Source organism: Chiloscyllium plagiosum, unplaced genomic scaffold (assembly GCF_037043375.1).
Source record: "Chiloscyllium plagiosum isolate Xiang-an unplaced genomic scaffold, Cpla_swu_hap1 HiC_scaffold_8, whole genome shotgun sequence".
Taxonomy (NCBI): Eukaryota; Metazoa; Chordata; class Chondrichthyes; order Orectolobiformes; family Hemiscylliidae; genus Chiloscyllium; species Chiloscyllium plagiosum.
The window spans coordinates 30,692,927-30,837,105 of record NW_028270146.1 but is presented as its reverse complement, the minus strand read 5'-3'; the positions used below and the strand labels follow the sequence as shown (position 1 = coordinate 30,837,105).

General features: G+C 40.4%; 1 protein-coding gene across 2 annotated transcripts; it reads right to left on the bottom strand.

The window, feature by feature from the left end:
* Positions 1-47,019: 47,019 nt before the first annotated feature.
* On the bottom strand, positions 47,020-105,872 carry LOC122553420 (leucine-rich repeat transmembrane protein FLRT2). Of its 2 annotated transcripts, none has more exons than XM_043697158.2 (3): positions 104,831-105,872; positions 53,688-53,974; positions 47,020-53,331 (listed from the first exon to the last, which is right to left on the bottom strand). In XM_043697158.2, the coding sequence occupies exon 3, from the start codon at positions 52,889-52,891 to the stop codon at positions 50,915-50,917; it is 1,977 nt and encodes a 658-aa protein (XP_043553093.1). In that variant the 5' UTR covers positions 52,892-53,331; positions 53,688-53,974; positions 104,831-105,872; the 3' UTR covers positions 47,020-50,914. The 2 variants fall into 2 exon arrangements, with proteins under 2 accessions (XP_043553093.1, XP_043553094.1); XM_043697159.2 differs by lacking the exon at positions 104,831-105,872 and adding an exon at positions 104,260-104,596.
* Positions 105,873-144,179: the final 38,307 nt, after the last annotated feature.

Genomic DNA, 144,179 nt, shown 5'->3' with positions numbered 1-144,179 from the left:
CCAAACTCCTTATTTTCTTTGCTTATCAAATTTAATTTAATTTGAATTTTCATATTGGCATTGTGAGTCTTTATCTTCTCATAACTTCTTGTGAAGTACCTGTTAAATGACTTGTCAGAGTAGGTTTCTTTGTCCAGGAAATGAAAATAATATTTCAATCAATCAATTTAGACCAGATGCTGCATATTAAAAGTGAAAATTGTGGGACATGCAGAGCACGGATGATCCACTATGCAATCTGTGTGGAATTAAATTGAACACACATGGCATAAACAGGTGATTGAGCTAAATATTACGGTGGAATAGTGTGGAAACAGGCCATTTGGCCCAACCAGTCCACACCGACCCTCCGAAGAGTAACCCACCCAGACCCATTTACCCCTGACTAATGCACCTAACACTATGGGCAATTTAGCATGGCCAATTCACCTGACCTGCACACCTTTGTGACTATGGGAGGAAACCAGAGCACCCTGAGGAAACCCACGCAGACATGGGGAGAATGTGCAAACTCCACACCGTTGCCCAAGGCTGGAATCGAACCTGGGATTCTGGTGCTGTGAGGCAGCAGTGCTAACCACTGAGCCACAGTGATGAAATCATTTTGCTAACTTTAATGATTTTCTTGTGGTGTTACTCCTTGTTGTCTTGATCAATTGCCAACTTAACTTGGCCACTTAGTGTTGCTGCAAATTTGTGTTTATTTCTTGCGATAGAGATGATGTACAAGATGTGTTCTCAGGCATCATTAGGTTCTATCTTAGGCTATGTTTGAAGCAGCATGCATAATCCTGAGATTTAAGTTATTACAAGGATATAGAGGCACTGGAATAAAGTGAAAGAAAAACTACAGGGATAAAACCCAGAACTGAGAGATTATACTTGAGAGGAGTGATCGAACAAGTTAGGACTTTTAAATCTGAAAAAGTCTGTGATTATTGGAAAGTTTGATAGAAGGTATTTTCTCTACTCAGGAGATGTCAGGAAAAATGTATTTACCTAGAGAATGGTTATAATGTAGAATTAACTACGACAAAAGAGTAGTTTAGGTAAAAAGCATAGATACGCTGAAAGGTATCTATAAACACATGACAGGAAGAGAAGATTATTTTGATACTGTCTAATAACGAGTAATATTTGGAGACTCATATAGAGAATAAATGCTAATGTAATATTGAGCTCAATCACCTGTTTATGCCATGCATGTTCAATTTAATTCCACACAGATTGCATAGTGCTCCATCCGTGCTCTGCACGTCCTCACAATTTTCACTTTTAATGTGTAGCATAGGACAGCAGATACAGCCTGCTTTATGTACAGCAAACTTACATACCTGTCATCAATTGCCGTAGCTGAGGGCTTGATTAACAGTTTTGAACGTTGTTGGCAAGTGAGTGAGATGTTTAATTGCTGCATCAGTCATTCAAAAGAAAAATGTGGCAAGCCAATAGGATTGAGCTTTTATTACTTACAGAATTGAAGGAAGACTTGTGCAGCAGCACATGAATGAAATCTACCCCTTTCTTCAGCTACTCCTGAGGCAGCTGACAGCAAATGAATTGATTTGATAGACAGCGCAATAGTGACATATTTACTGATTGCTCTGTTTCTGGTGATGAGTCAGCCTGTAGTGTGTAGAAATTAATGATCCGATATCAAGACCATTGTCTAGAAGACATTCAGACCTTGAGGCTTCCATAAGTCGTGCAACTGCTTCAGCAAAATGATTACTGACAATTAATCTCAAACCTCACTCGTTTAGCCTTGCAAAAAGTTGCTGAGGCTCATCATGCAATATTACTGCACTATTCACTGTTTCTTTTTTCACTAGGCTTCATATTGCCTGTCAGATTAATCAGGCAAATTCTGAACACAAAATCATTGCAATGTCCGCACAGGACCCCAAAATTCACCCTGCACCTGCCAATTCCTGAAGGTTCAATATAAAATTCCTGACAAGATGGAGCCTTCTTTTCTGTCCTCCATATGAAAGATAAATCACTTAATTGGCATAAAGCAGTCAAGAGTGTCATTCTTAGGTCTGAAGACCTAACCCTAAATGGTATATCTGTCTATATAAACAAAAAGTATACTTCAGGAGAAGTTATTTGACTCTGAAGTGTTTTGAAATACCATGAACGCGACTACATAAAATGGAAGTGTTCCCTTTATATTTGATGACTGTATATTGCAGTGAACAGCATGAGCCATAATAAATTATAAGATTGTACTGACCTACCTCTGTAACTCCAGCAGGAGACCGACAAAAACCCCCATGGAAAGAAAACAGTCCTCGACATTTTCAAAAGTTTATCTTTCCCTGAGGGATCTACTAGTTTTCCCAATGTAACTGTGATATGTACTCCTCTGAAGTGATATATGCACAGCAGAAAATCAATCTCAGCATGTTTATAAATATATATTAAACATCGTAAGAGCTGTTAATGGAAACCGTAGGTGGTACAGCCATGAGACAAAAATACTTAGCATTTATGTGAAAATGATGAGAACCAACTTCCAATAGTAAGCCAAAGACAATGTATCATATTTACAATTATTACTGAATTATTTGAATATTACTTATGCTTGTAACCTTACAAGATGGAATCTGCTGAAGCAATAATTGGTTAAATGCTGCCATATCAGATTTACTTTCAACTGTGTATTTTCAATGTGCCAATGTTGTCATTCCCATTAAATTTGAATTTTGAGGTATGGTTGTTCTGGTCAGATGCATTGCATTGACCTGGATTTGCAAGCCAGAAAAATCTACAGCTTCAGTAGATTTAGATGTATGGCGTTCACAGTTGCTGTCTTCACCAAAATTGTTTCTAATGAGTGTTTCATGTTAAACTTAAATGTTTCTGGTTTGCACCTATCAGTGCTTTCAAGTTATCAATTATCCAAAAATTCCTTGCTAAACTGAAACTTCCAAACAGGCTGAACCTATTAATAGTCTGTGCAGGTAATGCCTGCTTTCAGCTCTTGGTACATAATTCCCATTGCGTATCCCCTACTAATTCCAAATAATCATTAGAACTGAAAGTTGACTATCTTCAATAATCGAGGGGAAAGTGAGGACAGCAGATGCTGGAGATCAGAGCTGAAAATGTGTTGCTGGAAAAGCGCAGCAGGTCAGGCAGCATCCAAGGAGCAGGAGAATCGACGTTTCGGGCATGAGCCCTTCTTCAGGAATGAGGAAAGTGTGCCCAGCAGGTTAAGATAAAAGGTAGGGAGGAGGGACATGGGGGAGGGGTATTGGAAATGCGATAGGGCAGTTATCTTCAATAATCAAAGAGCAATCTACAACGCCGTTATGGCTGGGTGGCAAATCTCTGATCGAATCTATTCTGTCTGCGAACTACATTTGGATTACCATTAATACGGACAAAGTCATTTTACAACATATCACTGTAAGTAACTTTGCAGTGGCAGATGGATTAAAGTCATATTATTTACACAGATGAGACTATATGGCACATCAAATCCATGTCTCTGTGGGGAAAAAAAGTCCGATTACCCCACTTTCCTCTTGGCTCTCCTTCGAGTTAGCTTCTGATTTTCTTTGAAATCACTAATCAGCTGTTTTCATGTTCTTGTGGGCAGCAAATTCCACCAACTGCTGCATAAAAATATTTCCCTTACTTCTCCCCCGCATCTCTTACTCAAAATCTTGAACCTGTGACCACTAGATGGTTAGCCTGAAGAACTGAGGTGGGGGGAGTTATGAGTGTCTATGAGAGAGTGCGTGTATGTGCATCACAATTTGTATCATCTAATTAAAATCCTGCCACTCTTGTATTATTAGCTGGTCAGAACAGTTTTTCCTTGTCTACGTTATCCAAATCTGTCATATTCTCCATCAGATTGCAGCTTAATCTCCTCTACTCCAAGGAAATGAATAGTCAGTTCTCCAAGCTCACCTTGTATCAGAAAGCCCCTGTTGTTATAACTGAGCTGGGACCACGGTGGTAATTGGATGAAGCCCACATAAGGACCTCAGTTGGCAGTGTGACAGGAGGTCATGCAAGGGCTTTCCCTTTTTTAATCATAACAGATGCAAAAAGGCAACATAGTCCCCATTACCTCACTGAAAAATCTCTCCATCAATCTTGGTGCAGCAAGGTCATTAAATTCCACCCAATGTCTTATTGCAGTTGATTTGTGTCATGTTAAAAATCACACAACATCAGGTTATAGTCCAACAGGTTTATTTGGATGCACTAGCTTTTGGAGCACTGCTCTAGGTGGTTGTGGAGTATAAGATCACAAAACATGGAATTAATAGCAAAAGGTTACAGTGATGTAACTGAAATTATATATTGAAAAAGAGCTGGATTGTTTGTTAAGTCTGTTCTCTTTTAGAATGAACATGTTGGTTTCAGTTCTTTCATATGTAAATTGCAGAACTTCTTTAAAATTACATTCTCATGTGGTCTTTAATAATTGGTGAGACTGTCTGTGTCCCAATGTTCAGACTGATTCTAATCTAAAAAAGGGATTTGGAGACTCTTACATGGATTCATACAGTTTCTGAGCAAAACAAAATGTAATTCTGCAAGTACAAATTCACCCCACAAACTTTTATGTGTGTGTGTGCATGTGAGTGTGTGTGGGCGGGGGGGGAGCGGTTATGTGTGTCTATGAGAGAGTGCGTGTATGTGTAGCACGATTTGTATCATCTAATTAAGATCCTGCCATTCTTACCGCATTTTAATTTGAATTTAATTTCCCAGTTGTGCCCTGGCACACATTTTCAAAGTCAAATTAACATTTGTCTTGAGAACAATCAAGATTTAAAATTATAGTTTGTATTTTCAATGGACTGTTTGAAGAAGGGAAACGTGTTGCCAGCAAGGTTGGGAAAAAGGAAACTAAAACATTGGCCATGAAGTTTTATTGCTGAAGTATTGACATTTCTATAACATTTGATGTAGGTCCACAACTTCATCCTTTTACATGTCAGTGATAAGATTGCTGTGCACAATGGGAACAGCCAATCTCTTAAACCATTCTGAGAGTAATCGCTCGCTTCAGTCGTTGTGCTGCAGTCTGATGCTGGAAAGAACAGAATGTGATGAGTGAGCTGTATAGTGTGAACTGGGGACATGGAGGAACCCAGGGGAATCCAAGCTGACAAGGATTATTTGTTATTTTTGAGTTATTAGTAAGTGAAAACTAAAATAGAAGCATGTTCCTAAAGTGAACGTATTGTTGTCTTGTGCATAATCTGCTTCACCCCATCTTACTGAGGTTGATGGTAGCAGGTATTCAAGAGAAAAAAAAGTCAACCTACAGAGAGAAATAAAACCTCTCCTGGTAGCAGCAAGGTTGTTAAGACAGGCTGAACAAATGCATCAGCTACATGGCAGTATGGATTCAATTCACTGGTTTTGTATTTAAAATGGGAAGGTGAGAGAGAACTATACTTACTGAAGAGCTTTGCTGCTCACATTTGCAGCTGCAACTGCCATACTAAACATGTCTGAGATGATTTGTGCTTGCACATGAAAAGATGGCGTCCTGTTTAGGTCATTTGACTAGATTTCACTTAGGCCCAAGTCTGAACAGACTTGAACTGAAATTGGGTAGCAGCCAAGAGCCCTGGAGGTTTAAAGCTCAGTATTTATTTATATTTGGGCTTCCCTGGTATTTTGGCCTTCTTATCCACAGGGATTGTAGCAAAAACAGACAAGTTTGATTTAATCTGGCTTCCCTGTGCTGAGCACAGAGAAGGCGAATAATGGTAAAAGTGAGGCTTTGGCCAGGAACACACCTTCAGCACCATTACCATTCCAACCTTAGGCCTGTGCCAAATCAGGAACCAGGCCTAGCTACATTACATGAAGATGGATATCAATACTTGAGTAGATTATTTGTAAAATAACATATGATGAAGTACACATTTTCAAGGATGTAAGAGACTTCATTGTGTGCTACTGGCATGCACTGGAAAGCACATGTTTTGGACTTTACAATTAGATCATATAATTATGATTCAAGGTGACAAGGGAATTATTCTCCTATTTACCAGATTGTGTAGCTTCAGGGAAGGAAGTGGAGCCAGTGCCATTCCTAAATTTAAACACTTCACAATGATGTTCTAGTCTTTTCAGCAATTTCCTGCATGATTTATTACAACCGACTGCTCCAATTTAGGCTCATCAAATATGTTCAGATTGTTTTCAAATTCTTTCATTGAATGTGGATGTCACTGACTGGACCAGTATTCATTGCTTGTCCCTAAATGCCCTTAAATTGAATGGCTTACTCAGGACATTTTCGAGAGCAGTCAAAAGTCAATCACATTGTGGGTCCAGAGTCATAAAGACATAAGAATGCAGATTTCATTCCCCAAAGTGCATTAGTGAACAAATAGCAATTGACAGACATTATATAGCTTACTTTCAGTTCCAGGCTGTTTGTAGAATTTAAATTTTGCCAACTGTCAAGGTGAAATCTGAACTCACATTTCCTGCATATCAGTCTGGAACTATGGATTACTAATCCAGTAACATCATCACTGCCTGCCCACATTATAACCATTACAAACATGGCCATGCTTGTGGGCTATATAAAAAAAAATCTGCTTTTCAATTTTTTTGTCCATTCCTTAGCACAGCATAAACCAAATTACTAAACTGCTTTGAGCAATATGCCTTTTGAAGTCCCATATTTAATAATTGTATGTAAAGAACCATCTCACTGAAGTGTGACTGGCTCTATCACTTGTCACGTGTAATTTCAGCAACTTTACTCTCATTGAAATAGTAATATAACATTTGCCCATGTAATAACCAGTGCTAGAAGAGTGCATTGTTGTTCTCACCCCACTTCTCCATATGTAAGAAGATAAAAATAAAGATAATTTTTCCAGTTACCATGATGACCAATTGAGTATCTTATTGACATCAGCTTTTAAACAATAATATCTATAAACCAATTCCTTAGTAAACACAATTCTAGGTTTATTATCAAAAGAAAACTTATTCACTAAAGATGCAAATCTTGGTTAATATACATGGTCAGAAATGTAGAACTGTAAATGCCCATCCCTCTAAATAGCGACAAAATACAAACAAATACAGGCACTCTGTCAGAAAAGATTTTAGTAAGATTCTGCAAAGATTGGCTTTCTACAAAAAATAAAATTGTGTCCCATAGCTTATTCTTGAAGGAAAAAAGATAAAGCATAGGAGTCCTGCAGTCTATCACTGTGATATTGTGATGTATATGGTCAGGGCACTTATCACAGATGATTGCCACTAAATTATTCCAAACAGAGCTTGCTCAAGAAATTAAATTTTGAATTTAAAAAAAAAAATCATACATTGAAAAGAACACGTAGTTTCATTCCAAACAGATGTTTTCAGAAATGGGAGATATCAGCTGGGCAGATTGTTCATAGCAAGCTTTCCTCCAAATCAGCTTGTTCTTAGCGGGCTTCCCTCCAACTGAACACCTCTCCAAACAGGCCTCTTATTCTAAAAATCCCCCAGCAGGATCTCCCATAAAGCTAACTGCAATGTGATTTCTAGAAAGTTTTCTTATGAAATCTCCAGTGCTGCCAGTGGACTTTTATCTCTTTCAAAGTGTCCAGATATATCTATAAAACTTGAAATAAATTCCTTTTCCAAAACTCTACAAAACTTTAGATCTCCAATCAATAACAAATATAAAGTGTCTTCATAACACATAAGATAAGAAATTAATTTATATCTTTAAATGTGAGAAAATTTGTCAAAAAGCAACCAACACCTGATTCAATGGTTTTTAAATTCAATCAACAAGATAATCAAATGGAATATAGTTCATAACAGGTTCAGAATGAATTATTCATAATTAAGTCATTAAATTTTTTTATATGATTTAATATTCAACAACCCATAATTAGTTGCCTTAATTCCTGAAGATATTGCAAATGCAAAATTATTTCAGTAATTGCTTATTTTCTTCTTTTTTGCCAACCTATATAATTCACTTAGTGTATTAATTATAATTGCCTGATTTGTGGATCATTAAATGTCAGACCGGAAAGATTGCAGGGAAAACCCCAGAAGCCTAATTGAGCATGGACATCTTAAAGGGCAAAAAGGTGGAATGTGTTACCTCTCAGAAGGCAAACCAAGCCAGAATTGGCCTTTTTCATATAAGATTGGGATTGTCCTGCACAGTAGCCGCACACAACTCACTATCCTTTTAAGGTATGTGTGTGCACTGTTGCACTGATGAACCACATAGTTCAACATACTGGCTGTGCACAACAAACAAACATTCGAGAGAACTTGCAGCTAATCCTCAAGTTGCTATGAAACAAATATTTGAGCAACTATACACAAATCCTCTTCACATTAGTATCCAACCATGCAAAGGAATGGAGTTGGTAAAAAAGAGAATCATTTAAAATGTATACATTTGTTTATGGTTCTCACAAAAACAAATCTATAGCTTGAAATTTTTGTAATTAAGTGCCTTTGACTGACATCTGCATCAGATTATATCCAATTGTGTTGCATTTTGGGATCTTTACCAGTGTTTTGGAGGATCGAATTTCCTAAATCTATCCAATTTTATATGAAAACCTCAAACTATTGTGTTTGTCTGTAGATGTCATTCAGGACACATTGGGAAAAAAAAACAAATATTACACTCTTTGACAAAAGATTTGCATGGAATGTTCAGATTCTCAAAGCATTAACTTTTCCTGGAAAGGGGACAGTGAATAAAACTTTTTTTTCCAATCCAACTTAGCAGAGCTTTCTTAGTCGTAAGGGCTATAAAGTATATTATAATATATCTGATGATAATGCATAATAAGTGGAGACATGTTGGCATAGTAATCCAGAGACTGAGGTCCAAATCTCACTCTGACAGGTGGTGATTTGACTTCAATAAAAAAAATTTTGGAATGAAAAGTCAATTGAAAATCAAGTCAATTCCTATAAAAAATCCATTCGGTTCACTAATGTCCTTTAAGGAGCAGAAGACTGCAGCTCTTACACCGAGAGTGACAACAGCAAGAAATAACCATGAGTGGGGGAACAGTAATGTCCATTACCAAGAGCTTTTTCCACAATAGCATGAGCTGGCTGAGTCCTAACTGTTAAACTAGGTCTGCAGCAGGTGATGAGGGAACTAACAGGAGGAAAAATCACACTTTACCTCTTCCTCCACAATCTGCCTGCTGCAGGTGCATCTATCTATGATAGTTCCAGTAACAGAGATACCATGCAGGAAGTGGAGATGAAATCCCATCATTACATTGAGAATACCCTCCATCGTGCTGGGTGGCACTATCACCGGGACTTTGAACAGATCTAGCAGCTCAAGACTGTGCATTCATGAAACACAATGGGCCAATTCAGTACCAACAGAATTGTACTCAATCACAATTCATGGCCCAACATATCTCCCACTCACCATTACAATAAAGACAGTGATCCACTCTGTTCAAGGAAGAGTGCAGGAGGGCATGCCAAGATCAACAACAGGCATACCTCATAATGAACCCTCAAAATAGGAGTACTTGCATGCCAAACAGCATAAGGCAATGGCCATCTCCAACAGGAAAACTGCTAACTCTTGCCATTTGGCATTCATTGGCATTACCATCACTAAATCCCCTATTATCAACATGCTGGGATCTGCTATTGAACTCAAACTGATCGGACAAGCCAAAAAAATAATGTGGCTAAAAGAGCAGGTCAGAAGCTAAGAATTGTGTTGTAGGTAACTCACCTCCTTACTCCCTGAAGCTTGTCAATCAACTACAGGCACAAGCCAGGAGTGTGATGGAATACTCCCTACTTGCCTGGATGTATGCGGCTCCAACAACACTCAAGAGGTTCAACAACATCAGGACAGAGCAGGTTGCTTGATTGGCACTGCATCCACAAACATTCCCTCCCTCCACCATCAGCACTTTGTAGCAGGAGTATTTATGATCAGATCTACAGCATCCCCAGTTCTTTGTTTTATTTGTATAACCTACAAAAGGCAGTGCAGAAATTTACCAAGACTTCTTAGGCAGTATCTTCCAAACCTGTGACCACTATCATCGAGAAAGACAAGGGCAGCACCATGTGCTTCCAAGCCACATACCATCCTGAATTAAAAATACATTGCTGTTCCTTTTTGACAATGAGTAAAAATCCAATAACTCCCTCCACAACTGGATTACGAGAGTACCTGCACCAAATGGACTGTTGCTGTTCAAGAAGGTACAGCGGTTCAACACAGTCTTCTTTAAGTCAACTTGGGATGGACAGTAAATGCTGCTCTAGTCAATGATACCCACACCCCAGGAAGAAAGAGAAAACATAAATAAATAAACAGATTTGGAGGTCCAGATAAAAATGACAAGACAGCTGATATTCTGACTGTACTTACATTGACTGTCCAAAGTAGAAACATTGGCAATATTTCCATGTGCAAGACACATCAAGGGAATGTCTGTATGTTACATGTTTATAGTTTGGGTGGCTTTTTTATGTTTGATGTTCGTGACACTTTATGTCAAGTGCCAGAGAGGGAATCTATTGCATAAAGGACTCTATGTCTTCATAATTAGATTATAATTGCAGGCTTTTGAGGTGCTATAATGTAAGTAGAACATTGCGATTATTTTGTCAGGATTTTCCATGCTGTGCCAGACCGAGTTGAATGCAAAACTTATTTTCAATTGGAGAAGTGATTTATAGCCTTGGAGTTTTTTTGACGAAGCCTGATAAATTTGTTAATCCTGCTGAATAAACAAAACATAGACCTCCTTCTGCCACTACATTGTATAATGCGCAGAGCTGAGGAAGTCCCTCACTACCCAGCTGCCCAATGTAAATAGACCCATTGTCTGGCTCTCCCGGCATGAAACGTACCTTCTCATGCAAAATCTTGTCAAGGAAATACATTGATTACAGTGACGGAAATATTTTCAGCCTGGACTTTCTTGCTTTTCCAGCTGGACAAGGGTGGAGCCAGCAAGGATTGGACAAAACTAGGGAGAAAGATGTGATTTTGTTTCAAAAGGATTACCAATAAATCAGGCAATCAGATTTTATACAAGTGTCAACTAACTGGCAAAACATAGAGACACACAGCAGGAGTCAAAGGTTAAATGAGCAAAAATGGACACAATCCAAAAATCATATCTCTTAGATTTTCGTTGATAATGGCAGTCATCAAATGCTGATCATCAATCAGTCAATCAATCAATCAATATAACCTGGAGTTATTCCATTGAAAAGCTTTGATTTATAAAGGTATATGCTATCATATATCAATGACACGGACAACACAAATCAAAAGCAAACACAATGCCATCTGCTGTCCACACCCACTCCCCAGAGGGATATTAAGGATCCCCCTCAAACTTCAATGCATTGTTATTAATGCTTGCATTTTAATTCACAATTTACTGACTTTGCTGTTTTGCTTTTACATATTAGCACCAGGATCTGAAGGGATTGGGTGAAATGAATTACCTTTTCCTACTAGCCCTTACAGTATCAAGGCACAATTAATCAGTTGTTGATATCGTCATGGATCCTGGAAACAGGGATGACAATATTTATGTAATCAATAATAACTGTTCCACCAACATGAGTCAGAGGCTGTAATCTCTCCCTGGGATTTGGAAGATTGTATACTGCTTCTGACTCAGTCTCCAGCTCAGCTGAGGTTACCGAATAAAAATCATGATGCCCTTCTGAGACAGCCTCTGTTATTCTTTTCTTATTTTCTTCAGTTTTGTCCTTTGAAAATATCTTAGATTGGAACATCAGAGGTGAGACATTTAAATAAAATGTATCACATATACTCTAGTGTTACTGAGATGTTGTTGTGGCATTTTTGAGTGCGAATTTTCAAGCACTCAACCCTGCAGCACATCAAAAATAAAGATGGATTGTATTTATACAAGGAGCCCCCTTGTGCCTAATCTGGGAAATGTGGCTATCTGTTCACAAGTACTGGAAGCCTGGGACTCAATTTTCGTTGTGGCATCAAGCAGATTTTCTTGCAAAGCTCACTGAATAAAACACAGAATAAATTAATTGCACCTCATGAATGACTCCGTTCTGTGTATTTTTCAATGAGTTAATGGGGTTGCTAAACAGTAAATTATAGCAGTGACAGCTGCAGTCTTCAACATTGACTCAAGGCTTAGATTATTTGCATCTATATGAAGCTGCAGTATGAATTTATGTCTACAATCCTGCACCTTCCAAAAGAAATAGTTGGGAAAAAGGTCTTAATATAAGAGCAAATAAATAAAAAAAATGTGTAATTACTTCGATAAAATAATGCCAAGCAAACTGGGAACAAGATGTATATTCATGACCCCCCACACTTCTGCCATCACCAAGATACAGGGTACGTTTCTACATTGAGAGTTCACATATGTCTTGTACCTATGTTTGTGTATTGCTCACATGATAGGAGTCACATTGTTCCCTTCTGATCATTTTTAGTGAAGATGTTTTTATGATCTAAATTATTCTTTACTTGCTAAAATGATCAACAGGAGATGTTCACATCACCATACCCTGTCTGCCATATGTCCATGTCAGCTGAATGTGTACTGGTCAATGTTAAAGTTTAGTATACATAGCACAGAATGGAACTATTCTGTCCATCATTTTGTCATCTGCAAAAGTGATCCACTTAGTCGTACACCTCATGTTGTTTCGCCAAAAAATGTTTCGACATAATTGACCCATCTTTTGAAATTTCTGTGTTTTTATTTTTTAATGAAAGGCCACAGAACAGCATGAGGGATGTCTTGCAGGATGAAGAGAAGTAAAAAAGGTACAAATGGAAGGGTGTGAGGTGAGGTTTAGTGAGAACCAGCCAGACAAACAAATTTTCAGCAATCCTTACTTTTCTCTTAACCGAGGAGTAATTGAGCTCACAGAAGTGCTTTTGTGACGTTATTATTTCTCTTTTTCCAACTATAATGATATTAGACAGCACACGATGTTGCATAACTTCTAAATGCTCTTAAATAGATTCCTTTAACTTATTGTCAGATTTCTGCTATTAGATTAATAAAGTAAGCATGAATTACAAAAGCAAAAGCTACAAAAGGAGAAAAATTACATGTTACAGATGGCACATAGAACAGCATTTGTAATATGCTGTGCTATAGATGCTTACAACAAATTAGTGTTTACAACAGAATAGTGTTTAAAACCATACCATAATTGTTTTCTAGCCTGATTTTCTTAGAAGCTGAGATACAATGTCATTGCACGTCCAGTCTTCCCTCTTGCAGTGACTGAAGGTGGCAGTGTGTCACAGAGTATATTATTTACATATGGTAATGACAACTCTAATAGAGGTGATGTGAATTTTATCATCAGTATACATGCAGACCTGCTTCAAAGCACATTTAAAGTTAGGCTAGGTTTTACACATAAGCATTACCTAGGAATGATTTTAATTTGTGCTAAGCATGATTTGATTAGATATTACAACTCTGAAGTTTCATGTTATGCAAGGGCTATTTTATCCTCGTAACAAGAATCGTGCAAATATTTGTGAGATTACCAGTTAATCTTTAATTATGTTGAATATATATAGAATCAAGCTATTTGTCCCCAGTTGGTCTATGCTGTTCTATATGCTACACATGAGCTTTATTCAATCCTATTTCAATTAAAACATCTGATGTGTGTATATATATATATATATATATATATATATACACAGCTTCAGCTCTCAGCTTCATCTTTTTATCTAGCTTCCCTTTAAAAGCATCTGTTTTATTTGTTTTAACTGTTTCAAGTTACAGCAAGTTTTACATTCTGAGTCGGAAGAGAGATCGTCACCATGTTAATTCCTGATTTGCTTATGTAATTACCATTTTATTTATTAAATTCAAACCTTTAGAAAACAAGGTCATCCTAAATTCTTATTTGCTTTGCTTATCTTCCCCTGTCTCTCCTCCCCTCTGAGAAAGTGATGACTCACAACGGGATGTCATTTTGCAAATACTTCATCCAATCTGTAGCAGCCTGAAACTGAGAGACAGTTCAGAAAACTTTATGAATCATTGAGCCAAGCCCCAGTGCTGTCCATATATTTGTACAAAGAACTGAATTGAGCACTGGAGAGGCCTTAGTTAAAAATGTGTGGTGACTTTTGGCTCATAGACCTAGGTTGCCATTTATTTTGCCTCATAATGGTCTGAGGAAAAATTTATTTTAGCATTCAATGCCTCATCACCGGGTTAGATGTAGTTATTTTGCATAACAATAGCACGGAAAAACTTGCTGCAGATGCTTTACTTACTTTTAGATACATCATTCCAAAATTACCCTTACAAATAATATATGGTGCTACTAACTTCCACAAATAAAATTCAGGGCAGAACCTGTACACTTAATGGTAAGGTCCTAGGGAGTGTTGCTGAACAGAGACTTTGGTTGTTCATGCAGGTTCATCATTCCTTAAAAGTGGAGTCACAGGTAGACAGAATAGTGAAGAAGACATTTGGAACCTTGCCGTTATTGGTCAGTGTGTTGAGTATAGGATTGGGATGTGATGTTGCAGCTGTACAGGACATTGGTTAGGCCACTTTTGGAGTCCTGTGTGCAATTTTGGTCTCCCAAAAGGGATATAGGAAGGCTGTTGTGTAACTTGAAAGGGTTCAGAAAAGATGTTTAAGGATGTTGCCAGGATTGGAGGGTTTGAGCTACAATGAGAGGCTGAATAGGTTAAGGCTATTTTCCCTGCAGCATCGGAAACAGAGAGGTGACCTTACAGAGGTTTTTAAAATCAGGAGGGGCATGGATAGGACAAGATAGGAAAAATAGCAAGATCTTTCCCCTGGGGTGGAGGAATCCAAAACTGGAAGGCATAGGTTTAAGCTGAGAGGGGACAGACTTAAAACAGATCTAAGCAGCAACTTCTTCACTTACAGGATGGTGCGTGTATGGAATGAGCTGCCAGAAGAAGTGATGGAGACTGGTACAATTAGAATATTCTAGGAGAAAGTGAGGACTGCAGATGCTGGAGATCAGAGCTGAAAATGTGTTGCTGGAAAAGCGCAGCAGGTCAGGCAGCATCCAAGGAGCAGGAGAATCGAAGTTCCGGGCATGAGCCCTTCTTCGGGAATGAGGAAAGTGTGCCAAGCAGGCTAAGATAAAAGGTAAGGTGGAAGGACTTGGGGGGGAGGGAGGGTTTGGAAATGCGATAGGTGGATGGAGGTTAAGGTGAGGGTGATACAGAGTGGGGGTGGGGGCGGAGAGGTCAGGAAGAAGATTGCAGGTTAGTAAGGTGGTACTGAGTTCGAGGGTTGGGACTGAGACAAGGTGGGGGGAGGGGAAATGAAGAAACTGGAGAAATCTGAGTTCATCCCTTGTGGTTGGAGGGTTCCTAGGTAGAAGATGAGGCGCTCATCCTCCAGCCGTCGTGTTGCTATGGTCTGCCGATGGAGGAGTCCAAGGACCTGCATGTCCTTGGTGGAGTGGGAGGGGGAGTTGAAATGTTGAGCCACGGGGTGGTTGGGTTGGTTGGTCCGGGTGTCCCAGAGGAGTTCTCTGAAACGTTCTGCAAGTAGGTGGCCTGTCTCCCCAATATAGAGGAGGCCACATCGGGTGCAGCGGATGCAATAAATATTGTGTGTGGAGGTGCAGGTGAATTTATGGTGGATATGGAAGGATCCCTTGGGGCCTTGGAGGGAAGTAATGGGGGAGGTGTGGTCGCAAGTTCTGCATTTCTTGCGGTTGCAGGGGAAGGTGCCGGGAGTGGAGGTTGGGTTGGTGGGGTGTGTGGACCTGACGAGGGAGTCACGGAGGGAGTGGTCTTTTCGGAACACTGATAGGGGAGGGGAGGGAAATATATCCCTGTTGGTGGGGTCCGCTTGGAGGTGGTAGAAATGGCGACGGATGATATGATGTATATGGAGGTTGGTGCGGTGGTAGGTGAGGACCAGTGGGGTTCTGTCCTGGTGGCGATTGGAGGGGCGGGGCTCAAGGGCGGAGGAGGGGGAAGTAGAGGAGATGCGGTGGAGGGCATCGTCGATCACGTCAGGGGGAGATTGCGGTCTTTGAAGAAGGAGGCCATCTGGGTTGTTCGGTATTGGAACTGGTCCTCCTGGGAGCAGATGCGGCGGAGATGAAGGGATTGGGAATATGGGATGGCATTTTTACAGGAAGCAGGGTGGGAGGAGGTGTAGTCTAGGTAGCTGTGGGAGTCGGTCGGTTTATAGTAAATGTCCGTGTTGATTCGGTCGCCCGAGATGGAAATGGAGAGGTCTCGGAAGGGGACGGAGGAGTCTGAGACGGTCCAGGTAAATTTGAGGTCAGGGTGGAAGGTGTTGGTGAAGTGGATGAACTGTTCAACCTCCTCGTGGGAGCATGAGGCAGCGCCGATACAGTCATTGATGTAGCGGAGGAAAAGGTGGGGAGGTGGTGCCAGTGTAGCTGCGGAAGATGGACTGTTCCACATATCCGACGAAGAGGCAGGCATAGCTGGGGCCCATGCGGGTGCCCATGGCTACTCCTTTGGTTTGGAGGAAGTGGGAGGATTGGAAAGAGAAGTTGTTCAGAGAGAGGACCAGTTCAGTCAGTCGAAGGAGGGTGTCAGTGGAAGGGTACTGGTTGGTTCGGCGGGAAAGGAAGAAGCGGAGGTCTTTGCGTCCTTCGTGATGGGGGATGGAGGTGTACAGGGACTGGATGTCCAACACCTTATCTTCATAATGGATATGTGGAACAGTCCATCTTCCGCAGCTACACTGGCACCACCCCCCCACCTTTTCCTCCGCTACATCAATGACTGTATCGGCACTGCCTCATGCTCCCACGAGGAGGTTGAACAGTTCATCCACTTTACCAACACCTTCCATCCCAACCTCAAAATTACCAAGACCGTCTCAGACTCCTTTCTCCCCTTCCAAGACCTCTCCATTTCTATCTCGGGCGACCGAATCAACATGAACATTTACTATAAACCGACCGACTCCCACAGCTACCTAGACTACACCTCCTCCCATCCTGCCCCCTGTAAAAACGCCATCCCATTCTCCCAATTCCTTCATCTCCGCCGCATCTGCTCCCAGGAGGACCAGTTCCAATACCGAACAACCCAGATGGCCTCCTTCTTCAAAGACCGCAATTTCCCCCCAGATGTGATCGACGATGCTCTCCACTGCATCTCCTCCACTTCCTGCTGCTCTGCCCTTGAGCCCCGCCCCTCCAATCGACACCAGGACAGAACCCCACTGGTCCTCACCTACCACCCCACCAACCTCCGTATAAATCGTATCATCCGTCGTCATTTCTGCCACCTCCAAACGGACCCCGCCACCAAGGATATATTTCCCTCCCCTTCCCTATCAGCATTCCGAAAAGACCACTCCCTCTGTGACTTCCTCATCAGGTCCACACCCCCCACCAACCCAACCTCCACTCCCGGCACCTTCACCTGCCACCACAAGAAATGTAAAACTTGCGCCCACACCTCCCCCCTTACTTCCCTCCAAGGTCCCAAGGGATCCTTCCATATCTGCCACAAATTCACCTGCACCTCCACACACATCATTTACTGCATCCACTGCACCCGATGTGGCCTCCTCTATATTGGGGAGACAGGCCGCCTACTTGCGGAATGTTTCAGAGAACACCTCTGGGACATCCGGACCAACCAACTCAACCACCCCGTGGCTCAACACTTCAACTCCCCCTCCCACTCCACCAAGGACATGCAGGTCCTTTGACTCCTCCATCGCCTGACCATAGCAACACGACGGCTGGAGGAAGAGCGCCTGACCTTCCGCCTAGGAACCCTCCGACCACAAGGGATGAACTCTGATTTCTCCAGTTTCCTCATTTCCCCTCCCCCCACCTTGTCTCAGTCCCAACCCTCGAACTCAGCACCACCTTCCTAACCTGCAATCTTCTTCCTGACTTCTCCGCCCCCACCCCCACTCCGGCCTATCACCCTCACCTTAACCTCCTTCCACCTACCTCATTTCCAACGCCCCTCCCCCAAGTCCCTCCTCCCTAACTTTTATCTTAGCCTGCTTGGCACATTTTCCTCATTCCTGAAGAAGGGCTCATGCAGGATACGTCGATTCTCCTGCTCCTTGGATGCTGCCTGACCTGCTGCGCTTTTCCAGCAACACACTGTCAGCACAATTAGAATATTTAAAAGACATCTGGATGGATATATGAATAGGAAGGGTTTAGAGAGATATGGACTATATGCTAGCAAATGGAACTAGATATACTTGGGAAATCTGGTTAGCATAGACACGTTGGACTGAAGGGTCTGTTTCAATATGCATAGCTCTATGACTATGATTTGTGCAGTATAAAGTTCACTGGTCAAATTGACTACCAAGCAGCTACAATAATATTTGATGCAAAGAAGGGACTATCTCTAGTGAATGCATGTCTTCAGAAAACGTGCATTCATTTCGATGAAGCATTAGTATAATATTAAGTATCATAAATCAGCACATAATCCAAGTATGGACATTCTATTGAGATCTCTCAAGAAGACTACACATTTCTAGCTACTGACTTAATCTGTGAATTACTTTAAATTAATTGACAGTCATTTGGACGCAGCATCTGATTGTGAACACATCCAAGTGCTGTCTGTATAAATAGCAATACACAGGTTCTGCTGATCTGGAAGCTGGAATGGAGACCACATAGCTTGAACAATGGACTTCAGTGAGGATGAGGTGGAGCGTTTGTAGCAAGAAATATGGAGAAGGCTGTTGGTGTAATGATACCTGCTTTGATAAATCCCATTTTACACTCACATGCGCTCTGTGCTGGTTTCATTGTTCAGGAACATAAATTTCATGTTGTTTGGCAGCACTTGGAGACTGGTAATGTCATAGTCATAGAGTCATAGTCATAGAGATGTACAGCATGGAAACAGACCCTTCGGTCCAACCCGTCCATGCCAACCAGATATCCCAACCCAATCTAGTCCCACCTGCCAGCACCCGGCCCATATCCCTCCAAACCCTTCCTATTCATATATCCGTCCAAATGCCTCTTAAATGTTGAAATTATACCAGCCTCCACCACTTCCTCTGGCAGCTCATTCCATACACATACCACTCTCTGCGTGAAAACGTTGCCCCATAGGTCTCTTTTATATCTTTCTCCTCTCACCCTAAACCTACACCGCTAGTTCTGGACTCCCCGACCCCAGGGAAAAGACTTTGCCTATTTACCCTATCCATGCCCCTCATAATTTTGTAAACATCTCTAAGGTCACCCCTCAGCCTCCGATGCTCCAGGGAAAACAGCCCCAGCCTGTTCAGCCTCTCCCTATAACTCAAATCTTCCAACCCTATCAACATCCTTGTAACTCTTTTCTGAACCCTTTCAAGTTTCACAACATCTTTCCGATAGGAAGGAGACCAGAATTGCACGCAATATTCCAACAGTGGCCTAACCAATGTCCTGTACAGCTGCAACATGTCCTCCCAACTTCCAGTACTCAGTATTCTGACCAATAATGGAAAGCATACCAAACGCCTTCTTCACTATCCTATCTACCTGTGACTGCACTTTCAAGGAGCTATGAACCTGCACTCCAAGGTCTCTTTGTTCAGCAACACTCCCTAGGACCTTACCATTAAGTGTATAAGTCCTGTTAAGATTTGCTTTCCCAAAATGCAGCACCTCGCATTTATCTGAATTAAACTCCATCTGCCACTTCTCAGCCCATTGGCCCATCTGGTCAAGATCCTGTTGTAATCTGAGGTAACCCTCTTCGCTGTCCACTACACCTCCAATTTTGGTGTCATCTGCAAACTTACTCACTGTATCTCTTATGCTCGCATCCAAATTGTTTATGTAAATGACAAAATGTAGAGGACCTCGCACCGATCCTTGTGGCACTCCACTGGTCACAGGCCTCCAGTCTGAAAAACAACCTTCCACCACCACCCTCTGTCTTCTACGTTTGAGCCAGTTCTGTATCCAAATGGCTAGTTCTCCCTGTATTCCGTGAGATCTTACCTTGCTAATCAGTCTCCCATGGGGAACCTTGTCAAATGCCTTACTGAAGCTCTGCCCTCATCAATCCTCTTTGTTACTTCCTCAAAAAACTCAATTACGTTTGTGAGACATGATTTCCCACGCACAAAGCCATGTTGACTATCCCGCATTAGTCCTTGCCTTTCCAAATACATGTACATCCTGTCCCTCAGGATCCCCTCCAACAACTTGCCCACCACCGAGGTCAGGCTCACCGGTCTATAGTTCCCAGGCTTTACCACCCTTACCACCCTTCTTAAACAGTGGCACTACGTTAGCCAACCTCCAGTTTTCCGGCACCTCACCTGTGACTATCGATGATACAAATCTCTCAGCAAGAGGCCCAGCAATCACTTCTCTAGCTTCCCACAGAGCTCTAGGGTACACCTGATCAGGTCCTGGAGATTTATCCACCTTTACCCGTTTCAAGACATCCAGCATCTCCTCCTCTCTAATATGGACATTTTGCAAGATGTCACCATCTATTTCCATACAGTCTATATCCTTTCCACAGTAAATACTGATGCAAAATACTCATTTAGTAACTCCCCCATTTTCTGCGGCTCCACACAAAGGCCGCCTTGCTGATCTTTGAGGGGACCTATTCTGTCCCTAGTTACCCTTTTGTCCTTAATGTATTTGTTAAAACTCTTTGGATTCTCCTTAATTCTATTTGCCAAAGCTATCTCATGGCCCTTTTTTGCCCTCCTGATTTCCCTCTTAAGTATACTCCTACTTTATACTCTTCTAAGGATTCATTCGATCTATCTTGTCTATACCTTACATATGCTTCCTTCTTTTTCTTAACTAAACCCTCAATTTCTTGAGTTAGCCAGCATTCCCTATACATACCAGCCTTTCCTTTCACCCTAATGAATTTCTACAAGCATCCACAATTTGAGGAGAATGCTGTATAGTCTGCCCAACTAGAGATGATATTCCCTTCTTTGAACCAAATAAGTGCTTGGTGGCCAGTTCAGACAGTCAACTTCCTATCATACAAATCATTGAGTCATAGAGCTGTACAGCATGGAAACAGACCCTTCGGTCCAACTTGACAGAGTCAGATGCATTCACGAACATTTGTACAACACTAAACCTTAGGTTAAATATCAGGAACACATCGCCCCACTTTACAACATTGCACCTCTGGCAATCAAGATCCCTGGTGAATCTCCTGTCAACAAGGTCAGACATTGACGATGAAACTCAACATCAACTCTACTGTTTTGTCACAGCCTTCTGTTGTCTGAGGATAAAAGTGTTTAATGACAAAGGCCTTAACCCCAGCACCAAACTCACAGGCAGTTTCTATCTGCTGTTTCTATCAGAGACATGGATGATACGCTTCAGAGAAATAGCACTAGAAATGTTTCTGCAATATTCAGCAAATCTAATAGCAGGTTAGGCATTTCAATATCAATGACCTCTCTTCAGCCAACAGACCCAGTATTGACACACTGATTACAGTTTATCAGATGCATTGGGCAGACCACACGTTTAGCATGTCTGACACAAGACTCTTGAAACAAGCTCCCTACTCTGAGCTCTATAATGGCAAGCAACTACCAAGAGAACAGAGAAAATGCTTTAATAATGTCCTCAAAGCTTTGCTGAGAAAATATAATATCCCCATCACTTGTAGGAGCAGGACCATTCAAACTGGAAAAAAAGGACCTGTGAAGCTGCTGGCAATTGCTTTTTGACAGGCACTGACAGCAGAAGAACTCAACACCCCACCCATCACAACATCACCACCACTCATACTGAGTCATAGAGATGTACATCACAGAAACAGACCCTTCAGTCCAACTTGTCCATGCCGACCAGATAGCCTAATCTACCTTCGGTCTCTTTGATTGGATTATGTTAACAGCTCCAATCAGGGAATTCATATTCTACGACACTCCACATGTAAATAAAGGGTGGCTTGCTGAAATAACTATTCAATGCTGTAAAAGGAGGAACGGTGGCTCAATGGTTAGCACTCACAGTACCAGGGACTTGGGTTTGCTTCCACCCTCGTGTGACTGTCTGTTCGGACCATGCACATTCGCCCCTTGCCTGCGTTGGTTTGCTTTGGGTGCTCTGGTTTCCTCCCACACTCCAAAGATGTGCAAGCTACGTGGATTGCCCATGCTAAGTTGTCCATTGTGTCCAGGATGTGCAAGCTAGGTGGATTAGCCTTGGGAAATACATGGTTCCAGGGATAAGATAAGACAGTGGGCCAGGGTGGGCTGCTCTTTGGAGGGTTGGTGCGGACTCAATGGGCCGAATGGCCAGCTTCCATACTGTAAGGATTCTATGAGGTCCACCTGGCTGACCTTGATACAATCACTAAAGAAAGATCTTACTTCATCTCAACATATAAATTTATTTCCACTCATGATTCGTATTTTACTGTTTATATTTGATTGCCATCTTAAAATACTGTTTTTGAGTGCTGTGTCTAACCCTGCCACAGTACTGTGGTGCAGCTGTGTTGTTCTAAAAGTATCTACGTGCATCAAAATCATGTTGTCATGTAACTCAATGCTAGCATTTCAGAATAGGCTGAAGAACAATTTAAGGAAGGTGAATTATTCACTAATAAAAATTAGCAAGGAGAAAGTGATGACTGCAGATGCTGGAGATCAGAGCTGAAAATGTGTTGCTGGAAAAGCGCAGCAGGTCAGGCAGCATCCAAGGAGCAGGAGAATCGACGTTTCGGGCATGAGCCCTTCTTCAGGAATGAGGAAAGTGTGTCCAGCAGGCTAAGATAAAAGGTAGGGAGGAGGGACTTGGCGGAGGGGCGTTGGAAATGTGATAGGTGGAAGGAGGTTAAGGTGAGGGTGATAGGCCGGAGTGGGGGCGGAGAGGTCAGGAAGAAGATTGCAGGTTAGGAAGGCGGTGCTGAGTTCGAGGGATTTGACTGAGACAAGGTGGGGGGGGAGGGGAAATGAGGAAACTGGAGTTGCAGTTGCAGGGGAAGGTGCCGGGAGTGGAGGTTAGGTTGGTGGGGGGTGTGGACCTGACGAGGGAGAAAGAAACTGCAAGAAATGCAAAACTTGCGCCCACACCTCCCCCCTTACTTCCCTCCAAGGCCCCAAGGGATCCTTCCATATCCGCCACAAATTCACCTGCACCTCCACACACATTATTTACTGCATCCGCTGCACCCAATGTGGCCTCCTCTATATTGGGGAGACAGGCCGCCTACTTGCAGAACGTTTCAGAGAACACCTCTGGGACACCCGGACCAACCAACCCAACCACCCCGTGGCTCAACACTTCAACCCCCACCACTCCACCAAGGACATGCAGGTCCTTGGACTCCTCCATCACCAGACTATAGTAACACGACGGTTGGAGGAAGAACGCCTCATCTTCCGCCTAGGAACCCTCCAACCACAAGGGATGAACTCAGATTTCTCCAGTTTCCTCATTTCCCCTCCCCCCACCTTGTCTCAGTCAAATCCCTCGAACTCAGCACCGCCTTCCTAACCTGCAATCTTCTTCCTGACCTCTCCGCCCCCACCCCCACTCCGGCCTATCACCCTCACCTTGACCTCCTTCCACCTATCTCATTTCCAACGCCCCTCCCCCAAGTCCCTCCTCCCTACCTTTTATCTCAGCCTGCTGGACACACTTTCCTCATTCCTGAGGAAGGGCTCATGCCCGAAACGTCGATTCTCCTGCTCCTTGGATGCTGCCTGACCTGCTGCGCTTTTCCAGCAACACATTTTCATAAATAAAAATTAGCACTACAGCACCCTTATAATTTTGAACCAGTAACACTATCGTCATTTCTTTACAACATTGCTCCTATGCTAATTCTGTTGAGAGACAGACTTGTGAACTTCCATTCAGAATTCAGTTGCTAAGTTCTACTCCAGCCAAAACATTGGATCAGTTTGCTTTTATGGAATACAATGATGGAGCACTGTGGTTTATCTTGGTGAATTGGTATGCAAACAAAGGGTACACAGTCATGGCATCGCTGATGTAATGCCTTCTAATTTATGACTGCATTTAAAACTATTAGCATTAAGAGAAACATCATTCAATCCTTTGCACTGCACAGAATATAATTACCTAAACAATATAATCGGAGCATTCCCTCTGTTCATTAAATTCAAGGAAATAGTAATGTGCATAAAAAAGCACATTTATGACTTATTTTACGAACGGAAGGAAGCCCATGTGTAAATTCTGAGCAGTTTCCACAGCAAGGCTGCTCCAAACTTATGCAGCAATAGGCTCTGGCCAAATGTTACACAGTATTGTGACACCTGCAGCCATATATCGGTTTTCAGAACAAGAACGCAAGAGATGTTCCTTTAACAGGTGTCAGTGATGTACTGATGTTGCAATTAGTCATCTGATTTGATCCAGGTCTACGTTTGTCAGCCCACTCGATGGGGTTTGTAAGCGATCACACTGTTACCTGCAAATCTGCTTAAAGCAGGACGGGATCGAGATTATTTTAACTCTTCAACAGATTGTTAACAATCTTAAAAGAAAATACAAAAAATACAACACAACTATGTACATTTTAAAAACTCTAAATTAGTGACATTCTGGAAACTCTCAGCAATCCTTTGGTTGAAAATATTTCTGGAGGTGTGCCATAATCTGAAGGGAGATCAGATTTCGAATTTATGCTGACAACATCCAGTTCTACCCCACCACCTCCTTTCTCAGTTCCTCTGCTGTTTCTGATTTGTCACAGGACTTTTCAAACCTCTTCCATAGGGGAATCAGAAACAACCCACCTACCAGCACTTCAAGCACCACCTGCCCCACATGCGACAGTGTGTGCAGATTGCACACTGGACTTACCAACTACCTCAGAAACCACTGAACGGGAGAGAAGGCAAGCCATCCTCAATCCCGAGTTACTGCCTAAGAAGAAACAGAAAAGTTGTACGTCTATGTATCGACGCATTTCCAAAACTGGGGATGGGATGGAGAGGGGGCGGTGGGAACCAGGGGTCTGAATGTTTGGGGTAGCTGGACTACATCATCACCATTGTGAATGTTGTTTTAACTTGATAAGTTTCCTTCTAAAGGTTTTGTTTATGTTATAGAGAATTTAGAGTGCCACTTTCACATGGGATATTTAATGGTAATGGGTTGTTCATGGGTTTATGGGCTAAACAGAAGACTGTTTATATGCAGGATCAGACTAACATTGTGTTTGTTGGATTTTCAAGGTGTGTATTTGGATATGTGTCAATATAAACACAAGTTTGTGTGTGTGCGAACCAGCACCACCTTTCAATCCCAGGCTATTTGGACCATAGCCCACGTCTTTGTTAGCTCCAGATGTCACTATTTGAAAGCTTTCATGATCAGGCTCACATCTTCCACCGTCCAGAATATTGAGCTCATCCAAAAATCGGCTGCTTGTATCTTTATATTGCTAACTCCTGCCGCCCTGCGTCACTGACTTGAATTGGTTTGCAGTCCAACAATAGTTGATTTTTTAATTCTGATCTTTGGTTAAAATTCCTCCAACTCGTTTCTATTCCTTCTTCACTGTCTGACTGGACCATTCTCAATTTTTATTGAACTTCATTTTTTACCTTTATTTCCAAAGCTAAAAATCAGAAGTGTTCAGGAAAATTGAAAATTCTGTTAACATCTCTGTTTTTTTTACCATGGTTGTCAGTGTCAGTATTTTGCCAGTCAATTTTCACAGAGTAATTTATAGCACAAAGGCAAGCAACTGATTCATCATGCCCATACCCATTGTATCCTTGTATCACTGAAATTTTATTTAAGTCAAATGACCGTTGCCTTTCCAGTTCCTGAAGACTCTTGTACAATTCTATGCTTTGGCAACGTGGGGGATTTAGGAGATTGGGGGATGGGTAGGGGAAGGGGGGATTTCAAGTGGCATCTGTAGAGAGATGAGAGCAGATTTAATGTTCCAGGTCAGATGGCTCAAGACAAGTTATAAACATGAGATAACACTAAAACCAACATAAGTTTGATACAGAGACATGCATAAAATTGTAGATTTCCAAAATGTTACCTAGGTATAAACTGCATTATATCACATTATAAGAACTGTATAATTTTCATTTCAATTTAAGTGACATTATCTGAACATTAATATATGAGCTATCTTGTACAAAATTGCTTTCTTGCAGCTTTTCAGATCTTGAGTAAAAAGACTCATAACTCCTTTAAAATTATGAACAAAGGACTCTCATCTGGTCACGTTGCACATTTAGACAATGATATTCACATGAGCTTTGTGAATTGAAATATTGAGGGATGTTCTTTATTGAACCTGGAAATCACACTTTAAAAACAAAACTGGTGAGAGTTGTAGCATTTTGCATTTCACATGTTTGTTTTTAACTCAGTGTGATTAAATAATAAGTTTGCCATCAATCTAAAGAATAACAGGTGATTTCCTTTGTATAAATTTCACACAATCTTGGAGGAGCATTCAGGATTGAACAGGTCTCTCCCTTTTTTGTGCACTTAAGATTAAGTTGGACAAATGCACAAGAGGGAAGGGAATAGAAGGCTTTGTTGATTGAGCTAAGAGATGTCTCATTTAGAGCATTGACCAAAATTATCAGGTGATCTGGGTAGATGCTATGTAATTCTTGCAACTTGCACTTCAATGTTTTGATGGATAGAGGGTCAGCATTTCCTATGACCATTGTTTCTTCCATGCTAAAAACCCCGCAATATGTTGGAACAGGCTGCCTGGCAGCTCAAAATCCCTGCAGTACTGCTCCTCTAGCAGCCATCAAGAATGGTGCAGGAATCTACATTGATGCAAAGGGCAACATGATGTCCACAATGGCATTGCCTATTGCCAATCGTCCTCATGGGTGTAATTTTCTCCTCTCCCCTCCTCAGTCTGACATAAGTAACAGCGAGAAGGGTATGAAATGAAACATATTTGATGATCAACATGGAGACAACATTTCTTGATTTTCCCCCCAAGGTATAAATATCAGTTTAAGAATTTTGCCACTTATTTCCATGCATTTACATATAATTAAAACCCAAGGTCAACACTTCTCCTTCATTGAGAAAGGATTGGGCACAAATTTAGAATATAGAAGTCAGGACAGGTACCTGGAGTTTGCATTGAGGAAATCTTGCCCCATCATCATACAACTGCTTCTTCACAACAAGGTCCCTGCATGCTTCATGGTGACAATCCTCCACCCACGCATGTTGGCATCCACAACCACCAGCCTCAACACATCATCATATTTTCTCTCAGACCAGCTCAGCCACCATTTCAGCCCTTCAACACTGGACCTCAGAGTTCATGAAGCATGAACTACATGCTTTACCCAGTCGATGTCTCATACATCTACATCAGATCTGGCTTATGGACCTTGCTTTCTGAATAATTACTCACATTTGCACTTATATGTGGGCTGCATATTTCACATTGTTTTTTTTTTAAATGTGCACTCACGGACTTTGGCACTTACTCCTACCAACCTCCGAATGGCTTCCATTGCTTTCTAAATGCACAGGATCTTTAGTTCTCAGTTATTGTTTGCCAGTCTCTGTGGCTTACATTTCTTTTCGGTTCACAGGGAGAGGCAGGCATCTTGTGATGGTGGACAGCAGTGTACAGTCAATCAACATGATCAATACACCTTTTGCTGTGCTGTATAACACTATGTCAACATAATGTTTGCAGCATGTGCCAGCAGTTTATGTGGCAAACACACTACGTGAACTTCAAACAATTGGCCATTTGTGAAAGTCAAAAAGGAGCAATATTTATTGGAATAAATAGGGACTATAGTCAGTCAAGGTGTTTATCCATTTCCAAACCAAGGCTTTTATCACGTTCGGTCAAGTGCTTGGTCCTACCAGAATCTGGAGATTCACATCCTTTTGGTTCAGAAATTAAGACACAATTGGTGCTGCAAATCAAACACAGACAGTCCAGGGATACAGGTAAGCTTTTTGTGGTACTGTTGAGTCATCAGATCATGTGTAGACCAATTTTTCCCAAGTGAGGAAAAGGGAGGGATTCTATATGATGGAAGGAAGTGAAAGATCAGTTAGTGGTGATGCAAGAGGCAGAGAAGTGGTGAGATGTCCTCTGCGAGTAGAAAGCACAGAAGGCAGGAAGGATTAACAGATTGAGAGGGTATGGTGAATGACAGCTATTGAGTGGTGCATACAATATTGAGAGTAGTCTTGGTGAGATACGTATGCAGTAGCTGAGTTAGAGTGAGTGAGTATGAGGTAACAGAGAGAAGATGTTTCAACTTGTGGAGCGTGGATGATCATTGATTTTTTTAATATACCATTGAACATTCTTTTTCATCCGGGACACAGCACTGGTCTGGCCTGCGATCTGCGTCCAGGCTAATGTTCTCTGATGGTGTGGTTTTCTGCGGTGGTCTATAGGAAAATGAATGCTCTCCCCTTCACCATTCTACCCATCAATACCCCAGGTCATTATCCGTGACTCAGGTATGCAAGCTTTCCTTTTCTCTGTGTCATATGTTCAATAATAACAGTCAGGTATTGACTTTGAGGGCCAGTTCTGGCTTGCAATGTCTGAAGTGGTGAGTAGCTGTGGTTTTAAACATGGTGCTAAAGGCATGAAAGCTGAATGCTCCCAACATAGTGAGCCTTTGCTGCTGCATAATTCCCCAAGAAAGGTTCCCAGGAACCTGGCTGCTCGATCAGTGAGTTGAGGAGGAGAGGATTACATCAGAAAAATCACTCTGAGCCAATGGCAGGCTATGAGTCATGAATCTCACTGGACAGAACAGTTTAGCTGCAAAGAGGAAAATTCCACCTCTCGGTAATCACTTGACTTCAGGGCACTGACAATCAAACATTAGATCAACAAATGTCTATAATGTTTGCCGCAAGTTCTCTCTCTTCCCTTTTCTCCACTACGTCCAGTCATGAGACAGCGAACTGCTGCTATCATATTCCTACACCTTTCAAACAAGTTCCCCAAACATCAGTCCTGTTATTGACCATTCAAGAAGCGCAAAGAATGGTGCTAATGTCCTCTTCCCTTTTACATTAAAAAGCTTATCATTGGAATCTGGAATAGTATCAATACCAGGCTAGACTGCTAACTGGTTATCCTGTCTTGCTTGGCTTCTAGAGCTACAATAGACAAATAGTAATTCAAGGCTCCATTATCCAATAATATCTATATGTGGTGCAGTAACCAACGAGGGAAAAAAACATCCTGTCACACCTTATTACTTCATGGATGATATTATCTTGCTTTATTTGCTTTCATCAGGATATGCATCTCACTGTCACTCATTTTTATTACAATCCAAAAAGCATGCGTGCCTCAGTCGAAAAGACAAGTTCTAAGACACAGTGTGCAGGAAGATTGCCTCAGGGCTTTTGCATTGGCAAACAAATCTCAAACCCAAGCCAGAACGAAAATTTTGTATGATAGAAAGCAGCTGACCAGACGTTGTGTATCACTCTTAACAGTTTTGAATTCAAATCTGTTGAATTGTATTATTTGATTTATATCACAGTTCCACCCAAACATTATTATTCTATATGCCCTGCATGCCCTGCCAGATGTTACTGAATGTAATGCATTTTGTTCTAACTTTCATGTCATTTGCAATGATTTGCAAACAGAACATCCTTCAGCCTTTTCACACTCTCACTCAGTAGTTATACACTTCCTTAGTACTTACCCAAAATGTCTAGAATAAATCATCTTTTTCAATCAATAAATTATTAGACTTTCAGAGGCAGACGAGTAGGTAAAAGGTGTCCTCCCTTCATAAAACATGGGTTCATTGTGTTCACAACTTCAGCAAAAGTCTATGGTTTGACAATGTTTGAAAGAAAAAGAAATGAAAGCTGCCCAATTTAAAAAATATTTTTTTTAAATATAGGGAACTTGGATCATCTTTGTGCTCTACTGACAGGGTATAGCTCTTTATCAGTCTTGCATATCAAGTTAGATATTGCTTGTGAAAAACATTGCTTGTGAAAACTGTACTTTTATTTAACTACTTGCTCACTTCCATGAGTTTTAGTAATGTTTAGAATTAGAAACGTTATTTTTACTAAATCTAGTTTTTGACTAATCTTTGCTCTCACTTAATTTACACAAAACTTATGAAAATACTTTTAAATTGGCAATAAAAGCTGACATTAAAGATTCATATATTATATACATAGATATGTCTTACAGTCTCATCCTTTACCTAAGTGCCATTCACTTTTACCCAGGTGTTATGCTAGATATATTGTCTGTCACACATTGTCACATGGCACTTACCCTTTAGGATGGAAAATTGTGTGCAGTTAATGTATATTAGTGTGCAGTTAATGTATATTTGAAAATTGTGGTCATATTGTCCATTAATATTTCATTCAATTGATTTGTTCAATAGAATTTTATAATATGCACAAGAACCTCACTAAGTTGTCATTCTAAGTATCGCACCCTCTCACTCAGCTGTCACTCTGTCTCAAGTAGCTATCACTTTATGTAGGATCAAGCATTGCACACAGCAGGGAAGATTTTAAATGGAAGGCAAATAAAAATTGGGAGAGATGTAGAACAGGTGGCCAATTTGCAAGCATCTGTTTTACACTGTGGTGCAATGTCAAAATCTGTCACCCTTCCTGTCCCACAAATCAGAAAACTGCAGTTATGCTTATTTTAATATCCTATCCATTCGGATGACGAGATAGTAGTTTCCAACACGATACTGGCAGCTGACATTTTGTAACTCAAGGAGTGATAATCATCTGTTCCTCGATTACCTGTTGTGCTTCAATGCAAATGTAACATCACAAAGTCCGCATGCTTATTACTCGATCTTATGCCTCTGGCCACATTTGGTCACATCCTTTACACTTCAGATCAGACTCGCAGTGAAGGTGAGTTTAAAAGTAAAACATAAATGTATGACCCTCGATTACAGAAGTTTCTGCTTCATTTTTTAAAAAAATAGTCCACTGACTAAATAACAATTTTATATTGCATTCAGATGGGTTGAGCAGAACCCTATAGGTCTCTAAACTGTATGAGCTCTGGCAAATTTTGTGGCAGAATCATGCAGGACATCCAGCAAGGCCTTTCTCAATGTCAGAAGCAATTTGCTCCATATTTTATGCATCTACCACACAGCAAGGCGAGCTTCTTGGTGTGGGAAACTGCCAATGAAGGGGGAGTATTGTTTGTTCAAAGTCTTATTAATGAAATAAATCACCTTATTAATATTCAGCTTTCTATGTTACTAAACATGCTGAAGAAAGTAGAAATCAAAAATTCTCGACAGGGTAGTAAAAGAGGGTACCCGACAACTTCATCTCACCACTTGCTCTAAAAGACCTCAATGTTGGACACTGGACAACAACATCTCAGGGCATGCTCCATTGGAACTGGTCATGCACACTAGAAGTCCACAGACATTGGCATCCAATATATGCCGGTCTCTCATAACTCATATGATACATCTATGACCAACATAAAGGACACTTCTCCTGAAGAGTTCTATTTCTTAACTCATGTTGGCTTGGAGCGTGCAATGTGTAAACTTGTCCTGCCTCTAGTCTTTTGAAAGAAACATTGCATCAAGCTACAATCTGCCCTATCAGACAGATATGAAAAATCCCATGGCACAATTCTGAAAAACAGCAATTACATTCTCCTTGGTACATTGGCCAACATTTATCTTTCAACTAACACCAAAAGAAAACAGATTATTCAATCATTATGACATTGTAAGCCATGGCTGTTGGAAAATTGGGTGGAGTGCTTCATTTTACACCAGTAATTCTCGAAAAGAACACCATCAAATGTGAAATGTTTTGGGATGCCCTGATGTTGCCAGATAAATGTAAGCCTTTCTTCCCTCTACCCTTGAGCTCTGTTACATGGGAATGAACTAAACTTGAGTGAGAGTGAAAGAGGAAAAGAATTAAACAATATAGACTTTCTGTAATGATAAAGTATTGTAATGACAGTTCAAGATGTGAACATGTAATTATGTGATTGGATAATATAATTGTGTATATTAGTTTAGATATGATTGAATAACATAGTCATATGTATCAGTTTGTACATGACTGGATGAAACAGTCATTCGTGTGAATTTGAAATGTGAACTAGACGATTGGATGGAGATAGCAGTAAACAAATGCATAATCTTTTGATTGTACATTATTGTCTGTCAGAATAGTCAGTTGTAAGTTTGTTATCTGTAAAAATAGGATATAACCTTTGTTACTGCAATGAAATTTGAGCTCTACACCAACTTTGACCATGTACATCTCCCAGGCGTATATGAATAAATGTTTAAACAAAGAAGCCTGAGACACGCCTGGTCAAAAAAGAAAAGAAAGGGTTAAGACCCACTTACAAGGAAAGTCCTGTTGACAGCAACAATAATCCAAACATCACATTCATTGCTATGGCTGTATGGTTACCTGAGGTTTTGCTAAGATCAGAGGAACCTGTCTTGAAATCAATGAAATGTATTTCTATCAAAACCATCCAATTTCACACAACTTCAAGGGGGGAACAAATGTGTACTATGAAAATCGTTCAGTTCTGCTCATTGTATTAATGTTGCATGAATCCCTCAGTGAGGTTACACTACTCTCGCATCAATTGTTTTACATGCAAGATTTACACCATAAGCCTTAGCAACATTGTTTTAAAGCTTTGTTTGATATTTACCTCATGGATGATGATATGTTTCACAACTTTGGTTAAATTTGATAAACAATCGATTCTTTAGCCAAGGGACACCACTGATTGACATTACGCACCACTCATTTATCAACTTTAAATATTTTCAATGTATATGAAATGAGCTACAGTGCTGAACTCTGCTTTCCTTCGAAGATTTACTATTGTGCATCATCTAATGTAACTGAGTGAACTATTTGTTATGATTTTGGGTTTGATCTTAAAGATAAAACTCTGTAGATTTTTTTAAAGAATTGTATTGCAATAGTAGTAGCAGCTGAAAATTGAATAGAGTCAATTGAATGTTACAAATGAAACTCAAAGAACTGTATTAAATACTCATTCACATTGAGACATTTCCCCACACACCCCAATCCCTTCACCCAACAAAGTTACTTGAACTGTATGTAGAAGCCAATAACCTAAGATGTAATTCAAGTAGATTTTATTGCCACTGTTACTTTGAATAATTAATAATAGGTTATAATCATTTTATCCCAGAACATTGTGGGAAGTAAGGTAGGAAATTGTGAGATCCCTTGCAGAAGTATTACCCTTGTTTACGAAAGGTTATCAGGAAAAACCGGGGAACTAAAGACCTATGAGTCTAACTTCGTTCATAGATAAATTGCTAGCGGTGATCATAAAAGATAGGATTTATGGACATTTTAAGAGGCAAAAATTGATTAGGGACAGTCAGCATGGTTTTGTGCAAGGAAAATTGCGTCTCACAAATTTGATTTTTTAAGGAAGCTACCAAAAAGGTTGATGATGGCAGTGCAGTTGAGTTGTTTCTTTGGATTTTACTAAAGCCTCTGACGAGGTTCTGCGTAGCAGTAATGTTCGGTCTAATGGGATCCAGGATGAGCTTGCCAAATGGATACATAATTGGCTTAATGGCAGGAAACAGAAAGTCATAGTGGAGGGTTGCTGTTCGGACTGGAGGCCTGTGACCAGCGGTCTTCCACAGGGATCAGTCCTGAGTCCTCTTTTGTTTGTCATTTATATAAATGATTTATATGAGAATATAGAAGACATGGTTAGTAAGTTAGCGGACGACACCAAAATTGGTGGCATACGGGGACGGTGAAGAAGGTTTTCTAAGATTACAAAGAGATTACAATGGGTTGAAAAATTGCAGACGGAGTTCTATCTGGATAAATGAGAGGTATTGCATTTTAGTACAATAAACAAGGGTAGGGCTTACATAATTAATAGTAGGGCCTTGGGTAATGTTGTAGAACAGAGGGACCCAGGGCGTAGGTACATAAATCTTTGAAGTTTATGTCATATCTAGACAGGGTGGTTAAAACATCATGTGGCATGCTTGCCTTCATTGTTCAGTGCTTTGAGTATAGGCATTGGAAAGTCATGCTGAGATTGTTCAGGATATTGGTGAGGCCTCTTCTGGACCATTGTGTCCAGTTCTGTTCGCCCAGTTATAGGAAGGATATTAACAAGCTGGAGAGTGTTCAGAAGAGATTTACCAGGATGTTGCCAGATATGGAAGGTTTGAGTAGTAAAGAAAGGTTGGATAGCCTGGAACTTTTTTCACTGGAATGACGGAGGTTGAGAGGTGACCTGATAGAAGTTTATAAAATAATGAGAGGTATAGATAGAGTTAATAGTAGTTGTCTTTTCCCTAGAGTGGGGGATTTCAAGACTAAGGCCACATTTTTGAGGTGACAGGAAAAATATTTAATAAAAAAACATGAGAGACATATTTTTTACACAGAGAGTAGTTTGTGTGTGAAATGAACTTCCTGAGAAAGTGGTGAATGCTGGTACAATTACAATGTTTGAGAGATGTATGGATAGATATATGAATAGGAAAGGTTTGGAGGGATATTGTCCAGGAGCAGGAAGAGGGAACTAGGTTTGTTATGTTCGACAAGGACTGGTTGGACTGAAGGGTCTGTTTCTGTGCTGTGTGACTTTATGATTTATAATAGTAAATTAGATATTAATAATGCATCTGAAATAAATTATTCAATCTTAAAGCTACTCAACTTCCTTCCAGTCTTCTTCTCAATAAGACTGTTGTAGTGATTGTAACGATGCCAGCCAGGTGTACCTCATAGAATATGAGTTCCCTGATTGGGGCTGTTAACCTAGCTTAATCGGGGTACCCTGGCTGGCAGGTATAAACAGAATGTCAGAGGTTCTGTTCACTCTCAGAGCAGCCTCTGAGGCAGCTGAATCCGTGTCAAGTTCTATGTACTTGTAAATAAAAGGTGACTTGGTGACAGGGTACCAGCCCCTGTGGAGTTATTTTAATGGTGATAAGAGTAGGATTAATGATGCAACCATGTAAAAGCACCTACTAGCTGAAGCCTAACTGGACTTCATACAGGCACTACAATTGGCTTTGTCATTTGAAAATGCGGCAAGTGGAGCACAAGTACCCCGAGATATAGAAGGAATGTTTGATGGTCATCTTGGTGTGAGAAAGTTCCACTATTACCTTTACTTACATAAATTGTTAATAGTAACAGACTACCATCCCTTACTAGGTCTACTCAAAGAAGATAAGGCCATGCCATCCATAGCTGCAGGTTGAATTCAGCAGTGGGTTCTCATGCTAACTGTGTACAATTACAATGTTGGAACACCATCTGGGAGGCCAAGTAACCAATGAAGATGGCTTGAGCTGCCTCCCACTGGAGAGACACCATCAATGGTTCTGCCATTAGGAAGAGCCTGTTTGGGTTTGAAACTTTCTGGATACACTTCCGGTCAAGGCTGACAATGTCAGACTGTGGATGGACAAAGATCCGATGCTTGCAAAACTGAAACAGCAGGTGGTGATGGGAGGAGCAAAAGGGCTACTGCAACCATAATTGAAACCTTTCTGGACCTGGTGAGACCAGATCACTGTAGAGGACGGCATATTTTTATGGGGAGCAAGAGTGATTATCCCAAGCAAAGGTCGTTCCCAGATACTGGCTGAACCCACCACCAGGGTCATCCAATGGTGTCCAAAAAAGATGTTGGCAAGAAGTTGTGACTGGTGGCCAGGACTGGATACAGACATAGCCATGTTGGTGGGTCAGTACCCAGAGTGCTAACAAGGACAAAAGTTATGACTGGCAGCTCCCACCACCCCATTCACAGAAATGGCAGGGCAAACTTTGGACTCAATCACACGTTGAATATGCAGGTCCTTTCATGGACTCGATGTTCTTAGTCATTGTGGACACTTAGTGAAAGTGGTTGGACATGCATAGAGTTCACTCTTCATACAAGGGGATGAGGACAGAAAAGCTGCGAGCACCTTTTGTAATACACGGACTCCAGAAGTGGTGGTCACAGACAACGGGCGGTCAATTACCAGCAGGAAATTTGAATACTTCCTCAAGTTGAATGACATTCATCATATGAGGACAGCTCTATACCATCCATTGTCCAATAGTCTGGCAGAAAGAGCATTCCAGTCTTTGAAGGCAATACCAATAAAGTCTGCCCTCCAAAGTCGATTGTTTAATTAAAGTGCAAACTTTTTAACCAGGGTGGAAAAATAACACTATCAGTATTCTTTGGAGCCATTTGCTGTTAAGATGAATTATAGTAAAATTATAGTGTATTTGAGCTGCTTTTCCTTATATTGATGGATCCCAAATACTTTACAGTACCCTCTTAAAGTATGGGACATCAATATATAGATTGAATGAGATATTGAAACACTTATATATTGTAATACAATACTTATATTATGCAAAATGATGTCCATGTCAAATGACACAGATGATATGGGAAATGGCACTGCATTAAGAAATACTACAAACAAAATTTTGCAAATACAAAATGTGATGCTGGAAAACTGAAATAAAAATGAAAAATGCTGAAGAAACTCAGCAACTGCAGAAAAAAAAAGCAGAATTTACATCTTGGGTTTGCAGTTCTGAAGGAGAGTCATATTGAACTGCAGCTGCTGGCCAGAACTGCTGAATTTTTCCAATAATTAATTTTCATTCATTTTCAATCAAAGCCTCAGAAACAATGAAAAAAAATGAAAGTACATTTTGTTTTTTAGCTGTTGTAAGGGAACAAAATTGTTAATTTTTCTATACCTGAATGTAGTGTGTTGCTTTTTCACAAATTAAAATCTAACATGAGACAAAAAAAAACAAGGCAAGAATGAAAACAAAGTACACATTTGAGAGAGCATGTAGCTTATTGATATTTTGAGAGACAATTGGCCTTAGTTCTTTTGTTTAAAGTACTATTGATTATGGATGACAAAATTTTTGATCCAATTTAAAACAGAATAATTTCTTAATGAACATCTAGACAAGTCAAAAATGAAGAGTGTTATTCTTATTATAGGATTAGGTATATTCAGAAAATGCAAACCTCTTTGCCCAGGTATGTATATTTCATTTGATTCAAATTGTACATTGTACTGTTGAATGACAACAAACTGGCTCTTGACTTTATTTGTTGAAGGCTATCTGGGGAAAGGTTTTAATCAGCCCTCCTTCTGAGTGCAGGTATTATGTGATAAGTCATTACCCAGCACCCAGCTCCATTGAGGCAGACAACTTTGTACTGCCAGCTCATGATTACAGTGAGCAGCCCAGCATGGTGTGCTACTAACGAGCTACAGGCTCACAGGAGACACAGCAGTGTGCATAGCTGGCATGAACATACTGTTCTTACAGGGTGTGCGTGCCCAGTCCACAGCAATTTCCAGAGCAATCTCAGGAAGGCTTTAACAACAGGAGAAAGATTGGTAATGAAGGGTAGGGATCAAATTCACACTGGATGCTGGTCTACTCAGTTGGCTGGTAGATGCACTGGATTCTGGATTAGTGGTGCTGGAAGAGCACAGCAGTTCAGGCAGCATCCAAGGAGCAGCGAAATCGACGTTTCGGGCAAAAGCCCTTCATCAGGAATAAAGGCAGAGAGCCTGAAGCGTGGAGAGATAAGATAGAGGAGGGTGAGGGTGGGGAGAAAGTAGCATAGAGTACAATGGGTGAGTGGGGGAGGGGATGAAGGTGATAGGTCAGGGAGGAGAGGGTGGAGTGGATAGGTGAAAAAGGAGATAGGCAGGTAGGACAAGTCCGGACAAGTCATGGGGACAGTGCTGAGCTGGAAGTTTGGAACTAGGGTGAGGTGGGGGAAGGGAAAATGAGGAAACTGTTGAAGTCCACATTGATGCCCTGGGGTTGAAGTGTTCCGAGGCGGAAGATGAGGCGTTCTTCCTCCAGGCGTCTGGTGGTGAGGGAGCGGCGGTGAAGGAGGCCCAGGACCTCCATGTCCACGGCAGAGTGGGAGGCGGAGTTGAAATGTTGGGCCACGGGGCGGTGTAGTTGATTGGTGCGGGTGTCCCGGAGATGTTCCCTAAAGCGTTCTGCTAGGAGCCACCCAGTCTCCCCAATGTAGACCTTTATTCCTGATAAAGGGCTTTTGCCCGAAACGTCGATTTCGCTGCTCCTTGGATGCTGCCTGAACTGCTGTGCTCTTCCAGCACCACTAATCCAGAATATGGTTTCCAGCATCTGCAGTCATTGTTTTTACCTCGTTAATTTTAACCCTACTGCGAATCCTCTTGCAAGGATGCCTGCCTTGAAGAAGTTTTCCTCCTTTCTCTACAAGAATCTCAGGGAGTCCCTCTCCCACTGCAACTCCCAGGTCATTTCCTCTGCCCTGAAGCTCTTCAACCATGTCGTGAAACAAACTTTCGCTACCACAGCCACATTTGCTTCCTCAGTGCCTGCCTCCGTAACCAACTCATCCCACACGGACTCCGGACCACCTTTAAACCAGCAGAGTTTGGACCCGAACAGGACAAACAGTACAGACTACAGATTCAAAAACACCAGCAACAGTTCTCCTTCAAGATCCTCCGCTCCACGCTTGCAGCAATGCGCCGGCACCTAACCTCTCTGCAGTCTGCCCTGCCTCAGCTGAGGGCCACACTCTCTCAGAATTGCGAAGGACCCACTCTGTACTACATCCTCAGGAGAATTCATACTCTCAACAAACAGTATTTCAATTCCATCTCAAACATCAAAAACTGTAAGTACAACAAACTTTTATCTACCCACCTCCATAGCCAGCATTCCTCAAACATTCCAGAAGATTCCCCAGGCCTCGAAACTACTCAGATGCCATTAACCATGCGGCTGATGCAGCTGCCACCACCACACTGATTGATGATGTCACTTCTGCCCCCATCATGGCCACACCCACAACCACTTCCGCCCCTCACAATTCCTCATGCATCACACATGACATCACTTCCGCCCCTCACATTATCGCTGATGCCACGCACTCAATGATTTCTGCCACCCCTATTGCCGTGGTCACCACCACTTCGGCCCCCACCAGCGCCACTCACCTGCATTCTGCTGACACGCCTCCCACAGACCCCACTGTCACTGTCCCCAACCCCCAGAACCCCGAGGGGAACACTACCCCTGCTCATGACTCCACCCCCATTCCCCCCACCATCACACCTACTCCAGTTACAGGTTCCGCCCCCCACTCCCAGCTCCACACCCACACCAGATCCCAGCTCCCAGCCCTGCCGAGTTTTCACCATCCCTCCAGACCTCCCCCTCACTGAGGACGAACGATCAGTCCTCAGCAAAGGACTCACCTTCATCCCCCTCCGTCCACGCATCAATGAATTTAATACACGCCGTGACGTTGAACATTTCTTCTGTCGCCTCCGCCTCCGAGCTTACTTTCACAATCAGGACTCCCGCCCACATTCCGAGGACCCCTTCGCCCACCTCCAACACACTGCATCCACCTGGACACCCCGTGCTGGCCTATTACCTGCCCTCGATCTCTTCATTTCCAACTGCCGCCGGGACATTAACCGCCTCAATCTGTCCACCTCCCTCCCCCACTCCAACCTCTCACCCTCACAATGCACAGCCCTCCAATCCCACTGCTCCAATCCCAACCTCACCATAAAGGGGGTGTAATGGAGTCTGGCGCACTGACCTCGACACCGCTGAAGCCAAATGCCAACTAGAGGACATCTCTTCCTACTGCCCCCTCGACCATGACCACCCCCCATCACCAAACCATCATCTCCCAGACCATACAGAACCTCATCACCTCAGGAGATCTCCCAACCACAGCTTCCAACCTCATAGTCCAGGAACCCCACACTGCCCGGTTCTACCTCCTTCCCAAGATCCGCAAGCCTGACCACCCTGGCCGACCCATTGTCTCAGTATGCTCCTGCCCCACTGAACTCATCTCTACCTACCTCGGCACTGTACTATCCCCCCTAGTCCAGGCACTCCCCATATATGTTCGAGACACCACTCACACCCTCCACCTCCTCCAAGACTTCCGTTTCCCCGGCCCCCAACGCCTCATCTTCACCATGGATATACAATTCCTCTACACCTTCATCCGCCATGACCAGGGCCTCCAAGCCCTCCATTTTTGCTTCTCCAGATGTCCCCAATAGTACCCTTCCACCGACACTCTCATTCGTTTGGCCGAACTGGTCCTCACCCTTTACAATTTCTCCTTCGAATCCTCCCACTTCCTCCAGACCAAAGGGGTAGCCATGGGCACATGTATGGGCCCCAGCTATGCCTGTCTCTTTGTTGGCTACATAGAACAGTTGATCTTCTGTAATTACACCGGCACCACTCCCCACCTCTTCCTCCGCTACAGTGATGACTGCATTGGCGCCACCTCGTGCTCCTGTGAGGAGGTTGAGCAATTCATCAACTTCACCAACACTTTCCACCCTGACCTTAAATCTACCTGGACCATCTCTGACACCTCCCTCCCCTTCCTGGACCTCTCCATCTCCATTAATGACGACTGACTTGACACTGACATTTTTTACAAACCCACCGACTCCCACAGCTACCTGGATTACACCTCTTCCCACCCTACCTCTTGCAAAAATGCCATCCCGTATTCCCAATTCCTCCGCTCCCAGGAGGACCAGTTCCACCACAGAACATACCAGATGGCCTCCTTCTTTAGAGAGTGCAATTTCCCTTCCCACGTGGTTAAAGATGCCCTCCAATGCATCTCATCCACATCCCGCACCTCCGCCCTCAGACCCCACTCCTCCAACCGTAACAAGGACAGAATGCCCCTGGTGCTCACCTTCCACCCTACCAACCTTTGCATAAACCAAATCATCCGCCGACATTTCCGCCACCTCCAAACAGACCCCACCACCAGGGATATATTTCCCTCCCCACCCCTTTCCGCCTTCCGCAAAGACCGTTCCCTCCGTGACTACCTGGTCAGGCCCACGCCCCCATACAACCCACCCTCCCATCCTGGCACCTTCCCCTACCACCGCAGGAACTGCAAAACCTGCGCCCACACCTCCTCCCTCACCTCTATCCAAGGCCCTAAAGGAGCCTTCCACATCCATCAAAGTTTTACCTGCACATCCACTAATATCATTTATTGTATCCATTGCTCCTGATGCGGTCTCCCCTACATTGGGGAGACTGGGTGCCTCCTAGCAGAGCGCTTTAGGGAACATCTCCAGGACACCCGCACCAATCAACCACTGTGGCCCAACATTTCAACTCCCCCTCCCACTCTGCTGAGGACATGGAGGTCCTGGGCCTCCTTCACCGCCGCTCCCTCACCACCAGACACCTGGAGGAAGATCGCCTCATCTTCCGCCTCGGAACACTTCAACCCCAGGGCATCAATGTGGACTTCAACAGTTTCCTCATTTCCCCTTCCCCCACCTCACCCTAGTTCCAAACTTCCAGCTCAGCACTGTCCCCATGACTTGTCCGGACTTGTCCTACCTGCCTATCTCCTTTTCCACCTATCCACTCCACCCTCTCCTTCCTAACCTATCACCTTCATCCCCTCCCCCACTCACCTATTGTACTCTATGCTACTTTCTCCTCACCCCCACCCTTCTCTAGCTTATCTCTCCATGCTTCAGGCTCTCTGCCTTTATTCCTGATGAAGGTCTTTTGCCCGAAACGTCCATTTCGCTGCTCCTTGGATGCTGCCTGAACTGCTATGCTCTTCCAGCACCACTAATCCAGAATCTGGTTTCCAGCATCTGCAGTCATTGTTTTTACCTTGTTTTTATCTGGTAGATGCACTGCTCACCCATTCAGGTTTCTTTCGATCAGTGTGTGTCGTGCAGGCAGTGCCAGGAGTTACTAAAAGGATTGTGATGGACATTTCAGCTTCTGGTTGCCATATCTCTGGCACCTATGACAATATGGAGCCAAATCCTGGGACTAAAACAACAGACTAAGGCAGCTGGAGGTCTGAAACAAAGAAGATCTAGCAGCACCCCTGGGAAGAAAGCCAAGTTAACATTTAATGTCTTCCTGACAATGTTGCGAGTGCATCTACACCAACTGAATTTCAGCAATTCCAGAAGACAGCTCAAGGGTAACTAGATATGAGCAACAAATGCTGATCCATCCAAAATTGCCCACAGCATCTGAATGAATAAGAATATAATTGGATTTAATCAAAAATTAATGCGTTCAAAGAAGTTTGGTTAAAGTCCATTAATTTCTTCAATCTGAAAGAAGATATGAAAGGTCTTCAAAATTAACCCTAACTTACATACAATAGGTAAGGTGTTGCAGGACTTATACACTTAATCGTAGAGTACTGGGGAGTGTCGCTGAACAAAGAGACCTTGGAGTGCAGGCTCATAGTTTCTTGAAGGTGGAGTGACAGGTAGACAGGATAGTGAAGAAGATGGATAGTACATTTGCTTTATTGGTCAGTGCATTGAGTATAGCAGCTGAGATGTCATGTTGCGACTGTACAGGACATTGATGAGAGTGTGGTGCTGGGAAAGCACAGCAGGTCAGCAGCATCCAAGGAGCAGGAGAATGGCCATTTCAGGCATAAATCCATCATCAGGAATGAGGCTCAGGACATTAGTTAGGCCACTTTTGGAATACTGTGTGCAATTCTGGTCTCCCCGCTATAAGAAGGTTGTTGTGAAACTTGAAAGGATTCAGAAAAGATTTACAAGGATGTTGCCAGGGGCTATTTCCCCTGGAACATTGGAGGCTGAAGGGTGACCTTATAGTTTGCTGGAGGAAAACTGTCAGGATTGTGGGTGGGCTTTCTGAAGATCACTCTCCCCCCAAACCCACACATCCTGGTGGTGACCGTATTAAGCTATAAATACCAGGTTTTATCCTCGAATGAAACTTAAATACAGTGCTGAGAGACTGTCTAAAGGAACATTCAACTGGGCACCTATCTCATGTCTTAGATGAATGCAAAAGTTAATACAAAGAGCAGATACATGTCACCAGTAACCTGGCCAGTGTTTTTTTTCCCCATAACTCTAACTCAAACATTGATCATTTATCTAGTTGTTCTTTATGGGGGCTTGATATATCCAAATTTGGTGGTCATGTTTGGCTAATTTTCAACAGGGACTTCACTTTGAAAGTATCTCATTGACTGTGATGAGCTTTGCATTGTCATGCAAATGTAAATTCCTTTTATCAGTTATGAGGATAGACTGAAAAAAACCTCATTGGTGAGAAAGCAGCTGAGAGGAGATTTGATTGATATTTCTAGATCATGACTAGGCTGGACAGAATAGATAAGCAGAAAGCTGTTCCGGCTTGCAAAGAAAAGAATGAGAGGGTATAGATTTAAGATGATGTGCAAACAAAGCAAGAGTAATGTGAGAAAAAAGCTTTTTTCCACACAGCGAACAGTCAGGATATGAAACACACTGCCTGGAAATGTGCAGAGGTAGGTTCAATTAAAGTATTCAAAAGGGAATTGGGTGATGATGGGACAAAAATGATGCGCAGAGATATGGGGAAGAGGAAGGAGATTGGTGCTTGGTAATTGAACTAGGTAGGTATGATGGGACAAATGGCCTCATTTTATACTGCAATAATTCCATGATTTTTTACATCTATTTGCATCCCATTTCTCTGCCCTTTCACTCTACAAGTTTACAGCCTTTTTGACTCGTAATCAACTTTGATTTGAAGTGATGTCCTTGGCTCTGTTGTAACAAGCCTTTGTACAAGAATCTTTTCAAGCTTTCTCTTTGTAATAACAATTCTTGGTCCCCATATCCTTACTGGCAGTTTGCCAATCAGCAAAAATTATCTTTTAATGTTAACCCTACAAATACCTTTTCATAACAGGAATGTGCACATAATTCAGTAAGTCATCAATGAAATTGAAGTTAAAGTTCAAAAGGAGCAGTGTTGCACAGAGAAGTAGGGAGTGGAGGTGAAGCATTTTTATAATAACAACCTTGTCTTATTTGGCAGCACTCTTGCCTCTGAGTCAGAAACTTGTAAGTTCATGTAACTTGAACACAAAAACCTAAACTGACACTCATAATGGATTCTTGAGGAAATTCTGCTCTCGGACACTTGCTGGCTGAGATTTTAAAAGCAAGCTTCATCCTCATCTGCTCATACAGATGAACATAAAAAGATCATTTTTAAAGAAGAACAGGATGCTGTCCTTGCTGGCCTCAACCAATAAATCTACAAGCAATTCCCTGTCCATCATTTCTCCCAAACTTGCTTCTGAGGTTTGAGCCATGGGCTTCTATTGGATTGATCCATACTGATGGGCAAAGCTTGGCAGTTTTTTGTGATTGCAAGATAGCTGTGTGTCCAGGAAACTCTCCCACTCTTACTGAGCCAGCCATTAGGATGTGTATTTACAGGCTGATAATCAATCTGTTTGACCACATTACAAACAAACCCTCCATGGCCAAATATCTTAGTGTAGGAATTGAAATTGCAGCTTCTGGCACAGAACTGGGGATGCTATCACTGAGTCATAGGGCTTCCTTAAAACAAATCACTCAGCCATGATCTTTTTTGGTAATGTGGTATTTTTGTGCACAAATTGGCTTTCGGTTTGGCTATAACATGCTCCAGGAGATCCTGCTATCATGAAAAGTGTTGTAGAAATGGAAAGAGATAGACTGCAACAGGATTTGATGCATTCATATCAACTTCTCTACTTCCACAACATAACTCACAGGTGAATGTATTCTACAGTGTGGAGGAAGGGCTACCATTGTCTTACAGTGGAGATTCTACTATTGATATCAGTGCCACTTGTTCAGGGACAGATGGTTTCAAACACTGGAGACTTCCCATGTTTAATTGTTGGCTACTATCCTGTATTGAAACTGTGAGAATGTGATGTGGACCAGGATGGGAATGACTTTGGGAATGTATTCTGCCAGGACATACTGTTAAAGCTTTCAACATGAAGAGTGACCAGTAGGGAACAATCACCAGTTGTGAAAATCAATCTGGGTAAGGATAAGTGTTGGGGCCCTTGCATGTTTCAGTACTTATAAATGATCCACACTTGAAGCTCAGAGGGTTGTTCAGTAAGTTTGTAGCAAATAAAGAAATTGGCAGGGTGATAACAATGGGGAGGCCAACCTTAGATCAAGAAGATGGGAGAGTCAGATGGGTTGATCAGTGTTAAATGGGTAGATGTGAGGTAATGTACTTGGGCAGGACAAACAATGCAAGAGAATACTTGATGAATGGGGAGCACCGAGGATCACAAGGCATGTTCAGCAATCTGAAGATAGTAGAACAAGAAGATAAAGTGGTTAAGAAGGCTTATGGATACTTGCCTTTATTAGCCAAGTCATATAGTTTAAAAGTGGGGAGATTATGGCAGAACTGAATAAAAATATTGGTTAAACCACAGCAAGAATATTTTGTGCAGTTCTGGAATTCATAATTTAGGGGTCATGGCATTGCACTGGAGAGGGAACAGAGGAGATTTGTCAGGATATTACCTGGGCTACAAGGTTCAGTTATGAAGACAGATTGGGTAGAATGTGGTTGTTTTCTTTGGAATAGAGGAGACTGAGGCGGGATATGATTTAAGGTGTATAAAACCATGGTGGGGCATATATAGACAGGATGGAACTATTTCAGTGACCTTACTTTAGATTTAAGGTAAGGGCCAGGAGGTTTCGAGGGGGTGTGAGGAATATTTTACACCCAGATGGTAGCAGGAATCTGGGACTGCTGTGGGAGTGGTGGAGGCAGAAACCCTCATACATTTAAAATGTATTTAGAAGTACACTTGCAATGCCAAGGCACACAAGGCTATGGGCCAAGAGCTAGAAGTGAAATTAGAATAATCAGGTACTTGTTTTTGACTAGCACAGGCTTGATGGGCTGAAGGACCTTTCTCTGTGCCCTGGACCTCCAAGCATCCTGAAATGAATGGGGCTAATATTTAAGAATATCAGTTAAAAACAATTCTGTTAAATACCAGTGGTGATTTGCATGTGGTAATTAAACCTGAGACGAATATAGTAAAAAAACAAGAAAGTGTGCGTTCCCTTTGAGATATAAATAAGAGAAAATAAAAGTTCTTAAATTAGAATTTATAAATGTATTCATGTCTCTACTTTCACAATTTTCAGTGCACTGAGAAGTTCTTGGGAGAAATGGTAACAAAAAATCCGTTGTGTTCTGTATTATTAAGGATGATCCAGTCTGAGCTTTAACGTGTCTTAAGTGATTTTATTGGTTTTATGGAGGAATCTGAATCCCTTTATAATATCCCATTCAATAGAACCCAACACTCTGTGAAGTTCAATATTATTTTACATTGTTATGCAATTTTTCAGTGATATCCTCTTTCATATTGTATCATATTTCAATAGTGGTTGAAACAAAAAAGGTAGCTGTTGTGGTCAAAAACAAAATATTTGGGATTTCCAGGTGAACATTCCAGGAAGGTATGATTCATTTCAGCGTTGAAAGGGTGCAGTCTTTTCCCGCCCTTTGTTGCCTTCCAAAAGTTACAAGTTTGTCTTTCTAGGGGAATGAAGGGGAACCTTACACTGGAGAAGAAAATTTGGTTAATGCCTGTCCTTCTAAAGTAAGCTTGGATGGTGGGAACGGTGTTGAAGGTGGTGTTGAGTAAGTCTTATCACTCTTCCCTGCTTCCAGTAATGGGAATGAACAGGCATTCTCTCTTGGCAGTCCCAGCTCAGCAGGGCAGCAATTAAACCACTGTATTCATGATAGATTTTGGGGGCCAGAATATAAAAATGTACAAGTCTATAGATGAGCACAAGTAATAACTCAATCCTCTGCCTTTGGATAATACTCAAATATTAGGGGCTTTCCTTTGATAGTTAAAAGGCCCAAACTAAAACCCTTTATCAGTCTTGACTTACACTGCATCTCTTTTATAGGGAAAATGTCCTTTAGCATTGCAGCATTCTCCATCCCTGTGAATCATTACAGCTACAACAAAGTAAGACTTGCTGCCTCAACTGCATAAAATTTGTGGAGGCATTCAAATTGTTAGATTAGGATGCAAGCAAAAAATCACAAGCCTGACCCATTCTGTGTCTTTCATTTATTCCAAATAACATAAAGCTGTTCTAATGCCAGCACTGCATATGTTGTGACCATACTTTATTTTGTATTTTGGTTATGGACATCCTTCAAACAATCTTTTAGAAATACAGAGAATTTGTCGAAAGTAAGGAATATGCAAGTGAGGTACAGAGTATCTCTGGATTCTGCAACCTGTCAGTATAACAAGTATATTTGTGCATTATTATAAGTTACATCAAGTAGCCATTTTATATATAAAGCGTAAGATTTCTTTCTCCCACCTTGACAAGACAAAAATATACACAAAACATAAAATGTACTGTCGAATTCTCAACATGAGATTTTCTGCTCTAGATAAGGCTAAACAGTAAAGCTGAGCATAAGTGACCTTGATCCCTTCAACTCCATAAGGTTCAGAAATGGGTCTTTTCCACCCAGCTAAAAAAGTGTCCTTTTAATCTATTTTGCAGTAGAAAAAATATTTTCAAAGGATTTTTTTATTACAACATTGGCTCTGAAGCAGCTGTGTAAAAAAAGCTTGCAGTGCAATGATCCATTAAAAAATAAGGGTTAACCAACTGTCAATAGTGGCAACAGATCCTTGGCATGTTGGATCTAAAGGAATGTGTTGCACTGTATAAGGTATCACTAACCAATTTAATAAATGATCACATTATTTTGTATTTTAAAAGGGGAATTTGTAATCACATCATGGGTCATCATATGCTGTTCCACAAATTGCTTGGTCACTATTTTTCTTCAAATTACTACAAAATCTATTTGTTCTCATTTAAAAAAAAAATCAATCATTTTAGTCTATTTTCTAGAAGACTTTAAAATGGTAAAAAGTGGTCATTATGTCACAAAAGGGATACTTGTTGCTTCTGTAACAACTCAGAACCAAAGAGAAGATTTCCAAGACTGCACAAACATAAAAGTCACAGAGTTATCTTTACCTGAAATTAAGATGATTCACATGACTTTATTTTTGAATATTCAACTTTTATAGCTGTTTATTTTTTTCACAAAAGCTTTGTTTCTTTCATGTACTCATACATTCTCTGCAAAATAATAGGGTGGAGGAATGAGGAGATTTCAAGGACTGAACATTATGATTTAAATTCAAGGCACATACATGATACACCAAAAGGGTGCAAGCTAATGAACTTTGGTTCCTTGCACTATGGAAAATTTGGAACATAAAAAAGGTTAAACCAAAATATTTTGACACAGTAATTTGCACAAACATGTTCTGACATCTGTATTACAAAAGTAGTAATTGATTTTAATACATTTTTAAGCATTCTTCCTCTAGGCATTTTCTTAATAAAAAAGGATTCTGGATTTCTGTTACTATTCCGTTCACCATAGTGTGATGTCTGTTTACCAGTATTGCTTATTCTCAAAACTGGCTCAGTTTCAGAACTGTCTGTTTCTAAGTGGAAGATGCAAAGAATGAACATCGTAGTGGGGTCAGCGTTATGTGAATTAATCAAATTAAATTAATTAAATGCATAATCATCATAAATTTAAGTGAATTTCCAACTCCTAAGCTTTCATTATCAATATACCCAAGATAATTTACCTACCAACACTGACAGAAATTGGACAAAATACTGTTATCATTCAGACATTGTATAGAATACTGTTGATGCAGTGCTCTTAATATTAAAATGAAGTCACAGTTCTTCAGCTAACAAGCTGTCCTTTTCGTCAACTAAACAAGATATTGTGGCACAGAGCCCCAAGTGTTGGAGGTCTGGTCGTGACACCACGGAATGGTACATGATTGAGTTTGTGCTTATGCATGGCGAGTTCCTGACCTCCACTCCTGATGGTGGAGTTTATACCCTCTCTTCAGGCTGCCAACTCAGCCGAGCTGGCAGGAGACAGGGGACTTAGGAAATAAGTCATATTTCTTGGGGCATGGAAGGCACAGGGAGACAGACAGAGATGGAAGGAAGAAATAAACACCCCGAGTATTGAATAGGAAAGTTTTTAGTTGCAAAGTGGCCAATCTGAATGGGTAAAATTTGTTTGGTACGACAGCAATGCACTTCTGTTAAAGATGGCATCTGCACACTAAACTAAGAAATGACACCATGTTTTTTAAACCATAATATAAATAAAGAGTTAAACAACTGTTCCAACAATTAATTGGACACCTGATTACTAAAAAATAATTGGATGCCCCAGTTATAGCCCATTCATCTGTACAATGAGTACAAAATGTAACAAATGGCTTTCATTCAGAACCATTGAAATGATACAGCACAGACGGGGTCCATGTGGCCCACCTTGCCTCTGTCGACCCAAGGAAACCCTGCAGTCCCATCTTCCTGCATACAGCTCATAGCCTTGCAACTTACAGCATTTAATGTACAGATGCAGTTACTTTTCAAAAGAGTTTAGGATCTCTGCCTCCACCACCAACTCAGGCAGCAAATATTTCCCACCATCTGTATAAAATCTTTTCCTCACATCCACTCTAATCCTTCTGCCACTGAGCTTGAATCTATGACACCTCATTTTTGAATGGAGATGTAGATGCTTCATATTACCTGTGAGAACTCTAATGTAATGCTGATCAATTCATGAGATGTTATGACACACTTATTCTTCCTGGATGATTAGCTTCATATGTACTGAATTGGTGAGTGAGTTGCCCTCCTAATGCTTCAGTTACCATGACTTGGTAGCGCTGGGCCATAATCCTATTAACTAAAATGTCTCTGAAAACTTTTTGTCTCAAAAGCAAATAAATTTTGACAAGTCAACAATAATAAATATGCATCTTTTGAATTACTTAGTTTTTTGTTGTTTGAGAATATCCTTCAACAAATGTGCTATAACTATAAGATGACACTGCAACAAATTCTACATCTATTCTGACCTCATTATTATGAAACTATCATACTTTTCAAATGTATTAAATATTGACTATCATAGATTTTGAATTGAATAAATTTAATTGACCTAATTGTTGGAGGAATCCTAATCACGGCACTGAATAAAAAGAAAGATCAGAGCTTAACTGGAGTGTTGAGAAGACTCTATGAAAAACCAATCAAATTAGACTGTTCATCTGTTATACTGAAAATAGCGAACACCCAATTGAAGTATCAGGCTTATCTTCTGAAATAGGTCATTAGATGTGTGGTGTGGTTTTCAGTCCTGAAGACCAACTTCTATCTGAGCTGAGTTAGTTGGTCACGGCTAATTAATAAGGTGCTAAAACTGGTCACAAACGGCTACTGATTGGGTTGGGTAATGGGGATAAGAGAACAGAAAATCATCGATAGATTCCACTCCTGACTGCAATGCAATGCTCTCCTGGCTGGAAGGTAGATGGATTTTGGGTTTGAGTGGATTATCCTCCGAAACTGCTAGCTTGCAGTCAAGTTTAGGCTCACAAATCAATCTGGCCATACTGAGGGACAAAGTACCAATGAAAGGGGAGTCAATGCTACAATGAGGGACAAATAGTATTAAGACAGAAAAGTGAGAAACATGGTGGAGGGATGGCCTGGGCAGATCAGACCGACTGTCAGAATGTGTTAGTTTTTAAATTAGGTGCCAGTGTAACTGTTCAGAAGATGTTTTAAACCCCAACTGTGAAACTACATCATTAAATGCCGCCATATTTTTTTTAAAAATCATTTATGAACATAGGCCTTGATTGTACAGCAACAACTATACAGCTTACTTAATCTCTTTTTTTAAATCACTTGACTGCATTACAAAATTGTTGCTACTTATTTTTTTTATAATAAAAAAGATAGCAATTTTTTTACACTGTATAAATTACACAGTAGGCAGACACAATCCGTCTGGACAATATTTCACAAATATATTCTAGAAAGTCCTATAACTGCAGGGTCTTTATTATGCACGGTCATGTATGACATTGCTCCAAATCTGGTGCACCACCAGTACAGTATCTGCTGTTGCTTCTGGTGTGGCAGTCTGTAAAGTTAATTGCTCCATTTGGAGGGTATATTGACTGCAGTCTAAAATCCTCTTTGAGCATTTGTTCATTGTTTAATGAGACTATGTGAAAACTGGTCTCAGTCATTTCAAGGATTGTGTTGTCCTTTTTTGTGCCAGCCTCACAGTAGTCATCTTTCCTCCTCCCTCTATTGTACTTCCATGAGTGCGAATCGTATTTGCCCTTTTTGTGCATGTGCCAGCAGAAGACACTGAGCAGGGCTACCAGCACGATGATCACAGCTCCCCCAATGAGGCCTGCCAACAGTAAAGGGGAGCTCAGGTCCTGCTGGGCCGCCTGCTCAGGACTGGAGGCCATGTTCGTGTTAAAAGATGACGACTTTGTGGTGGCTTCCAAACAAACCGTGTCATCCTCCGGTTGCAAATTATTTGAGGCATCCAGCAGGACCATGCAAATCCTGTAGGTCGATTTCGGCTCCAGATTTAGCAAGCTTAGTTGCTCCGTATTTCCACTGACTATCCTTTCGTGCACAATGCCACCGACTAAACTGTGGCCCAGTTTCACCCAGGTGATTCTGTATTTGGTCACTGTGAAGATGGCCAGCCAACTGATTTGAATGCATGTGTCATTCACGAACTGGACAGTTAGTTGCAATTGTCCAACAGGCAAAGGGTCTGTGAATTCTTTGTCTCCGGGAGGCACGAGAGCGGTTGACCCCGGTGAAAAGGGAAGAATGGAAATGTTGGCATCAGTGTAGGTCATGGGAATGACAGTCACCACAGCAGATGGCAAGGGGGCAGGAGGGATGGGTGTGGCGTGGGGAGCGGGTGTGATAGTCGGGCAGGATACCAGGTTGATATTCAGATCTCTTATAGCCATTCCTCTGACCTTTTCTGGACCCTGACACATTAGCCCACGCACATTTATAGAAAACGAAAGTGACTGCAGCCATTTGGTCACCCATTTTATGTTGCAGTCGCAATACCAGGGATTATTCCTCAAAAGAATCTGTTTCAAACTGGTCATGCCATCAAAAACTCCTCTCACCAGCATTCGCAGCTGGTTGTTGGAGAGATCCAGTTTCTCAAGCCGTTTCAGTTGTGGGAAGGCAGTGACCGGAATTTGATTGATTTGGTTCTCCTGCAAATTCAGTTTCACCAAGTGACCACCCGGAAGGTTTGGTGGGGGCACAGTGAGAGAATTCCTCACCAGTGAGAGTTCAGTTAACTTGACCAGCTGCTCCAGGGCTCCCTCAGCAATCCCACCGTCAGTCAGGAGGTTCCCGTCTAAGACTAGGCGCTGAAGATGGGTCAGATTCTGAAAGGCCAGCTCCGGCACCATGGAGATCCGGTTCTCGTCCAGCCGGAGCTCTTCCAATCCTAAGGGGAGCCCAATTGGCACACTGCTCAGGTGGTTCCTGGACAAGAACAGCAACTTGAGGTTGGTGGCTTCTCGAAAAGCGCCATCCTCAATGCCAACTGTTGAGATGGAGTTGTCATCCAGATGTAGCTTTTCGAGTTTCTGCAACTGGCCAATAGCTTCCCTGGAGACAGTCTGGATATTATTCTCCTGCAAGTGGAGCTCCTTCATGTTTTTTGGTAGGTTTACAGGGAACTCATCCAGCTCATTGCCGTACAAGTATACCGTTTGAACAGACTGCACGTTTCGCAAGTCAAGAGGAAATCCAGCATTGTTGATTACGTTGTTTTGGAGGTAGAGAATAGCGGCACCCTCTGGTATCCCAGCAGGCACTGATGTCAAGCCACGGTCATTACAGTAAACAAATTTCTTATCGCAACGACACTCCAAAGGACAAAAATCCGCCTCAGTTATTTGTGTGCACAGTCCCAAAAGAAATATAATCCATAACTGCAATAAAGTAATCCAGTCCACGAAACAGACTCTGGTCTGTGACATTCCCATCACTCTTAACAATTAAGGAATTCTAATTGTAAAACAGCAGGCGGTTAAAAAATCCACAATGCCAGAGGCAGCTCCTGTGAATGTAAAGCCAGTATTTGCTTCATCCAAACACTTGGGAGCAGAAACAGTACATGTGCTTGGTGAGAATAATCCTTGTGTGCGTTTTTGTTTTATGACTTAATAGTGGAAGCAGCAATTTGTAAACTACAGCCGAGACCTGCAAATTCTTCCATCTAAACCAGGACACTTGGTGGTGAGAACTAAAGCACATCACATTCTGCTTTCACTGGAGATTGGCAATTTGAAAGCGCACATATAAATGCAAAGACAGAGCCCAGCAGCTTTCGGTGGGTTTATTAAATCTGGAGTCTCTTCATCACACACTGCTGCTCCAAGTCAGAAAAGGGTGTCATCTCAGCTTGCCTTGTACATCTAGAATCCTATTCCATTAGATAAAAAAAAACACACACACAAGAAATAAATGAATAGTTCATTTGGATTCACGTACTCTCAGAACTGTATTTTTCAACCTAGAGCTGCCTCTGCTGGAAAAATCTATAGGCTGTCAGTATAACAGCCTTCAGCTTACTCCATGCCAGTTAATAAAACAAGACTATTAAAAAGCCAATTCAGAAGAGAGAATGGGGAACAAAAATACTCCCTGATTGACTAAAATTTAAGCAGCGGAGATGGGTAGTTAATATTAAGTGATGGATGTAAGCACCAGAATTTTTTTTTAAATTGTAATAATGTATAAAATTCAAACGATCATTTAAAAAAGAGAGATTACAACTACCTTTACGTTGCTGTCCGATTCGGCGACTCGCTCATCCTCTGCTTTTCTCTCTCCTTCACGATTTCCCTGGTTTGACGGACAATCTGGGGAGAGCAGTCCCAGTAGTTGCTGGGGGCTGACTTGTCCTGCTCTCGGTTTCTGTCATCACTGAAACGGCGTTCTCTGCTCAGTCCAGCGGCGGCGGGTTTTGCTTCAGCAGTGTGACCATGCTCTGGCTCTTTCCTTCTCCGCTGCCTGAAAAAGCACCCAGAGCCCCTCAAGTGTCGCCTCTGCCGGTGGGTTCTCTTCTAGAGACGGGAGGATTTATACGTTAGGTAAAGAAAGGAAGTAGAGAGAGAGAGAAAAAAAAACAGCCACTTTATCACTCTTTCTTGCGCTCCAGACTGAATTCCTGCTGCACGCAGTCATACGCCAGTAATGATGCGGCTGATCAGACTGTTTATCGCTAATGTAAGTCTTCCCTTTCACTCTTAAAACCCCTGGGAGATGTTTACAGTAATGAATTCAGCTGACAGCGATCTCTCTCTCTCAGACCCTCCCATCTCTCTCTCTCTCTCCAATTCTGTCCTGGGCAGGAGGTGAAATGCAGGAGCGCCCCCCCCCCCCCCCCCAACACGTCTCTGCCCACTCCTTCCTTGGACCAACTCCCGATAAAGCAGCCACCGTGGCTGGTATTTTCATTTCATCTGCACTCCCCTCCCCTCTCCACACCCAAATTTCATCGGCCAAGAGGTAAGGGTGAAAGCCCCCCTCCCCATTTGCCCTGTGGGTATTTTTTTTCTCTCCCTGACCTTCAGACGCCTCGGAAATGTAGTGGGCTCGACACCATTCAAATGGCTGATGGGAACTGTTTAAAAAATCGAGTTTTACTGTTCAATTTAAAGAAAAAAAAAATTCCCAAAAAAAAAACAAACTTGATAAGCTTTCACAACAGTCACCTAAAATCTCAGCTGGCAGCAAATTAAAGTATTAAACTGTTGGGGGTGGGGGGCAGAAAAGAAGTTAACTCAGAATTATACAATTCTGATTATCATTCGACAGAGAGTTGGGGGGAGTCGCTGTGAGGGATTCTAATAGTAGTTACTCACAAGCTTTTGCAGAAACAATCAGTTTTGTGGTCCAACTAACCGTTTCGCTGTCTCTTTTTTGTTTCAAAATAATAAATTGGACTTGGCCAGCTAACATTTGCTGTACTGTCCGTGGCCCGGAAAAGGACTCGCACTTTTAAACCAGCAGAAAGATAAATAAGTCGTCCACCTCCGCCGGCCTTTTTCTTCGTCCGGAACCCTGCGGGTGGAGACAGTGTTTTCAGATGTTCCAATGCTAGAGTGACCATTCTGCAGGCGCTGGGGGGGGGGGGGTGGTGAACGGGGAGAATTTTTATTATTGCCTACGCTGGATCTGAAAGCAAAACGATTCGAATATTTAAAATCCTTGCCAGCAAAGGGGAGAGACCCATTCCTGGGAGCTACCGAGTCGGTTCGCGTGGTTATTGTATCATTGATCGTACGATTTGCTGCAACTTATTAAAAAAAAACTAACGGCTTGACTCCGAACTCACAAAGCCTCGGCTTAAGATCCCGGTGACTGGAAAATATCCCCTCTTCACCCCCCCAAAAGTAAAAGGTGAACGGCACATGAATTCGCCCCCTTATTCTGGGTGCGTTTGTTTTTTTTTGTGTGCGCGCTCTGGGAACCCATCAAGTGCGACCCAGCTAACAATACAATGCAGTTTATATTTTGTTGTTAACTCCTTTTCAGGTCAGGTAGGGTTAACCCCGTGCACACTGTTGACAAGTGCTGGAGGCGAGTTGCTTGCTTTGCCTGCGGTAGCGAGAGCAGGAGCAGATGCAGCAGGTTCTAGCGAGGTGGCACTGTAACCCAAGGAGAATTACTGTGCAGCGAAGGCGAGACACTGCAAACTGCAGCTGTCGTAATGATTTGAATCTCACCATCCAACCAGAAACATAAAAAGATACATTGACACGCTGTACGGGGGGGGGGGGGGAGGTGTAGAGAGAGAGAAATAAGGCGCTTTGAAATACGAGTGCACAATAGCAGGGACAAACACCGAGAGTGGTTGTGTGAGAGGGACAAACTGCATGCAGGGGAGAGGGCGGCATTGAACGGGCGCACATCTCGTCAGTGGATATTGACTGTCTTTTTTTTAAACAAAAAACATAATTACATAAAGGTGTGAGCAATGCTTAAGTGCGTTTTGCCATGCAGTGGCATTTGACGCTCGATGTCACATTGCTCGCTGTAGGGTTCTCTTTTGGTTAGCCAGCGTTCCGTTTACCAGGAAGCGCCCCACTTCAGAATCGAGGCACAGAGTGAGAGGGCCATGTCAGAGATTATGTGAGCCCCTGTTTTTAAGTGGAGTTTTTATTTTACGGGGGTGAATTGCCGAAGTTTGATTAGGGCAGAAGGCTCTGGGGGGAAATGTATGTTTTTCCCCTTTCCCCAGGGTTACTCGCCCAGCCAGCCTCTGACCTGACCGACTGTCACTGTCAGTGAGTTCCCTCCCCGGCGCCAGGCTAACCGGGGGCTTGGGAAGTCGAGTGAGTTAACACCCGAATAGGCGCCTCTCAAAACCGACGAAGCTCATTCGTGTTGCAAAACAAAAGAAGTTTATTTTTTAAAAAAAAAATGCTTGTTTCTTCTTCGTGGACATTTCAAGGATGATTGGTTTCTGAATTAGAAAGGAGGTGGGGGAATTCAAGTCACTATTAATCGGTTTCAAGCTTGCTCTGTTACAAACCACGTACAATAATCTGTATGTGGGTCATGTCGAATGACTTCTGTCAGACTGGTAATATGCCATCCTCTACGTGTAGAAAGGTAATTTAGGACAGGAGGAGCAAACAGACATTGATCAGAGAAGGAAATTAAAAACAAATTGCTGGGGCAACTCAGCAGGTCTGGCAGCACTTGTGGAGAGGTAGCAGAGTTAATGTTTCAAGTCCAGTGACCCTTCTTCAGAACTGATTGTCACTAGGAAAAGGTGAAAGTGGAATAGGTAGGTGGGAGAAGTAATCGATAGATGGAGATGGAGCCCAGAGAGAGAAGGAACAAGAAAGAAATTCAGAAATTGCTGTAAAAGCTCTGCAAGTCTGGCAGCAACTATAACGTTTCCGGTTCTGAGGAAAGGTCACTCACCTTGAAACGTTAACTCCGATTTCTCTCCACAGACGCTGCCAGACAAGCAAGGCCTAACAATGAAAAGCGCAAATGCAGAGTGACTACAGTAAGAGTCTGAGAAGATGTGTGAAATGAAGATGCTGTGGTGATTAATCAGAACTGGAGCAAGAGCTCATTCAAGGCTGAACAGTAAACAATGGAATATACCAGTTAAGGATGTTGTTGCTGGTGAAATTGTTCCATTTCTAGGGAACTTTGTAACTATGTCCTTTGCTGAGCACTTAAAAGAAAACAAAGAACTGCTGAAAATCAGAAACATCAACAAAAATTGCTGGAGAAACTCAGCAGGTCTAGCAGCATCTGTGGAGTGAAGCAAAGTTAACATTTCAGGACCAGTAACTGTTCTTCAGAGCTGACCTTTACCTATTCCTTTGTCCAACTCTTGTTCTTTCTTAATAAAAATGGGGGAAAAAAACCTGCAGGTGCTGTAAATCAGAACCAAAAACCGAAATTGCTGGAAAAGCTCTGCAAGTCTGGCAGCAACTATAACGTTTCCGGTTCTGAGGAAAGGTCACTCACCTTGAAACGTTAACTCCGATTTCTCTCCACAGACGCTGCCAGACTTGCAGAGCTTTTCCAGCAATTTCGGTTTTTGGTTCTGATTTACAGCACCTGCAGGTTTTTTTCCCCCATTTTTATTAAGAAAGAACAAGAGTTGGACAAAGGAATAGGTAAAGGTCAGCTCTGAAGAACAGTTACTGGTCCTGAAATGTTAACTTTGCTTCACTCCACAGATGCTGCTAGACCTGCTGAGTTTCTCCAGCAATTTTTGTTGATGTTTCTGATTTTCAGCAGTTCTTTGTTTTCTTTTAAGTGCTCAGCAAAGGACATAGTTACAAAGTTCCCTAGAAATGGAACAATTTCACCAGCAACAACATCCTTAACTGGTATATTCCATTGTTTACTGTTCAGCCTTGAATGAGCTCTTGCTCCAGTTCTGATTAATCACCACAGCATCTTCATTTCACACATCTTCTCAGACTCTTACTGTAGTCACTCTGCATTTGCGCTTTTCATTGTTAGGCCTTGCTTTGTCTCCTCACAATGTGCCCATCTTTCACAAGCCCACTGTTTCACCCTGACCAACAGGTGCTCAAAAATCACTCAATTCACATGCTCCTTCCTGACAGGAATAGCCAGTACCTGGGACTACACATCTTTCAGAAATCGAGCCCATCTGAAGATCAGATGACAAGCATCATGGGCATGTTGCCTAATAAGAGCATGGCATTTTGAATGGTTTTAAACAATTTTTCACTCCTTTAATGTCTAGCATATGGCATAAAAAATGTTTCTGCAGTACCTTGCAAAACAGCAGTTCATCACACATTGTGTTATAGCCAATATAGTATAACACTTTTGAAGTGTTTTCATTGTTGTAATGAAGGAAGTGTATGAGCTAATTTGTACACAGCCAGCTCCTACAAACAGGAACTCATTCATAATTGTGATTTAATTATTTATTTGGAGGGCTAAATATTGTCTAATGCATTGCCTAATTCAAATGATAGTACGATACTCCCTCAGTACTGTACTATATTGTCAGTGCTGACTTTTCTGTTTAAGATCTGGAATGAGACTTCAACTTGCAACTCTGACTTGGGGGAGCAAGAGAGCTACAAATGGAGCCACGGTTACCATTACAAGTTGCTGCTGCTTTCAGAAACTAACCATCTGTCTCTGCTTACTCATGTCACTAAGTGCTAACACTTGTCCCTTTTTTTCTGTTTGTATTTCAGTTTCAGGACCCCAAACAGTCTTCAAGAAGCAGAAGACAGTGAGAACAAAAGCCGCATTACACAGAAGGAGCTGCCTCCCTATCTGACAAACTTCCCTCAGAGATTGGCACCACCTATTTAAATAATTTAACAAAATCAAATTCATATAGCACGTTTTATGATTAATGCTTTATGACCAATTCGATAATTCTTTAAGTGTAGTCACTGTCATAACGTAAAAAGATAGCTGGTGATTTGCACACTGCCAAGTCCAATGAATAACACTGAAAATGACAAAATAAGCCTCCTTTAAATATTGGGCATGTTCCTTTCACATGGAAACAGACCCTTCGGTCCAATCAACCCATGCCGAACATAATCCCAAACTGAACTAGTCCCACCTGCCTGCTGTTGGCCCATATCCTTCCAAACATTTCTTATTCATCTACTGATCCGGATGTTAATGTTGTAACTGTACCCAGGTCCACTACTTCTTCTGGAAGTTCGTTGTATATACAAACTACTCTGCGTGAAAAAGTTGCCCCTCATGTCTTTTTTAAATCTTTCTCCCCTCACCTTAAAAATATAATGGGAACATTTCTGTCCACAGAAATGGGCACAACAGTTTCAGTTTAACATCTCAGTCAAAAGATGCTACCACAAGAGGATGGCACTCCCTCAGTAATGAGCTGATATATTAATCTGGATTTAGAGAAGTTTCTTGAGTGGGACGTGAACCCATGGCCTTCCGACTTAGATAGGAATGCTACCATTGAGCATGGCTCATGTATTTAGAGGGTGGAATAGACAGCTAGGAATTTGGATAAGCATTCAACAAAAGTGTGTGGGTGGGTAGGTAGTTAGGCAGCAGGATCAGATGTGAGGACAGCTATTACTGGAATGTATATATGAAAATTTCAATAATAATCTTTTGGAATCACTTGAACCCCCACTAATAGAATTATAGAATATTTATAGTGTAGAGGTCACCATTCAGCCTGCTGAGTCCATGCTCATTCTATGAAAGAGCAATTCACTGAATGCTCTTTCTTGTATTTCCTGCTAATTCCTTCTTTCCACTTTATAATCTAATTCTCTTTGAATGTCTTAATTGTCCTTCCATTTTTCCCCATGTCGTTATTGCTCGTTTGACCACAAATTTAAACTGGCTTTCAATACTTCCACCAAAGAGATTAATTTCACTCTTTCTGTTTGGGTCCCTCATGATTTTGGAACCTTGGTCAAATTTCTTTTCAAACTCTTTCAAGGAGGGGAGCCCCAAATTCTCCTAATACTTAACATAGCTGAACTTCCTCAAAACCTGAAATCTTTCTGCAAGACCCTCTCTTCCCTAAATTTTGGAACTCAGAACCGGACACAGTAGTTCAGTTGAATCTGACCAGTATTTGACGCAAGCTTCACATAACTTCGCACAACTTCAGGTTATAGTCCAATAGGTTTATTTGGAAGCAGTGCCTTCCGGACCACTGCGATGAAGGAGCAGTGCTCCGAAAACTAGTGCTTCCAAATAAATATAACCTGGTGTTGTGTGATTTTTTAAAACACTTTGTACACCCCAGTCCAACACCGGCATTTCCAAATCATAACATAACTTCCTTCTTTTGTATTCCATTCACCTATTAATTAAGTCCAGGATGGTGTGTGCTTTATTCATTACATTCAGAACCCATCTTGCCACCTTCAGTGATTTACTCACATTCACACCTTGTACTCTTACATCCACTTTAGAATTGTACCCTTGATTATATTTTGTCTTTCTACCTTCTTCCTGCCAAAATGAATAACTCAACTTTCACTGCTATCATTTCATCTGCCACAATACCGCCCAATTCTGCCAACCTGACAATGGCCTTTTGAACTTTCATGCTATTTTTACAGAGTTTATAATACTTCTATGTTTTGTAATATGTATAATGTTAAAGAAAATATCATGAGCTTACCTTGATCTATTAACCTTACAATAAATCATATGATGAGAAAGCTGAAACCTCACTTTAAACACTGTCAGAGGTCAAATGAAAATTGTATCAAAGCAAGCATTAATTAGGTAAAAAATCTTCAGCCACTGTCACTTCAGCCGAACGTCAACAATTTTCATTTCAGATGCAAAGATGTCCATCTTGGAATAGATTGGAAAAGGGGAAAGCACAGGAGAATGGGATGGGTGGAGTGACAGGAACTGAGTTGTCATTAAAAGCTCACTCAATGAGATCTTATAGATGGGCTTTCGAAAACATGGTGAGGGAGTAGAAGAATTTAAGGTTGCTGTGGGTACGGATATGGCAGTAGAAGATGATGACTGCTGGTGCAGCAGGATGCAGTTGAATGCAATGACATTTAGAACAACACGTAAATTGCAACATTTTAAGATTTGCAAAGTGCTACATTTTGATATCTACTGAATGTAGCTATGTCTTTATTGCGTGATGGATAATATATTTTAACACCTACAAGTTAAGCTCCAACATCTCAATATCATAATAATCAGGTATTCTAAAGCCTATTTTCACAAGAACAAATGTCTGAGCAATTTGCAACTTTCAGAATCAATGCTGTCAGATGTTTTCTCAGGTCAACCATTTAACTCCCTGAAACACAATTTGGTTTGGAGCTTGAAGCTAAATGGAATGGATTGCTGTCTGTTTCATTTTAATTGTATTGTTTATATTGCTCATTCTTTATATGTTGTTCGTCTTGTACTCAGGTTTCACATTTCCTTTTATATTTCTAGTCTGGACATCAGTCCAGCTGCTACTTTTCTAAATGTCACTAAAGCTGCATGAATTTCAAAACAGTGGTTGGAGCTATTGTTTATGGTATAATCAGTGTGTATTTCATGATTACAATATCTGTCTGGAGACAGCAAATTCCTTTTATATACCCTCACCAAAGTCAAGGATGAAGCAATTTCTAACTTAGAGTGGTCTGATATTATACCAAATTGGCAAGATTCAGACCATGCAATTACACAGTGCAAATTTCAACATGCAAACATAAGGCATTTATATAAAATTTCTTTGTCTGGGGCTTAAATCAGTTTAAAATTGACTAACCTCTCTATTGAAATAGTGAACAAAGGGATTTGCAAGAATGTGTTAAAATTCGTAAGCTAATATTCACATGGCATAATTTCAATGTCTTAAATACTCATTTATCAAACAGCTCATTTTACTTTGTGACTACTATGGTTGTACATGAATTAGCAATAACCTCTGTGGAAAAAAAATTGATACTATTACTTTTTCATTATAATTCTGTTTCCAATATTTAAAGTTTAATTTGCCTTGCAGCATGTGAAGGATTCGCAGATGAACTTTCTTACAGCATGCCTCTAATTAAATGCATTACTATGTGAATAATGAAAAAAAAATGTAGTGATCTACGACAGCATTGGTCACAGTTAGTCAGGGGGTATGCTGTTTTATTCAGGCACACAGTAGACCCAAGAGGACGTAATCCATTCAATTTGAGAGGTGGCCTCTGTGCAACAAGGTTAAATATCTCAATGTCCCCCCAGAGGGCAGATTCCCCTCAACAATTTACCTCTCACCATCCATCATAATGGGACGTTTTGTCATCATACCTCTTATTCACTGTTTCATTTGGTTTATCTCCTTGTGTAATGCAACATTTTCTGGTTTCCTTGACACAGTTTCTCTCTCAAGATCTCGTCCTTCATTATCTATTTAGCATTTTCTCTCTTACTTGGTTTATGTCACATAGATTTGATATCTACACAGGTAGAAAATTAGGCCTATTCCAATCTGTATTCTGTCTGCAGTTCATTTGTTTTCTCTCTCTATGCTTTTATTTCTACATCTGTTTTAAAAAATCCTTCTTTCTCTGAAAATAGGTCACTCTCTCCGCAATTCTTCCTCTTTCCAGTGTTCCTTTCCCTCTTTCAACCTTTCCTTGGGTGTATCTTTCTAATCCTCGTCATCCTTAACCTCTACCTGTCGCTAGATTTCTGCTATTTTCAATCCCTCCCTCACAATATCTCTGCTGCTCGAGTGCAATTGAATTACAAATAAGAGAAAATTCTGTCATGCCTCCGCCTCTTACATTTCACTGAATGTGTCCATTTTCAGTCTGCCTACTCACTGTCCTCATCTAGAATGTATATGGTTAGATACTTGTCCAAATGGACTGGACCTTTGCTCTTGCGCATATAAGGAATACTACTGGTTCCATGTAAATATGAACAAGTTCCTTTGTGTGTCCAGTGGCTCCTCAGGAGTTGTAATACTCTTCAACACAGGTTGTATAGAACAGGTTGTCACCATTTTGACCACCATGCCTGTGCCAACTGTTTCAAAGTGTCATTCATTTAATCCCATTCCTAAATTCTTCACCCAGCATCTTAATAAATACTTAACTACATCACTTTCATAATATTTACTGATTCTATTGCAGCTTTTGGTCAATAATTTGTTGTTCTAACAAAGGTCTCTGAAAAATATATCACTTACCTTTTCACTTTTTTATTTCACAGACATAATATATGGTCACAGTCTACGATGTGGAGTGGCAGTGTAAGATTTGCTAGACTGTATAACAGTGTGTCAGTAGCCCCAGGTTATAGCTAAGTCCAAGTTTTGTCTTAGTGTTGCTAAGTTTTGAATTTAAGGCACGCAATAAGCTCCATGGGTAGATGTCATGCTTCATGTTGGAATGTGAAGATATTTCTAAAGCTATTATAGAAAGCCTTAAATTGGGGTGGGGGGGGGGGGGTTGCAAATGTTTTATGTAATATCATTGATGTATAACGAAAGGGCAAAATAATCAATTAGAAGGGTGAAAAGAACAGATCCCTAACCAATGAAGTGGAAGAAAATCGATAAAAGTGTAGATGACAGATATGATGCACAGGAAAGTTTTAATTATAACATTTATTCAATATGAATTAGAAACAGCAAGGCCAAAACTCTCACTGAAATAAAGCACAAGGAGATTTATGTTATTATATCTAATAAATGATACTGATATGATTCTGCTGTTTGTAGCAATGCGCACATGGAGTAATAGATAAAAAGGCTTATAAAACTTTTAATTTTTGCCAAATGGATGGTGTTTATCCAAGTTGCTTGGTGTTATGTAAGCAAAATAACTCAGTCAATAGCAAATTAAATATGGAAAGAAGTTCACATCACCACTTCAGCTGGCTACATCCTGGTCATCTGCGACAAGCTGTAAAAATATTAGGTTTGAACAAAAAAGTTGTGTTTGTCAGCGAGTGTCGTGAAAATCTAGGAAAAGGTCACCCAGTGAGAGAATGTCTGGAACAGTGGAATAGTAACGCTGAGGAAATGATGATCCTTTCAACATCCTTCCCAAGGTCACAAAAAAGTCTACTTGAGCCACTAAATCCAAGTGACTGAGTATGAACTCACTGAGATATTGATCTCACAGTGGAGTCACTTTACTGTTGTTTCAGAACAGCTGAACAATAAAACTGGAATTCCAAAAGAAAATCGCTAGGTACAGTTTTATCAAAGAAGATTTGAGAAAATATTGATATGCTTTGGAATAGCAGAACAGAGAATAACAGGGCAGCAGTCACCACAGCAAAACTGTCAGCTGATTTTCACTCCACATGTGACTCAGGGATCACACGTGGGTCCCAGTCTTGCCACAGGTTTTGTTTCTTTCTATTTTGAGGATTTCAAAGACTGACCATTTCTGCTGGTTGTCCAGAGGGAAGTTGGCATTATCCCCACAGAGAAATCAGTTAAAAATGTTGATTTTATGCTGTTTGCTCAGTGCTTTCGGACAGACAGTCTTCAGTCACACAGAGAAATCAGCAGAATGCCATGAGATATTCTAGGCCTTTTTTTAAAGTGATATCTATTAGTGGATATGCAATATATAATTCATCTGCCAAAGGGCAGGCTAATCATTTTCTACTAAAAAATGTAAGAGTGCAGAAGGAATAATTGCAGGTGGCACTCTGCTTTTGGCTTCTGCACACCAAAACTAAGGATGAGGAAGAAGCTAAAAGTCAGTCATATCACTGTCTTCTTGTTGAACCCGATTATGTATGGATATTGCTAGGGCAGAGTAGGACTTATCTATATCTAATCTGTTTCCTTCACAAGTGTATAGTCTGTTGACTTGCCAGACGTGTGTGTTTGTGTCTGTGTGTAGTTGAAGTGCCTGTGCTCACATATAAAGAAAAACCACTTACTAAGGAACTGACAATGTGACAGGAAATTTGTACAAGCAGTTTATTTGTTCACGCTTGTTCAGATTTCCTTGGATGGTTGTAGAAGCCTACACTGATTTATGGCTAACTTCTTCAAGGCCTGGGAAATATTTGCAGGCTCACAGAAACACTGCCCATACAATTTTCCTACCACACCGATAACTATTGAACTCTACCCCAACAAGTCGCATTGACGCGTGTGATACAATGAGTAATTAGGATTTTTTAAAAAGCAAATCGAGGCAGATTTATGGCATAATAACTGTGTACGATTTGTACTAGTACAAAAATGTCTTTCTTTCCGGGTAGTGCTTCTATAACGCAATGGTTGCGTTCTTGTGCAACCCCATATTATAGAAAAATCACACTTTAGAAACAGTGCTTAAAATGTTGGCAAAGTAATTGTGTTACAGTCAACATACATTTTAAAAGTTTGCACTTTGGAAACATTGTCCCCAATCCACTAACAAAACGTGCATTACAGCAGAATGAGCTGTATTACTCAAGATAGTTAAAAATGCAACTTAGACATGATTAAGTGATCAGTTCAAAAACCTTAGGGATAGATTGTATAATTTTAGCAAATCTGTAAGGAATGGACATGAGATTTACATTTTCTGTTGAGTCTCACACTGCTTTTGTTTGCTTTTGTTTAAATATTAAAGATGGCTTTTTGGTCTTCACTCAGGAGTAAGGCCGCAGGGATGAAGCTAAGGAAGCACTGCCTCACTTAAAGGCTATGCATTGGACATGGTCCAATATTCCTCCACAACAATCAAAAGTTGCAGTCTGCTAAGGCTGTCAATGCTCCAAGAGTGTCTGGAATCAAACACTAACCTCGAGAACACTGTTGCGAACAACTCAGAAGAAAAATCAGAGGGACAGAGAAAATATTGTCTTTAATGTTTTTTTCTTCGAGCAGCTTTGTTTTCTAGTTATAAAAATATCAACATAGAAAAGCAGGCTTTGCGACTGACAGTGAAAAATTATCCAGTCAGGTTACAAAGAGTGTATTCAAGTTCAGATTGTCATAGGACGCAATATGGACAAGTTGGAAAATTGATGGCACAAGTCTGGAGCTGGGACACAGGCAGTCATGTGAGGACACCTCCAGGGATTGCCAACACAAGTCTGAACACAAATTTTCTGCACAGTGAACTTCTGATTTTCACTACGCAATCCCAGACAACTGCAGAATGGAGCCTAGGAATTATGTAACAGGGATGGTGGGGAGTGAGTGGTGACAAGAATCAAACTTTGAAAGATTCACTTGTTCCATGTTGTTAAATGAGCCATTCCAGCCATGTGGATACCATGGTGAGGAGAAGCTGGCAATAGTTCCAGTGAAGGCCAGAAAGAGAAACTTCAGTTCAAGGCAGGAAGATAGCAGAAGACGACTTCGCCGTTTTACCACTTGTTCCATCATTGCATTCATCTATGTGAGGTAACTGGAAAACTCAGTTCACACTGTAGATAACCAGATTGACATAAGGTGTCAAAATAGTGTTTAATCTATAACTTGAATCGGGACCAAAATTATTTTCTTAAATAACAGGTAGAAGCCCATTGTCCCAAATAGTTATCATCTGCCAGCAACACCGCGGTAACACGTAGCTGTGAAGTGTGCTATTAACGATGTTATAATTTGATTAAGAATTTCCGATTACAAAGAGAAACAGCTATTCTTGGCTCATTTCCAAATTAGAAGGTTGTCTTCTTAAATCCCAACTTCAACACACAACTTTAGTTGACACTCCAATGGAGTACAGCATGAATCTCTATTGACACAGGGTACACTGTCAATTTAAAATATAGGAGTAGGGGATTTCTCCTGGTGTCCATGCCTATATCTAACTTTCTTATAGACTTCATCAATATGATTATTGAAGTGACCATTTATTCTTTACTGTTTGTGAGATTGTTCTATGTAGAATTTTTTACTCTTCCTGTATTGCAAGTGACTATTTTTCAAAAAGTATTTGATCATCTGTTTAGCAGTTGGCACATCCTAAAGGTAGTGAAAGACAGTGTATAAGTGCATGTTCTTTTATTGTTTCCATTATACCATATTTTCAAAGATTCAAGGTTTCTCAGTGGAGTGTTAAATTGTGATGATAGAATACATAAACTCAAAGTATATTCCCTTGGAAGCATGGAAGGTTGATCAATCATCCATTTGAGATGTTAAAAATGATAAAAGGATTCAATAGAGTAGATACATAGAAAGCATTTTCTCTAGTACAGGACTCCATATTAAGGGGACATAATCTTAAAATAAGGAGTTCGGGATTCAGGAGTTTATTTACAGGGAGCAGAAATCTGGAGCTAACTCTCCGAAAGGTTGTGGACGTTGATTTAATTTAAATTTTAAGGACTGAAATTGATAGTTTCATGTTTGAGAAGTGCAATAAGTCATCACAGAGTCATAGATCATTTAGAAAAGAGTTCTATAGATGATTTGGAACAAGGTGGACAAGTTAAATTGTAATACGGATCAACTATGCTTTAATTGGTTAGTTCAAGGGGCTGAATAGCCTTAACATGTTTTATACATACACAGTATTGCTAGTCTGCAAAAAAAAGGGTGTGGCTTTATATTTTCCAACAATAATCAGGTCATGGCTGGGCACTGTGTCTCATTACTGCAATATGTTCTGGGTAAGATTGTATCAATGGTTCTAGTTTGCATTCTGCAGCCATCTCAGAGAAGTTTCCATAGGGTTTTGACTCAAATAAAATAAATGTACTTTCTGAGCCAACATTCCATGGAAAATTAACACAGCAACAGAGAGACAAGTCAAGCCAGTTCCCCTACCTCCCCCCTCATTTCTTGGACTTTATTTTATAGTCTAGCCAACTATCTACATGAACAGATGTAACTAGTTACTTCATGCATTAAACATTGTGTATCACAGAGTTCATTATTAAAGCACATTATTGAAAACAAAAAAAAGTTATCTTGGACGTTTATTTTAAACTTGCCTCTGTTGTGCACAGATGGACAAGCATAGATTTTAGTAAGCTGCATTGGCATTTTACTCCTGAGATCAGTTCATGTGAATCATAAATAATTATAGACTTTATTTCAAACTCAATTTTAGAAGTTTTCAGATAGCATGAGAAGAGGCTTTAACTCCGACAATCTGGCCTCACAGAGAAAAGGCCAGTTAGTCCTGTGTGTTGTTTTATATGTTTCTAGGTAATCTAAATATATCCCATTTGGTTTATGTTTTAATTCATATTCCTGACAGTGTGAGTTCAGATGAGATCAGCTCTAAATATTGTACATTCAGGTAAGACCAAAACAGAGATTTAAATGCATTTGAAAACCATAAGATACAGGAACAGAAGTGGGCCTTTCAGTCCATTGAGTCTTTTCCACCATTCAATGAGATCATAGCTGATCTGACAATCCTGAACTCCACTTTCCTGCCTTTTCCCCATAACCCTTGATTCCATTATTGTTTAAAAATATGCCTTTCTCAGTCTTGAGTATACTTAATGACCCAACCTCTACAGCCCCCTCAGAATTCCATTAATTCACTACCTTCTGAGTGAAGAAATTCTCCCTCATTTCTGTCGTAAATGTGAGATCTCTTATTCTGAGTTTATGGCCTCTTGTTTTTGACTCTCCCACAACAGGAAACTATCTTTCTACATCTATCCTGTCAAGCCCTGTGAGAATTTTATATGTTTCAACAATGCCACCTCTCATTCCTTGAAATTCCAATGAGTATCAGCCCAACTACTCAACCCATCCTCATGAAACAGTCCCTCCATACCTGGCATCAGCCGAGTGAAACCTCTCTGGGCTGCCTCAAACTCTTGTCTTTCTCACACATTCAGAATTGTCAAAATCCTCAGGTTTTACTTGCTGATGGGTCTATCTGAAACCCCTCCTTCATGCTATCACCAATCACAAAGTGGATGCAAGAATACCCTTTTACAATCTTACCAGGTCACACTTCAGTGCAGTGCTGAGGGAATAGTGTACCTTTAAGGGTGTGTAATTTGGATGTGATCTAAATGCATGGCATTTAACTGTCCTCTTAGTTAAAACCTAAAATATCCCATTTCACTAAGCAAAGAACAAGGGCATGCTTCCAGTGCCTAGGCTAACCTTTATCCTTCAATGAACATCAGGAAAACAGATTCCCTGGTAATTTATCTCCTTTTTATGGACCGTACATAACTTCACTGCCAGATTTCTCAACAATAACTACAGATCCAAAAAGTGTATGGCTGTGAGAAACTATAGAATGCTGTGAAAGGCTCTATATAAAAATCCAAGGCCAGGATTTTCAGGATGATCAGGTTTCCCCTCTCACCACTGAAAATGTTAGTGGTAAGCACAACACTGACCTGATTTTGAAAGGAGTTTGCTGGTGAAGGTGTACCTCTTTCCTGCCTTAATGGCTGAGTAGGGTCACTTTCTAGGCTATCCCCACCCCTGAATTCCTCCCATCACCTTGAAGATTGAGGTGGACAGTAAACATACTTTAAATAGTCATTGTCACTAATCAGATACTTAATTGGTCACTTAAGTGTATTAATTGAAACAGGCCTCAACATTATCCGTCCGACTGTAAAATTATGGAGAGGTCAGGCAAGGTGGGAGGCCAGTTGGAAAGCAATCTGAGGAACTGTGAGAAAGGGATGTCTGCAATTGCTGGAGCTCAGAGTCGAAAGTGTATGCTGGAAAAGCACAGCAGGTCAGGCAGCATTCGAGGAGCAAGAGAATCAACGTTTCGGGCATAAGCCCTTCATCAGGAATGAGGCTTGTGGGTCAGGCCTGAGAGATAAATGGGAGGGTGGTGGAGTTTGGGGGCAGGTAGCTGGGAAAGCGCTAGGTGGATGAAGGTGAGGAAGGAGATACGTCGGGGGTGGAGTGATGGATGGGTCCGGAACTGGGATAATGTTGGTGGGAGGGGAAATGAGGAAGCTGCTGAAGTCCACATTTATCCTGTGTGGTTGCAGGGTACCAAGGCGAAAAATTGAGGCGTTCCTTCTCCAGGCATCGGGTGATAATGGTTTGGCGATGGAGGAGGCCCAAGACCTGCATGTCCTTGACGGAGTGGGAGGGGGAGTTGAAGTGTTCAGCCACGGGGCGGTGGGGTTGGTGGGTGCAAGTGTCCCAGAGATGCTTTCTGAAATGATCCGCAAGAAGTTGTCCTGTCTCCCCGATGTAGAGGAGATCACACCGGGTGCAATGGGTGCAGTACATTGGTAGAGGTGCAGGTGAATTTCTGATGGATGTGAAAGGATACCTTGGGATCTTGGAAGGAGGTGAGGGGAGTGGTGTGGGTGCAGGTTCTGCACTTCCTGTGGTGGCAAGGAAAGGTGCCGGGAGTGGGATGTGGGCTGGTTGTGATGGGTGGGGGGTTGGGGGGGGTGGAAATGTTGTGTGTGGACCTGACGAGGGAGTTGCAGAGGGAATGGTATTTTTGGAACGCTGATAGGGGTGGGGTGGAAATATATATATATTTGGTGGTGGGGTCCATTTGGATGTGGTGCACATGGCAGAGAATGATGTATTGGATGCGGAGGTTGGTGGGGTGGAAGGTGAGGACCGAGGGGGTTCTGTCCTTGTTGCTTTGGGAGGGGTGGGGTTCTGAAAATAGAGGCATGAATGGAGCTGAAAGCAGCAATAATATACTAACAAGATGTGGCTGCTGCTGGTTCTGGGGGAATATCTTGCTTTGCCAAATTTGTACCATATCACCAGAGAAGCCTTTATCCATCCTTTAATAGGAACCCACAGTATTTATTCAAAGCTGTTATCAGGTACGATATGATATACTTCCTCTTTGTACCTGTGAATGGATCATTTTATCTCTTCAAAACATAGTGTATTCCATTTCATTTTACATTCAGAAAACACAAAAATATCAATGACAGATTAGGGGGGATAAGAGGAGATGAATATTCTCTGAAAATGATTGAGTTAAACTGGTTCTTATTTCAAGTTAAAACAAACTTAGCTTTTTTTTTTGCAAAACTCATCACTCATGGGAACATGATTTCGCACACGCCCTAACTTGTAATATATAACTTGCAATACAATTTTAACCAACCACAATTAATCACATGAATCAGTGAAGATTAAATTGATTAAGATAAATGGGAACTCAGAAATTGTCTTGTGGTCCCTGCAAATCATTAAACCATATGTAATTCATGTGATACAGCGCAGATGGATAGAGAATGTTGCACAGTGGAATGTTATGTTTACTTTCTAATCAGTGTCGTATTGTGCTGAGTTCAACTTGGTCCATTCTACTTAGCCTTGATCTTGAGCACCATAAGGAGGTTTCATGACTGAATTTAGAGCCACTCTGTAGATACAAAAGGATGAGCTTTGAAGTTCAAAAAGTGTTCAACAAATGAAACAAAGGGATCATTTAGTAAATCAACACCTTATTACAATTTGCAGACGTTCATACAAGGCCAGCAACGAGATTACTACAGTAGTCTGGATAGTGTTAGAGCTCAAAAACAGACCTTCCTATTAAGCTAAAGAATACTTAAATATTGCTCTTCACTGTCAATTATGATAGACATCGGATTTTCAATTTTCTGATCAGCTATGAGTCTTGCTTAATTTTTCTGTGGGCTTAAGTAAATCTGTGCTGGAAATGTGTTGCTGGAAAAGCGCAGCAGGTCAGGCAGCATCCAGGGAACAGGAGGGCTGAAGAAGGGCTTATGCCCGAAACGTTGATTCTCCTGTTCCCTGGATGCTGCCTGACCTGCTGCGCTTTTCCAGCAACACATTTCCAGCTCTGATCTCCAGCATCTGCAGACCTCACTTTCTCCCTTAAGTAAATCTGTATTGATTCTAGATATATATCTATTAGTTGATACAATTATGTTTCCTGTAGCAATCATATGGTTTGTGTTTTGCTTCATCTTAGACAGTCCCTTGGGATTGAGGATGACTTTCTTGCACTCCAGTCTTGTGTGTCCTGAGGTAACTAAATAACCCAATGCTAGTTCCACAAACCGTGCCATTGGTGGGGAATGTGGTATTTGCTGAAGCAGCTGGGTACAATGCTCAGGTTTTCACAAGCTCATAGTGCTGATGGTGTTGGGTCTCCATCTCTGCCTGTTGGAGAAATTCAAAATGGTTGCCACTTTGCCAGATGTTTCTTCTTCAGTTCAGGCAGCCTTGGGCTACAGAGTCCCATGAGCCAGTGAGGATGTTACATTCGAAGGATGCTTTGATGACATCCTCAAAGTGGTTCATCTGCCATCCTGACAACTGCTTACCATGACAATGCCCAGAGTAGAGGTCTTGTTTTTGAAGTCTTGAGTTAAATATGCCAGCAACATGACTGTACAATACAGCTGGTTGACCATAAGTAGTGCCTCGATACTCAATAATAATTATGGCAAAGTTCAGTGTTATTACAAAGCAGAGCTAACAGCAACTTTTTGCATTTACAAAATTAGAATAAAAAAACGGTAAATGTTGCATATCCAATATCTGACACATTTGAGACCAAGACAAGTTTACCCAGTGGAACAGACAAGTTTGTCTCTGGAGAAGCTTAGAGGAACCTGTGTGGGAGAGGTAAGAGCACAGGAACAAATAAGTGCATAGTTTTTAAATGGGGCCTTGCTATAAATCTACAATAGTGAGTAGGGTGGGTTATGGAATGAGCTTTCAAAGAAAGTAAGTGGTGAGGCTGGTAAAATTACAACATTTAAAAGGCATCTGGATGTGTAAGTGAATAGGAAGGGTTTAGTGGGAAATGGGCCAAGTGCAGGAAAATGGGACTAGATTAGGTTAGGATATCTGGTCAGCATGGACAAGTCAGACTGAAGGGTCTGTTTCTGTGCTGTACATCTCTATGACTCTAATGGGGCGGCAGATCCGGAAGTGTTGCAATCTCACAGATTGGGGTGGCACGGTGGTTAGCACTGCTGCCTCACAGCACCAGAGACCTGGGTTCAATTCCCGACTCAGGCGACTGACTGTGTGGCGCTTGCACATTCTCCCTGTATCTGCATGGGTTTCCTCCGGGTGGTCTGGTTTCCCCCCACAGTCCAAAGATGTGCAGGTTAGGTGAATTGGCCATGCTAAATTGCCCGTAGTGTTAGGTAAAGGGGTAAATGTAGGGGAATGGGTGGGTTGTGCTTTGGTGGGTTGGTGTGGACTTGTTGAGCTGAAGGGCCTGTTTCCACACTGTTAGTAGTGTGTGTGTATGTGTTTAGCTGATCCTGTCCTCAGGAGTCAAAGTCAAGAATGGCCCCTTCAGCTCTGTATATACGCTATTCCAGTACTCAAATTTCATGAGAGAAACATGGCTGCCTTCTGGATAGCCAGAATTTGGATAATGACCCTGTATCCAAAAGTTGCTGTCAGTGATATGACACTGTCAGTGAACTCTCTGCGGTGTGTACTGTTAAAGTCTTTGCTGAGATGATTATAAAATGTTATGAACGTTTGGTGGTTATTGCTGAAAATGCTCTCTGTCCCTGAAAAATTAATTTTATGCGTGACACATTCCCGAAGAAAACTGATTTTGCAGACATTTGATTAAAAATACAAATTATATTTGTTTAAATTTTCTACTTTTCTCTTTTATGCCACTCATGTAATCCCAGGTTTTTGTCTTAATTTTACTTCCCATACAAAAGTATCTTATGTTTGCCTATATTTTTTTTAAAAAGTCTTCCTACTTTGCAGTTTGCTTGATCCTGAGGATACTTCAATCAGATTGATTCTTCAATCCTCCCTATTACCTGACCTGCTCACTGATACCACAAAGCCTCCATAGAGGGTGCCACAATAGAAAAATTGGGAAATCTTTGCAGCAAAGCTCAGAAAGCAATTGTACATGACAAGCATTACTCCTCACATCAAAATACATGTCCGTGACATTTTCTTTAGCATTTCTCACACAGCGCCAGTTTCCCCATCTGAATAATGATCAATCCCATAAATATATTTATGTCACTGAGGTTCATCTAATCTCCACCAGAGAAAAAAAAAACTCTTGTTTGCTATATTATTGATGGCTGCCACAGCTGACTGCAGCATAATGGGTTAATGACTAACAGCTAGAGTGCAGCATTAGTGCCTTCAGATGGTGCCGTATCCCTTGAAACTGTGATGCAAAAGTCCGATGATGTCCTGCTAAAGAAAGTTTCTGTCACTCGAGTCATTAGTTAATAAATGTCTACCTGTTTGCACTAGTGTGGTTTTCCAGTCCTTATCTGTCAAAATCATCTAGAGTCTGATCAGGACAGGTTTGCATTAACATCTCTTTGCTGCAGCATTATCTCTGAATCGTAGTGAGTAATGCCATAGGCAATTTACTAATACATATCTTCGATATTATAAAAAACTTCCTAACCATCACACTTCATGCACTGCACTCCATGTAATGAAAATATTTGTGTTGTACTTAAAAAGCAGCATAAAGGAACAAAAGATACTTATTTGATGTACACAGACAAGTTCTTGAACTGATCACACCATAACTTTAACATTTTAATTAACCTTTGTATAAAATTGCCAAATATTTAATTAAAGGGATGCACACTTGAGGAAGATAATGCATCAGATGAATTCTATCTGGTATAATATGCTTTCCTTATAAAATGAACTACTGTACCAAGGATCCCATAAGCATCTTAACAGGAGATTTGTGATGATATATAAACATTTTGAATCTCAAGTTTCACACACTTCAAAGTTTCAGGGAAAAAAAAGGGAGCTATTTCACTGTAATGATCTGAAACTGGGGCACTGTGGATAATTAACTAGACAGCCTGGCAGACTAATGCAACTGAAAAGATAGACCATCAGTAAAGGTTAGGACGCCTCCTGTTCAAGTATTATAAACCAATTCTCCAACAAGTGGGGTGGTTTTGACTGAATATGGAGTTAGAAATCTACCAATATTTCCAAAATGCATTCCTTCACTAGATGTGGATATCACAGGAAAAACCACTATTTACTTTCCACATCCAAGTGTCCATAAAAAAAAAGTGATGAACCATCTCCTCCAACTGGTGCAATCCGTGCGGTGATGACGCATTACAAGCAGAGAGAAAATGCACGCAGATGAAATTCCGAGCAAAAGAACTTGCCCAAAACACAATCACCTGTGGTATCCAATCCTACAGGCAGCAGAACTTCTCAAGCACAACCATAACTGTCAGTTACTCATCCACCTCAATCCTACCAAATACCCCAGACAAAGAACATGATCATCTTCACACTGAAGGACAAACAGAATGTACTCCCATGGTGCTGCTCAAGGAGTTCCAGAATTTTAGCCCAGTGCTGACAAAAGAACAGTGAGGTGTTGCTCAGTCAGAAGGACATGTGATTGGGAAAAGGATGCCTTTCACCCAGAGAGTGGTGTGTCGGTGGAATTCTCTGCAACAGAAAGCAGTTGTTGGCAAAACATTGAAAGCAATTGATATAGTTTTTAGGACCAACGGGAACAAAGGGTATGATGTGAAAGAAGGAACAAGGTACTCAATTGAATGATTAGACAGGATCATATTGAATTGTGTATCAGACTCAAAGGCTAAATGGCCTATTCTTATTCCTATTTTCAATGTTTCTATCTTGCAGCTGGTAGTGTTTCCATGCACCTACTTCCAATGGGAAGATCATTGAGAGAAGTTATTGCAAGTTGAAGAAGTGCATTGTGTTGCTGTTGTACAGTGCTGCCATATTATAGCAGTAATGCAAAGAGTGAACGTTTAAGGTCTTGGACATTGTTGGTCGAGTGGGCTGTTTTGTCCTGATGATGTCAACTGTTTTGAGTGATATTCATCTAGATAAGTGTCTCCAAATGTTTCATACCAATAGTAATATGGCTGACTCTTAACTGCCCTCTGGGCAATTAAGGCAATGTGTGTTGGATTCATGGCCAAAGCACAGTTCTTCTTTCTTTCTGTTCATAGCCCACTCTTTCTGGGGCTCTTGTGGTACAGTGGTAGCATCTGCACCTCTGAACCCAAAGGTCTTCAAGCTTCAAGACCTGCCTGTACCAGCGGAGTATCAGGAACATCTCTGAACAGATCAATTTTTTTTAGAAAGTGAGGACCTCGCCAGTGATATCCACCTTTGATTACTGAATGCAAACAAATGAGCACAAGCCTGGGTGTTGTCCATGTCTTGCTGCACGCCATGGGCCGCTTCAATAGTCCAACAATGCATACGTGGAATGGCATACAGTGCAATTGTCAAAAAATTTTATAGTTCTGGACTGTGCCATCCTCAGTGAAATAATATTTTATTGTGCTTCATAAAAATATGCGGACAAACAGAATCGGACAGGCATATGCACATTCTCTATTTGTTAGGCTAGAACTTTCTTAAAAATGATGATGCACATCAGACATGTCAGCAACTCAAAAAATGGTATCATAATTATCCTCACTCTGTCAGAACAATCATAACACTAGCTCATATCCTTATGTCTAGCTCAGATCCTTATGTTTGCTTTGTCATTTTTTCATTGCAAATCTGAATTTCTGTGAATTTACTTTTCTAAACAATTCACAGCTACAATTTAGTGGAACACAGGCTAAATATTATTCATACTTTAAAACATTTACAAAGAACCTGCAGTAAATTGATAGTAAATGATTCCATCCTCCAGCTTGTTCCTACCAACACTAGTGATTACAAAGTAATTTTAAGCATGAAGGGGGGATTTTATTTTATAACTTTGGACAACTTTGTCCTCTCAGAATGTTACATTGGAGCTGTACCTCCACAGGATGTTGGAATACATGACAGACAATAATGTTCGGGTCAGGATTACATAGGGTTGAAGCAAATCACAATATCTACAGACATCCCTCAGGTGACACGGACATGGCAAAAAAGTGTGATTAGCAAATCTGGGGGGACATCTCAGAAAGTAAACAAGGCAGGCAAGAGTGATTCCTGGCTTCTGCTGCTCATTATTATCTTTATGTGAGTGTCTGCCTACATTATCCTGTGGTTAGTTTTGTATTTTTACATCAATGCTGTGTTGAAACTAAACTTTCGCTAATCTGTTGTACTTTTAAAAGAAGAAAAAAAATTAGGGACAATAGAGGGTAGAAGTCTTAAGATGACAGGGCCCAGAATACTCTCCTACTCTGATAAAATCTTCAAGGAGAAAGTGAGGACTGCAAATGCTGGAGATCAGAGCTGTAAATGTGTTGCTGGAAAAGCGCAGCAGGTCAGGCAGCATCCAAGGAGCAGGAGAATCGACGTTTCGGGCATGAGCCCTTCTTCAGGAAAGTACTTCTCAACTTTCTTTGGTTAAGCCTCTTTGGTTCCATTACCAGTGGAACTGACTAGAAAGCTCATAGTACCCTATCTGATCAGTTCCAACCTGAAATGGTGGATTGCATTTGAGAAGGGGCCTATCACCCATGACAGACAAACAAATTAGGTGTTCAGATCGACACCATTTCGAAATGTTATCAGCCCTCCTATTATATTTAAGCTGGGGAAAGAATCCATGATAAAGTTCCCAGTTTGACTTTGGCTGGAATATGGTGCCTCAGTGGTTAGCACTGCTGCCTCACAGCACCAGGGTCCCAGGTTCAATTCCAGCCTTGGGTGACTGTCTGTGTGGAGTTTGCACATTCTTCCTGTGTCTGCATGGGTTTACCCTGGGTGCTCTGGTTTCCTCCCACAGTCCAAAGATATGCAGGTCAGGTGAATTGGCCATGCTAAATTGCCCAGTGTTAGGAATATTAGTCAATGGGAAATCTAATCTAATCAACATAGGAGTGGAACCATGTCTGTCACAGTCCTTTTAAAAGGCAATACAATTAGTCCCATTCCCCTGCTCTTCCACCATAGCTCCACAAATATCTCCTCGATAAATTAGAAGTTTTAGTTAACATTTTGAATGGCTCCAACCAACTTATTGACATTATTTTTCAAATGTCTCCCATTTGATTAATCTACATTCACTGGCCATGAAGGAAGACCCTCACAGATAAGTATCATGTTGACTTACAACTTTTCCAGGGTATCGGCAAAATATTGCATTAATGGATGATAAAGCTATTGATAATGAAAAGAAATCAACAAAGGCATACCTCTAAATTAGCCATTTTCTTAAAACACTGAAGTATACAGCACATGTTAGACTGATATCATAGGATATAAATAATAATTAGTTGACTTGGCACAAAATATATACACACTACGCAAGTACTGTCAGTAATATTTTCTGACAGATTAGGTTAATTTGGCATCGTCTTGGGTTTGACTTTCCTCCATCTCCACCCCACCCTCAAGGCACAGGTCAGGTGGAATACACCCAATTGCTGCTTACCTGATTTGACCTGATTTCAACGTAGAATCAACTTGACGCATTGGCCTAGCATTCCCCAGGTGCAGACTTGCACTTAAGCTGTAGGGTTAGTGTCTGCAACAGAGGGAATGATCACTGGCTGTGGAACATTCTGGCTATTATATAGAATTGGAAGCCAGAAGACTGCAGAGTCAAATCAGCATCTTCAAATTTGAGTTGGGGGCCAAAGTGGCTGTGAGGCCTACACAGCATATGTCTGGATGGTGCTCCTAACCTGCACTCACCAATGCACCAGCAGGAAAATGTGAACCTGTTCAAAAAGACTGCACCCACCATCCAATTGTATTTTACTCACCTTCCATTAATCAACATTCAAACATCAACTGCTATTTTTATTCTGACTCAAAGGGGTTAACTGTTCCATTAGCCATTTATACTTACTTAAACATACAGTAACACAGCAGCAGGTCAGTGAATCAAGCTTTGTTCTTGTATTTGTGCACCCACATCTGGAGCCCCAGCATTTTCCCCAAAGCATTGTGAGTTCCCAGTGTATCTGGGCACTCTGCCTAATAGACACACGGTACTGACATAATATCAACACCTTCGGTATAATAGAGGCATTATACTGGTGTGTTTAAACATGCAGAGATAAAATTCTTATTACAGATATTCCTCAAGAAAATTACATATGTCTCTCTGTCTGGGAAGACATTATAGTTTTGTTTTTAGGTGTGTCAATTTTCTCTTTTTTGTAAAATCATACTGCCTTCTGTCTGAGTAGTGTAGGCCAGCTCTGACACGTTGAAAGGCTAGAAAGTCATTGTTTGCTGATGGCTCATCACCCTGCTATCTATACTGCAATAGTATCACATCTGAAATGGCACATCCGTCCCATCCTTCTCTCGAGCAATGTTTGTGTTTTCTTCATGACTTTTGTTTAATTTCTATAGTAGTTCACGGGTCTTATTGGTGCAGCCTTGATAACGTATAAAGCTAAATCAGACGTAGACTCGTGATGGAGGTGTTCTTTAAATTTCTTTTGTACTCCTCACTGTTTCTAAAAGTGTTAAAAATTGTATATTCCTTATACGCTCATGATGGTGCGGCCAAATTCACCTCCATTTACATTCTTGCTGACGACATCGTTGCAGGTCAGATTCAAACAATGACAAGACAGAGTACAGGAAAGAGATTGCGTGCTTAGCAGTAAGGTGTAATGACAACAATCTCTGCATCAAGGCAGCAAAATGAAGGAATTTGTCATTGACTTCAGGAAGTGGAGTGGAGAACACATCCCCATCTGCTTCAATGGAGATGGTTGAGAGCATCAGGTTCCTGGGAGTGATCATCACCAACAATCTGTCTTGGTCCACCCATGCCAACGCAATACTTAGGAAAGCACAACAACGTCTGTCCTTCCTCAGGAGACGAGGGAAATTCGGCATGTCCATTAGGACTCTTACCAAATTTTATAAATACATCATAGAAAACATCCTATCCAAATACATCACAGTGTGACATGGCAATTGCTCTTCCCAAGACTGCAAGAACATACAGAGAGTTGAGAACACAACCTAAAAAGCAGCCTTCGGTCCATTGACTCCATGTATACTTCCCGCTGCCTCGGGAAAACATTATCAAAGACCTCTCCCACCCTGATTATACACTCTTCCAATGAGCAGAACATATAAAAGTTCAAATACATGTAGGAATAGATTCAAGAACAGCTTGTTCCCTGCTGTTAATAGACTTTTGAGTGGACCTCTCAATTTTTTAAATTGTAATCTCTCTCTCTGAACCATCTCTGTGACTATAACATAGTATTCTGCACTCCTCATGATACAATCTGCCTGTTCGGCAAGCAAAACAACACTTCTCACTGTATCTCAATACATATGACAACAATGAATCAAAAGAGAGAAAGTTATAATAATGATACGAAATGTTCACTGTAATGACCTGTGTACTGTGCTAAAATAAAATAGCAATTTGGTGCAGTTGTGTTGTGTGGCACGTTATGGCAAGGTGTGTCTGTGTGTCTGTCACTTTGACATTATTTAAATGTCTTCATGTGCATAGTGCTGAAATACATGGTTTCTTTATTCAAATATCTACATATTCAAAAAAAAGGAAACAATCAGCAGTTATAGTTGCATATATAGATTAAATTCATCACTATGTATAAATACACTGCAGGATTCCGCTGCTAACATTCTGGATTTCTTCTCTCGCTTCTGCTCTGCTACTTCTGATTTTCTTTCTGTTGCTCATTTCCTGGCTCTGTGACTTGAATTTACAATCATGCCACTCTGTTATATCTTCTCTATATTGGTGTATGAAATTATTATGTGCACTCCCTGCACAAGCACGTTATTTGTTTTTAATTTTGATGAACGATGGCACTAACATCCAAAATTAAATCAAAACAAGTGTTTTATACAAAATAATTACTCCTTGATTTGTCTAGATTATTGATGTTTAAAAACTCTCGGTTTAATTTGTGTCTTCCCCTCTTGCTGTTAACTATTATGCATAACCCATTAAACAGTGGTACAATAGCCACTAAGATTATATTCCAGGGTTATACCCAAAACGTTGACTTCTCCATCTCCTGATTCTGCCTCACTCGCTGTATTCTACCAGCCTCCTGCTTGGATTCCAGCATCTTCAGTGTTTTTGTCTCCAACTAAGACTGGAAACAGCAAGTTGCTTTCCCTGATTGAGCCATACCTCAGTATGAGTCAGTGCCTACACAACTGCAAGTAGAAAATTGTTGGGAGGGGACCACTAGACCATAACAGCAGATGTAGGCTATTTAGCCCATCTGGTCTGCTCCACCCGTTCAATGAAATCATGGCTGATCTGTTAATCCTAACTACACTCTCCAGCCTTTTACCTAATAACCACTGACTCCCTTACTGATTGTAAGTATGTCCAGCCCAGGGTTGAATATTAATGACCCAACTTCTGCAGCCCACTGCAGCAAAGAATTCCATAGATTCACCACCATCTGAGAGAAGACATTCCTCCTCATCTGTGTCTTAAATGGGTAACTCCTTGCTGCGAGATTTTGCCTTCTGGTTCGACTCATTCACAAGTGAATACAACCTCTCTGTATCTACCCCATAAACCTCTCTAAAAATCTTGTATTTTTTAATAAAGTCACCTCTCATTTTTTAAAACTTCAATCAGCACAGGCCCAGCCTACTGAATTTTTCCTCCCAAATAGATTCCTCCATGCTCAAGTTAAATCTAGTGAAAAGTCTCTGGACTACCTCCAATGGCAGCTTACCTTTCCCTAAATAAGGGAACTCTTCTTGTGTGGTCTGATTAAGGTCTTGTAAAATCTTAGCAACTAAGATTTTACAAGCAACTTTGTGGGCGGCAAGGTAGCACAGTGGTTACCACTGCTGCCTCACAGCGCCAGAGACCCGGGTTCAATTCCCGCCTCAGGCGAACCACTGTGTGGAGTTTGCACGTTCTCCTCCGGGTGCTCCTGTTTCCTCCCACAGTCCAAAGATGTGCAGGTCTGGTGAATTGGCCATGCTAAATTGCCCGTAGTGTTAGGTAAGGGGTAGGGTTATGGGTGGGTTGTGCTTCGGTGGGGCGGTGTGGACTTGTTGGGCCGAAGGGCCTGTTTCCACACTGTAAGTAATCTAATCATGATGCAGTTGAAGTTATTATGTTGAAATCTCTCATGTGGTTTGCCTAATAAGATTTCTATATTATTGGTCTATTTCAGACAGGTGTCCATTTCAAACATACTTTCCCCACTGGAAATTGAACATAAAATTTTCACTTGTATGTCATTATCTACTGTCACATACTTTGAACAGAATATACAATTAGAAATCTGTGTATCTGAAATGTTCTTGGCTAGGCCAATTGGACTCATTAGGAATGAACTTTAAGTCGATCTTTATCTGTGAGATTAATAGGATAATGGTAACTTGTGTCAATAATATAAACCAGGTTAGAGAAAAAAAAACTGCAGATGCTGGAATCCAAGATGGACAAGCAGGAGGCTGGAGTAGTCAACATTTCAGGTCTAACCCTTCTGCAGGATGTAAACCAAGCAATACTGGTTTTCTTCCCATTGTTCACCCCAGCTGACCTTACCCTTAAACCTAAGTGGAAAAGAAACCTTAGTCAGAGTTTTCAATAAGCAGTCAATCTGATATTAAACATCTTGACTACAACTACAGAGGAATACCAGAAGCTGAAAGCTAAAATGACTTTTATTAACTTTCACTGTGTTGTGCCATTGACAATATCACATGTGAAATATCGGAGCACAATGGAGCCTTTGATTCTGTCACCCAGCTATTGACAAAAAGTATGCATTTATATCAGGAAGACAATGTTTTTGCTCCGTATTATGAAAGACTCAGGATTTCACGATCACTGCTTCAGAGCAACTCTCCAAACTCCTCTAGCAACTACAGTGAGCCTGATTCCAACACAGAAGATGGATTAAAATAGTGTTGAATCTGCCTGATTCAATCGTTTGAAGATGTGGAATTTATTTGATCTGAATCGCAAAATAACTGTTTTCTTTTCAAAGTGCTTGACACTGGCTTTATACAATTGATTTGTCAATACTACCTCCAAATAAATACTTTTACAGCTGTTTTGTGTGTAAACTCAAAATTAATAGATTTTTGTTGAGACTGTTCAACATATCTCCCATTACGTGGGAAAAACAATATTCCTTCTAATCTGTTAGTTTATTATAGGTGTGTTGAGGTTGTCTTCATATTTCTAGAATCAGTGGCTACAGTCCAAGCTAAACAGTCTACTTAAATCTACATCATCAGTGCCTGTCAGTATTTTGAAGACAAGGATTATATGCTTTAAGTTACTTTCCCCCAGTGCAGAGTAAAACAATTCTCTGAGGCCCTCTTCATAACTTGGAATTTTAAGATTCAGTCTAATCCTTTTCACTCTCCTGTGAACTTTCACCAGAGCATCACTGTCCTTTTTAAAGTAAGTTGCCTAGACCATTATAATTATGACATGAACAATGATCTGGCAATAACAAAAATAAGTTATGACTGCTTTGCATAATCAGATCACTTCAGATCTGCTCAGTATTTGATAAGCCTTACTGGTAACATTCACAGTAATTGGATACATTCAGGAAGTACTTTGAATCCTTTGCTACTTTTCACATTCTTTAAAATTAACATTCATTATTATGAACACTTTTCTTTCATTTCCTGATTCAGTGTGCCATGCAATTATTCACATTCCATTGCATTTGCAGTTCCATAGCCTCTCGACTTAATTATCCCAAATCCCATTGAACAAAATGAATCATGCTCATACTGTCAACTTGCCTCAGTTGCTAGTATCCTGCAGTTAGAAAGTTTAATATGATACTAAAGAAGCACTGCATGCACTGTCAGCACTCCAGTCCTTCAAGTAGAATGTTAAAGTGAAACTCAGTCGATTGGTCCAACAGACATTAAAAATGCAATGCAACCATTTCGACAAGATAGAGCTCGCATTATTCACAGTCTTTTTTATCTGCAGTTCCAAATTAGTTCAGTTCTGTGCAGGTGGAGCAGGACAAATTAAGATGAGTTGAGCTCATTTATGCTGTTACTGACTGTGGATACCTAAAATTTAAACCTACTAGTGAAATATGCACATTATCTCAGTCACAGAACCACAGGAATACAGGTAGAAGTTTTGCATGGATTACATTACTTCATTCTTTTACCCTACAGTACAGATGAAAGGATTGCTTTTAAGGCAGTAAGTGGTTAGGATCAAGAATTCATGTTTGAAAGTTTGGTGCAGACAATATTTCAAAAGGGAGTTAAATGATCACCAGAAAAGAAACAAATTGCAGGTCACAGGAACAGGATGGGAGAAGATGTAAGCCTAGCTGATTTGCTTTTGCAGAGAGGTGCCTAAGAAGTAATGGGCTGAATAGTCTGTTTTTATGCTGTAACCATTATATGATTCTTTTTGTTCAGATAAGTTTTTGTATTTCCAATACTACAACTTTGTTTTGCTGTTCTGTTTCTGTCCCTTAGTTTCTAAAGATACAGTTCCATGGATACCTAAAACTTCTGAACAGCTGTTTTTTTGTGTTGAGCTTTGAAGCCAAAATTTCTAATGTTTTTCTCAAACTACAAATATAGAATATGGGCCTTGGAAATAGAGGACTACAATCATAAGAATAGGAGCAGGAGAAGGCAATGTCATGCATCAAGCCTTTTCTATCTTTATAATATCTGGCTGATCTTTGAACACAACTCCACTATCTTATGTGATCCCCATATCACTGTTCTCTCAGATCCAAAAGATCTATTGGTCTCAGTTTTCAATATACTCACTGACTAAGCATCAACAAGCTTTTGCACAGAGAATTCTCAAAGTTCTCAATTTTCTGAGTGAAGAAATCCCTCTTCATCCTGGCTTTAAATAATCAACCCCTTATCATGAGATTATCTGTGTATCCACTTTACCTAACCCTCTCAGAATCTTAAGTGCTGTGATGAGATAAGATTATCTCTCATTTTCCTTACAAAAAGAATGTATAGGGACATTCTTCTCAATCTCTCCTCAAAAGCACAAAGCTCTGATCTCAGGAATCAGTTTAGCCAATCTTCATTAAGTTAGCTTGAAGACAAATATATTCTTCCTTAGCTGCAGAGACTTAACTTCCATAATACACCAGGTGTGTACAATTGCAGAAATACTTCCATACTACAAACACACCAAGACTTCCATTCTCTTGTATTTAAATATGTTCCATTTGTCACCTTCTTGCCTCATCAGTTAGCGTATCTATATGTATTTGCATCCCTTTGCAACTTCCCACTGATTACTTTCCCAGCTAGTCTTGTATTGTTAGTAAATTTGGACACATTACTGTCTTTAAGTCATTAGCATAGATTGTAGAAATCGGAGGCCTCAATACTAACCCCTGTGGTACCCCATTTGTTACAGCCTACCAACCAAATAATGTTCTTATTCATACTTCTTAATTTTCTGTTGATAATCAAACCTCAATTCATGCTCAAATATTACCCCAATTCCATGAGTCCTAATTTAGATGTGTGGCACTTGAAATGCTTGTTGAAAATCCAATAATCCCATATGCATACATATTCCCCATTATCTACCCTGTTAGTTGTAAACTCTAAAAGCTCCAATATTTATGTGAAGCACAATTTTGGTCTCTTTTCACATAACATTCTCATCAACTGAGAGTTATGAATCATTATTTTTGCCATGTTAAAAATCACAACACCAGGTTATAGTCCAACAGGTTTAATTGGAAGCACTAGCTTTCGGAGCGACGCTCCTTCATCACCTGATGAAGGAGCGTCGCTCTAAAAGTTAGAGTGCTTCCAATTAAACCTGTTGGACTATAACCTGGTGTTGTGTGATTTTTAACTTTGTACACCCCAGTCCAACACCAGCACCTCCAAATCATATTTTTGCCATGATAGCATAAAGGAGCAAGACAAGAAGCTTAATTCTAAGAATCACCTCAGTCATGATGAGGACACCATAATCTGAGCCAACTGAGCTAACCAGCCCCTATCAATTAATCACTTTCATAAATCATTATTGTCTACGCCGATGGATTTTACCATGTTGTAATTCCATTATCATCGTGCTGCATTTTAGAAATGGTTGTTTCCTTGGTAAGTTATAGAGTAACTATTAGAATCCAAGCTGGTTGTAGGATTGTTTTGGTATTTCACATTCTGCTAACAATATATTCTATTACACTTAAATGAGAATGTACCCAGAATCATCTCTCTCTAGAGTTTGCTGTTATATGATCTCTTACATCATGGCTGATATAGGTGGTTCATTTTACATATTTGCCTGCTAATCCTTTACTAGACAGGAATGGTTCCACAAGTCAAAGAGGTTTTGGCTTGGTCTGCCAATCTAAAATTATAGTTTGTTTGTTCACACTTTTCAGGAGGATAATTTAGCACCTTGTTGTCTTTTGATGCAATGCCCATTTTAATGATCTGTTGTAAAAGGCACACCATTGTCGCTTTGCTTATCTTGTGGAGCATGAGGACAAACACTTGCAGCAACTCAGAGATAAAAACAAAGTAGACAGAGAAACACTGTTAATGGCGCAGATCTTCCAAGAGGCAGCAGTCATTATTAGATTACTGCTCTGCCAACACAATGCTGCTCTGCATTTCTTTTGGGACCTTTTGAGACTGGCTTTTCTGGAAGCATAGAGCGCAGCGATCCTTAGGAATTTCACTGAACTAGTGTGGAGTCAGGGGAAGAAAGGGCAAACTTCCATTTATGAGATTATCCACTGCATGGTAAGTTTAAGTATCCAGTCTTCAAATGTTATTGAGTAGGTGAATGAGCAGGTGAATAGATGAATGAGTGCATGAGTACATAGGTAGTGAATGTGGGTGAGACTGGGTAGAAAGACAAGTGGGCAGGTGAGTCTTGCGATAGGTCTGTTTGGTAATGTGATCAGGTCTGATTGGTTGGAGAGAGGGTGGTGATGTGAGCAAGTGGTTAGAGGATAGTCGCACAAGCTTCTTCCCACTCTACTTCATCTCACCACGTCAACTTAATCTTCTATTCCTTTCTTCTTCACTTGTTTAAATGCACCTGTACACTTTTCAGTACTCTATGTTGTATCAAGTATCACATTCTAACCAATTTCTGATCAGAGGCATTTCTCTTGGAATCCTTATTAGGTTTCTTAATGAATAGCTTACATTTATGATGTACAATCTCAGATTTTGAATTAAGCCACAAGTGGAAACATTGGACTAGGGAAAAACCTGGGACCTTCTGTCTCAGTGTTAGACCACAAGGTGTACTAAGGTGATAATAGTTTGGCCAAAAGGACAGTCATTTCCTTCACATTTGAACTTTCGATTTGGAGCATCACAAATGGAAGCATATATTGGGAGCCTGGAGATGGTAGGATCTGCAGGAGTTTCCATCCATTCAATAATTTAAAAAAAAACAGGTTAGATGTGCCTCGAATCCCAAAAATTCATTCCACGCTGTACATTCAAAATCATGACAGCAGTTGCATTTTTCACATTTGCTACTGTGCCAGATAAACTATACAATTAAAGTTGTTTAACAGTTAATTTTAGTTAGAACATAAAAATTATTTAGATGCATTAAATTTAAAAAATAGAAAATCAACAATATTATACTCGACATTTTGGTTTCTAGGTGCTGTTCCTTCACAATTATTTGAAAGTTGTGTCAGGGGGTCTTTGTTTAATATTCATCAAGATTCTTTGCCGCAGACAACTTCCTGCCCCTGGCTGTTTCAAGGTCTTAACTGTTAACTGTGGTACAATGAAGCTCTTTTTTTGACCATCTGTAATCTTTCATGGCAAATTCTGAAATCTAAACAATTTATCATCGCAGACTGAACAGCATGACACCTGGTCGGGTGAAGGTAAACATACGACACAGTAAGCCAGGTATTTCAGACCATCTGCATGTTAACCCTTTGATTGGAATTTTATTTTCCAAAAAAGTGCAAACATTTTCTACCTCATTATTTACTGCATCTTGTGGGGAAAAGTATACACTTTACTCGGGATTATATAGTCCAGTGACTAAGAGCTAAACTGGAGTCGTAGAAAGGTTCCATTCAAGGTCCCAAATCTCCATACTACCAACTAAGTTGCTTCTCTGAGCTGTTTCTCAGCTTCAGTCTATTTAGCTCTGAACTGGGTATGAGTGCTGTTATGTAGCCATCTGGACCACACTGTGCAATGAACATCAATTCTCCTTTGGAATTGCACACTTCAAGTTACAAGCTAAAAGACCTCTTTAGTAATAAGACAAACGAACTGCAGATACTGGAGATCTGAAACAAAAACAGAAATTGCTGGTGAAATTCAGCAAGTCTGGCAGCATCTATGGGAAGAAAACAATGCGACTTTTCATCAGAACATCTGGAATGCCTTGCCAGCCAGGCAGTGGGAGCTGACTGGCAGCATTGTCAAGATAGAGCTGGATAGATTCTTGACTAGGGCAGTGATCACATCTTGTTGAAATGAATGAACTAACACATAGCAAGCGCATGGTCAATGCAACCTCGAGTTGGTTTTGTTTCAATGGTACAGATGATGGAGTGGGATGGAGGTTGCTGATGTTATGAGGATAGAATTGGACAGATTGGGGATTCAAGTGAAAATGATTATATTCCTATGCTTCATTAACCCTGCTTGAAGTAATGATCAAATCTGGCTTAACCACATCACCAGCTACTGGGTTTCCATTGTTTTGCCAAACTTCTTCTGGGAAGCAGTACAGGCTCCACATACTCATCACTACATACTGTGACCATTGTAACAGGCTGAACACATTCATTCACAACCTCAGTGCAAACTGAACATATCTATTCATACCAGAATAAACATGTTCTGAGCAACTGTTGACATATATTCCCCATCACAAACACTAGTTCCACCTTTCTGCTACATTTTCCTTTCAGTTGCTGTTGCAAATGTTTTGCTCCTCTCTCTGCCCATCTGAAAATCTCAGCCTTGCTTTGTTATGCTCCACTGCACCCAGTCGCCCCCTCTTCTTTCCATTCTCCATGACCTGTTCCCCAAATGTTATCTGACCTGCTGTGCTTTTCCAGCGCCATCCTTTTTGACTTCATAAATATCAGCTTATTCAAACATTTGCCCTGATTTAGAATGTCAAACACTCCAAATTTATGTTTCTCACCCTTCCTTTTAAATCTCTCCAGGATCCCTTCACATCTTAGTTAGCATCTGCAGAAAGCAATGCACACTAACTCCATTTGAATCAGGTACTGAGCAAGTTCAGTCCACCTGAATAAAGACAATCTAGTATAAAAGCAAATGAATGTTCATTCTAACTCCCACACTTTCCATTGCTGTCATTCTGACTATCAGCAGAGTAGCTGTGCCTTGAAGCCACTCTGAAATTCTACATCATTCCATTTGCATTGTATTTCAAGATTTATCCTGTGGTGATGTGGTAATGTCATTGGATTTGGATTCTAAATGCTGTGGAAACAACAAAATCAAATCCTATCACAGCAGCTGGTGAAGCTTAAATTCAAATAGCTTTGGGGTTGGTGCAGTGGCAGTGTCCCTAGCCATGGATCAGGAGGTCCATGTTCAAGTCCCACCTGTTTCAGAGGTGTATAATAACATCTGTGAACAGGTTGATTGGAAAACTAGGTTAAAAAGAAAATTCATTTGATGAATCCTCATTACACATGTTTCATTGCATTCTTGGCTTTGATCCAATTTCTTACACTTCTATAAACCATTCCAAAATGTCCCTTTATTTAAAACCATTAAGTGTAAACTTCTACTTTTTAACTATGATTAGTTACTACAGACACAATATTATTTGAGACAAGTTGTTGTTCCTAAGGTAAAAGGAAATCAGAAATGAAAATTGGTATTAATCTTCTGCAGATCAAAATGATGAAAAACCTTGACATTGAATACAGAACTTGATATTGCTAGTGAAAGGTACAGCTACTCCATTTGACTTATCATTCAGATTGTTTACGACGATACTTCACTAACTGCTATCAGGACATAATCGCACCAGTAAAATGAGGGTGGCAGAACAATAGATTATCTTTATATGATAAAATAAGTGCAAATGGCTTGATTTTGTGCTGGAAAAGATGGATAAAGGGGAAATTACTGTCATAGTAATTAACATGCTTGATATTTTTCACAAGTGGATTTGCTTTGTAGTGCGAACAGCTGTTCCCACTCTTTTAGAAAAGCATCTTGTACCCTATTTTCACATTTACTGCAGATTCACACTAGATTTTAACATATGAATGGCATCAGCTTATTTTGTTGAATTTGGAATTTTTAAATATACTTGCCATTTGACCATGCGTTCTGAAACAGTAAATACTTGCAAGTTACCTTAATAAAATGTTTAAAACGTACTTTGTTTACAGATTGCACATAGGCATTAAATGCTTTTCTGCAAAATTCCATGTTCTATAAAATGTTGTACAGAAATTAGCACATTGTTCCTTTGTTAAAGTTTTAATACAGTGGTGAATCCAGTTATTTAGAGATGGTTACTGAATTCAGTAAAACAGCAGAAAGAGCACTTGTATGCAAATACATTGGCAGGTATAAAGCTATCTTGTGGAGTTTCTTTTAAAATCTCTCCCCCGTTGCTCACTCAGAACAATTTTGATGTCCTTATTTTACCCTCAATTGAGTTTCAGCTTTACTTTTTGAACCTATCAACAAGATTTCCTATTTATTCATCCGTATCGTATGTCTGTTCATGAACCTAAGCTCTCCTCCGCCAGTAGTCAAACTGTCAGTCTAACTTTATCACCTCCAGCTTCAACTCCTTCAATTCTCTTTTTACTGGCCTTCCAAGTTTATTTGCTTCATTAATGGGCACATGTGCATCAATGGCAAGCCAAACATTTATTAATTATCCTAAGCTGCCCTTGAGATGGCTTCAGCCTATAAGGTGAAAACACTGTTAAGGTGAAAGGCCCAGGATTGTGATCGACTGATGAAGAAGAGAGGAACGTATTTCCAGGCCACTTGGTCAGAGAACTTACAGTTAGCAGTGTTTGCGTGCACCTTCATCTCTCATCCTTCTATATGGTAAAGGTAATGAGTTTAGAGCATGTCAAAGATGTCTGAGTGGGGTTTCTACACTGCATCTTATGGATGGCACATACTGCAGCCAATGAGCTGGCGGTGGTGGGAGTGAATGTGTAAGGTGGTGAATTAGATGCCAATCAAGATGCACTTCTGGCATATTGTTGGAGTTGCACTCATACGTATAAATGGAAAATCCTCCCTTACACACCTAACATTTGTTTTTAAGGAGTCAGAAAAGTGGGAAGTGAGGGGAATGGAGGTGGAGGAAATGACGAAGGAACCGCCACCTCCAAACAGACCCCACCACCAGGGATATATTTCCCTCCCCTCCTCTATCAGCGTTCCGAAAATACCACTCCCTCCGTGACTCCCTCGTCAGGTCCATACCCCCCACCAACCCAACCTCCACTTCCAGCACCTTCCCCTGCAACCGCAAGAAATGCAAAACCTGCACCCACACCTCCCCCCCTCACTTCCCTCCAAGGCCCCAAGGGATCTTTCCATATCCATCACAAATTCACCTGCACCTCAACACACATCATTTACTGCATCCGCTGCACCCGATGTGGCCTCCTATATATTGGGGAGACAGGCCGCCTACTTGCAGAACGTTTCAGAGAACATCTCTGGGACACTTGCACCAACCAACCCAACCGCCCTGTGGCTGAACACTTTAACTCCCCCTCCCACTCCGTCAAGGACATGCAGGTCCTTGGCCTCCTCCATTGCCAGACCAAGGCAACATGACGCCTGGAGGAAGAGCGCCTCATCTTCCGCCTAGGAACCCTCCAACCACAAGGGATGAATGCAGATTTCTCCAGCTTTCTAATTTCCCCTTCCCCCATCTTTTCTCAATCCCAACCCTCAGACTCAGCACCGCCTTCTTGACCTGCAATCTTCTTCCCGACCTCTCCGCCCCCACCCCCTCTCTGGCCTATCACCCTCACCTTAACCTCCTTCCACCTATCGTATCCCCAACGCCCCTCCCCCAAGTCCCTCCTCCCAACCTTTTATCTTAGCCTGCTTGGCACACCCTCCTCATTCCTGAAGAAGGGTTTATGCCCAAAACATCAATGCTCCTATTCCTTTGATGCTGCCTGACCTGCTGCGCTTTTCCAGCAACACACTGAAATTAGATTGATGAGTTGGTGATTTCTCAGATTAAATTTGTGCCACTGTTATGATGAATGGAGCATAGCTGATCAAGCTCCAAACTACACTGAAGTCAACTCACCTCAGGCTCCTCCATCCACAACCTATGACTGACTAAGTCACACTTAGAGTCATAGAGTCATAAAGATGTACAGCATGGAAACAGACCCTTCGGTTCAATCTGTCCATGCTGACCAGATATCCCAACCCAATCTAGTCCAAGTAAGGATAAAGTGTGCTTTCTTAAAGCTGAGTAGTGTAACCAATCAAATTACATCTGGAACATATCACCTTACACTTGCCATTAAATTTAAAAAAGACTTAGGTCTAGGCTTTCTTGATATATTTGAAGGGGGTTTGGTCTGGTCCATAACAACAGAGTGACATTCCTCTTGGAGATGTTTGCCCATGTGACCACAGGGCCACACTTCAGGGTATACTATTACAACCACCACCACCTGAGCCTCTGTAGCTGTCTTCACATTTACCAACTATTTTATTCTAACCAACATTCATTGAATGATTGCACAGCAAAAACCTAAAATACAAGTTCATCAGGTAATATGGAAGATAAACGGACTAAGGCCTATATTTCAAAGGGAATGAAGAATTAAAATAAAGGAGGTATTACTAAAATTATACAATGTAATACTCAGCGCATTCCTGGAATGCTGTGAAAAGTTTGGTCCACTTATCTCAGGAAAGATGTACTGGCATTGGCAACAGTCCAAAGGATGTCCAATACTTTGCATCTAGGTATAGAGGAATTTTCTTTTGATGAGAGATTGAGTTGATTGGGCTTGTCCACACCAGATTTAGAAGAGATTGGCAGGCTAGATACAGAAAGGTTGTGGGAGAGTCTGGGACCAGAGAATACAATCTCAAAGTAAGGGGTGGCTCATTTAAAACAAAGTTGAGGAGAAATTTCTTTTCTCAGATTGTAGCAAATCTGTAGAATATTATCTTATAGAAGCTTGCTGAGGCTGCATTGTTGAGTATATTCAAGGCTAAGATAGACTTTTGTTTAATTACTAAGGGAGTCAAAGGATATGGGGGAAAAGCAAGAACTTAGGGTTGAGGATTCACAAACTAGCCATGATCTCATTGAATGGTGGAGCATACGTAGCATTATGTATGGCCTACTCTGCTCCTAAATCTTACATTGTTATGGTCTAATGGCTCTTTAGCCAGTCACACAGGTAGTTCAGAATCCTTGCCCTCATTTGTAAATTCTTCCCAGACCTTGTCCAATCCTACATACTCAGTATTCTCCAGTACTAGGTGTCAGTCTGCACCTTCCAGTCTTCTGACTCTGGCTCCTTTACATTCACTAGCCACTCGGTCTATCTTTCAAAGGCTAGATCCTATATTTGGAACACTCTCTGCAAATCCCTTCCTTTGTTATCCTTTTCTCTACTTTCAAATGTATTTTGAAAAGCTATCTTTTTGGCCATAATTTCTGTCAATAAGCCTCAACCTATCACTAATCAGTGCCAGTCCTCCCCTGTATGAAGTACTATGGGATGCTTTTACAACAGTAAAAACAGCACTGGAAATGAAACTGGTCTTTGAAAGTTTGTGAGCTAATTTTCTTTCAGTAGTTTCAAGACCTGTAAGGGAACATCATGTGGAAATCAATATCTGAATCAATTGATTATATAAATAACAGTGACAACTTCCATTTATATAGTGCCTTTAATGTAGAAAACCATCACAAAGCACTTCACACAACCATAATTAAACAAAAATGGGTGTTGTACAGCAGAAAAAGAGGAGCAACTGAAAGCATGATCAAAGAAATAGATTTTAAGCAAGTCTTAAATGGTTGAGAAAATGTTTGAGAAGGGCAGAACAGAATTCTAAAGTTTGGGATTTTGATGGTTGAAAGTACTTACGTAAATCATGTGGCAACAGAAATGGGTTTGGTTAGGTTTATCCCAACCCCAAGCCCTAACCTTAACTCTAACTCTTTCTCAGATAAGGTCAAACTTGAAACAAGAACACAGGTTCTTAGAGGGTATATGGCTGGAGAAAAATAGCAAGCTATGGAGGGACTGAGACCATTAATGGTTTTAAAAATTAGACTTTTGGATACCAGGAGGCACTGAAGGTCAGCCATTACATATAAGACCATAAGATATAGAGTAGAGTTAGGCCACTCAGCCCCATCAGGTAAGCTCTGCCACTCAATCATGGCTGATAGGTTTCTCAATCCCATTCTCTTGCCTTATTCCCCATAATCCTTGATCCCATTTATTAATCAAAAACCTATATATCTCTATTTTAGAGATACTCAATGACTTGGCCTCCACAGTCATATATTACATCGATGCGCACGATTAGTTTAACAAGATTGAATTATACTGTTGCAATTTATTTTGTGGTTTGCCTACTGTCTTCATAACTGGAAACATCTCACTTAGCTAAGCTGAGCCAACATGGAGCTCCACCAGTGGTCATAATAAATGGTTGAAGACTTGAGTTGACACAGTGGTTCCACTGGCTTGTAATTGCCTCAAAGTGAAAGGTATTCAGAACATTGGTAATGTTCCTGCTGTCGGTCTATCTCCTTAGAAATGCTGGGGCCTTTGCTGACAGGGTTTTGTGGATCTGCATAGGAAGAATGCTCGTCTCCCAATGAAAGAGCCACCTATTTTGTGCCTCATGAGTAAATCTGTCTTGCAGATGAATCATCAGCAACATGTTGGTATCCAGCATTCCTATAACTCTCCAATACTGGATTGCTGAAATTCTACAGCAGATCAACTCAGTTCCAGGCAAGTCGTTCTGAAACTAGCTTGATCCCAAAGAAACTTCACTAACTTTCCTCACACCTATCAAGTAGACACAGTTCTAAACTTAATACAGTCCAGATATTTGAATCTTCCAATTCATATAGAGAGAGTTTTGTTTCAAGCTGAGAAGAATCCAAAACCAGCAAATAAACTGTTCACCCGTAATGAAAAGAATTCAGTGAAGGACCATAGCTCGACTGAAAACATTGACAGATTGTTGAAGAGCAGGATATGATAAACTAGAAAATAGAACATAAACAGAAACTTTATCATTCAAGATTATAAAAGATTACATGTATGGGTGAAGGAAAACACAGCAAAGTAACATGAGAATGGGACAGGTCAATAATAATAAGAAGGGAAAGGGAATTTTAACACAACAGAATGCCATGGGCTCTTTATCCTAGTTTTTTTTAATTTAAGTTTTTGTCTTTCAATGTACGTACAATATATTTGAGAGACTGTATCAAATACAATAGGTACATATCCTAGAAATTAATCTGAGCCATTTCACAACATCAACCAAAGGGAGAATGCAATTTAACCAAACCTGGATTTGCTGCTCCATAAACATTATGTCACTCAGGGAGAGGATAAACTTTTGTCTTTTGATAATTATTTCACAATTATTTAGATTGTCTGCCTCTTTAAGCTTTTTTTTGTCTAATGGTCTCTTTAGAACAGAAATATTTGAAACTGCTGAAATATTTAAAGAAAATTGCTCAAACCACAACACTGTCAATATTTATCTAAAATAAGACAGACATTGCAAGCATTTACAGCCAATTAAGTATTTTTTGAAGTACTGTCACTCCTGTGATATAAGAAATGCAACAGGCAATTTGTATGCAGAAATGTTCCGTAAGCAGCAATGAGATAATGGCCAAATAATCTGTTTTAGCATTGTTGGTTGACAAACAAATATTAACCAGGATACTGATAACTCCCTGCTGTTCTTTAAATACTGCTTTTTACATCCACTCAAAAGGATGATGTTTGGTTAATAATGTATCCAAAAATCAATAAATCTGCCAGTATAGCTCAAGTTATGTACTCAAGTCTCTGGAATTCTATTTTGACACACTGTTAAATGAGAGATAGAGAGAGCTATCTTAAAGACCCTCACATTGTAAATGGAAAGCAACAAGGCAAAGTAAGAACATTGACAGTTTATGGTCCTGGGAAAGAAAGAGTGAGAGTAATCAGATAAGGGAATGAATTTTAACATACAAGAATGAGAATTAAGGTTCTGAGTAGGCTTAAAAAGGTCTTTGATAAGTAAATGTTGAGCAGATTTTTCTACTCGTGTGGAAATCTCTAAGTTGGAAACATAGTTACAGAATAAGATATCACACGTTTTAAACTGAGATGCAAAGGAATTTCTTCTGCCAGAGGATAGTGAATGTTTGTCATTCTCTACTCCTGAGAGTCTAGAGATTAAATCACTGGAAGTATTTAAAGAGGAAGTAGATAGGTATTTGAAATATCAGGGAGCTCATTGCTACTGGCTGGCATGAGAGAGGAGTTGAGGCCGAGGACAGATCAGCCAAAATCTTGTTGAATAGCGAAGCAGGCTCAAGGGGCCAAATGTCCTTCTCCTGCTCCTGTTTCTTATGAATGCAGGGAAGAATGGAGTATGGAAGTGATTTGGAAGGAATGAAAGTGGAATGCTCAGACCATCACTGATAATAGAATTATCAGTAAAACAGGCAACGATATCAAGATAAGCAAGCAATTGAAGGCTAGTGATGAATAAGGAATTGGCTGTCAGACAGCAACCTACTCTTGTACATTACTCAGGAGTGTTTGTTAAATCATTGAGCTTTTCTCTTTATCTGTTAATGGAAAAGTTGGAAACTAATGAGGTTGTGAGTAATATTGAGGTTCAACAGAAGCAGTTTCAGAACACTGTTTGTTTGTTGCCTGAGAAACTCCCTATTACTTGTCTGTTTATTCCCCCAAACTAATTGAACAATAAAGCTCATTTCTTCCTGTTAGTAACTACAGCTGAGTTAACGGAGGACTGTGGGAAGCTTAAAGAAGCCTAATTGTTGTCAGTGGGACTCATTCAGCTTTAGTTGACCAACATTTTGAATTACATTTCACCTTGAAAAATTAATTTGGAGAAACCTTTCCACATTTTTTTGGTTAATTATGTGGAGTCTTTACAAGGATCAATTAGATATAATACAAGATCTCAAAGAAATTAAAAGGTTGAATATAAATATGTTTGTTAAATGTGAGCATATATCATAGTTATAATGTTACAATTGAAAAGAAAACTTCAAGTAAAAACGAGTAGAGAATGTTAGCAATTCTAGAATTGAATTCACATTTAAAATTCTGTACTGTTTAAAATACAACACAGAACTTTATATATTTCAGAAATAGAACATTGTGGAGATTGGGTGGTCCAGAGTTAACATTCTATGTTAAGAATCTTTCATCTCTGGTCAAAATCCACCTCAAGTTGGTTAGATGAAAGCTTCTTCTCTAAGTTGATAATAGGTAACTAGAAACAGCTCATTGGTAATTTCATTCATAGACTCCTCAAGGGTGACTGTTGTATGGCAAGCAGAAACAAAGATATCTGATTGAGTTATAGGGTGATTTTCTGGTGCAAAGACTATTAAAAAAATATAAAGGAAGCCTTACACTGCATATGATACATACTTCAGTAAGCCCTTGCTTAAAGATGCAGTTGTGCTCCTTAACGATGGAGTTTTAAGTAAAACAACATTAAATGAATCTGCTAATTACAATGATCAACAATATAAAAGCTGTAGTTACCTTTAATAGGACATTTTTCATAAAAAATCATAAAAACATGCCTTGCATTTCAAAGTATTGTACATTCCAATGTCAGTAATGAAATAACTTTTAAAAATATACTCAATGCAAAAAAGCAATACACTAAATCTACTTAATTCCTATATTCTAACTCTTCCCCCTGTTACTGCTTGACTGTTTGACTCTCCCACTCACTTCTTCCACTCCCGAATATTCAATGTGAGCGAGGGCTCAGGATAGATGTGACAACAGAGAGCAAGTGAGCAACAAGAATTACTTCTGGGATGAAGTGGTGCGTAAGAAAGTCAGCAAACATAAGAAAGTCTCGTCAAATGGGAGAACATCTTGGGAAGTCAGAAACGCCACTCCGAATCAGGGAATAGAAAAGTAATAAGATTGTGTGATGCAGTAAAACAGACATTGGCCTTTCATAATTTACTGATGATCTGTTCACCTGCTTAAAGCACTTTTAACATGAAATGGCCTTTATTTGTCTCAGTCAGTTGCATGAGGCCTGTGGGATAACTAGGCATTAATTGACACAAAATCAGTATTCACAGAAAAAGTTAGCAGGGACAATGCACAAAAAGGATCACCATAATACCTTACAGCTCCTCTGCAAGATTGAGAAACATTGTGCAGAAATAATGAAGTTTTACTCAGTCTAATCTGTCCTGGGAAGCACAGCAAAATGTGTTTTATTGCTCAGTATAAAATTCCCATACCTCAATTAACAAAATAAAACTACTTTTTTTCTGAAGAAAGTTTGTAAATTATGGTGAATTCCTTGTGATCACATCAATAGATCTTTGCTGTTCCTGTCCCTGAATGCATAGACCACATGGGGGTAAAAAGGGCAATTGCCTTCTAAATGCTCATTTGGTTGCTGTCTAGAGAATCTAGCATGCCAAGGGACCCAGGAACAGAAAAACTGTGCCCTCACATCTGGATGCAAGGGGGAATAGGGTGAAGTGACAAGATGTGAACAGTAGCAAAAGAATTGCTCTTGATGCAGTAAGCATGTTTTTCCTTAGAACTGAAATCAAGATATAACACAATCTCCTACATTGTCCCCTAATAATCCAATGGAGGGGCACATATTTTGAAATGTTACAGGTATATATTCAGATATTAGATGCAGGTCATGACAGTCAGTGATTTCCAGTCTTCATCCTCATGTAGGATTACTGGGTTACTGGGAAGGCCCTTTACTTGCATGGAGCTTGTCCTAGGGACACCTTCTTGACACTACAGAAAATGCAAACCTTTTTTGAATACATACCTGTGGAGGAGGCAATACTTTAGCCTCCTTCCTTAAAAACCCCAATGCTGTTCAAATTTATCCCTGGTGTGAGAAGACCAGAAAATTGAAATGATTTGATTCCCTTCATTGGAGGAGTCAGATCAGTCATGAAGCTTCGGTACAACCAGTGAGTCTGATCTGCCTTAGTATCAGGAGCTGAGAAGCATTTCCCATCCCATGCCAACTAAAATGCAGTTCAGCTTTCCAGTCTTTAGGAAGCAAACCAGAAACTCAGAAATGGCATCGATGGAGTGTAACTGAATTCCGTGTGAGGCTCCTACTGTTTTTATGGGTGAGAATCCAATTGTGATCCTCATGGAACTTTAAAGGCATATTGTTTGCATTCAGTCTCAGTGGGTCTTGTTGGATCATGGCAAAGAAATGGAATTACCAGAAATGCAAGCTAATGCATGACTTTAATGCTCTATAATCATAAACATGAGAGAATAAGTTTTATTTTTAAACTGCAGATTCCAAACTTTGGAAACAAACTAACCTATTCGGAATCAAAATTAAACCATTCTGGCCATGAATGAGTTGAAAGCAAAACTATGGTTTTGTCAGGGGGAGTTGAGTCAAACAAATATGATTGAAATTTTCAAAGAAGTAGTAGGTGTGTAGATGAGACTAATGCAGTTGATGTAGTTTGCATGGACTTCATTAAACTTTTGATAAGGTCTCACATGGCAGACTGATTAAGGAGCTAAGAGGCCACGTGATCCAGGGCAATTTGGCAACTTGGAATTGAAATTTTCTTGGTGACAGGAAACAGAGTGTGATGTTTGAAGGCAATTTTTGTGACTGGAAACCTGTATCCTGTGGCAAACCAGATGGTTCAGTGCTGACTCTCTTGTTGTTGTTGTGTATATTAATAATCTAGACATGAACAAGACCATTAATTTCAGAGGTGACTTGAAAATTAATGGTGTAGGAAAGCCTTAGATTACAGGATGAAATAGATAGGTAAGGGAGTAAATGTTGAATGGTGAGAATCTAGGAAGTACAGAAGATCAGAATCTTGGAAGGTCAGATCATAAGTTTCTCGAGCAATTTCTATTTTTGTAACAGAAAGACCTTGGTGTGCATGTTCATAGACCCTTGATGGCAGTTGGATGGATAGATAAGGCAGTTAACAAGGCATATGTGATACTTGCCTTTTATTAGTCAAGATATTGAATGCAAGAGCAAGGAAATGAAGAAGGAGCTGTATAAAATGTTCATAAAACCACAGCCAGAGTACTGTGTGCAGTTCTGGTTGCTGCACTATAGCAAGGATGTGAATGTACTAAAGATTGCACTTCTTCCAAAACCACAATCACTTCTATCTTGAAGGATAAGAACATCAGATATAAGAAAAAACCACCATCTTCAAGTTCCCCTCTAAGCCACTCACCATTCTGATATGGAAATATATCGCCATTCCTTCACTGTGGCTGGATCGAAATCCTAGAATTCCCTTCCTAATGGCATTGTGGGTCAACCTACAGCAGGGGGACTAGTGGTTGAAGAAGGCAGCTCACTACCACTTTCTCAAGGGCAACTAGGGACAGTCAATAAATACTGGCCCAGCCAGTGATGCCCACATTCCACAAGTGAGTAAAAAAGAGAGAGGATGCAGAAGAGATTCACCAGGATGTAGTCTGACCTGGACTGATTCAACTATGATCAGAGATTAGATAGGCTAGGGTTGTTTTCCTTCGTGGTGGTGTTGTACAACACAATGTTTGTGTCTTTCAGTGTTTGAAGTTGGTGAATTTATTGATGTTTCTCAATGTTTGAAGTTGTTCTTGAAGACTGAGGGAGGTTTGATTGATGTGTACAAAGACCTGAGGGGCATAGAACAGGTACATAGGAGAAACATTTCCCTTTAGTAGAGGAATCAATAACAAAGTGTCATAGTTTCACAGTAAGGAGTAGGTGGTTTAGAGGAGTGTTCAGAGTTGTTTTCAACCAGAGAATTGTGAATATCTCAAACTCACTGACTGAAAGCAGGAAGTGTTTAGAAGAGGATTTGAAAACCCATAACACACAATGCTACAGGTCAAGTGCTGGAAAATAAGATTAGAATAGATGTATGTTAATGACCAGCATGTACAATGTGGGCCGAATGGCCCCTTTCCATGGAAATCTAACTCCCAGTGACTGTATTGTTAAATGAATGCCAAGCGGATCTGTACATGAACCAATCTCATTTGTAATGCATTTGGTGGTTCAACTTGTCTTGTGCATCAGGTATACCTGAACAATTCCCATCTGTCATGATATATGATTAATTTATGTCTCATTTTCAACTCCTACACATGCAACGCTATCATCTCGGTAAACGGTATGCTCATAATAGCAAAAGTGTTGATATCGGAGAGTTGGAACAGGCTGTGTTGGCAGTGGAGCAATGTGTAACATTTGAGATGCTTGACAGCAGCCGTCTGCATGTCGTACATATCTCAAACGGTATTCTGACTATACAAGCATAAAGCTTCTGATGTTAAACAAAGGCTCGTGCCAGTGAACAGAATTAATGTTACATTTATGGCAACTGTTTTATAAAAGTAATATGCCTTTGAAAGTTTAACGTACAATTTCAGAGCCCTACCTTTTGAATGAATAGGGCAAAATAAGAAACAAAACGCTTGTGCATGTGATATTTATTTTGCTCAACAATCCAACTATTGTTGAATGAACAAACTGAGGGACCTAGATTGTTGTCTCGTGTTACAGTGATGTAGCACTATCACCTAATGAAGGAGCGTCGCTCCGAAAGCTAGTGAGCTTCCAATTAAACCTGTTGGACTATAACCTGGTGTGGTGTGATTTTTAACTTTGTAGCTGCAGGAGATATTCACTCTGGTTTCTGCTGAATGTAGAAAATATTCGATAAGGCCTTAGCGGGATGCAGTGCACATCTTTAAGTGAACCCTCTGCCAGAGACTAACAGGAACTCTTAAACGTGACCAGTGCCTGTTGAAGAAACACACACACACAAAAGAGCTCTCCCTGATGCCTTTCACTATCTTTAGCCCAGGATTCGTGAATTTCACAGCCAGTCCCAGCTCCATGGCCAGACAAATGGCTTGAATACATCAGTTCTCGCTGCCGCCAACTCTCGGAGTGAGATCAGCGCTTGACAAGGCGAACCGCTGAGAATGCGGATCAATAGGAAATGTTACAGTTGAGCGTGGATTGCAGCTTAATGTGCCAAGGAGAAAGCGACACGGGCTCCTAAAATGAACAAGTCTCGAAAAGAAATGCGCGTGTGAGACAGAGAAAGAATAGGGGCGGGGAATATTCTGGTGAGATTCCAAAAGTAGTTTGAAGAAAGCAGCGCCCCATATTGCTTTTGGAACGTGTCCCTTCTGTTAGGCACATGAATAAACAAGTCAACAACGGGTGAATAGTGGGAAGGGAAACAGCAACATTTCAGCACAGTGATCATCGAGCAATGTACACAGGAGGAATTCTGTAGTCATTAACTTGTCTAGTAGGCCTCACACATAATGAGTCACACGAAAACAAAACAGCAAAATTACAGCACACGACAGGTGATGATATATTTCCCAAGCAGCTTCTCAAAATCCCAACGTCATTCAATCTCATCCCAGCACACAGTCTCAATCTGCGTTCTTGACTCCTATAATTTTATACACAGGCCGGACTGAGCCAAGCTGCTGCAAACGGGAGATTTGTGGGGTGGGTGGAGTACTGGAAACTTGAAATCACTGATTCAAGAAAAGCTGAGGCAAGGATGGATTTTGCCTCTCACCAATCATGGCCTCCTGTCCACGTGCACAATCAAAATGCTTTAATAAAACAAACTTTGAATAGCCTAGCGCTTTTAAATGTGTCTAGGATCGACATTGAAAAAATAAATCAAAATGTCACCCCAAATGATGAAGTGTTTTGCATTTAATCTATAATTGCCACAATGAATCATTATGGATATTTAGTTTGCAAAGTATTAATTGATTCAAACCCATTAATAAACAGTGAATACAAAATGAACAGCAAATCCTACCAAATCAGGCCTTGAAATTTTAGATTTGAATTTTTTTTTTGGGGGGGGTTATATCTGAACTTGGTGTAAATAAAGTTAATTCTCCGAGGAGACATTACGTTTCTCTTACTCCAAGACTTTCTGCTCTGTCTCGTGTTAATATTTATTAGACTGGATTTATTTCGTAAATGTGGTTTCCTTTTTGGGTTACACTGAGTCAATTTATTTGCTTTCCCTCACCGGGGAGTTGGTGTCTTGTTCTCCTGAAGTCATTTTCTGTGCGGGTTATTCCCTTTCTTTGCGTCAGGTTAACGCGTGTTTTGCTGGCTGTAATACACACTAAATTATCGACCATTAACTTACACAGAACCTCAGGGCTTTGGGTCCAACAGAGCGATGCTGCTAGTTTTGCTCTCACACAGGCATCCCAACAACAGATACATTTTTCTTCCTTATCTTGTTTCCTCTTACAGGAATCCAAACTGCTCTCTCAAAACCTCCATTTCCCTCAAAGAGATTTCCCCTCAGCTCCTTATTGGATTAATTTGCGACTACGTTGCACATTTTTGACCCCCAACTTTGGAAACATTTATTTTGATGTCAACCTTACCGAACCTTCGCAATTTTAAAGAGCTCTATCAGATTACCCTTTCTCCTGGGGATTTTAAAAATCAGCAAAACTCGAAAGCTCACAGCCAGTTCAGTTGTTCAATGAGCAATGATAACCGCAGTTGCCAAAGCTCATCTCGTTCCGCACGAGAGCACACTGAAAGATTGATTCCCTTCACAGACAATGTTCTTTTAATAGCGGGTGAAGAGATAGACTGGAGATGAAAGGTCACATTAATAAGGAAACGTTAAAAAAAAAGCGCAACTGAAGTCAGTGGCTCATATCCTGACTCTACAGGTCAGTTGGGACCAGTAATGAAAGAGTTTACTCACTGAGTCTGAAAGGCGGAGATATTGGCAAAGTGAAAACCATCCTCTTAAACAAAAATGCTAGATTTAAAAAAAAACTTCTTCTAAAATCTGAAACATTTGTTTCTTCATTTCTGATATATTGGCTCATTTGGTGGATTGCATTAGTAAATGGCAAGGACAGAGGGCGACACATGAAGAGTTTAAACAGGCATTGATGCAAATATATAACCATTGACACAGTTTAAACTTCTGACCGGGTAATTTTTTATATATAAAACAGAGGTTAGACGCACCTCTCTCATTTCTATTTTACACATTATTGCGCCGATTAACTCATCTACTTCCAAGCGAAGACAGAAGTAGCGTTGACAGTGCAATTTAACATGCAAGGATTCAGAAGACGGGGAAAGAAAATATCATTTTTTAAAAATGTGAAGTAAGAATGAGGAGGACTGTTGAAGAGAGAGAGACAGTCAGCCAGGTAACCTTTGAAAGGTATATAATGTGCAGTCAATCGGCTCGACCTGCCCTGTGTAATATAAGTACAGAACAACTTGCACCTGAACTGGTAACTCCAAGTTGTGCGATTTCACTGAGCGATTCAGCCACATTCCAGTCTGCAAAATGCGGCTATTGGACGAGAAATCTGGAGCCTGGAAGAATTGATGATCTTCTGAGCGTGAAGGGATCGGCGTGGAAGGTGTGGGTGTGTACGTCGGAAAGAGAGAGAGAGAGAGAACCCTAGAGAAGACGCGAATGAGGGAGACAGTGCTTCAGGAAACTGGGGCGGTGGAGTTTGTTCATCCAAGACTTTTTAGCAAGAGTCCCTAAATTGTCACACTAAGAGCCCCCTCCCTACCCACTTCCCATAATTCCCCTGAGATTTACTGGTTCTGAGATCGCTTAGTGCCAACTTAGCAAAAGTGTGTACAGGGTGCGTGACTTCTTCACAACTTCCACCCTGCGCGTCAAAGTTGTTTGCATCTGACGATTATTCCTTCCCCTGACTTTGAAGCCACTGGACTTGACGCTGCATGACCGGGGATAGTGCCTGGTTCTCCCAGGAGCATGTCCCCCTGCCTCGCTTGCGCCAATCTAGAGCTCCGACTCAGGACGAGGATGAGCGCTTACCGTTAACGGTGACACGGATTCCTGAGAACTGCAGCTCTTTACCCGTCCGACAACAGGGGAAACCTGTTGAGTTCTTGGGAACGGAATGAAGTTGAAGCACCCTCGCACTCGCTCAGTCTGAAACGGGAAAACGCCCACTTGCTGATCTCACTAACCCACGAATGTAACTCAACTCTTGCAGCCCACTCTCCGGGCCCTCCTGCATGCTTGGGGGATTCGCCAGGGCTGTCTCCAATGAGCTCACAGGTGGAGTCAAGTTACACGGTGCCATGCTGTGGAGAGGGATGTTACAAGCTCGGTAACCGAGCAGCCCCATTGTGCCTCTCCTCCGCGCAGTCACCTTGGCTAAGTGTGGAACAACTCTGACAAAGTGGCCCCATATCTCTCCGTTCGCCACAAGTGCACTCGTGTTCCGGACTCAGCTTCCCTTGTACTTAACCTCTCGGGCCGCCAGTGCACCAGCAGGCAATGAGCATTGTTATTGAAATAGTAAATAGAGGGGAGTGGGTGAAATTAGCTCTGTCAGCAAACAGAAGGGGGAAAGGGCTTCAGCCCCGTTCAACTCCGCTTTGTTTATTCAGGACTGGTAACAGTTACACCTCAGATGATAGGAGTACAATTGAGCACGCCCGTTCTGTTGGATTGTAATGTTAAATACCGTGACTTGCGGCAGGTGCTACATGTTCGTGATTTTTTTCTCTCTCTCTTTACCTTTCTCCCTCGTTCATTCTCATTCTCCCTTTCTCGCATTCGCCCCCACTCTTCGCTCTGTGCCTGCTCACATTCATCCATTGGATACAAACATTTTTATTATTAGATTTCAAGACAAGAAAAAAAAAAGCAACGTCTTGTCTCCGTTATTAAAACTCAGCACTAACTTTAACTGAAAGGAAGGATATTATCAAGAAAGGGTTCCAAAAAGATTTACCAGGACGTTACCAGGATTGGAAGGTTTGATTTATGTATAGGGAGAGGGTAGGGCTGAAATCACAGTAGGAGATTGAGGGATAGCCTTAGAGAAGTTTGTTTCAAATCATGAGAGGCATGGGTAAGGTGAATGGCAGGTGTCTTTTACCTAGAGTGGGGGATTTCAAGACCACTGGGCATATTTTAAGGTGAGAAAAATTTAAAAAGGACATGAGGGGCAACATTTTTACACAGAGAGTGGTTCGTGTATGGAATGAACTGCCAGAGGAAGTGGTAGTTGCGGGTACAGTTACGTTTAAAAGATATTTGGATTAGTACGTGAATAACAAAGGCTTGGAAGGATATGGGCAAAGCACAGGCAGATGGGACTACAGTAGTTTAGTTTGGGATTGTGATTGGCATGGACTGGTTGGACTGAAGGGTCTGTTTCCATGTTTAATGACTCTATGAAATTATTACACTCATGGAGTCATAGAGATGTACGACACAGAAACAGACGGTTTGGCCCAACTCATCCATGCTGACCAGATATCCTAAATTAATCTGGTCCCATTTGCCAGCACTTGGCCCATATCCTTCCAAACCCTTCCTATTCATATACCCATCCAGATGCCTTTGAAATGTTGTAATTGTATCAGCCTCCAGCAGCCCATTCCATACATGCATAATGCTATGTGTGAAAAAGTTACACCTTAGGTTCCTTTAAAATCTTTCCCCTCTCACCTTAAGCCCATGCCCTCCAGTTCTGGACTCACCCAACCCAGGGGAAAGACCTTGTCGATTTACCCTATCCATGCCCCTCATGATTTTTAAATTTTTTTTCAATTTATAAATCAATTTAGAAATCAGGAAAGGTACCTTCCAAAAATGACATGGTATTGAACCACATAGTTGCAAACAAGTGTACTGTTCACAGGAGTTAGTGAGGACTGCAGAGGCTGGAAAGTGAGAGTTGAAAAAGCGTGGAGCTGGAAGAAGCAGACCAGGTCAAGCAGCATCAGAGGAACAAGAGAGTCGATGTTTCTGGTTGCGACCCTTCATCAGGACCCAAAGCATCATCTGTCCTGCTCCTGTGATGCTGCTGGGCCTGCTCTGTTGTTCACAGGAAACAACTAGTTATGCCAATGCTACTAACCCAGCTAGTGTAGTCAAAAACCCCAAGTCACTATATAGGTGATTTATTGGAAACTCATTTTAAAATTTGTCTTCAAATACCTACTGTGAAAAAGTACATTACATTGCATCAATGGTAAAGCACCACGAAAGCAAAAAAGAAAATTCTTGTTCCCAACCTACTTTCAAGAAGATCTGTCACATCGATCTGATCCATGATCACTTCTTTCTCCTACTGTTTTTACGTGATCTCTCTTCATCCAACTCAACAATATCTTCATTTAAATCTCTTACAACAAAATCAAAATACTGCGGATGCTGGAAGTCTGAAATGAAAACCAAACATGCTGAAGAAACTCAGCAGGCCTGGCAACAAAGAGTCAAAGAGTCATAGTGATGTACAGCATGGAAACAGACCCTTCAGTCCAACCCGTCCATGCCGACCAGATATCCCAACCCAATCTAGTCCCACCTGCCAGCGCCCGGCCCATATCCCTCCAAACCCTTCCTATTCATATACCCATCCAAATGCCTCTTAAATGTTGCAATTGTACCAGCCTCCACCACATCCTCTGGCAGCTCATTCTATACATGTACCGCCCTCTGTGTGAAAAAGTTGCCCCTTAGGTCTCTTTTATATCTTTCCCCTCTCACCTTAAACCTATGCCCTCTAGTTCTGGACTCCCCGACCCCAGGGAAAAGATTTTGTCTATTTATCCTATCAATACTCCTCATAATTTTGTAAACCTCCATAAGGCCACCCCTCAGCCTCTGACGCTCCAAGGAAAATGGCCCCAGCCTGTTCAGACTCTCCCTGTAGCTCAGACCCTCCAACCCTGGCAACATCCTTGTAAATCTTTTCTGAACCCTTTCAAGTTTCACAACATCTTTCCAATAGGAAGAAGATCAGAATTGCACGCAATATTCCAACAGTGGCCTAACCAATGTCCTATACAGCCGCAACATGACCTCGCAACTCCTGTACTCAATACTCTGACCAATAACGGAAAGCATACCAAACGCCTTCTTCACTATCCTATCTATCTGTGACTCCACTTTCAAGGAGCTATGAACCTGCACTCCAAGGTCTCTTTGTTCAGCAACACTCCCTAGGACCTTACCATTAACTGTATAAATCCTGCTAAGATTTGCTTTCCCAAAATGCAGCACCTCACATTTATCTGAATTAAACTCCATCTGCCACTTCTCAGCCCATTGGCCCATCTGGTCCAGACCCTGTTGTAATCTGAGGTAACCCTCTTCGTTGTCCACTACACCTCCAATTTTGGTGTCATCTGCAAACTTACTAACTGTACCTCTTATGCTCGCATCCAAATCATTTATGTAAATGACAAAAAAGTAGAGGGCATCTGTGGGGACAGAAGAAAAGATAATGTTTCAAGTTGAAAAATCACACTGAACCAAACCTTCTCTCTCCACAGATGCTGCCAGATCTGCTGAGTTTCTCCAGCACTTTGTGATACCATTACTTTAAATTCCTTTCCTGGCAAAGTCAACATGATACCTCTACATGTCTTTCTCATCATCTGTGAGTCCATTTAAATTCTTCAGGTGAATAATTGCATTTACCTATACTCAGGGAAGTTTTCAGTGACAAAGCAAACCAGCCACTACTAGAGATGGACAAACTCCAATGAACTTTAAGCCAAACTTAGACTTCTGCATAAGCACAACATAGGCCTTTCTGCCCTATTTTATTTGTGTTTCAAGCCAATACTTCTACATGCGCATTAAGGGACTAAATTAAACAAAGAACTGTGGATGCTCGACATCTGAAACAAACACAGAACTTGCTGGAGAAACTCAGCAGGTTTGGCAACATCTGTGGTACAAAAACTGAATTAGTGTTTTGAGTCTCTGACCTTTCTTCAGATATGAGTCTGTGTCTCAAGTTGTATCTGCGCATATACTTTCCCTGAGGCTGCTTGCTCCTTAACATTAACTCTTTCTTTACTGTAACACTCCTCTATTTAGATTGGTACATAGTTAGCAAATACAACTCCCTGATGTATTATCTCAGACCTCTCTTGTCACAGGCTCATTCTAGGCTGGTGTTTTCACTCTACAGATGTCAGAGTGTTGTATTATCATATTATCGGTTGCATCATCATGATTTACACTGTCTGATAATACCCCATTACCCAAACGTCGATAAAAAACATGATGGATTGAAAACATATTTGCCACATCATTGACATTGAATTTATTGGATTTCAGGCAGGTCACATAAATGAGTGTTAAGAATTTCAGTCTGATTCAGGTATGATGCTGCTTAAATATGGAATCCTTATTCCATGCCTTTTTAGGAGCATCATTTCAATGTTCAGACATGAAGAGAACAAAATATGCAGTCACCATTCACACTTCTACTTTACCAGGCATTGAGTGACATAGTCATTGGGTCCACCAGAGAATGCTCAAAAATTGAATACTTTTAAAATTTGCAGGGTCAGGATGACCAAATCTGTCCTGGGATCTGACAAAACATATCCCACTGTCAGTCTGACAAAGACCAAACCTCCCCCATCTAGGATCACATCCAATCTCCAGTCAAGGCCTGATTTGGCAGCCAGATTATTTTCTGCCCTCCTCAGCTACCTTGCTGTAGGTGAGCATCCACTGTTGCCAGCAGCTCTCCAGCATCTACAAATGGTCTGAGATACCTGATGCCAGCTTCAAGAAGGGAGTGCAACTAATGTGGCAATCTCATGCACATATTGGGCAGACGTCACTCTCTCCTATTTGACCTCCAAAGCCATTCTGAATTTCTCTTCATTATAATACTTTATTGGAATGGTACCTGCTTTAACAACTTCTTCACATTAATCAATCTTTAAACTTTTGAACCCTTTACCTATCATTGAAAGTCTCTTATTCTATTGTTGGTTTCTGTTTTACATTCTTCTCTGTTCTGTTGTCTATTATTGGTCTTGACGGAGTCTCTCCTGATTATACACAAAATGACAGTACACAGACCAGACTCTGAAGGTCAGATTGTTATTCTGCACTTTAGTTCAGAATGCGTTTGCACATAAATCATGATTGACGCTCCAGTGTAGGACTAAAGGAAATGCCATCCTTCAGATGAGGTGTTAAAGCAAAGCTCAGTCTGCCTCTCAGGTGGATGTAAAGGACCCCATGGAAATGTTTGAAAGAAGAGCAGGAAACGTACCCTTCAGGTCCTGAACAACATTTTATCCCTCAGTCAACATCACAAAACCAGATTATCTGTTCTTTATTACACAGTTTACTGTGAGCAAATTGGCTGCTTTGTTCCCTTCATTGCAACATTTCAAAAGTACTTAATTGTAAATTTCTTTGAGGCGTCTATGGTTATGAAAATTTCTAAATAAATGGAAGATTGTTTCTTTTACTTTCAGATAAGATTTGTGAAGTCAACTGGGTTAAACTGAGGCCCTGACAGGTCAGATTGTAGATGCAATGGGGAAATTGGGTTAGGTAGGTTAAGTAATTTTTTTCCTCGATTTGTTTTTGTGAAAAGAATATTTTAATTAAATATTTCATCAAGAACTATCATGCTGCTATAGTATTTACAATATCCACACTGTATGAATAATGTAAAAATATCGAGGTTAAATGTATTTATAAATTAATACTTAGCATGGACTTTGGAGAAATGAGACACATTTTTGTGAATACAGACTGGAGTGGGCCACTTGATTCAACCTTTTTCTTACTCATAGCAGCATATCACCTGCCATTTTTATCCTAATTATCCAAATTTCTCCACCTCTAATAATTACAATTGTTTCCTCAATAATAATCAATTATTATTGAGGAAAAGCACTTAAATTGTCAATGGAATCCAAATTGTCCCAAACCTTAAATTGGCTTGTAGCCAGTTTAGCTCAAATTAGGTTTGAACTCTCCTACTAAGAGCATAAACATTTTCATATTTACAATTCGATTCCAGTTTTTACACCACAATCCAACTTACCCCCAATCTTCTCAGCTCCATGGACTGGAACTCAAATTCATCCTATCCATTCAATTCTGTATCCTGTGCATCATTCTGATGAATTATGATATTGCTTGTTTTTGTAAGTTTCTGCTTTCTATGATTTCCTGCTCAAAACTGCATATGTCATTCTATATACTTCCCTACTTTTCTCTTCCATACCATTTATGATGAAGCCCAGGATCCATCATATTGTTTTTCATGACTTCTGCACTTGACATCTTAAGTTTAACTTCTCCTATTTAAAAGATCCAGACTGCATTCATATGTTCAAAGTCAACTACTTCATGCTTTCATCCATTAGATTACAACCACTACTTGTCTGCCCAGTCATTCAATGCATATTTTTTAAATGTTTGCACCCTTCTGTACTATTACATGCTAAATTTGTATCATCACAGAAATTTGGGATACACTTTCACAATATTCCCATTCAGCTATTACAGTGAATAATTACATGTTTGCATTGATTCACAGAGAATATTATTTTTCATTACCCTGTGATCAGAAAATATCCTGTTCTCTCACCTCAAAATCAATTACTGTCTGCAAATTTCCTTTGTGATCTCAGGACATATGCTACGTACTGATATATTGTTATTGTTCCATCAATGCAATATGAATGCCTCCCTGAGGCTCTAGCTGGGAAGCTATATCCTAAAAAACATTTTACTTTAAAGAACAGTAACAACAACTTTTATAAGTCCGCCATCGAGCGCGTTCTGTCTGGATGTATCACTACCTGGTATGGCAACTGTACCATTCAAGATCGGAGACGGTTACAGAGAGTGGTGAATTCGGCCTGGACAATTACAAAGGCCAACCTCCCATCTATAGAATTCATCTACCAGACCCGCTGTCAAGGAAAGAGCGCCAGCATTCTCAAAGATCCATCCCACCCTGGCAATGTTTCTCTACAACCTCTACCATCAGGGAGAATGTACAGAAGCCTGAACACACGCACTAGCTGGTTTCAAAACAGTTTCTACGCTACTGTTGTTAGAATATGTGTTTATGGACTCACAAATCATTTTTGTTTTTGCCACTGTTTACCTATTATTTACTGTCTATGCTACTTAACTCTGTGATCTCCCTGTATTGCTCGCAAGACAAAGCTTTCACTGTGTCTCAATAAACGTGACAATAAATTCAATTCAATTCAATTCAATTGCAGTGATATTATCCAAACAAATTAGTACTGAATTTGTACAGATTCTATTATACAATGGTAGAATAAAGATATTAAAGAGCAAAAATATCAGCATTTACAACCCATGATGTTATAACCTGAAAATACTGTCTCATGAAAGACCACAATAGATTCCAACAACAGGTTTGGTTAATTTTGTGCTCTATCCCACATAATGGGGACCTGGGTGTATTTTGACAGTTAGTGATAGTTTAAAGTAGAAAATATTGATTCAGCATTGACAATATGTTTGTTTCCATTTAGTTTAATGGATGGCTGAATCAATATTATCTGTAGTGCATTATCGGCCAAAGTCAAAAATGCCTGACAGACTGAGAATTTTATTGATCAACTGAAAGGTGGGTGTTATATTCCTGAATGTCAGACCTAATGTGAGATCTGGAAATGATTGGGAATTTACTAATCAGAGGGAGGTGTAATGATAAAAAGCAAAAGTGCAACGCATGAAATGGAAGAAGCGGCAAATAGGCAGAGGAAAGCTACAATTTAACGTCAGCCTATCCAAAAAGTTGGGTTTGGGAAATTGGTAAGTGCATTGCTAGAAAATGCTCTTAGGAAGAAACTCTGCCAGCTATGTCTGCACATAAAAAAAAGATGAAGTGCCTTGTTTTATTTTGCGCTTGACTTATTCTTAATGTTGTTAGACAACTGAAATGTTTATGAAACGTGCTCAGTGTGTTCACATGGTATAGGCATTAATGTTACACGGAATCGCACAGAATTGCAAGTAACTGGAATTATTTTGGAGGAAAGGCAAAAAAATGAATAAGATCTGAAAACTTAAATGAAAAGAAGGAAAAAAATATTGAATATCAACATTCAAGAATACAAGTTGAAGCCAAATGTAAGAAGTTAACTTGAACCCAAAGTCCTCTTTCATGTACCTAAAGAAAAATCCCATGGAAAATACTTACCCCTCAGACATCACAAAAAACAAATTATCTGATCATTATGATTGTGCAAATTGGGGAAATTTGCTGTGCACAAACAAACTGCCTACTGTCATTCTTATATCGCAACAGTACCTGCATTTCAGAACATATTTAATTCGCTGTAAGGGATTTTGGGATGTCCTCAGGAGTAGTTTTTTTCCTCTCCCAAGTAGCTACTAAAAATGATGGAACATGCAATAAACAAATCCATATCAGATTGGATATTTTCAAATGGGGGGGGGTGGGTGTGGGGGGTGATGTTATCGAAAAATAAAATAATGAAAGGAATAGATAAGATAGAAGTAGAGAGGATGTTTCCACTGGCGAGTGAAAAGAGAACAAGACGACATAGTCTCAAAATTAGGGGGAGTAGATTTAGGACTGAATTGAGAAGGAACTTCTTCACCCAGAGAGTTGTGAATCTATCGAATTCCCTGCCCAGTGAAGTGGTTGAGGCTTCCCCAGTAAATGCTTTCAAAGCTAGGATAGATAATTTTTTGAACAGTAAATGAATTAAGGGTTATAATGAGAGGGCAGGTAATTAGTGCTGAGGTTATGAAAAGATCTGCCATGATCTTATTGAATGGTGGAGCAGGCTGGAAAGGCCAGATAGCCTACTCCTGCTCCTAGTTCTTTCATTCTAAGTATTGTGAGTTTGATATCTCTGGCCGATGGGACATAAAGCAAATAATACAATGCAAGGCAGGGATGCTCTGAGCTTCCAGGTTGACTCAAGAATGAGTGAGTATTAAGATTGAGTGCACAGGCCCAAGATGCAGCGTGGTCTAATCCATGAACTGGGTATACATCCCAAAGTGCAAAGTATTCTTGCAGCAGCATTGCAATGATAGTTGCAATTGAACCCTGATTTGCAGCACTGAAGTGCAGAAATGCACTGTAAGTGGATCGGAGATGTGCCAAAAGAGTTTGTAGAGGCTGACACATGTTGGATGCCAATGGATATGGACAGGAGCTATTAATCGCTAGTGCCCCTTAGATGCTGGTACTCAATGTCCAACAGGCAAGTCATTTAGAGCAAGTGACAAGCTGAATTCACCAGGTACTCACTCTGACTTTAATGCTGAGTATTCTCCGCATTCAGTTTGTTCATTGTGGGTTGTACGATATAAAGCTGCATGTTACTGAAGTGAGACTAAGAGTTAATAAAATAGTTAACAAGGAATAATCCCCCATAATAGGCAACTCAGGGCTGCCCAGTGAGAATCTCATCTCAATACCCAGAACTTGGTTAAAAGACACAGTGAGTTATTCCTCTTTATTGGACCTGTCACATGATTCTGCCACATTTTTCACTAGAGCCCTTGTCATTCAGGCCCCTATATAATTCTAGTCCATGTGCTGTTGTCAGTTGTTTTTTTTCTGACAAAGGAATTTATTAATTTATTATGACATTGCTGGCCACATGTTCTCACGGCAGTGCATGCTAGCCCACAGGACAGGTTATTATTTTTCTCGAGTGACTTCTAAGTAGGATAATCAATGTTTAGGGCCATCATATAACACTACCAAGGATTCTTGAAGTGGAACTTTAGGTCTTCTACCAGCCATCTGGTTCCAAATAACTTTCTCTACAGAAAGTCCTCGGGTATGTGACCTTTTAAAATTTGCTCATGGGATAAGGACATTACTGGCTCGACCAGCATACATTTCCACTCCTAATGGCCCTGGAGAAGGTGATGGTGAGCTGACTACTTGAAGCACTGCTGTTTCTAGGCTATAGGGACAGTGTTGTTAGGAAGGAAATTTCAGCAATGGCATGAGGAAAAGCAGGTGCATGGCACTATATCATGATACTTATTAGCGAGCTAGTCCAGACACAATATGCCAAACAGCCTCCATCAATGGCATATTAATTCTGTTCTTCTGTGATTTAGACCCAGTGACAGTAAAAGACGTGTTAGACAAATCCAAATCGGGATAGCGTGTGACTTGCAAGGAAACTTGTAGGGGACCATCTTCTATTTTGTGGAAGATGCAAAGGTAGCAGCATCTGTTTGAAGAGTATTTAAGAAGCATGGGAGCTCTGCCTTTAAGTAGATAACTGCCAGTGTGTTTTTGCCCTGTGCATGTACACTTGTAATCCAGTTTAGGTTTTCTCAATTTACTGGTAATCAGTTAAAAATCACACACCAGGTTATAGTCCAACAGGTTTAATTGGAAGCACACTAGCTTTTGGAGTGCTGCTCCTTCATCAGGTGATTGTGTGAGGAGCGTTGCTCCGAAAGCTAGAGTGCTTCCAATTAAACCTGTTGGCCTATAACCTGGTGTTGTGTGATTTTTAACTTTGTGCACCCCAGTCCAACACCAGCATCTCCAAATCATGACTACTGGTAATCAGAGACAATGAAGATGGAAACTGTTGAACATCTTCTCTTGGCAACTATATGACATCCACATTTCACAGCTGTACAAGGACATGCTAAATGAATGCTCCATCACAAACACCTTTTTGGGCAGACATTAATATAAGATATCCTGACATCACTCTGAAGGGCCATTGTTACCAGCATGACCTGATAATCATGAGATGGCACAATCTGTTCAGTGATCTCGACACCCAGACCTAATGCAGTTCAGGTTGTGGCACTTATTACTCACTTGTCAGCAGCAGATTGCAGGTGCATTCCCAAACATTTCACATTTCCAAATACAACAGTCCACCAGGCATCAACCTCCTTTTCCAAGTAATGATGCCAAAGCCCAGCAGTTCTCACTGTTGCTCAAACAATTGGTGCTCACCAAAACATTTATCAGGAGGGTGTGAATGATGATACACACATACACATGCATGTATATATACCTTTCTTTCTCATTTCTTTGTAATAGATTTGTGCACAATTTTACCAAGGATGATCACTGAAGTGGAAAGACTAATTGTTTTGTTCCTGTTTTTTGGACAGAGACATGTTTGAGGAGGATGTGATTAATATTTCTCTGGTGCTTGTGTGTAAAAGCAATTTAAATTAGATCATAAAATTGTTCCCATTTGACTTTATGATGAATACATCTTTTGCAACATTTTACACCTAATGAACAGAAGAATATTTACCTCCTGATGTGAAGTTGGCTAGATGGATGATGATCAATTAAGAAGGAATGGTTTATTATATTAATTAGGCTTTTCCTGTTCCCAAAAGTTCTTATGTCTTTAGATTTAAGCGTTGGTATTTGACGTTTCTCTTGCATTAAAATGCATATGGCTGGCATGGTGGCTCAGTGGTTAGCACTGCAGCCTCACAATGCCAGGAACCCGGGTTCGATTCCAGCCTCGGGTGACTGTCTGTGTGGAGTTTGCACATTTTCCCCTTGTCTGTGTCGGTTTCCTCCCCACAGTCCAAAGGTGTGCAGGTCAGGTGGATTGACCATAGTAAATTGCCCATTGTGTTAGGTGCATTCATCAGAGGGAAATGGGCCTGGGTGGGTTACTCTTCGGAGGGTCGGTGTGGACTTGTTGGGCTAAAGGGCCTGTTTCCACGCTGTAGGGAATCTCATCTAATCTAAAATACGTGTATTTCACGAAACATGTGAACAGCATACACACTAAATTTGCTGAATGATAAATTCAAATATTGCACTTATACTTTAGCCTATGCAAGGTTATGTGATGACTCAATGGGTAGATATATGTCCATAGCAATTCTGAGCAATAAACATTAGGAAAGACTATGCTTATTCCTTTGTTATGCTCAGTTGCAGGATCAATTGGGATTGCAGTAAGAGAAACAAAAGAACATATTAGCAGGAGCAGGAGCAGGTGATTAGTCCTGCAGACTACCCTACTATTCTAGAATAGGGCTGACCATCTACCTCCATACCATATTCCCATACTATTCCCATATTGCTTGATGTCACAAGTTACTGTGGGCTGCATATGATCTCAGAGACCCTTGATCAGGATGGGTAACACACAAGTTCTCATTTATCCCTTGTCATTTTACCATCTCTCTTGCTGAAAGCAGCACATATGTGAACATTGGTTGAGCAAAGGATCAAATTCAGCTTTTGTGTTTCATAGGCAAATCTCCTGCTGGTTCACTGTTTGAATGCGTGATAATCAGGCAATGGCTACTGATTTCATTAAATCCATCTCTCAGGATGACTCAACATTTTCAGAAATGTAGACAATAGGAGCTGGAGGAGGCCTTCCAACCCAGCAAGCCTGCTCCACTGTTAAATTTATCTACGGCTGATCCTCTAACTCATGCTTACACTGTCCTGCACCCCCACCCCATTCTCCTTGATGTCTTTTGTGTCTAGAAATCTATCTACTTCTTTTTGCTTGTATTAAGTAACTTGGCCTCTGCCACCTAATGTGGTAAAGACATGCCTAGGGTCACCACCCTCTGAGTAAAGAGACTTTTCCTCATCTCAATCTTAAATGGTCTACCCTGAATCTCAAAACCATGATTTCTTGCTCTAGATTCCCCAGTCAGGGGAACATCATCCCTGCATCCAATCTGTCCAGCCCTGTCAGTATTTATATGTTTCAATGAGATTCCTGCTCATCCTTCCAAACCCCAGTGCATAGAGGCCGAGTCGAACTAATCTCTCCTCATACAAAAATCCTGCTGTCCCAGGAATCAGTCTGGTTAACCTTTGTTAAAACCCTTCTATGGTATACATATCTTGTTTTAGGTATGGAGACGAAAACTGCACAAAATACTCACCAAGACCCTGTGGAACTGCAGCACGGCTTCCTTACTCCTAGGCTTAAATCCTCTTCCAATGAAGGTTAACATAATATTTGCCTTCCTAAATCCTTCTTGCACCTGCACGCTTGCCATAGTGACTGGGTCCCTTTGTACATCAGTATTTCCCAAAATAAAACAGTTAAAATAATATTCTGCCATTTTGTTCTTCAAATCTAAGGGATAACTTGCCTACATTATAGACATCTGCTATATATTTCCCCATTCACTCAACTTGTCTAAATCTCTCTTAAGCCTCTTTATCTCCTCCTCACAACTCACAATTATACTTAATCTTGTGTTGTTGCCAAATCTGGAAATATTGCACTCATCCAAATCATATATATATATACATATGTATAGTGACTAGCTTGCACCCAAATGCTGATTCCTGTGGTACCAACTAGTCACTGTCTTTCACTCTGAAAATACATTTATTCCTACTCTCTCTTTTCTGTGTATAACCATTTATAAACTCATGCCAAACATTAGCCTTTACCTTCTTATGTAAGAATAAAATTCTGAAAATCCAAATACACTACGTCTACTATTTTTCTCCCTTGTCTATCCTACTGGTTAAATCCTCAAAGAAACACCAGTGGGCAAGTCAAATATGATTGCCTTCTCATTAATCCATGTTGACTTGGTCTAAAATGAAAGAAAGAACTGTGGATGTTGAGGCAAACAAAAACAAAATTGCTAGAGATATTTAACAGGTCTAGTAGCATCTATGAAGAGAAAACAGAGTCAATATTTCAAGTTATTAATATTTCTTTGGCATGTCTTGACTTTGTCTAACCTTGCTGATCATGTCTAAGCATCCTGTTATTTCCTCTGGTGTAATAGATTGTAGAATTTTTCCTCCTATCAACCTCAGAGGGTCTGCAATTCTTTGTTTTTTCCTTCCCTCTTATTTGATCAGTTTAAACATTTTAATGTTTAAATATTTGCCACTCTCCAATCTGCCAGGACAATTTCAACTTCATCAGACTTTGAGAAGATGACAACCAATACATTATTTTACTATTCTATGAGTTATACAATCAGGACCTGGGGATTTATTAGCTTTCAGTCCCACACACTTCTCTCACCGTTTTTATTGTTATGACTAATTTCCTTCAATTCCTCCTTCCTAATTGTCTCTGCTTCTCTAACATTTCTGGGTCTGTTGCATGTCCTTGGTTGGTATGTCCCTGTCAGGCAGGGAGGAAGTGATAAGGTAAGGGAACCGTGGTTTACTAAATAAATTGTATCGCTTGTTCAACAGAAGAGGGAGGCTTATGTGACGTTGAGACAAGATGGTTCAGGCGATGGAGAGGTACAGATTAGCTAGGAAGGATTTAAAGAGACACTTAAGAAGAGCAAAGAGGGAACATGAGCAGTCTTTAGCAGTTAGAGTAAAGGAGAACCCTAAAGCTTTCTATGGGTATGTGAGGAATAAAAGGATTACGAAGTTAGGAATAGGTCCAGTCAAAGACAGAAGTGGGAAGTTGTATGCGGACCCTGTGGAGATCGGAGAGGTGCTAAACAAATATTTCTCATCTGTTTTCACACAAAGAAAGGAGAATAATTTAGAGGAAAAGACTGAGATAGGGACTATTAGACTTGAAAGGATTGAGGTCAGTAAGGAGGAAGTGTTATCAATTCTAGAATGTGTGAAACCAGATAAATCCCCTGGGCTGGATGGAATTTATCTGAGGATTCTCTGGGAAGCTAGGGAGGAGATGGTGGAGCCTTTGGCCTTGATCTTTGAGTTGTCATTATCTACAGATTTAGTACCAGAGGACTGGAGGATTGCAAATGTCATGCCTTGTTCAAGAAGGGCAGCAGAGATGATCCAGGTAATTATAGACCAGTGAGCCTTACATGTGTTGTAGGAAAAGTTTTGGAAATTTTTATAAGAGATTGGATTTATAATCAGCTAGCAAGCAACAACTTGATGGGAGATAGTCAACATGATTTTGTCAAGGGCAGGTCATGTCTCACAAACATCTTTGAATTTTTTGAGAACATGACCAAGCGTGTAGATGAGGGTAGGGCAGTTGATGTGGTGGACATGGATTTCAGTAAAGCCTTTGATAAGGTTCCACATGGTAGGCAATTGGAGAAAATGCAGAGGCATGGGATTGAGGGTGATTTAGCAGTTTGGATTAGAAATTGGCTTTCTGTAAGAAGGCAACACGTGGTGGTTAATGGAAAATATTCAGCTTGGAGTCTGGTTACTAGTGATGTGCCACAAGGATATGTTTTGGGACCACTGCTGCTTGTCATTTTTAGAAATGACTTAGTGCAGGCATAGATGGATGGGTTAGTAGGTTTGCAGATGACACAAAAGTTGATGGAATAGTGGACAGTGTGGAAGAATGTTGCAGGTTGCAGGGGACTTGATTAAACTGCAGGATTGGGCTGAGAGGTGGCAAATGGAGTTCAAAGCCAATAAATGTGAGGTGATTCACTTTGGGAAAAATAACAGTAATCTGCACATATTATTGCATATGTTGTCTATCCAGTCTATGTGTAGATTAAAGTCTTTCATGATTACTGTAGCACCCTGGTTACATGTATCCCGAATTTCCCGTTTATAAGGTGCAAAATATTAGTTCAGTAAGAGTTGATTAGAAAATATTGTGCAATGTGGAACATTTAATCAGTTTGTGCACTGTGCTAAGGCTAAAACAAATCAATGCTCATTCTAGTTAGTGCATCGTGATACTTACTTTCAGTTAAATGCAAAATCTACCATACAAGTGGTGAAGATCTGATTGATTAGTTTATTATTTGTTGCCTTGGTGAGCTTGACTTTCCTTATTTGAAGATTATCTTACTGAAAGCTGTTGTCGTTCATAATTATAAAGCTTCATGATTCCTTAAGAACTCATAAAATAAACCTCAGTGGCCCAATATACTTTCAACAATCTTAAATGATAAGCAAGATTTTCTGTCTCTGTGCAAGACTATAATGGTTAATGTTTGGGTATCATTCTATAACTGGTGTGAACTGGAGTGCTGCAGTGGCACTGTTTATTGGCCAAGTACCCGGTAGGTTCATTGCATCAAGTAGATTCAGAATAATTAGTGCATGAGAAATTCCCTCAAACAGAGTACAATTGAATTTGACTTGCTTGTGCTCTGACTGTCAGCCAGCACTGTACATTTCCAAAGAATACTTGGCCCCATATAAGCTTCCCCTTCTGTTTGACTGCATTCCTGCTGGAAGTGAAGATATGAATGTTCTGCTATTTCACTGCTATGAAACACAGAGGGAAGACCCGCCAGCCCCATTTACTCCACAGGTGGTGATTGGATTCCTTCGGCAGTGAACACTCTTATTGGAATATTGCCTATAACAGCGCTCCCCCCACCCCCCCACCCCCGTACACTGTTCCTAACCTGTGTAATCTCTTTTCTCTTCAATGAGCAATCTGTCCCACCTACGTTCCAGGCTGTTAGATTTTTTTTAAGAGTCTTTCTCTGTTCCAACATGCCTCCATTTGTATTTTTTTTCTGATTGCTCGGGTCAGCCCTTGCTTGTGCTGCTTGGATCATTCCTGCTTCATTGCCCGGCTTGTTTGATTTTTCTCCCTTTCTTCCTTTCATCTCCTGGACCTTCCTTATGCAATGTTTTCTTTCTTCTCTCTGCAGCTCACATCTTGCTGAATGCTGCCAATCATTTTAACCATGAGTGCCAAGGACATTGTTGACATATGAGGGAAACAACAGGGAAGGTGAGGAAGACAGAGAAGAGATGGAAATTAAAAATAATCTAGTCAGACAGAGACAAAAATGCAGTAAATAAAATGGGAAATAATGAGTAAAGTACAAAGCTGCAGTATAAGTGTCTCAGTTGGTGTAAAATACCATAATCTGACATTTTTTCTCTTCCTGTTCTTTTGCAGTTGCATATTTCTGAATTATTAATCTCCAAACATAATACACTGATTTTTCCGATTTTTTCCCCAAATTGTTCCACTCACTTTTCCTACAGAATTTCCTTTTATTTTCCCAGTGTCTTTATTTATTTTGAAGACTTTCTTTCTTTAATTTTTCTCATGATCTCAATCTCTTTGTGGTCCCATTCTGTTTTTCTCAGAGCCACACTGCCCCTTATTTTACAAAAAAACCTACTCATTTTATTTTCATCATTATTCCTTGCATTTCTATCATGGTTTTCATCATTTGTCTCAATTATGGTATTTCTCCCAGCTTTTATTAATTTTTCAGCTGTTAGTAAACATGAACATAGCTGGGTTAGATTCCCTACAGTGTGGAAACAGGCCCTTTGGCCCAGCCAACCCACACCAACCCTCCGAAGAGTAACCCACGCGGACCCATTACTCTCTGACTAATGCACCTAACACTATGGGCAATTTAGCATGGCCAATTCACCTGACCTGCACATCTTTGCAGTGTGGGAGGAAACCGGAGTAAACCCACGCAGACATGGGGAGAATGTGCAAACTCCACGCAGACAGTCACCTGAGGCTGGAATCAAACCTGGGACTCTCGTGCTGTGAGATAGCAGTGCTAACTACTTAGCCACCATGCTGCCCCAAGAAACTGAGCATTGATGAGCCGGGTGTTATTTGCATTGACTCTTCAATCACTGGAAAGGCAGGAATATTAACAATTCCAGAACAAGAACTATTCAATTGCAGGCAGAATTCCTATGTGACAGCATATGCATAGTGTTTTGGTATTACATCCACTGATGGCATGCACACTTAAAAAAAAGCACATCATTCTGACATCCAAATGTAGAAGTCCTTTCACGTTATAACAAAGATACAAATGATGCAGCTATTCCCATTCAATGCTATCTACAATGTGATCGTGCACTTGTATCTGCCTGTGCAATATGTATCGTCAGAAAGATGACACCAGACTATAGTAGAGTAAGAAGAGTAGATATCAATAAACTTCCAGTTGCCAAGTCCCAAGTGTGCAATCAGTTTTTTATCCCCCTATTCCTTGGCTATCAATTCCATGTCCTGCCCTGGCTAAAGTTTGAGCCTAAATTAGTTTAGTTGCAAATTAACATCAGATTTTACCACAAGAGATCAGTTCTGACCACATATTCACAGCATTAATGTGACTGTCTATTTCCGAATCCATAACATTGCCCAACTTCATCCTATCATATTTCATTGACTTCTGAAACTCTTATTCATGCCTGTCTTTGTTACCTCTGGACTTAAGTACTCCAACATATTCCTGGCTATTCTCCTAAATTCTCCCTGACCTAAACTTGAGGTCATCCAATATTGGCTGCCTGTGTCTTAAACTACACCAAGTCCCATTCCTTATCAACCACGAGCTCTCAGTCAAGGAACAGCTCAATGTTAATTCTCTAATCCTTGTTTTCAAATCTCTCCATAGCTTCACCCCTGTTTACCTCTGTAATTTCCTCCAGTCCCACAACTCTCCGAGATCTCTTTATTTCATTAATTCTCCCTCTTTTCATCTCCTGTTCTATTTCTTCTTCCCCAACTTACTTTCCTCCTTTCAGACACTCCTTCAAATCCTACCTCTCTAACTAAATTTTTGATGACCTGACCTGATATCTCCTTCTATGTCTTATGCTTCATGAGGATCCCAAAATGTCCAGGGATGTTTTATCATGTTAAACATGCTGTATGAGTGACTTACTGCTTGCTTATTGTTGATCTACTAAACTGAAGGGTTTGATCTTTTTGGAAGCAGCAAAAAGAGTAAACTTACCTTTACATAGCATCTTACCATATTCTCACAAATTCCAAAATCAGGTAAATCCCATTACTGTCATGTTTTTGGAGAATTTATCAGCCTGATTGTGAAGTTTGAGATCCAACAAGCAGCACATGATTAGAAAAAGCCTGATAGCTTATCTCTGGTGATGATGCTTATGTGAGGAATACAGGTCAGCACTTCTATGAACATGTTCAAATGATACCAGGAAATAATTTAAATTCACCTGAATGAACAAATGGGGCTAATAGTGCAATTGAAAGGTGACACCTTTCTCTGCACTGCATAAAAGGTGTTAGCCTGGTTAGCAACTGCCAGAGTGAGGTTTGAATTTATAGTCGCCTGACTCAGATAAGTGTTGTTGCCATTTGAGCTAAACTGAGGCTTGAAAGGATAACATTCCAACTCAGTGCATTACTCACTCCCCTGGGGAAAGAATAATATGTGTATGACACTTTGATTTTAAATTTTTCAGATTGTTTTTGATAATGAAAGACATGGGGTTTGATAAAGAAAAAAAAATAGATAGATGCTGTTTGGATAAAAGCATAGCTTAGAATGAGCCCTCCTAAATCAGTTAGAGATAATATTGTTCTCTCTGTATTATCTAAAACTGAAGCTCCTGATTTCTAGCCAACAAAATAACTGTGACAGAATGTTTCATTTAGATTTACTTGCACTGATGGACCACACACAACAGTGCAGTGACATGATACATGCAGTCATTTACATTTAGCAATATTGATTATTTTGTTAAAGTTGTTTCATTGACTAAAATAAATCTACTTTCCCTTTCAGCATGTCTTAATTCTACTTTAATGTATTATCACCTTAAGGTGGAGCACCTTATGTTTGCAATATCTCCTAGCCAGTATTGGCAAAGTATATACACTCGTAAAAACTGTATTTGCGTAATGTTTGGTGAACTGTTAAATGTTTATTTTCACAAGTACTCATCAAGTCAGTTTTCTTCCTGTCTGCTGAATTGAACTATGCCATGACATCTTCTGAAATCCTAATGCAATGGGAACAATAGTGTTCACTTCCAACAGAAGGATGAAATATATGGTAGCCTGAACTCTGAAATACACACCATTGACTGCGATCGTGTTTTACAGGCTGCATCCTTCTGATTTGAAGTTGTTTTGGGGAATAACAATGAGGTACTGGTGGGGCAAGAGCAGAGGTGAGCAGGCATTATTTCTCGCACTACTGGCTGACATGCTAGTGTTTTGTATTCATTCATGAGATTTGAGATTCATTGACTAGGCCAGCATTTATTGCCCATCATTATTTGCCCTAGGGAAGGTAGCAGTGAACTGCTTTCTTGAACTGCTGCAATATTTGGGGTATATGTATACCCACACAGTGCTGTTTGGAAAAGAGTTACAGGATTCAGCTCTGGAGATAGTGAAGTGGCAGCCATATTGTTCCAAGTTTGTGGAATGTGTCCGGTTCTGTGAGGTTCTGTGAGTTTGTAATCTTGGAAGGTGCTATCAGAAGAGCCTTGCTGCAGTGCATCTTGTAGATGGAATATACTGCTGCCACTGTGCATCAATGGTGAAAGTAGTGAGTCTGAGTGTGATTTATTGTTTTCACATGAATTTTTAAAGTCGTGAGTGAGGTGCCACTCTGGGATCTTTTGTCCTGGATGACGGTGAACCTTTTGAGTATTGCAGCTGCACTCATCTAGACAAGTGGAGGTTCCCTGGCTCCATCCCGTTCCTCAGGTGGAGGTGAGCTTTGGCTTCAGCAAGGCTAGCCACCCACTACCTATGTAGCTAACTGACCCAGTTAATGGCTGCCTAAAACCAATGGCCAGACGTTGACTGGGACTGTCCATTTGGTCCCTGGTCCCTACAGGCAGATGCGTGATAGCTACCTGAATCCAACTTCTGGTAGCAGACAGTTTAGGACTGGGCATTCCTGTAATGCTTAGAAAAACCCCAACCACCACTCCGACCCTCCACACACCCATCCCCAACCTTCATTATAGAGGTGCCTGGGCTTGTCCTGATACCCTAATATTCACTTTAATGTTGTTAATATGAACAACATTAGTTTTGAAATAGTCTTTAATGAATTATTCGTGGACCAATGGTAGACCTTTCCAAAGGATGTGATTTCAAATCTTACTTTAGACACTTGATCTGGGCTAACACTCCAGTACAATACAGATGGGATGCTGCACTGTTAGAGATTCTGTCTTTGGCATGAGATTACACAAAGGCTTCTCAACCGGATGTAAGGGATTGCAAGGCACCATTTCATGAAAGGCAGTAGAGCTCTCCCTGGTGACAAGATCTGTGAAAATATGTAGTAAGTATTATATTTTATTTCACTGCTGTTGGAACAACATTGGTATGTATGATTTGGATTCTGTGTTTGCTCTACTTTAACAGTGACTGGATTTCAGACATTCGTGATGGGCTGTAAAGTAGTTTGGAAGCTCCTGAAGTCTAGCCAACTTTCCTTACTGTGCCAGAACTTACTTTGACTCTCACTTGTGAGGACTGGTTGTTTGGCAAGGTACCAGAAGGAAGCCTACGGCAGTGGAATTGGGTCTCATCACAAGTTGCTGCTTTCAACAGCAATGTAACTTGGAGGGAGTTTCAATAAAAAGCATTGGGAAGAAACAGTCTTAGAAAGATATCAAGGTGGAACATTTGTGCAAGGACAAGGATGCTTTAAATTCTGACAGAGCAGCGTGTGTACATCGAGAAAGAATGAAGAATTCACGTGGCTTCTGAACAAAGCATTAGCTTCAGTACACAGCCTCCTGCTGTCACAGGACTGTGAGAGGGCAAATTGTCTAGTAATTAGATTCTAGCAGCTTAATAATGGAGATTTCAAAGGGACAATCAGCAGCAGCCAGATTAGATTACCAGTGCTGCTGTTGTGACAGTGACCGTGCAGAGGGGCATGTTTTTGCTGAGGCAGGAAGCCATCAAAGGGGAAAGGTTTCTCTGTTTTCGTCAAAGGAAATTTGAGTCAGCAAAAATAATAAAACAAGAACGATTGATTTCATCTGCAGATGGTACTGTAATTTCTAATTTTGGTCTCCTGTTGACTTTTGCTCAGTTTTCACAGAGGGATAACATCTAACTGCTTTGATGTGTTATTCATTGCCAATATTTTCTGAACACTGGAAAGTCAGACAATTTCAGATCAACCTGAATCAGTATCATTCGTACTTACCAGGGACATGGAGTAGGAAATGATACCCGTGGAAGACTTTTATAGATGACCATTTCAATGTTCATTAATTTGCTCATACTAAATGTGTAAGAGGTAGAGAAAGGCAGAAACAGACATTATGGGATCAGAATCTGACAGAGTTTGCTGAAAGGTAATGCATCAAGAATCATGATAGGCCTAGGCTTCAGTGGACTAAATCTAGTGTGTAGGTTGGGAGTAGCAGAGAGGAACGACAAAAGGGGTCTTTTTCAGGATGACAGCCAGTGAGTAATGGAGTTCCACAGGGTTCAGTATTGGGACCACAACTATTCACGCTATACATTAACGACCTGCATAAAGGAAATGAGGGCAGTGTTGCTAAATTTGCAGATTACACAAAGAGAAGTGGACTTTCAGGTAGTGTTAAGGAGGTAGGGAAGCTGCAGAAGTATATGGACATGCTAGGGGAGTGGTCAAATAAGTGGCAGATGGAATACATTGTGGGAAAGTATGAGGCTTTGCACTTTGGTAGGAAGAATAGAGGCAGAGGCTATTTCTAAATGAGGAAAGACTTCAGAAATCTGAAGCACAAAGGGACTTGGCAGTCCCAGTTCAGAATTCTTTTAAGGCTAACATGCAGGCTCAGTTGGTGGTTAGAAAGACAAAATGGCATTAATTTTAAGATGGTTAGAAAACAAGAGCAGAGATGTACTGCTGAAGCTCCATAAGCCTCTGTACAAGATTCTGGTCAGACTGCATTTGGAATTTTGTGAGCAGTTTTGAGCCCTGTATCAAAGGAACGATGTGCTGGCATTGGAGGGGGTCCAGAGGAGGTTTACATATTGATCCTGAGGATGAAAGATTTGCTGTATGAGGAACAGCCGAGGACTCTGTGTTTCTACTTGACACAGTTTAGAAGGCTGGCGACGGGGCAGGTGGAGGTGGGGGATCTCACTGAAGTTTGCAGGATACTGAGAGGCCTGGATAGAGTGGACGTGGAGAAGATTTTTCTGCTAGTAGAAGAGATGACAACCTGAGGACACAACCTCAGTGTGAAGGGATGAATATCTTCAGCCCAGAGGGTAATGGCTTTGTAGAACTTAGTGTGGCAGATGGCTGTGAAGGCCAAGTCATTGAAGTGTATTTAAGCCAGAGATAGGTAGGCTTTAGATTAGTAAAGGGATCAAGGGTGACAGGGAGAAGAGAAGACAATGAGATTGAAGAACATATCAGCCATGATTGAATGGGAGAGCAGAATTGTTGAATTGAATAGCCTAAATCTGCTCCTACATCTTATGGTCTCTTAGTTGCCTTTTGAGAAGCAGGCCCTTTTGGTTTTATCAGTTTAGACATTGAGGAGACCTGTTGATATTCTTAGGTTAGAGGCAAATGAGAGAAGGAAGAACACCAGTCAATAGGAGTTAACAGGATTGGAGGCAGGTGATTGTTGTCAGAACATTTAAACATTAAATCAATTATCTTATTAACTTATAGTGATACTTCCAAATCAATTTATTCAAAATAGTTCTTACACACTTCAGAAATCTTCTGGCTCTGAGGTAAGGACATTACTATTGCTCCACAAGTTATTTATTTTGTATATCTCAGGTTACTGTTATTCAAGTGTTTATTGAATTTACAATTTATTTAAATAATGACAATAAGACCAGGGCTTCACAAACCTCCAAACCTGAAAAATTCAAACAACACTCATCAGCAAGTAAGGATTGTGATTGAATTGCAACAGCTCTGTTGTCAAAAATCTGGGACAACTTGCTGTCATTTGGATATTCTTGCTTTGGAAAACTATATGAGAAGACAGTGATATTTTCCTCAGAGAAAAGAAATAAATACAATCGGTGGAAAATGAAAATAAACATGAAAGAACACAAAACATGAAAGAGAAGAGTCAAGCCATTCAAGTGAAGTCGGGGCCATAGATGAAATATTTGTCTCTGATATTTTAACTGGCTATTGGCTTCTCAAAGTGGAAAATGGAGTGAAGACTTCACCTGAAATCCTAGAAATGCTGTGCTAAGTTTATTTTTCTTTTATTCATTCTTAGGATGTGGGATTTGCTAGTTATGCTTAGCATTTATTGTCCATCTCTAATTGTCCAGGACAACCATATTGCTAATGGGCTCAAATCACATCTAGGCTAGACCAGGTAAGGATGGCAGATTTCTTTCTCTAAAGCACTTTTCTACACTGTCTGTTCAATTTAAAAATTTATAATGATGTTTCAAACCATTAATTTAAATACTGTTGTGTGACCGTACAAATTTATCTTGGTTGATAGCATTGAGTGTGTGGCAGTGAATCATCTTTAATGAAAAATAAAATTAATACCAACACTTCAAACTAATTATTTCCAATCATGTTTGGGACAAACATGTAGATAGGTTTTATGAATGCATAGAGTAAGAGCAAAGTAGAAACAATGCAGATTGGGTGTGAGAAGCAGAAGTGCTACTTGGAAATTTGGTGCAGAGAAGGAAGCTCGTGCTGCTTTTTGGACCGTTACTCACCCTCCAGTCACTAATGATTTATTAAAGGCATTAATTAAGTGAGCAGGTGAATGAATGCTTGGCGTTTTCTAAGATTTCAACCCTCTATATCAGAATTTGAAATAATACTGGAGAAGTATTAGTGTTGGATTTAATTTATTAGTCAAAGGAAATAGTTAATAGTCATTTGGCAATACAGAACTTGACTATTGAGACAAAAAACACATTTTGTGGACGTTTTTCATCTTGCACTTATCAGGACAATTTCCAAAAAATGCATACATAATGTTTATATCGTATGAGAAGAAAGCACTGATCGGTTTACATGTCGACTCTATTTGGTGAGCTTTTGCAATGGAGAATGCACCAGTTAGATGATGGCAGACAGCTAACTTCCACGTTTTGTTGAAATTTTAAACCAGCTGCTGTTGACTCTGATTGCTCTGAGAAATGGATCAGAGAATGGCTGTGACTTGTTCTGCTCGGTTGAAACAGGTGCATCATGGTCACATGTTCTTTTTGTTTGTCAGTAGCTTCCAGTATGTGCAAGTGCACCACATTGTAAGTCCAACTGACATTCCAAAATTGTTTGGCAATGTAATTCAGACCATGCCCAAAGTTATTTAATAACATTAGCCAATAACTGAATCACATTTAATGTTGGACACTGTGCTTTGAATTTAATACTATGGACAGGTTGGGTACAGCTAGTATCTTGCTTGTTGCAAACTGCTTTGAGGATGTTCTGTTTGAAAACTACCCATCAGTCATTGGGCCTATGTACCTAACATCATAACTGACTTATGTGATAGGCAGAACATCTTCCTAGCCTGACAGAAGCACCTATTCATTATGAATACCTTTTCTGTTGCAACTGGATTGTAGCAATGTAAAATAGCTAGCTTCAGCCATTGCTCATAATTTTGACATACTTTGTCCTTACACAGTAATCTGAGACAGCCTGGATATTATTCTGGCCCAAAACCAAGGGCCTTAGGCCTGTGCATGAAACTGCACAATATACAACGAAAAATGATCTAATGTTAGCTATGATTCCAAGATTGGATAACATTTACTAAATTATACTGATTGCACCAAGAATTATGCTGACAGCCTGTTTACAATTGTCTGTTTAGCTTGCAATTTAGTGCACAATGTCGTGCAAGCAAGACTCTGTCAAAATATTTCAGAAGGTAGCCCAGATCCTAACTTTTTCTTATTTTAAAGGCAGATGTAGAGTGGATAGCCAAGAAGTGATGCAGCTGGACAAACCACTCAGCTTGAAGCAAAACATTATTTATTTAAACACTACAATTGAAACACAAACAATAGAAAACAGAATTTTGAATAATTTAATTATTTGAAAACCAAACCAATTTAATAGAGCAACTCAACTAAAGAGCTTTCCAATTCCCACAATATCCCTTAAACACACCGCTTGGCAAAAAGTAAATTCAAACACAGGTTCTTACAGGCAGAAGAGATTCCAGAGAGAGAAGCCAGTCGGAATCATCTGCTGAAGCTTGGAATCTTTCTCTGGATGGCAGCAACTTCTCACTGTTACAATTAAAAGAAACTAGAAAAACACTGAACTGGGAGAACTGGCCACTCCGCTGCCATTGTTAAACTAGGCTTATTGTCAGACATTTCAGCACCTCTGCCTTTACAACCTCTCTTTAAAAAATGTCAAGGACAAAATAACCTTGTTCAAGGGGCAGCATCGTTACAACATGCACATACTGGACATTAACTGTCAGCCATCATCTAACTGGTACATTCTCCATGTCAATATCTCTCCCAATTACAATCCTCTTTTCCTGATGATTGCAGGTGGAAAGCCTTGACAAATGTATCTTTTCAGGGAGATTCAAACTACTCAATACAACTACTTGATGAGTTATATTTCTATACTTGAAACATAATTAGTTAACTAAAGCACAATGAAGATATGAGACATACATATTTGAGATATGTCATTAGCTAAAACATGTGGGATCATATAGACACCCACACCATGCTTGATAACAACATTTGCAGGAACTCTCTGCAGATTGAGGAAACTCAACTCAGGATTAATAAGCTGGAGTCTGAATGTCAGATATTGCAACATTTTGGAGAGAGAGAGAAAGTTGCCTGGCCACCACTGTATAAATTTAAGACTGAGAAGGACAGAATTTTTGTCTCTTGGGGAAATCAAGGGATATGGGAATCAAAAGGGATGTGGATTTATTTCCCAGCATCAGTCATGATCATATTGAATGGCTGAGCAGGCTTGACAGCTATTTTCTTATTTTTAATTTAATTTTTATACCTTAAATATTCCTTTTAAATGAAATATATATATATATATCTATATATACATGTGAGCATATATAGACTATATATATTTAGCCATTGCTGCATATTTTTGTTCTAATACAACATGGTTAAAATTAATCATGAAATGAGGCTGAATGTAGTGCTGAAACCAAGAAGCATCACATTGAGATAAAGCATATAACAGGCATTTGGTGAGCTGTAATGGTGCAGTGGCATTGTCCCTATTTCTTTGCTGGAAGATACTGGTTAAACATCCATCTACTCTAGAGTGCAGCAACACATAGGAATGGTTGATTTAAATTTTCTATAACCAGTGACAAAAGTAACAGATTTTGTTTGTTCATTGTACATCATTCAATGTTTTATGCAAACGAAGAACATGGGAAAACCTTGTGAAACTGGAAGAAAGTGAGGAGTGAATCTGAAATGAAGAAATATCTAAGAATATCTAAAGAATGAAAGAGCTCGACAAACAATACAGATGGGTATACTTAATTTGACCTTCTTTTTGGATTTCTAGAATTTTCTGGATTCTCATTACATTGTTTCCAATTTTCTTTCCTTTATCAATTCAGCCTTTGTAGATGGTGGTTGTCAGCTGGGTTAAGATTGGAGAAAGTGAGGACTGCAGATGCTGGAGATCAGAGCTGAACATGTGTTGCTGGAAAAGCGCAGCAGGTCAGGCAGCATCCAAGGAGCAGGAGAATCGACGTTTCGGGTATGAGCCCTTCATCAGGAATGAGGAAAGTGTGCCAAGCAGGCTAAGATAAAAGGTAGGGAGGAGGGACTTGGGGGAGGGGCGTTGGAAATGCGATAGGTGGAAGGAGGTTAAGGTGAGGGTGATAGGCCGGAGTGGGGGTGGGGGCGGAGAGGTCAGGAAGAAGATTGCAGGTTAGGAAGGCGGTGCTGAGTTCGAGGGTTGGGACTGAGACAAGGTGGGGGGAGGGGAAATGAAGAAACTGGAGAAATCTGAGTTCATCCCTTGTGGTTGGAGGGTTCCTAGGCAGAAGATGAGGTGCTCTTCCTCCAACTGTCGTGTTGCTATGGTCTGGCGATGGAGGAGTCCAAGGACCTGCATGTCGTTGGAGTGGGAGGGGGAGTTGAAGTGTTGAGCCACGGGGTGGTTGGGTTAAGATTGCCTAGTAGCTATCAGACCACTAATATCTCCAAATTCTGTTCTACATTGTCATATGAGGCATTGGTTTTGAAATGGTTAAAGACTCACGGATGAGTCTGGAGGCCTGAGGCACAGCTGAGATTAACCCTCAGTCCACCTGTATCAATTTGGACAAGTTGCTGTGTGCCTGTTGCATCTCCAGAGGCCACATGTCTATTTGAGAAGGATAAATTTCAGGCTCTGTCTCTTGCCAGTAGCAACTATTAGTTAAATCTTAGGAAGTGCAATAGAAGGGTGGATCATGAGTTAATAGCAGATTCCAGACCTGGTGTGGAGCCTAGAAGAGATCACTAATTTCTTTTGATTTCACATCAACATATCATTGTGGCTGCTAAAAGTTTCTGTTCCATTTAGCATTTGCCAATTTAGCAGAGGACTCCTAAAACAGGCCTAGTTTACAACTATCAAGAAACCTAACACATGCACAATCAGGAGCAAGAATCCTGCAACTTGTTTTTTACATGGGTTGTCAAGCCAAAGGCCTTGTATACCTATACCAGCTAGAATTAGGTAATTCGGATTACGTCTCTATGGAAATCTAAGTTACTCTACAGAAAATACTTAAGAGTTGAGTTAGTTATTACTCATTTAATTTGTTTTATAATGACTCAAATCTACTGACCTACTTTATTATATTCTCAATAATTTGCCTTTCAATAAACGAAAGTAATTATTTGTGAATCTTACACTGTCTTTGCCTTACTACTTAATCCCTCTGCCGTTCTTACCTTAACCCTCCATGATTCCGTCCACTACTTTAACCAGGCTCAACTAATGCTTCAGTGACAATGGGGTCAATTCCTTCTGTTCGGCATCTTCCTCGATTTTACAGCATGTTAGCAAATTTCATGTTGTTTTGCCATTTTTAAAATGTCTTTTCTTTGCCTTGTGATAATCTTTAATGTCATCTAACAGATCCAACCCATTTACTTTCTCTCTGGAATGGAATTTCTTTTATTTCATCCTTCCATTTACTTCAAATTTATAAAGAAATTTGCTTATCCTTCAGTTTTCCGTTCTGATGAAGATTTGCACCTGAAGAATCAATATCTTTTACCTTCACTGCTCAAAGAAAAGAGCAATAAAAAAATTTGAGTTCATTTCATACGTTTCATAACTGCAGCTTATCCCAAAGCACTGTCCGATTTACAAAGTATGTTTTAAAATGGGCTTAGTCTTGTTACAGATGGAATGTGGCAAACAATTAGCACACAGTGAGTCACACAATCAGCAACATGTACATATTTTATTTCTGAGACAAATGGATAATTATTGACTAAGAAGCCAGGGAAAATATCCTCAGACTTCTTTAAGATGTTGTCATGGGATATTTCATATGGTTGGATGGGGCTTCGGTTTCCCATAACACTGCATTAGTTTCAGTCCAGATTCTATGTTCAAGTTACTGAACTTTAACCTAAATCTTCAATATTCTGGTTTTGAGGTGTGATTGTGAGACATAAGTTGTGATTGATTGGAAGTTTATTTTGTTGCGGTTTTCGCTTTATCCATTAAAGCTTCACTGGCCTTCCCTTAATAAAGTGTTCCAGAAATCTGTCACTTTTTCAGTGAACAAGTTACATCACAAATTTCAAATGAGAAATTTATTGCTTAATTCTAAAACAAGTCTCTTAAGTCAGAACAAAACAAACTACGTAAGTGAGTATGAATTGGCAATTGGGAAACTAACTGGAAAGTTATAATGATGGATAACTTTTGGCAAACATTTAAAGATATAATTCACAACAAATGTATGTAACACTAAAACAAAAACCTTGTAATAAAGTGGACAAACCAAAGCTAACAGCTAATGTCAAAGATTGTAATGTAAGTGGTGAAGGAAGAGGCTTTTAGTTATACCAAATGGAATGGTAATCCTGAAATGTTGGGAGGATTTTAGAATTCGACAAAGATTCACAACAAAATTGATCGAGAGAGAATAGCGAGAGGTATGAAACAGATTATTAAAGTTTCTGAGGATAAGTGAAAGGAGAGAAAGTAGTGAAAGTAAACAAAAGTCTCTTAAAAGCAGTAATAGAAAATATTATAGTGGGCACTAAAGATTTGCCAGAGATATTGAATAAATACTGACATGTGTTTTCAAGTTAGAATGCATAGATATTTCTGGAAATAGTGCAAATTCAAAGAACAAAACAAGTTAAGGATCTTTAAAAATGGACATTATTTATTGAATAATATGTCAGAAAACAATTTGCACACAGTAAATCACATAATCAGCAACATGTAGATAGTGTGTTTCTTTGAGTAAATGATAATTATTGATGAAGAGTCCAGGGAAAATATCCTTAGGTTTCTTTAAGAAGTTGCCATAGAATATTTCAAATGTTTGAATGGGGCTTTGGATTCCCAGAGCACTAAATTGGTTTCAGTCCAGCTTTTGTGTTCAAGTTCCTGAACTTAAATCTGAATCTTGAATAGTCTGGTTCAGAGGTGAGATTGTGAGATATGAGTTGTGACTGATTGACAGTTTTGGGATGGCATGATGACTCATTGGTTAGCACTGCTGCTTCACAGTACCAGCACCCTGGGTTCAATTCCAGCCTCAGGCAACTATATGGAGTTTATATATTCTCTCTGTTTCTATGTGGGTTTGCTCTCTTTTCCTCCCATAGCCCAAAGATGTGTAGGTTAGGTGGATTGGCCATGCTAAATTGCCCATGGTGTCAGCAATGTGTAGGCTAGGGTGGATGAACTATAGGAAATGGATGGCTACAGGAATAGGATGGATCTGGGTGGGATGCTCTTCAGAGGGTTGAAGCGTATTGGATGGGCCAAATGGTTTGCTTCCATACTGTAGGGATTCTATAAATGTTGACAGAAAATCTAGACCTGATGTTCTACATCCTGCCATTTCTGAAGATGTGGCTGCAGAGGTCATGGATGCATTGGTGCTACTTTTAGAACTTTAGGTTGGTCCCTCTGGACTGGAAGTCAACAAAGATAATTGCACTATCCAATTTAAAGCAGAGATAGACCGTTTCTTGATAACCAAGGGGATGAAAGATTATTATGTATATGCAGGAATATAGAGTTCAGGTTAAAATAAAAGGTGCAATGGTACATCATTGGAAACTTTAAAATAGCACCATAATCCACACTGGAAAAGCAAAAGTTAAAAGAAAAACTTACAGATCAGTTTGTATGTCACAGTTAAAACAAGCATGCACCATGAGTCCTAGATACAGAAGTGGAATAAATTCATGCAAAAGAAATATTAATTAAGATTATAGTCTTGGGCACTTTGTAATGCCAATAATTGGAACAATAACATTCAGCAGATTAAAAACCTATACAAGTCTGGTCAAAGGAGTATAGAACATTTGGGAAACTTTACTTAGGCATAGAATACACAGGAAATCATCCAGATCCACAATAAAACTGGGACATTATTGTAATCTGGAAGAAGTGGGGATCATTCAGCAAAACCTTTATTAAAGCAGAAACAATTTATCAAAGCTCCAAACAATGGGATTCATGCAGTGAAAATGTGAAAAAGTATGATTGTTCCATCCGAACCTGTGAAAAGTTGAAATCTTCCAGTTTAGCTGCAAGAATGTGGGAATCATCCATTGTAACTGCAAAACTGCTCTCCATGAGAAATAAAAATTGACTGGCAGACCTAATTTTAAAGATGGACTAAAAGTCATGGAATTGGACATCTTGGAGAAAATAGTTTGTGACATACAGAACAGCTTTCAAAATAGATATAAAATCAGAAACTGAATAAGTAAATACACAACTGGGAATGTATATGATGATGTTAAAGCTCACCAAGGGGTAAAAGAAAAATCATATATTTATGAAGAGGTATTGAAAGCCTTTTCCAGGTTAGTGGAAAAATGCTAATATAGAAGCTAATGTTCAAGTCAGAATAAGAAACAGAGTTACCATTGAACTTGCTGACAAGACTTTTTGTCAGATTTATTAGGGTCCAATGAAGACTTGACTCTAAAGAAAGCCATTTGGGTGTTGAGTGAAGCATAACTTCAGAAGCAACATAAACCAGTCCTATGAGGAGAAGATCAACATTAGCACAAGAGATCTCCAGAATCCAATCAATTCCTCATGGACAAAACAACAAATGTCTCATATGAGAAATGATTGCAGTGTGCAGGACAGGTACCAGAAACTGTCAGCAATATGGATCAAAGAAACCTCAGAGGTATAGACAGTATTCAGCTATTAAAGATGAATGCTTCATCTGTGGTATATCACTTTCAGAAAATGCTTAGAAGTGGGAGAGAATTTCAGAAAAGCAACAAATCCAACATCTACCCACACAAAGGGAAATGAGGTAGAAGACCCACAACAGAGGAAAGTGTTCCTAGAGCTCATATTTTGACGAGCTAATATTTATGAATGTTCATCTCACAAAGCTAAATTTAGACACCAAAGGGGTTGTGGTTATATTATCATAAAGTGAGTCATATTTAAGGAAACACAGCAAGAGCCATCAATGCAAAAATTGTCTAGGAGGTTTAGCCTTAACGTAAGAGCTATGCTAAAAGAAAGTTTCCTATACAGGGAGTGCTAAACAGCAGAAAACATACTTCACATTCAAGAATTTGCACTCTTAAATAGGATGGCATATCTTACAGTCATACAGTCATAGAGATGTACAGCACGGAAATAGATCTTTTGGTCCAGCTCGTCCATGCCGACCAGATATCCCAACCTAATCCAGTTCCATTTGCCAGCACTTGGCCCATATCCCTCTAAACCTTTCCTATTCATATACACATCCAGGTGCCTTTTAAATGCTGCAATTGTACCAGCCTCCACCACTTCCTCTGCCAGTTCATTTCATACACATCCCACCCTCAGTGTGAAAACGTTGACCCTTAGGTCTCTTTTAAATCTTTCCCCTCTCACTCTAAACCTACACCTTCTAGGTTTGGACTCCCTCACCCCAGGGAAAAAAGCCTTGTCTATTTACCTTATCCAAGCCACTCATGATTTATAAACCTCCATAAGGTCACCCATCAGCATCCGACGCTACCAACTTCTTCAAATGGCAGAAGATTTAAATAATGTAAAGGTGAGGAAAAACCAGTCAAGGCACATTCAGTCAGAGAACACTTAGCTGTGTAACAACTGGTCTATAGACAATCTCCAAGATTGCATAAGGTTCCCTAGACTCGTGTAGGAATTTAAACAAATCAAAGAATCCATTGAGATTAGTTGTGTCAGCATAAGAAATTTGTTTCATACTGTGAACAAGATGGGAACCTTTGACTATAGTGGATTGGCACAAATGATTTGCACTGTTATTAACACTGAAAAGTGCTCAAGTTGCATGAGTCAGGAGGAAATCCCTGAATAAGATAACCAATGAACAATATACACTATTTGACAAAATTAATCAATTTACAACAGATGTAACTTAGAGAGCAACACAGCTTGGTGAATAACAAGCAGTGACAGATTTAAGGATCAGTGGTGCTGGAAGAGCACAGCAATTCAGGCACCTTCCACAAGCAGCAAAATCGACGTTTCGGGCAAAAGCCCTTCATCAGGAATAAACAGTTTTAAGTCTGATCCTAGATGCTGAAGTGATTGAATAGAGACAGTATCATTACAATATTTGACTTCTTTATTTTCCCAGGAAAAAAGTCCTCAGTAACTGTGACAGAAATCAAGTCAAGCCAGAAGCAAGCCTCAAATGGCAGAATTGAAGAAGTGAATGGAAGTTTCTCCATCTCTGCCGCATTCGTTTCATTGATACCAGCTTCTACAAGGGGTCCTCAGAAATGTCCATCTTCCTCCTCAATCAAGGATTCCCCACACCATGGCTGATAAGGACCTCAGTTTTATTCGAACCATTTCCCATGCTTCAACCCTCGCCCCCTTCTCTTCCCTCCCACAATAGTGACAGGCCGCTCTGGTTCTCATGTAACAACATAGGCATCAGCATCCAACATCAGCATCCAAAGGATCATTAGCTGCCATTTCTACCACCTCAAGCAGGATGCTTTCATCAGATACATATTTCCCTCCCCTCCCTTGTCAGCCTTCCACAGGTACTGTTCCCTTTGGAACACCTTGGTCTGCTCCTTCTCCACTCCCAACTCCTCCCCAAACACTAACGACACCTTCCCATGCATTTGCCCACTTACTTCCTCCCTCTTCGCTATCCAATGCCACAGACACACCTTCCAGGTGAAGCAGCGATTTACCTGCACTTCACTCAATCTAGCCTACCATTTTCCATGCTCACAATGTGGTCTCCTCTATACTGGGGAGACAAAAAGCAGACTGGGCAGTTGCTTTACAGAGCACTCACGTTCTGTCTACAAAAATGACCCTGAGCTTCCTGTTACCTGCCATTTCAACACACCACTGTGCTCCCTGGTCAACATCTCTGTCCCAGAATTGCTGCAATGTTCCAGTGAAGCTCAGTGCAAGCTGAAAGAACAACATCCCATTTCCAATTGTATTCCCTCTAGCCTTCTGGATTCAATATTGAATTCAATAATTTTAGGGCCTGAACACCTCCTTCCGTGTGCTTACCCCAAACCCCACACACCAGACCTTGCCATTATACGGGTTGCTACCACAAACATTGTCAACCACTAATAGACCCCAAAAGCAACTATTGCTACTCCCAGTCTGACTATTATCCATTCTTTTATCTGCCCAACTGTTTTCTGTCTCTCTGGGCTCAATCTCCATTTATCATTTACTCCTCCTCTCTCCCCCATCCCATCTGTAGCATATGTGTCACCCCTTTACGAGTTAAAATCAGTTCTGAAGATGGATCATCGGACCCAAAACATTAACTCTGCTTTCGCTCCAAAAATGCTGCCAGACCTGCTCAATTTTTCCAGCAATTCTGTCTTGTTTCTGACTTCCAGCATCCGCAGTTCTTTGTTTTTTTTGAGGAAGTGAGAATATTGGTTTCATTTGCAATACAATTGTTGAGGGTAAACAAGAGACCAAACCAAACAACATGCTCCAGATGGATTGAGAATAAAAATCTGCTGACACAAATTGAGGATGTGAAGTATACAACTCCACAGAAGCCAACACTTAGAAATGATGATAAAGTGTCCACTGACTCAAGTTAGTGCGAGGAAGATTTTGCCTGTTTCAGTAATAAAGACATCCAGCCCAAGGGAAACCAATGTGATTAAAAGTCCTCCCGTTTACAGGAACCTACAAAACACAGGAAAATCAGAAAGAGAATCAAAAACAACGATCTTCCATTCAGCAAATTATCAATCTTCCAAACCAAAGGAAATCAATTTTGCACAAAACTTCCAGCTTGCCTGAATTTGTAAGACAGAGACTTGGATGGATATGAGGTAGTGGTAAATGTAATTATCTTTGTAATAACAGAGTTTATACGAGGAGTGCCAAAAACACAACCCACTATGATGTCATATGCTCTTGTGGGCAGAACAGTTTAGAATCTCAAAGAATTAAGACTTAACTCCTCAAAGTCATTATAGCAATGTCTGTCATTTCAATGTAACCTGTACTTAGTGATAAACTGTGTCTTTTTAATACTTATAGTGAAAGTTGGAAGTGGTTTCCTTTACCTAACCAGACCAAGTTCCCCTCTAGTTAACAGGGGGAATATAGCAATCTTCATCATGCAAAACTATAGCAACACATACATTGTAGTGAGCTAGCCTGCCTATACAACAGTACCATCTGTGATTGGCCTGTTAGCTGGTCTAATTTATGTGATTTCTGATTCATGTTAAAGTAAAAGTTACATAAAAATGCAACTTCTGCAGTTGATGTTATTTTTTGTTTATGATCCCTATGGGGATCGTAATGAAGGAGGAAACAATAACATAAAGTGCATTTACATTTCCAAAAATCATGTAACAATGTGCCACTCAACAGTTTACTCCACAACATTATAGCTTTTGGAACTGAGGTAACATATTAAAGTGGATTCAGGATTGCTTAGCTGACAGACAACACTTTCGGAATAAAGACATCATTTTTGGGCTGATGGTCTGTTCCTATTGGGATACGACATTCCCTCAGTGCTTAAAGGAGGAGTCCTAGTGTAACTTTTCCAAATTCACTTTTGATTAGGTGCGAAAGTAATCTGCCTTGCGGTGGATGCAAAGAGGCTGCAGAGCTCTAAAGACACCTTTATGCTTGGGTAAGAAGATGGCAAATGGAATTTAATCATGTGGAATGTAATATATACATCTTAGTGGGAAAAGCATTGTAAGAAGGAAAATACTTTTGAAATGAAGAGATTTAGGAATGCTGACATTTGAGGCACCTGGGTGGCCTTGTTAATGAATCACAAGTACAACAGCAATCAGATGAGCAAATAGTGTATGGGATCATATTACAAAAAAGAAAGCTTACTGCAATTATATAACTTCCTGGTGAAACAATACCTGTATGCAGTTTGGTTCTGAAGAATTGCAACAAAGACTTGCAAAACTAACTTTTGGAATAAGGAAATTGCCCTCTGGAGATAGTCTGAGCAGAAGGATATTAAAACTAACATGTTGAGATAATGGTTCCTTTGGCTGTGGAATCTACATAATCAGAGTTGTAGACTCATAAGCATGGAAATGGACCCGATGCCGACCAGATTCCCTGAACTGAACCAGTCTCATTTGCCTACATTTGGCACATATCCCTCTAAGATGGAAATGTGTTGCTGGAGAAGCGCAGCAGGTCAGGCAGCATCTAGGGAACAGGAGAATCGACGTTTCGGGCATTAGCCTCTAAGCCTTTTCTATCGATTTACCTGTTCAAATGCCTTTTAAATGTTGTGATTGTACTTGTCTCTACTACTTCCTCTGGCAGCTCATTCTATAGACGCACCACCCTCTGTGTGAAAAAGCTGCCCCTTAGACCTCTTTTAAAGCTTCTTCCTCTTACATTAAACCTGACATGAGGTGGTGGTGGTGAGCTGCCTTCTTTAAGCACTGCAGTCCATCTGGTATAGGTCCACCCACAGTGTTGTTAGGGAGGGAATTGCAGGATTTTAGCCTAGAATATGAAGAAAATCAGAGGGAATGGTGATAGTGTGGGGTTGATGCACTTGATGTGGATATATGAACATAGGAGTTAGAAGCAGACATAGGCCATGATCTTATAGAATGGCAGAGCAGACGGGAGTGATTAAATCACCTATTCTTGCCTTTATTTCTTACAGTGTTCTGTTGGAAGACCTTCAAACATGATGTTTCTTTCTGCTGCACTGATTGATGAAATTTCCACCTGTTTTGTCCTTCAATATTTTGGACTATTCTGATTGTTTCCATGATGACCACCACCACCAAATGATGTCATTGTCCAACCAGAAAAACTGTTGAAGATTGAACACATGAATTGAAGAATAATTGGTCAATTCACTTCTAAAATGTGAGATAAAGCAATGTTCACCAGAATTAAACATTGTTACCAATATATTGACTTGTCAATGGTTTTGGGGAAAATGTATTCTTTGCTCCACCAAAACAGGCATGGGTTCAAATTCATACTAATTTTAAAATCAATAGATGGAGAAGAACCAAAAATATAGTGCATAGCCGTTCAGCTCCTCAAGCCTATTCCAGCACTCCACTGGGTAATGGCTGACCTGGATCTTGAATCATTCTGCTTGTTTTTTGATCCCATAAAGCTTAGTGCTTGGACATGCTCATGAACTGGAGCAATTACAAGTGGTAGCATTCTTGATGATTTGCAATTCATGCATGATGGATATGCAAAAGCTGGCAAGAAGAGCCTCAGGGAAGCTCATCCTTAATCTGATAAGGTTGTTAAAGAGAGATGGCAACTTATGGAGACAGATAAAGATGAAGGCAAGCAATGCTAGAGATGTAAAAGAAAAAGCATCTGGCAGGCTGGGGATGGAGGGAGTTGGGAAAGGGACGAGAAAACTCAGCTCAGAGTCAAGGGAAATATTCTGCCTTCCAAAAATCATGTATGGTGGCTATTATAAAAAAAGATAAGTTTAATGATCATGAAAGGATAGATGGAAGAGCAATTATAAAACAAAAGCATGATGGATGCAGACAGGAAGCAGGAAATCCAATGGCTTGGTGGTAGATATGGCAGATGCAGACCATAATTATTCATCGGTTTCTTTTTATTTGTTCATGGGATGTGCACTTTGCTGAATTGGCCACTATTTGTTACCCATTCTTAACCAACCTTGAGAAAATGATGCTCAGCTGCCATCTTGAACTGCTGCAGTTCATGGGAGTTATGTATGCCTGCAATGCCATTGAGAAGAGAATTCTAGGATTTTGACCTCACAACAGTGAAGGAATAATGATATAATTCCACATCAAGATGGTGTGGCTGAGAGAGGAAGTGCAGATCGTGGTATCCATGCATCTGTTCTCCTTGTCCTGTTGGATGGTAGAGGTTCTATCAAAGGAAACTTGGTAAGTTGCTGCAGCTCATCTGGTCGATGATATTCACTATTACCCCGTGCATCAATTGCGGAGGCAGCGAATGTTGAAGGTAGTGAGTAAGTCTCAATCAAATGCATTACTTTGTCCTGAATAGCATTAAGCTTCTTAAATGTTGCAGGAGTTGCACTCATCCAGAAAAGTGGATAGTCTGCCATGTCATTTCTGACTTGTGCTTGAATATGACTGTAATCTTTTATGGAGTAAGAGGTGATTTACTCACATCAAAATTCTGAGTCCTTGAACTCTGATGCCTGATTCAATGGTTTGATGTGTTTTGGAGGAGCCTTCGACAAAGGTAATACCATGGAATGTCAAGGGTGGTGGTTAGGTTCTTTCTTTTTGGAAATGGTCATTGCCTGGAATTTGTGTGGCATGCAAGTTATTTCCCGCTTATCAGCATAATGCAAACAAGTCAAAGATCTTTTTTGAGATAGTTGAAGGAGCAAATTAGCATGGCAAAAGAGAACTGTTGCAGCATGTACTCAGAAAGCCCTAAGCACCTATATATGAAGAGGCAATATTTAAGATGGTTTGCTGATAGAAAACCACAGCAATTGCTTGCCAAGTGCCGCTATAATTATTGTGTATGGTTTTGAAATCATGGAGGTGATACCCGCTATTGTGGTGTGGAGGTGAAATACAAAACAGTCGGAAATTTGGTGAAGCAAGGACATTAAAAAAACCAGCTGAAACAGATACAAAAGAGTTTACTGAAAATTACAAATGCTGGATATCACAGTGGGTCAGACAGCATCCATAGACAGAGAGCAAGCTGACATTTCAAGTCTAAATGACTCTTCATCAGATGAAGAGTAATCTGGACTCGAGACGTTAGCTTGCTCTCTCTCCATGGATGCTGGCTGACTCACTGTGATCTCCAGCAGTTGTTTTCAGTACAGATTCCAGGCATCTGCAATAATTTGTTCCTACAAAAGAGTTTACCTTGTCACTATCAAGACTCCACTAGTTTTGTCAGCATGATCCTTGACGATCTCAGCCAAAGGGAACAAAACGAATTATTTATCATTTATGTGTAAACCTTTGTTTTCATATCACTTTAAATGTGCATGTCACTTTTTGAAAAAAAAATGATGAACATACCATGAATTTAATGGAGCCAAATTGTT

Coding starts and splice junctions, on each gene's coding strand:
- LOC122553420 (XM_043697158.2), bottom strand. CDS start 52,891: ATGGGAATGTCACAGACCAGAGTCTGTTTCGTGGACTGGATTACTTTA.